General features: G+C 41.6%; 1 protein-coding gene and 2 long non-coding RNA genes across 4 annotated transcripts; 2 read left to right on the forward strand and 1 right to left on the reverse strand.

Annotated features, from left to right (window-relative positions):
- Positions 1-15,780: 15,780 nt before the first annotated feature.
- LOC141573293 (uncharacterized) lies at positions 15,781-76,655 on the reverse strand. The gene is made up of 6 exons (XM_074373102.1): positions 76,447-76,655; positions 47,886-48,185; positions 46,262-47,627; positions 43,409-43,567; positions 18,546-18,689; positions 15,781-15,912 (listed from the first exon to the last, which is right to left on the reverse strand). The coding sequence occupies exons 1-3, from the start codon at positions 76,653-76,655 to the stop codon at positions 46,892-46,894; spliced, it is 1,245 nt and encodes a 414-aa protein (XP_074229203.1). The 3' UTR covers positions 15,781-15,912; positions 18,546-18,689; positions 43,409-43,567; positions 46,262-46,891.
- Positions 76,656-96,699: 20,044 nt separating this feature from the next.
- On the forward strand, positions 96,700-112,366 carry LOC141578880 (uncharacterized). Its single transcript, XR_012509731.1, has 4 exons — positions 96,700-96,843; positions 97,699-97,895; positions 103,865-103,957; positions 109,390-112,366. It is a non-coding gene; the product is annotated as an uncharacterized LOC141578880 (long non-coding RNA).
- A 9-nt stretch (positions 112,367-112,375) lies between these two features.
- Positions 112,376-142,066, forward strand: LOC141578878 (uncharacterized). 2 transcript variants are annotated; one of them, XR_012509728.1, is made up of 9 exons: positions 112,376-112,511; positions 115,882-116,181; positions 119,551-119,850; positions 123,224-123,523; positions 126,893-127,192; positions 130,562-130,861; positions 134,232-134,531; positions 137,911-138,210; positions 141,591-142,066. It is a non-coding gene; the product is annotated as an uncharacterized LOC141578878 (long non-coding RNA). The 2 variants fall into 2 exon arrangements; XR_012509730.1 differs by lacking the exon at positions 112,376-112,511 and adding an exon at positions 112,522-112,808.
- The last annotated feature ends 2,113 nt before the right edge of the window (positions 142,067-144,179 follow it).

Consider the following 144,179-nt stretch of genomic DNA (forward strand, 5'->3'; position numbering starts at 1 on the left):
TGCCATGATACTAAAGCCCAGTGATTGTCTCATATATTTTATGTCCTGAATGCCAAATATCATTCAATTTCAGAAATATATTTGGCAGTCATAAAGAGGAGAAATGATTACTTTTACCATTTACAGTAACCTTAAAACTCTTTCCTTTTTTTCTTATTAAAAGTTCCAGTGTAAACTTCTTACAACAGTGGTATAACATTAAATAAAACAATTAATTAATTGATTAATTAAACAACTTCAGTTTTACTTTTCAAGATAACATACTTTACACTTTTTTTTTTTTTTTTTGCTATGGTTAAATTCCACCTTTTCTGAAGAAGGAACAATACCTCAACTCCTTTAGCAATATATCACTTGTTTCCACAGACTTTTCAATTTTCTCACTGGCACTGTTTCTCACAGCACAACCAGACATTTCTGGTAAGGTCGCCATCCCAGGAAACGTACATCCTTAGCAAGCTAAGAGGGACTCAAATACCCATTTGAATCCCTTTTGCTTTTTTAAATAGTTAAAAACTTAGTTAATGTTTAATCATTCATCTGTTTTAATACAAATCAAGTATTATTTTTTAGCATTTTGTTATATTATTTAAAGTCATCTGTGGTTGCATTTTGCTATTATCTAAATATTTAAATGTAGTATTTGTTAAATATATTTCCTATCTGTAAAGTGTATATCCAACTGAATAGTTTCCCTAAAAAAAAGCAATGTTTTTGTATAATCAATCTTTACCACACTGATTCAGTCTTTACATCCAGAAACTTAAATGTTCCACCTGTTTCCCCAAATCAACTATTGAATATTTTTTCTTAAACATACTTCATAAGTCTAGTTTCTTATAAATAATTTCTTATAATATCCTATGAACACTGGTTTTCCCTATATAAACTGCTGTAACTGTTGAGTATTCCTTCTAATAAATAACCATTGGAGTAGAATATGATTTTCCTCAGACTTTGGCTCAAAATATAATAATCAACTCAATGTGTTTACTTATTTTATTTCAAGTCAAGTTAGACATATTGAAGCAGTCTTTCCAAAGCAAATTTTCTAGCCTTAGAAATTTGGTTAAATGATACTATTTACAAATCATTTTTTAAAAAGTTTAGAACATTGATCAGAATATTTTATTACATGAGAAATATTTAAAGAAATCAACCTATGCATTTGATTAGTCATTAAGTAGAAAACAAGTGTAGCTATGCTAGATTAATAGCACTGAACTGCAAAATAAATAAAGCTCTAAAAATAAGCTAATTTGGCATGAGTTGATAATAACCCACTTCACTGATGAACATGAGTTTAAGACATATTTTAACTCTTTGCCCTCATAAAAAAGACCAAATTGAACCAAATTAAAAATAAAGAATTCACCAAGGCAACTTTCCCTTTGGGAGTGATTTTAGGTAACTTTATTTTTCGCTCGGGTTTTTCTTATATCTACCTTTTACATCAGTAGTCTTAATGAGGAAATTCAGGGACAATGAGTTGTTCTGGGTCAGTTGTGGTCATTTAAAGTTTAGCTCATTCACCCAGAATGACACCACTGAGTTCCTGTCATCATTACTGAAGTTACAGAAAATGAGTATTAAAAGTACATGATTGACTTATTAGAATGTTGTGACATAAGACAAGCACATAATTTTTTAAACTGAAATTTACTTTATGTTTCCTGATTTCTATATTCACTGATCAAATGGAATGAGTAATTTTACTTTTCTTTGCATGAAAATTTAATGAGGTGATATCACACAGTTTGGGTAAAATTATGTCATTTAACTTTGCACCTCATTTTAAGAGTTCCAGTCATCAACATATTGTCAGAAGGAATTTTTGTGAGTTGAGACAAAACGCTTGCAAAAAGACATCCTAACTTTGTGAAGGACAGCTAGAAAGATTAAACAGAGTTAGCTCTCAGGTGACAACCAGGCTGAGGAAGTTTGGTTATTGACAAAGAATTAGCGAAGAAAATTCCTTTCTCTCTTTTGGTAACAGATGCAAGAATAATTAGAAACTGACCCAGACATGTTCATAGTAAACCTATTAAAAATATAACGGCAGCAGCCAGCAAAAAACTGTCACATTTATTCTTTCAATACATACAACATTCTTACAGTGGCCACGCATTTGCCAGCAATTTTCATTCCCTTTTCTGCTCAACCCCTGATTTAGGCCAGAAGAAATTATGAAGAGCTGGGGACAGGAGGTGGGAAATATACTTAATATATTTGAAACATATACAAATATGCTCAGATAGCTACAGCTCTCTTTTCTCTCTCCCTTTGACTCTCAGTCTAAGGAAACAGTCCCTCCTGGTAACAGGGAGACAGTATCAGCGAATCTAAACTTTGAGTGACTATTGTTCATTAGAGCTTCTCTAATCATTTTCAGCTAGTAAATTTATTTTTGTGCTAAAGATAAATCTTGAAATTTCTGTGTACTTATTTCCTGTTGCTGCTGTAATAAATTAGTATAACGTTAGTAGTTTGAAATATTTATTATTTTATATTTCTGGAGATGAGGCATCTGAAATCCATCCTGCCGGGATCAAGTCAAGGTTTTAGGATGGCTCTCAGTGGAGACTTGTTTTAGTGCCTTTCTGGCATCTTGTGGGTACCCACATCCCTTGGCCAGTGGACTCTCCCTGCATCTTCAGAGAACATCACTCCAATCTCCGCCTGCCACCACATCACTTTCTGTGTCCCTGTCTCCTTCTGGGGCCCCCATATATGGATTCATGTGATTAAATCAAGCCCATCTGGATAATCTAGGATACTCCCCTCCTATCAAGAACCTTGTCTTAACTGTATCTACAAAGTTTCTTTTTCATAAAAGATAACATTCATAGGTTCTTGGGATTAGGACATGCACATATTTCGGGGTGCCATTATTCAACCAACCATACGCTGGATTCCCAGAAACTGCTCAGGAAAGTGATGCCTTCAGTTTATGTGGTATCTACTTCTGATGCTCCTGATCACAGATACTATGGCCTTAACTCCTGTTCATGAGCATCTGGAGGGAAAGGCACTGTCTTGATCTAAAATACAACACAAATGAGATTCATGTCAATCACCACACTTTTAAAAATAGTTTCGCCAGTGATTTCTTTTAAATTTTTAAGAGGCAACTTGTAAATTGTAAAAATTTCTCCAAGGGTGATTTTTTTCCTATTCATTTTTCTGTGTCATTATTAATGAAGACATATTGGCACTTTTACTTTCTCTGAGGCATTTCAAGTGTTTATATTTGTTTCTTACAAATATAAGCGTTTCAACCATTCACAGAAATCGCACTAATTTAGAGAAATTAAGCTGTCACTTCTTATAGAGCTGTTTTAATTCACTTTATTACTTGATATAAAAATTCTACTGAAAAAAAGCAAGAGAAATAATAAAATATATGCTTATAACTTCTTCAGTTCTTGCTCTTATAATGGTATGATATAAAATCAAGTCAAATTTTAAGTGTGAGAGAAGTTTTTGAATATATTCATGACTTACATCCCTCTTAAATTTCTCCCTATGACAAGACTAGAGCTAGTTGATTAATAATCAGTAGGAAATGTGTGGAGTCACAAAATACTACTCATCACAGACCAGTTTACACCTGCATGGACAAGTGACAGTGACATAAGCACACCTCCTGAGTGTTTTTATTTTTGTCTTGGAACAGCTATTAAGACACCTATACATTTCCTGTACAAAAGCTATTGAGAAACAATAGAAGCTGTGAGGTAACTTCAATTTCCCTTCATCTTTCTAAGCTGGGACTCTGTGTCGCTTTATTACTGCCTGCCGCCTAGCTACAAACGATAATTTTCTCCAGCTCAGAGAAATTGTCTATAATTTGATTAATTATTGCTTCTCCTTCATGTGTTCTTTTTACTCTTTCTAGAGCTGCTATCATTCACGTGTTAGACCAGCTCGATCTATTCTTCCAGATGCTCAGCTTTCTTCATCATGTCATTGCCTAATTTATCCACTAAATTCTTCAACAAATAACTCTTGAGCTCCTACTGTAGATAGTTATTCTTCCAAGTAGGTGCATATTTTGATGAACAAATTCCTTTCCCTCACGTAGTTTATCTTTTAGTGGGAGATGACAGAAAAGAAAAATCAGATATATTTCAAGAGAAACATAAAGCAAATGAAAGTGGACAGGAAGCTCTGGTAGTTGCTTTTCCCCCAAAGTTTGCCAAGGACAACTTCATGGGCAAATTACCACCAGTCTAGCAGAAATTTAGAGTAAGAGTCATGTATACAGCATAGAGGTCAAAGCAGATCCCTGTTTCTTTATTTTTAACTCCACTTTAAAATAGTTCTTCCATTGAAACATTCTAGATTGCTGTAACTTGAGTCACTATTTCCCTTTGAATTTTTAAAATTAACTGTTTAATTCAAAAGTAGTTTGTAGCTGCAGTCTTGCTGTGCACACAAAATGTCTTTGTTCTCCTTTTGAACCTCTTTCCATATTTTAACTATAGTTATCTAAGTTGTCCTCTCTTTTCTCCAGAGACTCTAACCCCTTCAAATTGCATCCATTTTATTCTAACCCATTTTTATCCCTTCCATCCTTAAATTCAAAACTGAGTAGATTCTTTGTGGTAAAGGAGATGGAGAATACCTAAGTAGACTGATTCTGACCCACCTTCACTAGCGAAAGTGTACTGATAACGTACCCACTCTCTTCTGCCTATTGTCCCAGTGTTCCTTATACTAACTTACAAATGCTTACCTAGCTGACAAAGTCAGAAAAGTCTGCAGAATTGCTTTGTTGAGAGAGGCTGAGACCTAACTCATTTTAGTCACACAAGGTTTCCACCGACAATTTTGGTCAAAGAAGGCGGTTGCTTTAAATATGAGGAGAGAAGTGAGAAACCCATTTCAGATCATTATTTGCCTAGAATAGCCAATGGATAGTTATATTTTATACAAACTATTATTTTATAATCAACATGAAAATGTTGCAGAAACCTGAATTCTGTTGAGAGACAAAGTGACACTCAGAGGGTTGGAGTACTCGGGTTTATTTCACCTGTGGGCCCAGAGGAGTTAACACTCCAAGCTCTGGACCCCATTTGTAGGTTTACACAGGATTTTATAGGGTTTTAGGTTTTGATTAAGTTTGCACCATGTGCAAATTAGGTGTTAGAAATGGACCAATCTGGAACGAGCTTTTGAGAACCAATGGAATTTTAGGGGTAAGTTTCATTTTCCTAGAAGCAAGCAGATTTACAGAAGCACAAAAGTGGGAAGGCAATGGCCTTGCCTTGGAGGTCTTGCTGGTCCCTTTGTGGGTTTTTACCCTTCAAAACTATTAGGAAACAGAAAATATTTTCAGGAGACTGGAGAGTAAGTGGGATATAAATGATTATGATGAATAGGTTAAAGGTATCATTTTCAGTGGTAAAAAGGGAGATAATATATGGAAAAGCAGAGGGGAATTGCAAAGATACACATAAAGAAAGAAAAGAAAGATAATGGAAATAAAATATCTCAGTGGAAAAGCTAGGAGAAAAGAAAGAAAACAACTTTATCCTCTCCCCCTGTGTTTGTTTCTCAAGATGATTTCCTATAACTGCCTTAAAAGCATCTCCATTATTGGGCTGCATTTTGTCAGTTAGGCCAATACTTATTGGACAATTGGCTTTACTCTCTTTCTTGGACAGAGTTCCCCAAACTTTGTTCAATTACCAATGAAATACATGCTACTCATTTTAAAGAGAAGTGTCAGGCTATGAGGGGATGCAGCATCCAGAAGTGCAGAATAATGTCAGCAATCCCAGACCAAAATGGCATCACTGGCATTGTGGTAAATCCTTCAGTAATACAGAGATGCCGGCATTAATTGCAGCTGTTTATTTTTTAAGTGTAGAGAACTCATAAAATAAAATAAAAAATCAGTGAATGTAAATATTTAATATATTTCAAATACAAGTTGTTAGAATAGACATTTTTTCAATGTATCTAGGAAATTATAAATTTTATAAAATAAAACAATGTATAATGCCATTGTAAGTGAATGGTAGAAAATTATTGAAGCAATGCATTAAATAATGAAGTAACCATAAAACATAGAACAAAACAAAGAAACTTGAAAATTAAATATTATTTGATTTTTTTAACAAGCTAGCTTCAAAGACAGTATGCATCAAAGACAGTGTCCCTTTTGGCTACTTAGTATATCCTTGCTTAAAAGTTTTCAGCTGAAAGAGCTGAAATAGCTCTTTGAAACTCAATACTATTCCTGGAAATTGAAAGGAGATAGTTGTAAATTAACTCAAAATTGTTTTCTCTGACTCTGTAATCTTGAAATACTCTTATCACTTGTTTGAGGACTTGGAGGAGGTTCTTGGTGTATTTTGGGGTGGGGGGCTGAACTATTCTATTATAAGTAAGTTGTAATTTTTGTCTCAAATAGAGCTTTGTGTTTACTTTTGTCATCTTTGGATTCATCATGTATAAATGAAGATTCCGATGCAGAGTTACTTGCATCAATTTCAACACTGTCATGTTCCATTTCTTAGAAAAAGCCTTTGAAGTAAGTAAAACCATTCTTAAAATAGAAGCTTTGCAATATTGCTGGATGCTCAGTCTGAGACTCTTATGGGCACAGACAAGTGTATAACAATAGATCACTCATTTCATCAGTTTATCTTTTTGGCATAAACTGGACAACTGAGTCACTATCCAGATCTAAAGACACAATGCATCCTATTTCATAGGTTCTTCAAACCTTAAAATTAAGTTATCAGAGCAAGTCTCTGTATTTTGGCCATTCAAATGAGCATGATAGACTTTAATCCCAGGAGACAGAAAGTCAATATTAAAAATAATAAAACAGCCATTTCTCTGGCTTACTGTGTGCTTAGACTGTGGCACAGAAAATCATAAATGCATAAAATATAATGATAGACTGTGATAAGGGCTATAAAATTTAAAAAATAAGGACAGGTTAAAGCAGAGAGAGTAGTGGAGAAGAGCTGTTTTAGGAATGTTTATTAAACTCAACAAGAAAGACATCTTTGAGGAGATGGTATTTGAGTAAAATCCTAAATGAAATGAACATTGAGCACCATAATTTCTGGTTAAAATGTGTCATAGATAGAAAACCAACAAATACAGGGATTTGAAGCAGATGCTTAAGGTATTCAAGAAACTTCTTGTGGATCAAAGTGGCAGAAACTCAGTACTCAGAGGCACTGTAGTAGAAGGTAATGGTGGAGGGAAAGGCAGAGACAAAATACAGCCAGCATGATACACATTTAAAGTACTTTAGATTTTATTTAAATGTTACAGGAACCCACTGAGGGAGAGTGGCAGGGGAGTAACATGATTTTAAAACAAATACATTCTCTTGTGTACAAAAGAGATGATAAGGAAGAAAAAACATTTCAATTCTGCTTTATCTGTAGCTCTCACCATTCAAATGATGGCAATTCTGCCTTTTAACTGCTCAGCTAAAAACTATAGAATCATTAATTATACTCTTTTAAACTCAAACCAGTATAAGGGAATATCCTATCAAGTCCATCTTAAAAGTCCATCCATAATCTAGCCACTTCTTACATGTCTCCTCTCCCATCCTGCTTCGAATCGCTATCCTCTCCTGTCCAGATCACTGCATTAGCTCTTAACTGAGCTCTTCGCATCTATCTGTCCTTCTCTACAGTTGTTCTCCAACATGGCAGCCAAAGCATCCCTTTAAAGTATATGCAAAATAAGTCACCCACTTGCCAGCAGCCCTGCTGTGCTTCCTATTCACCCTAGGGTAAAAGTCAACGGCCTTAAAATGGCATTCCCGGTCAGCACGTGCCCGCAGCTCCAGTTTCCTGCCCATCCGCACTGCTTCTCCTTGTCTTCCCCTGACCTGCCACACCAGCCTCATGAGTAGGATCTGAATACACAGGGACTTGGCATTGGGTTCTGCCTCTGCTGTGAACGCTCGAGATAGCGGCGTGTCCCTTCGCCTCACTCTAACCACTGCCCAGACACTCTCTTTCTCAATGAGAGATTCACTCACCATCCTACATACAGTTGAATGGGGAGTCAAAGCAGGGACGGAACGTGGGAGGCTAACGAGATTTCCAGATGAGAAATTTTGGTAGTTTTAACAAGAGAGTCACTTTTATATAAATAAGTGAATAAATGTAAATAGTAAATAGTAAATAGAAAAAGTAAATAAATGAATAAAAATGTTCATACACATGATATATATTTATGGGGAACTTAAAAGATTTACTGATATACCAAAAGCAGGCTGAAAGACAAATGAAAGAAATGATGGATCAAATAAAGAACACTGGCAGAAAAGCAAGTTTAATCCTGGGATTAAAAGTCAACCACAGGGGAGGGTATAGTTCAAGTGGTAGAGTGAATGCTTAACATACACAAGGTCCTGGGTTCAATCCTGAGTACCTCCTTTAAAAATAAATAAATAAACCTAATTACCTCCCTTACCAAAAAAAAAAAAAAAAAAAAAAAAAAAAAAGCAAAAATCAACCATTTCTTCATAATATATGAAGTTTGAGATGCCACATCAGGTTTGTATGGAAATGGACACCAGTTTACCTGGTTGGATGCAGAACTAAACTGGTTTGGTATTTTCCGGTCAACAAAACATGAAACAAGGGAGATACAGAATTTGAAACTGAATATACATGTATGCTGAGGGTGATGAGCAGAGAAGAGGAATTTCAACCAGGTAACTAGAGGTACCTGTTGGTGGTAGGAAAACATGACAGAATTTCAATATTAGGATATGTGATTGAGTGAGCTTGAAGTACATGAAGTGATGATCAGAGAGTGGAAACATTTAAATCAAGGTGTTGCAGGGCATGTAATTACAGGTCATGATGAATTAAAAGCCATGACCACGGGAAATGGACCAAGACCAGGAGGAGGAGGGGAAAATATCATAAAATAATTGTCAAAGGATTTAAGCAACCAAGATGGGTGAATTTGCAAGATAGGTACTGATATCATGAAGAATGCTGACAACAGTGTTAGAGAAAGGGACACAAGCCTGGGGATGGACAGGAACTAAGAGGAGAGGAGATGCTTGAAAGGAGCCTTGGGAGAAAGAAACAGAGTTCGAGGGAGAATGGTCCACGGCTTAGCCATTGATGAACATGGACAGGCTTTTGAGGGGGAAGAAGAGAAATGGTGTAGATATGGCAACAAATGAATAGAGCCACCCAAGAGGACTACAGGTCCTCAGGTTTCAGTCAGAAAAAGAAATGAAAAAATGCAAAGAGAATGTGGCATTGGAAAATTTGCTGCTGACAAAATGAGATCCTGAGGGAACAGTGTATTGGATACTGAAATGTTGGAGGCTGTGCAGAGCAGACTGGCACTAAGGTTCATTTGATATGGTGTCCCCTGGAAGATGTAGAGGTTACACGGTACTAATTCAAACCTTACGTACATAGCTCTGTACTAACTTCTGTCGTGGTGTCTTATTATTTATTATTTGCAGAGAAATGAGTAGGTCCAGGAGTAATGGAAGAAAGGATTATACATGTATTTTCAAAATGAACCACTAGGGGGCCAGGTGGCAGGGTGACCTCTATACCAGTTCCCGGGGAATACAAAATTATATTCATGGTGGCAGAAGCTATTCATGATGGTAAAATGTCAATGGTGTCCCAGATACTTTCAATTGTAATAGAGTTTCAAACCATAATCAGAAATATTAATATTGTGCTTAAACTTAACAAATTTTTTCTCAGTTAAATTGCAGAATGATTTATTTGAAAGGGAAAGTTGGACTTACACATACAGCTACTGATTTCAAGGAAAGAAAAATATAGCCACTAAGCTTTTGAGATAATTAACCCCAAGAGATTGAGGTTTCCTGTTGGTTAAGAACTAGTGAGCCACCAAGTGGAAACCTTCCATTATTAGCAAACTCCTCATCCAAAAGTGTGATTTTTTTCCCCAAAATTAATGTAAAAATGTAACTTTATTATATGTTGAAATCTGTCTACCTATACAATTCTGTGGTCCAACACTCTATTTCAAAGTCACGATGCATGCTTAATTAGGTTGATTTGTGACAGAAACTGAAAATGCTAACTCTCTCCAGGGCTGACATGGTGAGACATCACACAGACTAATGAAATGCTGAAACTGACTTGAGAAAAAAAAACATATTTTAATACATTGAATTGACACATAAGTTGGGCAAGCTATAATTGCGACTCTGTGAGTAGGAAACAGGAAAAAAAAACCCAAAACAAAACAATAAGCTAAGAGAATAAAATAGAACATCATTATTCCAGGAAATATCTTTGAATTTGAGGGTAGAAAATAAAAGGTTCAGAAAGCAAAAATCTGTATATAGAACAAAAATTCTGCTTTTTTTTTTTTAAAGCATAGTGCTTATTTTTCCAATATCGAGTTTCTGGCATATTTTACAAAAGTAACTCTCAGTAAATATTTGTTTAAATGATTGAGTTTCAGGCTGGAAGAAAAAGACAAACTGATGTAAGATAAAGACACTGAGTAGTTTCATTAACATTGATTTCCTGATTTATGTTTCCTCATTTCATTCCAAATATTCAGAATGTGATCATCTTTATATGTAGAAAATATTAGAGGCATTACATTCAGTAAATATTAAAATAGGCAGGTGTGTGTCTCTGTGCTGTGTGTGTGTGTGTGTGTGTGTGTATGTGTTTGTGTGTGATGGCAGTACCAGCAGTGTCTCCAAGCCCTCATGTGGTCTAGTGGTCCAGGCCCTTCCCTCTCTGGTGTGCAGCCGAGAGCTCAGAATCTGCCTGCCAGGTCATGATGCCCCTCTGGCCACTGCCCAGCGCTCCTTAGAGGGCTGACCCGGATCCTCAGCACTGACTCTGGAGGAGCTTCCGGGCTGTCTATTGAGCTCCCTGAGCACCTGACCAGCCCGCACACCCCTGACTTAATGCCGATTCTCACAACTGCCCCCCTCTGATCTATCTTCGAGGCCACCAGCCTGAACCCCTGATCACCATTCACCACAGAAACCTCCCAATCATGTTCCATCCTCCTCCTTAAACATCGCAGTTATTTGATGGTACCTTCCCTGTCTCCTCCTGTGCTGTCCTTAACAGCTAACCCTCCTGGGCGTTCTTCTCATTCTAATTCAGTTATTGACAACTTGCCCATCACACCTTCCTCTGATACAATCCCAGTCTCACTTAGTTATTTCAATATCTGCAGAGTTGACCCAGATAGAACCCTAGCTTCTCAGAGGAGGAGGCTGTCTCAGCTCAAAATCTCAGTCTTCATTCTACCTCCAACCTACTTCCACTGCAGGGTTGTCCATGCTCCAAAACCATCGCACATGATGTTCCTGCCATCATCTTAATGTCAAAGATCTCATGCTCCATCAACGGCCTCATTCTCCTTTTTAGCTCACTCCTTCTCGTGCTCTGAAAACAACTCTTCAACCCCATAATCCATTGCCCCTACCAACTCTCAAATGTCTTTTAGTCTCTCCCTGTACCCTTACCTATTGAATTAGATTATGTGGCTCATTTCTATATTCACTTCTTGCATATGCCTGAAAATCCCCTGCCCTCTTCTCTCCATTACTGTAGCCCGATCAAGACCCAATTTTAGTTGAATTAAACACCCAAGCTGTTTCATGTGAACATGTGAATAACTTCCTGTATCTGAGGATACTGCACAGTACTGTAGACTGAACTCACTCTTAATCCATGATCACTAGCTTCAAGGAGTCCATTATTGCTGCATATCAGTAATGCTCCATTTTCCTCCTACTCATGTGGATGACTTCACACCTTTTCATTTCACATGACTTCTTATTTTGTTGAGAAATAGAACAATCAGAAGACACTTTCCAAATGATTCAACCCCACATATTCAAAATACCTAAATCAGTACAAATATCCTGCTTTGTCTCCATTGTAATTGATGTAGTGTCCACTGTCCTGCCTAAGCCTGCTCCTCTGTTTGTGTGCCGCACCCCAGCCCATCTCTCCTACTGTTTAAAGATGGCCAATTTTGAATGTCCTTCAGCTGCCACTCCATTGCTCTATATTCCTAATACCTTTTATAGGAAAAGTCCATTTCTTTCCCTCCATTCACCTGTGAAATGGGTCTACCCAATATTTTCCACACCATTCTGTCTGACTGCTCTTTTCAAGGGAGTCCTTATTTCCAATTTCCAATTGCAAAGATCAGTTCTCATTTCCTCTAACTATATTTAGCCACATTGTTTGAGATAATATAGCACTGTCTTAATATTCTTAAAGTATTTCCTATTTCCTGTGATGATTTTTATAGCCCTGACTCACTGACTGCCACTTCTTAGTTTTATTTTCCTGTCCTTTAATTTCCTCAAATAGAAGAGTGCCCAGGGTCTCATCTGCAGACCTCCCACTTCCCTGTCCAAGCTCCCTTCAAGGTAACCCATCCAGTTTCCTGCTTTAAATGCCATGTCTTTGTTACTGTAATTCAAACACATATATGAAGCTGAGACCTTTCCTCTAGAATGGAAACTTATGCATCTGAATGCCTCTCTCAGGGTTCCCACTTAGCTATTGCAGCCAACATGCCCAAACTGATTTCTTGATTTCCACCCTTCCCAACCATGCTGCTTTTTACACACATTTTTCTCATTTTAGATAAATATATTTCAACATTTCAATGGAGCAAAAAAGAAAGCTTAGCATTATCCTCTACTTCTGTTTATCTCTTGATTCACATCCAGTCCTTCAGCAAAATATTGACTCTTCCCTTTAGAAATATATTCCAAATCTGGCCCTTAATTATCACCATCATGTGACTTCCTGGGGGCAGTGTCAGTCACCACCACCTCTAGGATGTACATCATAGCACCTTCCTCACTGGTGTCCTTGTGTCTTCCCTTGGGGTCATACAACAATATACAGTCTAGGAAAAGGACGGAATGGTTCCTCAAAGCAGCACCTGCCAACTAGAATGGAAGTCTCTTGAGGGCTGGGCATTCCATCTGTTACACTTGGCTTTTCTCTACTGCTGTAGAAGAGGGTTTCACTGTTATGAGAGACTCTTCAAGTATTCTTATGTTATATCTTTCATTTTCTGCAATTACTGTAGCTCATAAACTCCATTTTATTTTCAAATTATTAGCACTCCCAACTAACACATCCTTCAGTAGTTTCAGAGAATCATCGACTTTCTATTCCACCTGCCTGATGACTCCAAGACATCAATTATCCCTTTTCCTTTCCCACCAGGTTGCACTTGTGCCCCCCATGCTCCCAGTTTGTAGGCACAGGTGAAAATGAGCTCCTGTCTAACCCTGTGTTGCCTGTGGTCAGGAGATGCCAGTTGAATTCTTATGCCTAATGTCTTAGTGTCTTTCTCAAGCAAGCACTTTTATTTCCTCTCTCATCTAATCATAGGAATTTAGATCCAGTCCATCTGTGCGAGTACAGAAACTGATACCATCATCACCTTTCTATTCTCCTCTCTTCATGTTACTTCTTCCCCAGCTCCACACTCCCCCCAACCCCGGATTCAGAATAGAAGAGAAAATGCTTGGGTTGAGGTGTGTGGATATAGCAGGGGAGAAGATAAAGGAGGATCTTCCTCATTGGTGCTGTTTGAGTTCAGTGCAGCATCTCAAGAATTTGGTAGAAATACACATTTGCAGTCCTCACGGGTCATATTGAATTAGAAACTCTAGGGGCAAGAGACAACTATTTTTGTTTTAAACAGCTCTTCAGGAGAGTCTAACATAGCTAAACTCTGGTGCAGATAGTGTGAGAATCACTTTTAGAAAAATACGCATTTTAAGATAACAATGCACAGATAATTTTTTTGCTAAACGCATTTAAATCAAAGGGCTTTTATTTTTATTTTCAGTGATTCTCTTAATTTCCTTTGAGAAAAGAGAAATAGTCTTTCAGACTACTTTTTGTCACTGTTTTAACTTCATGCTTTATTAGTTTATATTGATGACATAGCCGTCACTTCATTCTGAGTCAAAGTTAGGGAATTTTCAACTATCCGTGGTGAGTTGTGGGAGGGATGAGAATCTGGGTGCTGGAATACTGTTTTTGTGCTTCAGATTTCACCACATTCTTACTGATTTCTGAGCTTAGATTTTCTCTCTTCATTTGAATTGGACTGTGCTATTTCTGACTCATTAACGCAGTTTAGTTTTTACTCTCCTGTCACTTCCCTAATATTTCCTAATATCTCCTGTCAAGCTCTATTAACCAGAAGTCTAATTTAGCCAAAGGATGAGACAATGTTTTTAATTATGTAGTTTTAAATGAGCACAATGTATGTTGTGCTTAATGTAAATTCTTAAAGAACATGGGCAATTTCAACAATTAGAACACATATGTACTGGTTCATATTAATTTCATGAGTTGTTCATTAATTTCAAAGTTGTTACAACTTGTTACTTACTTGATGTATTTATCCTAGAGAAACCTAACTTGTATCCTTATAACATTCATCCTATCAAAAACATGCTTTATAAAGCATTCAAGATCAAATTCCATAATTTTAAGTTTATTAATGATAGAAAAATAAACTGAGGCATGACAGTAATACCTCTAGCTATCTCATTTTCCCTTTGATGATAAAATTTAAAACAAAGCCTTCTAGACAACCAGAATCATGCTAATAAGGGCCAATAAAATTATCATATTTGACAAAGAATGAATTTTATATTTAAAGGTACATTTACCTCATTTATATAATGCTATCCATATTTTTAAAAGTACATTACTTTTGTAAGTAGATTCACAAATATACTAGCGCTATAAGGCTTAGAACCAGAAATTATAATTAAAGGGTCAATATCTTTAAAAGGATGGATTTATTGGTAAGTGAATATAAGATTGCATGCACTCACTAATTTCTAAGGTATTGAAATGATGAGGTTTCTCTTCATTCTCTTTTGAAAATGTCAAATTTTAAAAACTGATTTTATTTTTTTGGTAAACTTGTGTTTAGATTCCTTTGAAATTGCTCAAAGTACTGTCTACTGTACATCTGTGATGTACATGAATGCTTCTTTTCAGTGTGTTTTAAGGCTTTCCTGTATCAGAGCTTTTAATTTTCTTTTTTTATGAATATTCTAAAATTTTGAGGCTGTTTACAGCCCTTCATTAATGCCCGACAGAACTTACTTTAAGCAGCTGGATAAAAGTCAAGCAAGTGTGAACAGTACAAATTGTACTTCTTAATGTTGTGAGGAAGTGTCTACAAAGCTATTTAAAATGGTCTAAAATTATAGGCCCAGATAACTAGGTCACTTCTGTCATTTAAAAGTTGGTAATTTTTAGCAAGTTTTTATTTAAATAAGGCACTGCTTCCTAAAACTTTGCTTAAAGATCCTAAATGAAAACTATCAGCTGAGATCTGTGAATTTCAGAAAGAGATAATTACTCTACACTTTCAAAATATAATATTAATGTTGTATGTGTGCAGTAGAAGTAATACAGTGGATACTTACATCACCTCTTCTTTCTAAACCTTCAGATATTATTCAGTTATCCTACAAAATTCCATTATAAAGCAAAATATATGTTTTATAACTGTATGTTCAAATTCTGTCTGAGAATTTCTCAAGGATTTATTTAAAACCAATACCACAATGTTTAAATATCCCATAAAAACACATTCACATTTTTCTACTTTAACTGGAAATAACATATTGTAAGCCATTAAATAAAATTTAAGCTTGAAACAGAACATTGTTTTATTTCAGCCCACATGGCTTTAAAATTCATATATTTTTGTTTAAAAGTAGGAAATTAAGTAATCCTACCTACAATGATCATTTTTTGTCATATTTCATACTTGTGGCATCAGTCTTGCAAAGAAATGACTCATGTGGTGTTTGAAGTTGCCTACAAAGCAACTTGCTGTCAATATTGGTGAACACATGCATATGACATCCTAGAAAAGATTAAAAGGTAATTTTTTACAAAAATGTTCAGGTATTTCAAATATAATGAATGGATTCTTACATGGGGAGGGGAGAAAACTATTTACATGAGCAGGTAGTAGAATTTCTCAGTGTAACAATGTGGAAGGTTCTATTTTCCCAAATATCCCAACATCATTTCCCATGTCGCAACCTGTTCCTACCACGGTATTTCAACACTCCCCTAACTGAGAGTTGAGGACTGCACTTCCCTCCTTGAGTGGAAGCAAGCTGTGACTCTGGGGAAAATATCTTCTGTGACTTTCAAGGCTAAGTTTAAAAGACCTCTGATTGTCTTGGGAGGTTTGCTATTGGAACACAGCCACCATGCTGTGAGAAAGGCCAAGCCGCATGGAGAAGTTATACTTAGGGTTCTGGCTGGTAGTTGGGTCTGGTTGACTGCCAGTATCAACCACCAGACATGTAAGGAAGTCATTAAAATATGAATATGAATTCTTATTATAAGTTCAAGTATCAATCTTATTAAAAGGAAAGATATTCATTTGTAGGAATTATTAAATGATTTCCTAGTCTTTCTTCTTTAACTATTAAATTTAAAAGTTAAAATGTAACAGTAAATATAATGAAATAATAAAGAAAAATTATGTTAAATAACTAAAAATGAAAATTTAGATGATTACATTTTTACATTTACATTTACATTGTTCACATGGGAGAATTCTGGCAGAAGAACAAAAAAATGAAATTGAAGAGTGTTTTTGAATTTATGGTTTCTATTTAAAATACGAAAAAATGAAAATAAGTTAAGTAGCTTTTCTGATTTTCCTGAATTAAGAAATTATAATATGTTAATTAGAATTTTAATTACTTGTACTTTTCAGACAGATTAGTAATGGTAAAAAATAATTTCAAATAGCTCCCTTGTATGATAGAGTCACACTTACCTTTGGAATAGGAGTGCAGTCAGTATGATTCTGACATGGTATCGGTGAACACCCATTGACATCAGTTTCACAATTTTGTTTGAGAAAGCCTTCTGGGCATTCCCCAGTATAAGCTCTCATTTTGACTAATTCCCCCTTCCCAACAAGACTGAGAAAAACAATGTTCCATTGACTCCTTACAGAATGGGCCTTAAAAGATGACACACACAAAGAAAATAAATGTGATCATAGGCATGTAGCCAACTTAGTACAGAAAAAGGCTCTAGAGTTCATGAAATCTTTTCTAACACATTTTCCTGGTGTAATTTACATATCATAGAACTCACCCATTGCAAATCTAGAATCCAATAATTTTTGCAAATGTATGGAGCTATTGGACCCTCAGCACCAGTGTTAGCACATCTCCATTAACAAAGAGCTCTTATATGGTCCCTTCTTGTCCCTGGCTCCACCCCCATGTGACCATTCATCTTTCTGTCTCTAGAGATCACTGTTTCTGGGCATTTCATACAAATAGAATGATAACAATGTACTATCTTTTGTGATTGGCTTCTTTTCCTTAGAATAAATTTTTTGAGGATTTTTCATATTGTATCACTACCTTGTTACCCTTTACTGCCAAAGAATCAATTCAAAACTATACAATATTTTATTTATTCATTCACAAGTTGGTAAACATTTGGGTTGATTTCACTTTTCAACTTTTTTACTGAGATATAATTGACATATAACATTATGTTAGTTTCAGGCTCATAACATAATGATTCAGTATATGTATATATTGCAAGATCATCACCACCATAAATCTAGTTAACATTCATCATAACACATGGTTACAACTTTTTCAAATTCTTCTTTTGTCATTTCATGTCTTCCCTTGTTTACTTCTTGGTCAGTCCAACCAAAACTATGTCAGTTTTGTTTTTATCAAAAGCCAGTGTTTGGTTTTTTTTTTTATCAATTTCTTTTGTCAGTTTCAATGATTTTGCCATTAATCCTTTCTTTTGTGTCTTTTGGGTTCAGTTTGCTCTTCTTTTTCTAGTCATTCAAGGTAGACACTTAGGCTATTGCTTTAAGACAATTTTCTTTCTTAATGTGGAAATTTAAAACCATAAACTTCCCTGGAAGCATTGTTTAACTAAATTTCATAAATTTTGATATGATGTGAATATGTGTATTCCACTGTGATTCTTCTTTGACTCAGGTTATCTTAGAAATTTGTTTAATCTCCAAATATTTGGAGATTTCTTAAAATTTTTCTGTCATGAATTTCTAATTTAATTCTATTAGGGTTGGAGAGAATGTATCATATGACTCTAATTCTTTCAGACTTGTTGAGACTAGCTTTGTGGCCAAGTTCACTTGTTGACAGATTGTCTACCAACAGCAGAGTTGAACGTATGCGCTCTTGGCACTGATTGCAATGTGAGAGCGGATACCTTCTTAAATTTGTACCCCAGGAAAGTCACGTGCCTTCCACTAACACCCACCCTAAGATTGTGTGACTAGAACAAGTAAAGTAGTGACCTTAAGGCCTAAGTCTGGTAGCCCCACTGCAGCTTTCATAAGAGCAGGATCAATCTGTGTTTCATCGCAAGGTTGAGAGGCATTTGTCAGCTATGGGTCAGCATGATGCTTTGGGCACCCCCTAGTGGCAATGAAAGGTACCTGCAGGACTGGCCTGACAAGCCTTGCCTTACCTGTTAAGTCCTGGGCTTCGAAATGGAACATACTCCTTTACTCCTTGTTGGCCTGATTAGACAATTCACACATGCTGGGGAGAGCTGAATAGGGACATGTTCGACTTCCTGCTAAAAATGGCATACCTGGCCTCCAGAAATTACCTACAGAAAGTAAAAACATATATATATGTATATTTCAAGTTCATAAGCCTTGTCAACCAATCACTTTATAACCTAAGGCCAACACGTATACAAGTTCATTGGAAAAAAAGCTTTAGACAAAACTCCAACTATTGTTACTTAGCAAGAATATATAAGCCAAAGAAAAGAAAAGAAAAGAAAAACTTAGAATATATGCTATTAATGGATTTGAAGCTTGAATTGTGTGCCAGATTCTAAAATATAAAGGCAATATAAAATGTTGAATGATCACAGTATTGACATTGTTATATTAAAATGGCTCAGCATCTAACTTCAGTGTATTAGTACCTGGATAATTATTCTGATCACACAAAGAACAATGAATATGTATTTCTCAATGTTGTGATATACTAACATATTATCATATTAAATAATTATAGGAAATAAAATTTAATTATATTTAAGACATAAAGGTTAGTTAGCATCATGGGAAGAATTATTTGAATAATATGACTTCATATGTATGTAATGCTTGCAGTTTCCATGGCACTTACATTCATAATATCTGATAAAATCCTTAAGATAAACCTGAGATGTATAAAACATCACTATTATCTAGTTTTATGTTTGAATTTTTTTTAAATGAAAAACTCATTTTGCTAGCGGTTAAGCAACTTGCAACATGCCAGACAGTTGGTTGATTAATGCCAGGTTAATAATAAAAAAGTGTGCATTCCACTTAATCCTATTATAATTCACCACAACATACACCCTCTAGATTTGTTCTTTAAAAAAGAGATTAAGACTCAAAAATCACTTGATTGCTAGCATTAGTCTTTTAGACAGTTAGATAAGGAGAGGCACCAGGTACATGAGGTGGAGGAGAGAGAGGATGGTCTCTCCTCTCTAGGTATTTTAGATAATACATTGTAGCAACTCTAAAGAATGAGCCACACTCCTCCCAACCCATGGATTTTTGTTCTTGTTGTTTATTTATTTGCTTGCTTATTTAGTGACTTGGATGTGTTAGGTGATTAGATAAGTGGGTGCACCAGGCAGATAAGGTGGAGGAGAGGGAGGAAGGTCCAGAAAATGGTGACGTGCCTGCCTTCAGCATAAAGGGGATTTGCTTCCTCTAAATGAGTGTTGGCAGGAAACCGCTTAGAACCTGACAGCCACAACTGCATGGTAGTGACAAGGACATAACCTGATGTGACCCAATGCTGACCGTAATATAATTAGCATTGTGGTTTAGACACCACCCGCACCCCAGGCCTTTCTGTGTGCATCATGGGTAGGGACATGTGCAAAAGGGGGTGAACAGGGGGAGGAGCCAAGGTGGCAGAGTAGAGAGACCCCCAGCTTGCCATCTCCCACAAATACACCAAGAATTACATCTACAAGCTCACTGAATCACACAGAACAACTAATGAACTCTGGCAGAGTGTCTCTCATTTCAAAATACAAGAGGGTTCTCAGAAAATCTGGTAAGAAATAAAAGAAAAAACTCAGTGCAGGACCAGTCTTGCAGGGACTGACTGGCACAGGAAGAAAGTTGCCTTCACCCTGGGATGCCCTCTCTATAGCCAGGTGGTCAGTGGGGACAGAAGCGGGGCTTCTGAGGTTCAGAGGAGAAAGTGGCAACTGCGTGGCAGACAGAACTATGGGGAACAGATGCAGAGGGTCCCTGTGACCCCCCAGCCCTAGATGCAAGCCAGCAGGGACAAGCCAGGACTGGCTTCAGGAGATTGGCGAGCAGCCCAGGCAGAGGGCTGGGCCCCAGGGCACAGAGGCAGCCTCGGGGGACTGGAGGGTGGTGTGACTTCTGGCTGGGGGTGTTTGTGGAACAGAACAACCTGGGACCCTCATAAAAAAGCACCACCTCTGGTGTGAGTGAGGGGAGGGGCACAATGAAGCCATGCCACAGCTGCTTTCTCTGCTTCGCTCCATTGTTACTGCATCCTCATAAGGGAGGTCGGGCTTGGTCATAGCCATCACTGCTGTGGGGAGGCAGGGCTGAAGCTGAATCCATACCCAGCGGCCCTGCAACCAGTGGCACACGCAGGACGGAGATTTGTTTACAGTCCCAGGCAGAGAGGGCAGGTTTGCTCTCTCTGGACCTTCTGTGGACCCACGCCGCTGGGATGAGCATGCAGTGAGCGGAGCCCTGACCCATGGCATGGGCTGGCACAGGCATTCACAACAGGCTGGTGGGCCCTACTGTGTGGGGGGGTGGGGCTGGAGTCGGCACTGAAACCCTGGCATGCCACAGACCCAGGCATGCGACTGCATTCTAGCTACAGTGGTTCCTAGCTCCTCATACTGGCGGATCTGGACTCGTGGTTACTGGGGCTCCGAACCTGGGGGACAGCAGAGCTGGTGGTTGACATTCCTGCAGCTAAGGTGGAGACAAAGTAAGTGTCAATAAAGAGCATTTTGTCAGCCCCCATACCAAGTGACATATAACTGCCAAGTGGGCATCTCCTGCCTACTCCCTTCCCAGCTGCAGTGCTCCCACCCAGCCCACCACACAGCACAGCTCACAAATGGGTATAGAAGCCAATATTCTAGGGAGCAGACTTGGGTCTGACAAGGCTGTGACAACTACAGAACAAAAAAGGAGGTCCAGCTCAACAACAACAATCAAGGCAGGCACTGAACACCACACCCCTAACCACAGCTCCAATCAAAAGGAGAACAGCCAACACTCACGGAAGAAAGGCATGGCAACCGTCCACATGAAGCACAGCCATGGCAAACAAACTATTAGATGCACGAAGTCTACACAGGAGCACTCCCACTTTAAATAAAAATAAACAAACAAAAATAAAATAGCCCTTCAATACCACAGTAGATAATGGATGTTCCTAAATCCATAGAGCCGGGAAAATATAAGTAAAATGAAGAAGCAGAGGAACCACTCCCAATTAAAAGAACAAGAGAAATCCCATGAAAAAACAATGAATGAAATAGACCTCAATAGTCTGCTAGATCATGACCTCAAAAAGGGAATGATCAATGCACTGAAGGAACTAAGAGACTATCAATAGAGACAGAGAATACTTTAAAAATGAAATTGAAACTATAAAGAGGAGCCAATTAAAAACAGAAAACCCAATGTCTGAGATAAGAGCCAGGATAAAAGCTGTCAAAAGCAGACTAGACAAGGCAGAGGAATGAATATGTGACTTAGAAGACAGGACAGCAGAAGTCAATCAATCAGAACAGCAGACAGAAAAGCAAATAAGAACCAGTGAAAGCAACATAAGGGACCTATGCGATAATATGAAGCATGCTGACCTATGCATAACAGGGGTCCCAGAAGAAGAAGAAAGAGAAAAGTAGATTGAAAACGTATTTTAAGAAATCATGACTGAAAACTTTCCAAATGTATAGAAGGAAACAGATATCCAAGTACAGGAGGCACAGAGATTCCCAAATAAGAAGAACCCAAACGGACATACACCAAGACATATTATAATTAAGTAGAAAGAAAGGATTCTAGAGGCAGTAAGAGAAAAACAAAGAGTGAGTTACAAGGCAACCTCCATAAGGCTTTTAGCTGATTGCTCTACACAAACACTGCTGGCTAGAAAGGAGTGGCAAGATATATTCAAAGTCCTGAATGAGAAAAAGCTGCAACTTAGGATGTTCTATCTGGCAAGACTATCCTTTAGAGTAGAAGAGAGATAAAGAATTTCACAGACAAGGAAAAACTAAAATAATTCAGCAATCCTAAATCCATATATTAAAAGAAATATTGAAAGATCTGCTTTAAATAGAAAAGAAACAGGAAGCTACAGAAATGAGAAAACCATAATTGGAAATGGGATAACTACAATGAGTTGCAAGAGAATAAACATGAAGATGAAAAAATAAAGAATATAACAAATCATAGAAAGGTGGGAGAGGAGAGCAAGAAAATATAGATTTCTCTCTCCCTTTTTCTCCTTTATTTTTCTTCTTTGTTTTTAGGATGTGCTCGGCCTACATGACTATCAGTCTAAAGCAAACAGATATAGTAAGGGTAACCACAAATCAAAAGCATACAACAGAGTCACAAATGCCAAAAAGAAACCAAGCTAATACAAAAGAAAGTTATCAAACCACAAAAAGGAAAATAAAAAGGAAAAGAAAGAAATAAAGAAGAAATACCAAGTAACTGGAAAACAAAGTTCAAAATGGCAGTAAACACACATCTATCATCACCGTAAATGTCATTGGACTAAATGCTCCAATATAAAGACACAGAGTGGCAGCTTGAATAATCCAACAAGAGCCTACAATGTGCTGCCTACAAGAGACACACTTTAGAGTGAAGCACACACATAGATTGAAAGTGAGAGGAGGGAAAGATCTTTCATGCAAATAGAGAGTAGCAATACTCATATCAGACAAAATAGACTTTAAAACAAAAGCCATAAAGGGAGATAAAGAAGGGTACTGTATAATGATGAAAGGAGCAATACAAGATGAGGATATTATGCTCATTAACTTATATGCACCCAATAAAGTAGCACCTAGATACATAAAACAAATACTAACAGACATAGAGGGAGAAATTAATGGGAATATAATCACAGTAGGAGACTTTAACACCCCTGTAAGACCAAAACAAGCAATTCTCCAATGAAGACGTACAAATGGCAAATAGGCACATGACAAAATGCTTAATATTGCTAATTATCAGAAAAATGTAAATCAAAACTATGAGATATCATCTCAGACCCAGTCAGAATGGTCATCATCCAAAAGTCCACCAATAAATGCTGGGGAGGCATGGAGAAAAGTGAACCCTCCTACACTGCTAGTGGGAATGTAGTTTGATGCAGCCATTATGGAAAACAGTACGAAAATTCCTCAAAAGACTAAAAATAGACTTACCATATGACCCAGCAATCTTACTCCTGGGCATATATCCAGAGGGAAACTTAATTCAAAAAGATACATGCGCCCCAATGTTCATAGCAGCACTATTTACAATAGCCAAGACATGGAAACAACTTAAATGTCCATCAACAGATGGCTGGATAAAGAAGCTGTGATATATTTATACAATGGAATACTACTCAGCCATAAAAATAATAAAAGACAGTCATTTGCAGCAACATAGATGGACATGGAGATCGTCATTCTAAGTGAAGTAAGCCAGAAAGAGAAAGAAAAATACCATACGATATCACTCATATGTGGAATCTAAAAAAGAAAAAATAAAGACAAACAAATTTATTTATAAAACAAACTCACAGACATAGAAAACAAACTTATGGTTACCAGGAGAGGAGGGGTGGGGAGGGATAATTTGGGAGTTTGAGATTTGCAGATACTAACTACTATATGTAAAATAGATTAAAAAAACAAGTTTCTACTGTATAGTACAAGTAACTATATTCAATATCTTGTAGTAGCTTACAGTGGAAAAAGAATATGAAAATATATGTATGTTCCTATATGTCTAAAGTATTGTGCTGTACACCAGAAATTGACACAACATTGTATACTTCAATAAAAATATATTTTTTAAAAAGGGGTGCAAATATGACTAAGCACTCCAGGGGCAAAGCCATTAATCAATCAAGAGACCATATGTAAGCGAGGGTATAAGACAGAAGAGTCAAACAGAGGCCATTGCTGTCTGCCCTTTGATCAGCCTGCCTCCCATTCTTGGAGGTGCACTTTCCCTATGCTAATAAAACCTTTAAAATCTTTAACTACACAACACTTTTTTTTCCCTACTGTCTGAATTCTCTTTCAGGTGAGACAAGAACTGAGGTCTTCTCCTTTTGGGGTAACAAGTCCAATACTCCCACTCCAGGATACAACGTCATGTGTTAAAAAAAGAAAACCAAACACATAAATAAATAAATAAATAAATAAATAATTGCTTTGGCATCTTGTACAAACAAACAAACAAATTTCTCAATGTATAAATATACCTCTGTGCATATCTATTGTGGCAGTTTCCAAAGTAATCAAGAGGAAAAATTAGTGAACAATGAAATGTTCATTTTACAAGTATTTATTTTGAAGTAATTCACATACAGTTGCAAAGATAGTACTGAGAAGTCCTGGGCACGGATACATCTCATAGAACCATAATACACTGTCAAACTAGGAAACCATCATCAGCACAATGTGTGGCTAAAGCTCTGTGTCATTCTATCACATGTGTACATTCAGGTAACACTACCTCTGACACGGTAGAGAACTATCCCATCACCACAAAGATTTCCTTTGTGTTACCCCTTTACAGTCTCACTCATCCCTAATTCTCTTACAACTTTGTAGCCACTGGCAACCATTAATTTGTTCTCCATCTCTACAGTTTTGTCATTTCAATAATGTTATACAAGTAATGTGTGGCTTTTTGAAATTGACTTTTTTTTTTTTCCACTTATAATGCCCTGGAGAGACTCTGAGTTCTTATGGACTTAGCTTTGCAATAAGAAGTTTAAAAGAAACTTTTGTACAGACTTGGTGCAAAGTCGCAGGAACGATCCACTGAACAGCAAGGAAGGAGTCAGCAATTGGTCAGATCCCCAGCTGACACCTCACTAATGACAGCCAGAATTTTTGGAACAATGTGGTGGAGACAGTAAAGCGCATCTGTTATTCCAAAGGTGACATGAACTTCTAAGCCATCTTTATAAGCGGGGCATGTTCTTGCCAATGAGATCCTAGGAGAAATTCTGTGTGTTCAGTCCAAGGCAAAGCCTTTGTGTGTGGATGCACATCTTTCCATCTCTCCCCATCTTCAGTTCACTGGCCACTTGGAAGCCACACGTTCTAGTCGGCGCCCCTCCCATATTCCAGCAGTCTAGCCCCCTGAGTCACTACTTGGGAAAGATCTACCCTACGGAGGCACCAAGCTTCCCATGACTTTTGTGTAAGGAAAACTTTGAGTTAAAATGTAACGTGTCAGGTGAATGTAAGTCTAGCCTACAATGGCAACTACTGAAAACTCTGCCAAAGTTGAGGTTCTGCCATAATGAGAAGTTAAAAGGTGTGGTATTGGCTTCCTGAGTGGTGGGCACCAAGGAAATGTGAAAGGGTGAAAAGCTGCCGATTCACATTATGAAGTATCACCTGATGTAACTGGAGAGAAACTGAAATGCAAGCTTTCTCAACACCTGTAGCAGAAGAGGATGGAAAGCACAAATGTAGTAGAATGTTTCAGCTGCTATTTACTGCTTTTGGCAAGATAGTAAATAAAACAGACTATGGTCTATCTGCAAACAAATAAAAGAATGGAAAAATTGGAAATACCAGGGAGCAATATTAAGAAGAAAAACAAAGTGTGACCATTTGCTGGCATGGACTGGTATGGCCCAGAATATGTAGGCTCTCTTTCTACATCTTCAATATGTTAAAATGCTTAAATGATTCACCATGTGAAAATAAACCCCTTTATATCAAAATATAGGGCATTAAAAATCTATTCAGCATAAAAAGAATTAGAGGGCAAACACAAAAGTAGTGATGCATCTTTTCATCTTTTAGACATCAAAATATGCATACAGCCATGTGTATATAAGACACATGGTCCAAATAATTTAAACTATTAAGCAGAAATTCTATTCAATCACCTAAGTAAATTTTACTTTAATGGCGATCTTAATGGGGCATCTACAAAGGAAACTAGCTCTGCTCTCCTAAGAAGGTACATATGTCCACTAAAAAGTGACAGTAAAGAGAAGATCATTTTAGACTGCAATATTTTATTATGATTTTAGTAAGTTCTTTAGGTCAGTGCTCTAATGAAGTGTCAAAATTGTCTAAAGCAATTTGGTGTAAAATAATGCATAGCGGTTAGTTGAATATTTTATCCATAAAAATTCATTTCAGTCTACTTTCATGTGAGAATAAAGCTATTATACTCTAAGGGTAGAGCACACAGAGACGTCATCACATAGGAGAGCAATTTGCCTTTTACTCCTGTGGGAAGAGAAAGTAAGAAAAGGTTGCTAGGAGCTCTGCTCAAGGAATAGAAAAGTGTAATAAGCAAAAAAAAAATGAGAAAATTAAAGAAAGACAGCCATCTTGTCGACTCATGTTTGAAGAATTTGTCAAGATGAAGAATTACTTCAAAATAAGAAAGGGTATTTGATGCAAATATTTAGTATTCATCTGTGTTAAAAGTCATCATGTGAAATATTGATATTTAGGTATTTAAGATAAATTAAATGCTAAGCTACTCATTTTATGCCTACCTTAGCAAATACCATTTAAGTACCCTTATTCTTATGTTATTAATTCAGTTTCATCTATGCATGGCATGACATTTTAGCAGTTAAACATATCAGCTTTGTTAACTTCCTAACATGTGACTCTCACTAAGAAAGTAAAGCGGGGCTTTATTAAGGGGTGGATGGTTCACTGTAAGGGGGGAGCGGGCAGGGGCAGGTGAGCAGCTGCCCTGCATTTCTTTGGCAAGTTGGTTACACAGGCTGTAGAAATGAATGGGTGGGGTGTTCATTGGGGATGTAAGGGTTTGGGGTCCTATTCCCTGATTTTCACCCCGACTCCACCTTCCCGAAAGGAGGGGGGATTTTTGTCCTTATTTAGTCTGGATCAGAAGTGTCACGGCATTGGTGCATGGTGGGTACTTCTAATCTTCAAGGCTAATTTTATTGAATTGAGTGTACAATGAGCAAAAGGTTACACTCAGACACTGGAGATTCCTGTTTCCCACCTTTCTTTGTTGGCCTCCAGGCCACTTGTCATCCCAAAATGTGTGGCTGCTTATCAGCCCAGAGGTTCCTGCTTTTCTTTCTCTGCCCAGAGACCCCTGTTGTTTATACGATGTGTGGTTTCCTGCTTTTGGCCCCAGTGCCCCTCCTTTTTGCCCAATTCCTGCCATTTGGCCTGTGCCCCTTTTCTCTGCTCAGATCTAGCTCTCTGCCTGCTCTAATGATTATACCCATTATTATAGACTGAATGTTTGTGTCTCAAATTCATATGTTGAAACCCTACCCTAATGCGATGACAGTAGGAGGCAGGGCCCGTGGAAGGTAATTAGGATTAGAGGAGCTCATGGGAATGGAGCCCTCATGAGTGGGATTCATGCCTTAGAAAGTCCTGAGAGCCCTCCTCTCTGCTGTCTGCCTTGTGAGGGCATCATGAGAAGCTGGCATTCTGCAACCTGCAAGCCTTCACCCACACCTGACCGTGTGCCCACCATGATCTTAGACTCCCTGTCTGCAGAACCGTGAGGAGTAAGCTCCTGTTGTTTACCAGCCACCTGGGCTATGCTAGTTCTGTTACAGCAGCCTGAATTGAGATGTCCATTACAGGGGGGTAAATGAGGCACAGGGAGGATAGTTCAAGAAATACACCCATTCCCATATCATTCCCCAGAAGCTCTGAGGACTGTCTGCAAGAAGGACAAAACATAAGACTGCATTCAAGATGTACCTAAAGATGTGTGAGTCATGAAAAGAAAAAAAAATGTTACCTCAGAACAAATGGATACGATCCCTAAAGTAAACCCACTCACAGTTCTCAATTCAGAGCAGCAGGAAGCGGAAATCAAGATGGTCTCTGGAGCACTCAGTTAGGGTACAAGGTGGGTGCAGGGGAATCCAAATCAGACTTTGGGAGCGTATTGAAAAGAAGGATGTCGATCACATATTCCAGGGTGCGACTTTAGCTTAGGATGCCTGAGACTAAGTACACCCATCAGGTAAGTTTTCATTGAATAAATGCAAGTTTTTCTGGTAGAAAAACTACATTTCCAATTAGAAAACTACTTTTTAGCAACAACAAATTGGTGTCAACAAAAAGACAAGGACAGAAGATCTGCCACTAATATTAGAAGTTTCTACCTCAAGGTCACAATCAGTGTATCTCCAATTAGGTAGGAAGGTAAAGCCTCTATAAATCTAATTTTGTTTTCATGTTTAATCAAAGCCTTACAGATTTGAATAGGAATCTGCTCAGTCTCTGGCTGAAAGCACGTCAACACCCAAATACCAGACAAGCTTGGTCACTTCTTAGTGAAAGAGAGAAAACAAAGAAATGAGATCACACATGTGAAAAGAGCCAGTATTTCAAAGGAAGAGTTGAAAAGTAGAGCAAACATCCTTCTCTGGGGCAGAGACACTGGTAGCAGGAGAATAAATAGAAATCTACAATTCAGGGACTGATAGAGCAAAACAAGATGTTTTTTTGAAAAGAAATATTAGAGTCAATCTTTCAGTAATTCTTATCAAATAGTGAAAGAATAGATCTACTTGACATTCAGAATATTAAAATGGTCATTTATATACATATATTTGATTATATGTATTAAAAGGAGAATGAAGTATAACATAATAATTAATAATTCAGTACCAGGAAAAACTGAAAATGGAAAAAGCATGCCCAAAATTAATACAGAAGAATACAGGAAGGCTGACTATACCAATAACATAAAACATAATCTGTAAAGAAAATTGGAGAACTACTCGGACGCTGAGCCTAAATTTTCTGAATCATTAAAGTTTGTCAAAAGTGTAAAATTGGATTCATTATGTTCCACAACAGCCTTGTTCAAAGAAATAAAGTATCAAATAAAATTTGAAATTTTCTAGTAGTTACATTAAAAAAAATTAACTAAGCAAATGAAGTTAATTTTAATAATACACTTAACCTACCTCCAATCATTCCCAAACACAATTATTTAAATAATCATCAATATATGATATTATTAATGCCATATTTTATATTTTTTTATACTGGGCCTTTGAAAACTGACGTGGAAAAGTGTGTTCTTTGCACTTATAGCCATAAGTGGCTAGTGGTTCTGTCCTGGACAGCACATTTCTAGACAGAAGAAAAATCTAAATCTTCCAATTTCATCTCACAAAGCTATTTGGAACTTGAAGGCAAACACCTTACTGAGCATAACATTTAATTTCAGTCCCATGCCTATGGATGGAGGAAGCTTAAGTGAAATATGAGCAATTAAATCTCACTGACATTGAAAAGTAGTACTAAAACACAACCAAGTTAGGTCTATCCTGAGGTTGAAAGTTTTAGAAAATGTATGAATACAATGTCACACTAATAGAAATAAAAGTCTATAAATCTGAGGGACAATGAAATGAAATTGTTCGGACACTATCCCCGTATCTCATATCTTACAAAAATTATCAGTACAATCAGATTGGATATTTACATGTGATGGGTAAAACAATAAAAATTTTAGGAAGTAAGATTTCTTAGATATTACACAAATCATTAAAATCTCGTGAAGAATAAGAACATCTACTTATTCAAAGACGCCACTGAGAGACTGAAAACTAAGAGAGAGAATGGGACAAAATATTTTTAACACTGATAATTAGTGAATAGAGTACTTTAGGAACTCCTACAGATGAATAAAATATGTAAATTATATGTATGCATATTTACATATTGTGCTATACATATTATAAAAACTCTTTAAAGCGTTTTATATATATATACATAAAACAACTCAATAAACAATGAACAAAAAAGTTAGATTCTTCACAAAAAAGATATCAAATGCCCAATAAATTTTCAAAGCATTCACTATTATTAATAAATATAGAAATAAAAATTAAACCAAAATAGAATTCTACTATGTAGTTGCCAGAGTGGCTGTAATAAAAATGGGTGATGTGCGGAGTGATGCTTGTTCGTACAGAAAAGAGAAGTTTCATACATGCTCACAGGAGCGTAAGTTAGCACAACCCTTTTGCAAACAATGTGTTATTAATTACTAATATTTAACAAATACATAAACCATGACCACAAACTCCACTGATATGTATATAAGTAATTGACATACATATATGCACATATAAATATGTATATATGCATATATACGTATATATACATTTACAAAGGAGAAACAAGATACAGGTGCAAGAAAGCTTATAGTAGAATTATTCATGAAAGTCACAAACTAGAAATTGTCTAGATGATGTCCATCATCATTACATTAGATACATAGTTTTGATATGTTTATACAACTGAAAAGCACACAGTGACGCATTTAGCTAAAGCTAAACTCTCACAAGCATAACATGAATAAAGAAGGCTAGGCAGAGTAGAAAGCATACTGGAAAATTCCACTCATATGAAGATCAAATGAAGAAAAGGAAAGCTAAATTATAAAAATTCTGGAGAGTCTTCATCTTTGGGAGTAGAGGATCGGGGAAAATTCCCGGAAGGGGTATGGAAAGAGCTTCTGGGATGCTGGCGATTTTTTCTTTCTTGATCTATGTCCCAGTTATGTGGAGTTTTATGTTATGAGAAATCTGTATTCATAACACTAAATGCAATTTAAAAATACGTGAAATTAAAGCACTCCCAAAATTAAAATTAAAAAAAAAACTGGTTTAAAAAATAACTTCTATTATATGTGATAGGAAGATGCTCCTCCTTGTTTCTAAATATTCGCTTGTATCATTGGTAATCTAATGCGAGCCAACCTCAGGCTCACCGGAGAACTTGTTAAAACAGATTGCTGGACCTCATCTCCGAAGTTTGGGTGTCAGTGGGTCTGCATTCTTCGCCTCAAATTGAGAGTTTTCATTTCCAGTTAGTTCCCAGGTGATGCTGATGCTACAGATGCTGGACCACACATTATAAAGCACCAACCTCTGCTATTCTCTTTGAAAGAGACTTCCCTCCTTGTAGTCACTTAACTCATCCAGCCCCAGCTAAACCATGTAATAGGTTTTCCTGCCCCCAACCACAACCCCTACCGTTAGAGGGCGCGCTTCTGCGCGTCCACCGTACTTAGAAACGCAGGCGTGCTTTTTATCTCTTTGTCTCGGTTTTTAAAATTTCTCCACTTTATACTGGCATTCTTTAGGGCTTATTTTAATCCTTAGAATTATTTTGATTTTGCTTGTTGAATAAATAAACAAATCCCACTGAGTTCTCAATTTCCTGTGTGGTTTGAATTTTTTCTTTTGCGTTCCTGTATTTCTTGTCTTCAGTTCTCCCTTTGTCAACTTTCAGACCAGATTCCTCAGGGCTCCCTTCCTCCTGTATCCTTAAAGAGTAATGAATTGATGAAACTTGTGTCCAGACAGCCTCCTGCCCTACTAACTCAGACGGAGACTGCAGAGGTTTTTTGGGGGTGTTTGTTTCCCCTCCTATATATGAAATCCTATTCACCTCTTTCCTGGCTGGGGGCACCATTCCTTTTGTAAATTGCCAGGAAATTGACAATCAATTGCTCTCCTCTCATTATGCCCCCCAGCGGCTGACTTAATTTTTATTTTCCTTTTCCCCTTTTCTCATCTAAGCTTGCTCTGAAGACTTTTCTCACAGTCTGTGAATTATCTCATTTTTTTTTCTTTATTACAGCTTTACTTTCCACAAAAACACTTTCCTAGAAAATAAATACTTTTCCTGTTTTCTTCACCTTCTGCTTTCAGAACCAACACTTCCCTTACCACATCCTTTTCCATCTTCTTTCTGGGTCACCAAAACCTGCTTTTAATATACAATATGAAATAAATACATCCATCCTCTTGTGTTCAAAAAATATGTTTTCTATGTTTAATGAAAAGTCTCTGTTTTATATTTCATCAAATCCATCTTTTTATGAATCAGTACACAATTACATTCTTTAGAGGAGAAGCATTAGAGAATATAGCTTAATTTTATAAATGCTTTGGAATTTTGTTTCTACTACAGAAATATTCAATTACCCTGGTATTCAGGTGATGTGTTATATATTAATTTAGATGTGTACAGGTAACAGGTAACATCTGTGAATACTGCAGAAATATTATGCCTTCAACTACCCTCAGACCTAGAAGCTATTATCAATAAGGGGCAAGGACACTTCCTCTGCCTTTCCAACTTTCAATGCATAGAAACTATCCCTCTACATTTTCTGCTCTAGTATATTTCAGGTCAGGAAAGTAAACCATAAAGTCATAGGTTGTGTTTCTTCATTGGTGTCTCTATATCTAAGAGTTTTATTCTAAACATTTATAATCAATGGGAATTGAATGACTAACATATCTAAATATGCATCTCAGTTACAAAGCTCATTTTTGACCAATTGTCTTGAGCAGCTGCAAAGCCTTTGGTTGTATAAATATATATTTGATTACAAAGTTAATATTGAATACTGTGGTTACACATTCCTTCATAAGGGCAGGAGATTGCCAAGATGGTGGAGTAGAAGGATGTGAAGTTCACCCTCTCCCACAAATACAGTAAAACTACATCTACCTGTGGAACAAATCTCCCAGAATACCTACTGAACTTCGGCAGAATATCTCTTACAACCAGAAATACAAGGAAATCCAGATAAACAACCAGATAAACAAGTTTCTACTGTATAGCACATGGAACTAGATTCAGTATCTTGTAGTAGCCTATAATAAAAAAGAATATGGAAAGGAATACATGTATGTTCATGTATGACTGAAAAATTATGCTGTACACCAGAAATTGGCACAGCATTGTAAACTGACTCTACTTCAATTAAAAAGGGTAGGAAAACATTATTTTGTATATGAATAATAAATAATGACTGGAAAAGTGACATTTCAAAAACCTTGAATTTCAAACTAATTTTGCCCAATGTATGTTCTCTGTAATCACTGAGGACAAGTTATATGGTTAATTTTAAATATACTTGTGATGGGCAAGTACCTAAGTAAAACAAGTAAATTTTTGAAACATGGTTTCTGGTTCAAAACTGTGTCCTCTATAGATAGATATTTGTTTTCTTTGTCTTTTGGGAGCACATGAAAACAATGGCAGTGATTTGCTTGTATGTTAAGGAATGCCAAAAATCAGAACCATGAGAACAAACAGACTGAGTAGGTAATTTAAGTCTTTTTGTTTTTCCACAGTTGTCACAGAAAATATTTCTGCTTTATAACTAGTAGCTTTGCTACCAGTCTGTGTTTTAGAGGCAAAAACAATGACTAATGGGTTTAAATCAAATCTGGTTTGCTTTCTCTTCTCTCTTTCCTTCTTCCATTAGAAATTTGAACAATGAAGTGAGGTCAGGAGCCTCTTTGATAAAATGCTGGCTTTTCACTTTTCATAAAATGCTGGGTGTGATGGGCAAGTTCATGGCTAAGGACTATGCTTTTAATTCTCTTTCAGTCTTCACCAAAGTCTGTTCATGGATATGGGTGGTCATCTCAACAGGCATTGAAGAACTTGAGGCTTTATGACAATACACTTTTCTTTCTGGGATACTGATGGCAGAGATATAAGTAAGATATTTTTATGCCTGAATTCACTCATCAAACTCACGTCATACAAACTAGAGATTATAATACAGAGATTTCTTAATAAATTAAGCAGAAATTCTATTTCATTTTATTATTAGTATTTATTATTCATTTAGCTTTTCCCTCCTTATAGTAAAACAAAATTTTATTTCCTTGTCTAATTCCTAGGTAAAACACAGCAGTGACTTTGTATTTAGTGGTTATTCTATATGGAAGTTAATCAGTACTTAAATTACATTCTTATCTTTAATTGTCAAAATAACATGAGAAAAATGTGACTGTCTTACTCTGGGTCACAGATAATGTGATTCAGTGCCTGTTAGACAGAGCAGATCAATTCTCCCATGCCACACTCAGGAAGGCACAGTTACCTGAGGGGACTGGCCTGCTGTCACCCACACTTTTCACCTTTTTTCCCCTAAATGATAGCCATCCTGACATGTGTGAGGTGATATCTAGCTGTGGTTTTGATTTGCATTTTCCCAATGATTAGTGATGCTGAACATTTTTTTCATTTACTCTCCATGGAGAATCTAGGTTTTCTTACCATTTAACTGGTAAGGGAGTGACTTTAATGGAAGGCAATTGTAGTTTTTCCATTTCCCTCCCTCTCTGTACACCAAACATTATATTTTTCTTTTGGAAACACTGCTAAACGTATGGTTAGATATCCTTACCTACCCCTCAAAGTCTAGGGTATTCACTACTTTCAAATTATATAGAATTCCATTAAACTGAGAATAAAAATACACCAATCACAAATTTAGTGAGCATTACTACAAAGAAATAGAAAGAAAGTTTACTAAACTTTTTGTGGTGAATAATTTACAATATATACATATATCAAATCTTTATGTTGTGCACATGAAGCTAATATAATTTTATAGTCAATTACATCTCAAAAATGTAGTAAACAGACAAGCAAAGCAGTTTAATGGTAGAAGTTTACTATAGGCCTCTCAGAAGAAAGGGTAAAGATAGATAAGATTTCCCTAATACAGATGTATACATTGGCCTAGTGGCAAGATAAATGATTGCTGAGGGACATGTCTAAATTCAGCTATCTCCATAAAAGCAATGCATTGAATGAGTCCTATTTTTCTTTACTAGCAATTCCAATTCCCAGAAGATAGAGAGACTTAATAATCTGAAATTATTTTTGAACACAAAGGGACAAAATGATTGACAATATGGTAACCCCAGGATTAAGAAACTTGACATACTGTTCAGATTATTAAACTAAAACCAACAGGATGAAATATAAGAAAAAAATGAATGAAGTCTCCTGGACTTCAGGTTAAATATCTACATAAGTCAACACATGGAGCACATGTAGATTAATAATAGTTTGTGTGAGAAACCCGAATATCATGTAAAAGAGCAAAGTGATTAAAATGCTGACAGGAGCACTAAAGTAGAGTTAGCAGCAGCAGCTGCTGGAATTGGTAAAAACTCTGAGTCTACGTCTTATTACTTACTAAGTTCATACCTTATTGTTTCACAGGAGTCAAAATTTTATTTTGTATTTATAGCTTCCCGCAGATTCTACTTAGAAACAAAATTTTCCATGGGAAAATATCCTGCTTAATGAGCTACTTATAGGAAGTTCTTTCTGGTTGAATAGATGTGAGCCAAGGCAATAGCAAAGGTAATCACAGTGGTCAGCTGAGACAAGGTTCCCACCCACCCACCCCTCCCCACTCCCCGGGAAAAGGAGGACAATGCAAAGGAGAAAGAAAGGAGAGTGAGGCCGGAGAAAGGAGTTAGGAGCCAGGGACAAATTCTCCAGAGGAGAGACAAGTGGAAAGTCCAAGGAAGTGAAGAAATTATACCCAGGTTATCAAATTTATCATAATGCTTGTAATGATATTAACCCCTATAGGTAAGGGTGGTTTATAATGACCTCTTTCATATATCAATAGTAAGATTATAAATTTGCTTGCCAGGGCTTAAAGGAAATTTCTTAGTGCACATATGTCAAGAATCTTAAAAATATTGATACATGTGATCCAATAGTTTCATGTCTAAAAATTTATTCTAAATTCAACTATGGAAATAATCAGTGATATAGACAAAGTTTTGTATTTATATTATAGCATTATTTATATATTATTATTTATACATATAATATTTATACATTATTATTTATAGTCAGCTGATTTTCCACAATAGTGGAAAAGTCAATTAAATGCACAAAGGACAGTCTTTTCAAAAAAATTTGGTTGGGACAATTACATATCAACATGTGAAAAATCATATATGTATATACATTTTAAATGAACATACAACTAGAGTGGTTAAATAAACATACTGACTTAATAGAACACTTAAATAGCTATTAAATTTTAATATTACATCAATCACTCCTATAGTGTTTATTATGCGTCAGCCACAGCTAGAAACTTGTACATAGAAACTTATACTCATTTAAATCTCACATCAACAGATGTTGTATGAAGTAGTAACTGTCGTTAGGCGCACTTCAGAAACAGTGAGGTTAGGTTGGTACCCAAGGTCGCAGGTGGACCTGGACTGTATGCAAATCCATGCCCCTTCCTCAGTGTCTTCCCTCTTTAACTGTTAGGAGATGAACTGGTGAACTGGCTACCCGACGGACAACAAATTCTCCTTTGCCTTAAACTTCACACATGCCTCCAGGTCTTCAATAACATGAAGACAGCTCTAGAAAATACAGAAAACCCTGCTGCATTCTTGAGAACCCAGGATCACCAAAGAATTTCTCTTAAATATAATGGGAGTCGGATCAAATTGCTCTAAAGATATCCAAACCTGTCAAATGCATCGGAGACACCTGAATGCATTGCTAATAAATTCCCCTCTGGAGGCAGCAAGATGGAATTATGGGCTATAAATAAAGGATGTTCTGCACAGACTTCTGGCAATGGTTAATTGGAAGAGAAATTCCCTGGGGCCAGCGCAAGGTGCGTGAGCAGAGCGCATTGCTTGAAATTCCAGTTTAACAGCCACTGGTACTTAACACATCGGAGCACAGACTGCCTGGCCGGATGGACTTTGGGATTCTAAAGCTGGATTTACAAAGTTAAAAGCAAAAAACCAGTGAGGCAGGGTTACATGGATTTTTTTCTTGCTGCCTGGGGGATGAAGCTGTGCATAGTCAGAGAGAAAGCTAAATACTGAAATCTGACCTCCACCATAGTGGATCCAGTATCCAAAAAAAAAAAAAAAAAAAAAAAAAAGTATCAGGTAATAAAATGTACTTTCTAGCATGCTCACTTCTCTGGCCACAGACTCACTCCTCCACCTGTTAATCTACTTTGGTATAAACAACCTCCCAGTTCACAACCTAGAAAGACAATGTGGGCACTTGAATAGACAATAAGGGAAGCTGAATCCAAGAGAGTAATTGCATCTTTGTGAGAAATACTGGGGGAGTAAAGACTTCTTTCTTACATAGAATGAGTTTCCAGAAAATAAGTAAAACCAATTAGCAGTTGATGAAAATTTCCTGGAAAATACATAAAGAAAATAACACTTGATAAGCATAGAAAAGACATTTTTTAATGATTGTGAGACAATGTTAGCTAATACTGTATGGTAGCATTTGTGTTTGCCATGCCAGGCAGGGCTCTACCAGACTTACATGGACAGCTGCACTGACCCTCCAGTGCATCAGGCAGCAGCGTCACCCCCGTTATCAATTAGGAAAATGAAGCAAGGAAGTTGAGTCTTTTGTTTAACTCGGCACGGCTCTGAATGGCAAACCGCGTGTGTCAGACCCAGGGATCCATCGGCACGTCCTGCTCGTGCTGCTTTTCCTTTGGACCTTCTCAACTTACTGCCTCGACTTTCACTGTTCAGAGTCAAACTTCACGAATTTTCTAACTCCACTGCCTCAGATCTGGACTTCCTTTCCACCATCCCAACGATGGACAACATCACTAACAGTCGTCATACTGCAGCATCCAGTGAAGTCTTTTTGTTTGTTTGTTTTTGTTAATGGACCTGCCAGCAGAGCAGCAATTAAAGTGTGGATTGCGCTCTACTTTTTTTTTTTTTAATTGTGAACACTTAAAACATGAGCTGTCCTGTCTGAACAAAATTTCAAGTATACACTATAATATTATTAAATACAAGCACTATGTTTTACAACAGATCCCTAGAACTTCTTCCCCTTGCATAATTGAAATTTTATAGTCTTAAAAAAAACCCACCCATTTCCATCTCCCTCCAGCCTTTGGACACCACCATTTTACACTCTGCTTCTCCGAATTTGACTACATTAGGTATGCCATATGTGTGGAATCATACATTACTTGTCATTCCATAACTGGCTCATTTTACTCAGTGTAATGTCCTCCAGATTCATCCTGGTTGCTGTACATGGCAGGGTTTCCTTCTTTTCAAAGGCTGAGCAATATTCCGATGAAAGTATGTACCACATTTTCTGTATCCATTCATCTGTGAATGGGCGTTTAGGTTGCTTTCATATCTTGGACACTGCAAATAATTATGCAATGAACATGGGAATGAAAATATCCTTTTGGGGCTCCTGGCTCCAATTACTTAGGCTATATACTGAGAAGTGGGATTGCTGGGTCATATAGTAATTCTGTTTTTTATATTTTGAGGATCATAGTATTTTCCATAACAGCCAGGCCATTCTACATTCTCATCAACAGTGTACAAGGTTTCCAGTTTCTCCACAGCCTCTCCAACACTTTTCTTCTGTTCTTTTGATAACAGCCACCCTAACGAGTATGAAGGGCTGTCTCATTGTCTTCATCTGCATTTCCCTGATGGTTAGTGATGCTGAGCACATTTTCTTACACCTGCTGGCCATGTGTATGTCCTCTTTGGAAAAATGTCTATCCAAGATTTTGCTCATTTTTAACTGGGTTATTTGTTTTTTGCTATTGAGTTGTAGGAGTTTCTTATATATTTTGGATATAAACACCTTATCGAATGTAAGTTTGGCAAGTAGATCCTCCCATTCTCTTAGGTTGTCTTTTCATTTTATTCTTTGTGCAGAAGCTTTTAGTTTGATACAGTTTCACTTGTGTATTTGGGGGTTTGTTTCCTGTGCTTTTGGTGTCATATGTCGGGAACATTTGCCAAGGCCAGTGTCAGAAAGTTTCTCCTCTATGTTTTGTTCCAGGAGGTTTATAGTTTCAGGTCTTGCGTTTAAGTCTTTAATCTATTTTAAGATGATTTTTACTTACAGTGTAAGATAAGGGCCCAGTTTCATTCTCTGAATGTGGATATTCAGTTTTCCCATCACCCTTTGTTGAAGGGACTATGCTCCCCGCCTTGTGTGTTCTTTCTCCCTTGTTGAAGATCAGTTGATTACATAGATGTAGGTTTATTGTCAGTCTGTTTGTTCCATTGATTCATATGGCTATCTTTAAACCAGTAATATAGTTTTGATTACTGTAGTTTTGTAATATATTTAGAAATCAGGAAATACGATGTCTCCAACTTTGTTCTTTCTTAATATTTCTTCAGCTGTTAAGGAGTTTTTCTACTTCTGTAAGCATTTTTGACTGTCTTCATGTAAAAAATATGAATTTGATGGGAATAGCACTGAATCTGCAGATTGCTTTGGGTATTATGAACATTTTAACACACTAAGTCTTCCAATATATGAATATATATTTCTATTTACTTCTGCCTTCTTTTGTTTCTTTCTTCAACATGTTGCAGTTTTCATGGTACAAATCTTTCATCTCCTTGGGTCTAATCCCAAGTATTTTATTGTCTTTGATGTTAGTGTGAACAGGATTGTTTCTTTAATTTCCTTCTCAGATAGTTCACTGTGTGTATAGCAATCAATTTTTGCATATTGATTTCAAATCTTACAATTTTATTGAATTTGTTTATTAGTTCTAACACTTTTTTATGGGGCCTTATGGTTTTCTACATACAAGATCATTTTGTCTGCAAACAGGTATATATTGACTCCTTTTTGAATTTGGAATTCTATTTCTTTTTTTCTTTTTTTTCTATTGCTTTGGCTAGAATTTCCAGCACCTTGTTGCACAGAAGTGGTGAGAGGGAGCATCTGTAACTTGCTTTTGATCATGAGACAGTCTTTAATTTTTCTTCTTTGAGTCTGACGTTAGCTTCGGGCTTGTCTTCTATTTCCTTTACCACACTGAGGCACATGCCTTGTATCCCTAGTTTGTTAAGCGTTCTTATCATAAAGGAGAGTTGAATTTTGGCAAATGCTTTTTTCTGCATCTGTTGAGAAAATCATGGGGTTTTTCTCTCTTATTCTGTTAATGTGGTGTATCACATTACTGACTGTATTTGTTGAACCATGCCTACATTCAAGGGGGATAAACCCCATTTGATTATGGTGTATAAGCCTGTTGACCTCGATGGACTAGTATTTTGTTGATAAATTTTGCATGTATGTTCATCAGGGATATTGACATTCTTCTCTTGTAACACATTTGCCTGGCTTTGGTATGTGGGTAACCCTGACCTGGTAAAATAGTTTGGAACTATTCTTTCTCCTTCAATTCACTGCAGGAGTTTGAGAAGGAGTGGCAGTAATTTTTTTTTTTAAATGCTTGCTAGAATTAACCAGTGAAGACATGTGGTCCTGGGACTTTCTGTTTTTGGAGGCTTTTGATTACTGATTAAATCTCTGTACTGGTAATTAGTCTGTTTAAATTTTATATTTCTTCAGTATTCAGTCTTCGTAGGTTGTATATTTCTAGGAATTAATCCATTACTTTAAGGCTATGTAAGTTGTTGGCATATAGTTGTTTATACTATTCTCTTTTGATCCCTTTTTATTTCTGTGATATCAGTTGTAGTCTGTTTTTATTTATTTGAGTCTTCTCTATTTTTTCTTAGTCTAACTTACATCTGTCAATTTTTATTTTTCAGAAAACCAACACTTATTTTGATTTTTTGAAATATCTTTCTATGCTTTGTTTATTTTTGCTTTAAGTTTTATTATTTCCTTTCTTAATTTTTGGCTTAGGTTATTCTTCTAATTCAATAAGGTGTAAACTTAGGTGGTTTATTTGAGGTCTTTCTTCATCTCTGATGTAGGTGTTTATCAATATAATGTTCCCTCTGAGTAATACCTCTGATGGATCCCATAAGTTTTGGTATGTTGCATTTTCATTTTCATTTATGCTGACATTTTCTGATTTCCCTTTTGAACTTTTCTTGGCTCCATTGTTTGGTAAGGAGCATGATGCTTAATGTCCACATATTTGTGAATTTCCCAGTTTTCCTTCTGTTGTAGATTTCTAGTTTCATTTCTCTGTGGTCAGAAAATATATTTACAATAGCAAGATTTCAATCTTTTAAAATGTTTGTGACCTAACATGTGATCTTTCCTGGAGAAAATTGTGTTTGTTTTTGAGAAGAATGTGTATTCTATTGTTTTGGGGTGGGATGCACTATATATGTCTGATAGGTCCATTTGATATACATAGCATTATTTGAGTGCACTGTTTCATTATTAATTTTCTTTATGGATGTTCTGTTCATTATTGAGAGCGAGTTATTGATGTCTTTTACTATTATTATATTGGTGTTAATTTCTCCCTTCAGCTCTATTGATGTTTGCCTTGTGTTTCTAGGTATTCTAATGTCAATTGTCCAGGACTGAATCTTCTTTCATTTTACAATGTCCTTCTCTGTCTCTTCTGATAGATTCTGACATACATTCTATTTTGCCTGATGTAAGTAATGGCACTCCTGCTCTCTTTTGTTATTTGTTATATTATTTTCCATTCAGCCACTTTATTAATTTGATTAAGGAGTTCAGTTTATATGCTTTTTTATGTATATTTTCTTTGTGATTACCATGAGGCTTACATAAGGATCTTATAATTATAACAATCTATATACCCTTTATCTTTTAACTTTTATACTAAAATTAAAAGGAGTCTACACACCAATGTTACAATCGTTGTACTTGTCTGTATATTTACCTTTATCAGTGAATTTTCTGATTTCATACTATGCTTTCTTTTTGCTGTTTATCAACTTTAAGCACTCCCTTTAGTATTTCTTTAAAGCAGTTCTAGTGGTAATGAACTCCCTCCACTTTGTTCATCTAAAAAAGTATTTTCTTCTCTTTTATTTTTGGTGTACAGCTTTGCCAGGTATAGCATTCTTGTTTCATAATTTTTTTCCCCAGTACTTTGGATATACTATTTCAATCTCTCTGGCCTGCAAGCTTTCTGCTAAGAAATGGATTGATCACCTTAAGAGGACTTCCTCCTACATGGTGGGTGATTTTTCTCTGAGTGATTTTGACTTTTGACAATTTGGTTATCATGTCTCAGCATAGACACCTTCTGTTTCATTTATGGGCTACTTTGGACTTCATGAGTCTGGGATCTACCGCCTTCCAAAGATCTGGGAAGTTTAGGGGCACTGCTTTTTTAAGCTTTCTGCAACTTTCTCACTTTTCCCCTTATGGGACTCCCATACTCTGTGTGTTGTTCATTTGAGGTGTCTCATCTTCAGCTTCCTTTACTCTTTCATTCTTTTTTTTTTTTCTTTTTGCTTCTCTAAATAATTTCAAATGACTTGTGTTGAAGTTCACCAATTCCTTCTTTGCTTGATCAAATCTGATTCTGAAGCTCTCTATTGAATTTTTAGTTGTATTCTCCAGCTCCAAAATGTATTTACTTCCATTCTTTCTCTCACTCTCTTTTTTTTTCCTTCTTTTTTCTTTTTTAATGCCTTCTTTCTCTTTCTTGATATTCACATTTTTAATGTATCATTTCCCTGATTTTGTTTAGTTGTGTATATGTGTTATTTTGTAACTCATAAAAGCATCTTTAAGATGTAGCTTCTTGAAGATGATTAGTTTGAACTCTTTTTTTTGGAAATTCATAAATCTCCATTTCTTTAGTCTTGGTCGCTAGAGATTTGTTTTCTGGTTGGGTCATATTTCTTTATTCTCCATGTTTCTTGCAGTTTTCCATTTGTGTCTGCGTACTTGTAGAAACAGACGCCTCCCCCAGCATTTACAGACTGGCTTTCACAGGGAAAGGGCCTCACCAGGCAGCCAGCTAGAGTCTCAGGCTTTTTCATGGATGTGCACATCCCCCTTCTCTCTCTCCGTCCTGGGCTGTGCGCCTTCTTCCATTTGTGCACAGCTGCCACCACTTTCCCTGCGGCCAGTGTGCTGAAAGGCCGAGGGTGTTGGGTGCAGGCTCCACTCTCTTTCTCCTGAGGGAGAAACCATGAGTCAAGCTGCGCCCTCTTGGTGCCGAACTGTGCCTGCTTGGGGGAGGGACTCCTGGGGGTGAAGTGAAGTTATGTCCTTGCCTGTTTCACCTGGCTGTCACTAGCTCTGTGCTCATCACCATGCTACAACTTACTGACTCGGATGTGGAGGTTTCATAAAGCTATTTTCACCCGTGTGCTGTTTCTAAATCAGCGTTGCTATTAGGGGACGAGTTGGGACTTCCCACTCTGCCAGCTCTCTGAAGTCACTCCCCATAGCCTAGTTTTTGAACGCTCCTTCATCTTGACTTCCTAACGTCACTGTCTTACCTCTTCTATTGCTCCCATCAGTGCCTGCAGATCGGTGTCTCTGCCTCTTACTTCGTGTGCACTTTCATTGCTGGCATTCCTCCAGACCGCGTGCTAAACGCACTTTTCTTCTATTCAAGTATTCTCCTTGGGTGATACTGCTGTATCCTAGGAAGTCACCTAAGATGCATATAATAATTGGGACAAAATTAAGAATATATGATTGTAATGGTGGTTACAGTGTTTCTCTTCTGAGTATATTTTGTTGTCATGTATTTTGAAAATATTGTATTTATCTTATCTATTTGTTCATTAAATATGAAAGTAATGTATTATTGGTGGAAGTATCTTTATATGTTGAAAGACATCTTGATCCAATTTTGTTCCTGATCACTTGCTAATTGAGAAATAAATGTTATTAGGTAATGTAGAGTTAAGATTATATCCAAATGGCCATTGATATTATAAAGGAAATGAGGTATGAAGTCAGAGTTAGCTTTGAAAAGTTGAACTAGTAATTTTAGTAATAATGCCTAACTTTAAAAAATTCCAATTAAATGCATGAAGAAACAAGTACAAAATTAAATTAACTTCATCATTTTATAAACTTGTCTGAATTTTCCAAGTTCAAATATAAATCTCTCACAAGATTTACACTTAACAGTATCAAGCCAATGTCTCTGGTAAATTTTTATTGTATTTTTAAAAATATGGACTATAATAAAGAAAAATCCCTCACCAGATTCCTTCTGGAAAACAAGAAAACATCCAACAATAACAGCAAGCTTCAAATCCACTTAATTAAAATCTTCAGCTTTATGAAACCAAGCAGATAGGCTAAACATTACTCAGGTTTATAAAGGGAACATTAAAGGAATATTGTGATATTTTCAGAGTAGATATTAAGCTTTTCATAAAACAGTATTGAAAGAGTAATTTCATAAATAGTTTTTTCCCCAAAGTTAGTTATTGGTATGGTAAACAGGACATTATTATGTGCCAGGGGCTCTTCTAGGTACTGGAGCTAGAATAATTAACAAAGCAGATCAAAATGGTCCCTTCCATGGGTTTTCATTCTGCTAGAAGAACATAACAAGTACATACACATTTTTCATTATTATTATTATTATTATTATTATTATTATTATTAATTATTATTATTATTATTATTACAATATATAGCAAGTTAATTGGTGACAGTGAAGGGAAAAAAGCAAAAAGGAGGATGGAGAGTGCTTGAGTGGGGACATAGGGTTTATTACTAAATAATGTGGTCAGGAAGTGTCTAGTTGGACAGTTCAGCAAGGTGGCAGTAAGACTGCAAAAGAGTAAGAGAGGGAATAGTGAGATGGGAGATGAGGTCAGAGATGGAAAGAGGCCAGACCATGCAGGTCCTCATCAGGCATTTTAAGGGCTCGTATTATGGTGATCTAGGCAGCCATTAAGTGGAAGGTTTTAGCAGAGTGACATGATCTGATTCACATTTAAACAGAATCACTCTTGCTGCTATTGGAGGAAAAGGCAAAGTGGAGTGATTAATTTGGAGACCATGTCCAGTAAACCAGCTAAAGATGCTAAAGATGATGAAATGACACCGAGATGGTAGTGATGGAAGTAGTGAGCAGCAGATTTCAATTCTATTTTGTTGGTAGGGGCAACAGGATTTTCTGAGGGATTCAGTTCAGATGCAAGAGAAGAGAGAAGTCAAGGATAAATGCAAGTTCTTTTGCCTTGACCAAGGAGAAGAATAGACAGAATAAGGGGAGGGGAGAGGGTGGTAAGGAATATAGGTGTTTGATTTGGGGCATGTTGAATTGAAATGCTGATGGGAATTCCAGGAAACATATCAAGTTGGACATGAGATATGAAAGTTTAGAGAAAATATGTCTGGAGATTAATATTTGGGCATTTTCTTCATGTGCACTCTTTTTAGAGCTATGAAAATGTGACTTAGAGAATGTTTGAGGTTGGAAAAATCCCAGAAATAATTAAATCATGTCCAAACTCTTTATATGAGAGATAAAATTAATAATATCCAGTTAGGATCAGAGACTATGAAACATCTAAAACTTTGGATCAGCCTACAAGCCCTTAGGGATGTATTTATTACATTTCCCAAAGGCAAGAAAATAGAAATATTTCAGGAGTTGTTAATGAGATGATGACTTTATACTGATATTTTCTAATAAAAACTAGTACCAGAGGGAACTTTGTAATGACTTTTAAAATTTGAAAATAGATTTACTCTCTGCTTCAAATAGATCTGGATTTGTCTCTTCAACATGTTTCATTTACTTTTATATATATATATATAATGACTGTAATAATCAGTTTATTACACAGATTAATCATTCTTGAATGTACAAGCTCCAGAGGAGCAAATGGGTCTTTAACTATAAACAAGTATTTCCATCAAATGAATTTTCACTCTTACATACAGATAGAGCTAAGCTGTTAAAAACATAAGAAAAATAAGAGCTATTAGCTATGCATTAACTGAGAAACCACATACAAACCAAAGAATATGGAAGCGAGAAAGGGGCTGAAGGATAAAGGGTGGGGAGATGTAAAAGAGTTGGATCAAAGCCCATCACACTTCACATACTCATAGCTCCAATCCATTTAAATGTTGACCAGTTAAACTTAGACCTTAAAACACAGGATGTGGGTAGAGTTTAATCTGGTTGGTCATAACTTTCACCTAAGATGTAGGTCCTTAGAATGAAATGAATACAGAAACAGCTTTGTGTTCTTCTCCTTGCTTTTCAAAACTGTTTTGAGTTTAATAGGATTCCACTTAAAAAAACCACCTCCTACAGGTCAGTGGAGCTTTTCTTCCCCTTTCAAGCACACACCATACCCACCACCACTCACCTTGCTGTTATCCAAATTGAAGTCAATAAGGAAAGCTTTTAATCTTGCACCGAGGTTATGCCTGGAGAACTGGCTTGTCACACACACATTTCTCTGCTTGGAGGCAATGTTGGTACAAAAGTGCAGGAGTTATAGTTTGTTGTTCCAAGTATGTGCAACACGCAGCACTGCTGTTATCAGGTAAACATGTGCACGGGGGAAGATGAGGTGTGGGCACATAGAAAGCAGTCAGATGGAAATCAAAAGGACTTTCAGAGTTTCCCTATTTTTATTTGTAGAGGTTATCCAATAATTTCTTTAATTACATCACATACTTCTGAGTCCATTCCTGAGCTATTCTGCTTTATTTTTCTCTCTGTTTTGTAGATCCTCTGAGCAGTCTCAGGCACTAAAGGATCATCTAATCCATATGCCACACAGCAGAGAACAGATGACGCGAGTACTTTTGAAATAGTGCTGGAGACCACTGTGACTGTAGAATATCAGGAAAAATGTTGCCATGATGGTTGGTATTTGGATGGTAAATTCTTGTTGTAAATGCACCCTTAGGTAGTTTGAAGGGGTAACGTGTTGGGAAATGAGTTGTCAAGAATAATACTCCACCCTGATCAGGACGGTCGTTTGGCCCCATTATTGTAGCTTGCCAATGGACCGTATCACCTCCAGCGGGACCTGCTGAACACTGTGCTGGGGGCTCCCACGCAGGTCATTCAATTCAACTTGGATTCTCTTCAGAGCCATCGTGGGAGGCGGGCGGCGGCAGCGGCGGCCCCGAGGCGAGGACGGAGGCAGGGGAGGGACAGGAGCGGGCGAGGGGGCACGAGGCCGCCTCGGTGATCGCGGATCGGCGGGAGAAGATGGGGCGTTCCGGAGAGCGGATCCGGTGGGACTGACTGAGGCCGGGGCCCACGTGGCGCCTAAGCCTGCCGCAGCGGTCGCCGCGTCACCCGGCGGCGGCCCCCGAGTGCGGTGCCGCCCGGGACGCCGCCGCCGCCGCCTGAGCCGCCTGAGCCGCCTGAGCCGCCGCCGGAGCCGCCTGAGCCGCCGCCGCCTGAGCCGCCGCCTGAGCCGCCGCCGCCTGAGCCGCCTGAGCCGCCGCCGCCGCCGCCGGAGCCGCCTGAGCCGCCGCCGCCTGAGCCGCCTGAGCCGCCTGAGCCGCCGCCGCCGGAGCCGCCTGAGCCGCCGCCGGAGCCGCCTGAGCCGCCGCCGCCTGAGCCGCCTGAGCCGCCTGAGCCGCCGCCGGAGCCGCCGGAGCCGCCTGAGCCGCCTAAGCCTCCTGAGCCGCCTAAGCCGCCTAAGCCGCCTGAGCCGCCGCAGCCGCCGGAGCCACCTGAGCCGCCTAAGCCGCCTGAGCCGCCGCCGCCGCCTGAGCCGCCTGAGCCGCCTAAGCCGCCTGAGCCGCCGCCGCCGCCTGAGCCGCCTGAGCCGCCTGAGCCACCTGAGCCGCCTAAGCCGCCTGAGCCGCCGCCGCCGCCTGAGCCGCCTGAGCCGCCGCCGCCGCCTGAGCCGCCGGAGCCGCCTGAGCCGCCGCCGCCGCCGGAGCCGCCTGAGCCGCCGCCGCCGGAGCCGCCTGAGCCGCCGCCTGAGCCGCCGCCTGAGCCGCCGCCGCCTGAGCCGCCTGAGCCGCCGCCGCCGCCGCCGGAGCCGCCTGAGCCGCCGCCGCCTGAGCCGCCTGAGCCGCCTGAGCCGCCTGAGCCGCCGCCGCCGGAGCCGCCTGAGCCGCCGCCGGAGCCGCCTGAGCCGCCGCCGCCTGAGCCGCCTGAGCCGCCGCCGGAGCCGCCGGAGCCGCCTGAGCCGCCTAAGCCTCCTGAGCCGCCTAAGCCGCCTGAGCCGCCGCAGCCGCCGGAGCCACCTGAGCCGCCTAAGCCGCCTGAGCCGCCTGAGCCGCCTGAGCCGCCTAAGCCGCCTGAGCCGCCGCCGCCGCCTGAGCCGCCTGAGCCGCCTGAGCCACCTGAGCCGCCTAAGCCGCCTGAGCCGCCGCCGCCGCCTGAGCCGCCTGAGCCGCCGCCGCCGCCTGAGCCGCCTGAGCCGCCGCCGCCGCCTGAGCCGCCTGAGCCGCCTGAGCCGCCGCCGCCGCCGGAGCCGCCTGAGCCGCCGCCGCCGGAGCCGCCTGAGCCGCCGCCTGAGCCGCCGCCTGAGCCGCCTGAGCCGCCGCCTGAGCCGCCGCCGCCGCCGCCCCTGCCTCGGGGCCTCCGCGCCGCCCGCCCGGCCGCCGGGGGTCGCCCCGCCGGTGAGCAAGCGCCCCAGGCCCGGGGCTCCGCGGCGCCTCTCGGTCGGACAGCCAGAGGGACTGCCTGCTGCAGGTGGGCGCTGTTTCTTTCACTTTGAATCCTTGTTTTGGCCCAGGGGGAAAATAACGATTTGAAATGCCATGTTTTGTTTTCACTCAACAATGAGACCTGAAATCTGAGTCACGCCTCCTCTTCAAATCATTTCAGTCCTTTAGCCAGCGATATCACAGACCTCCGCCTCCCACTGTTTTACTCACACATCCTCTTGAAAATCAGGCTTTCAAGGTAAACCCAGCTGATCTCATCACAAACCTGCCCTTTTGAGCGAACAGAACGTCACTGAAAATAAAACAGGGCCAAATGGCTGGGGAGTAACGTAGAGGATTAAGTGGTAAGGGTGCTTGGGAGCCAAGCTTTGCTAAACATCGTGGACTTTGTTAAGGACATGAACCATTTATGCACAGATGGTGGGAAACAGAATATGTTACAGATGGAAAGGCCAATATTTAAAAACAAAACACAATAAAACAAAAAAATTATGAGTGCTTTATAAAATTTGCGTATATTTTGCATAAAGAAGCAAGCTGTCTTTAAAATGCATCACTTTTGAGAGGCTACATGATGGAGCCCTGAATCTCTCCCTGTCTTCCTCCCTCCTCTAAACGTACTACAAAAACCATTGACACGTGCTACTCCTGACAGCATCTGAAATATGCCCTTAATGTGAAAATTGTATCAATATTTTAAGGCTTTATTTATACTGTTCCTCCTCTGTGAAGACCTACTGATCTTATTCCAATCAAAATGCCGTTGTTTTCTGTAATTTTATAATTCAATTATCTCTACCCTCTGCAGCATGTTTAATATTTATTATGCATTTGGCCTTGGGGGCTAAAAGGCTAATATTCTGCAAGGTTTATACTTTGCATTGTTGCTGGGTCAGTTTGTGTAATGAACAAGTGAAAAAATTAACGTTGTATCTGAACCTAACATCCCTAAATTTTATGTTTAAGTTATGTTAAATTTATGTTTAAATATGCTTAAATAACTGAGATTTTCTCACTGATTTAAGGGAAAAATTCAAAGACAAATTCTTATATGAATGTATTTCATTAACTGGTTAGCTTTTAGAGTAATTTAAAAAAAAGATCAAATTTTTTAATGTTGCCTGTACTATACAATGTTACATTTATGCAACAGTCAATGAAAATATCAGTGTAACCTTATTTATTTATGAGAGTAAAGGTTTAATGAGACCAAAAGGTATTTTTGTAAGTCAAAGATTGTAATGCTTCATATTTTAGTTCTATTTTCAGGAAAGTTACTGCTTTCCTGGTTGAGTTTTGCTTTATATGATATGTATTATTTAAAAGGAGACATCCCTTATTGTAGGCTAAAAATCAGGAAAACTTTAAGTAAACCATTATGTAAACATGTTTATGGTGACTGATAGAATGGCTGAAAAGTATAACGGGAAGGATGGATTAAATTCATGACAACTGGAAAATTGAATAAATGGTACATGAGATCACTATCTAGTATTTCTTACACTTGCATATGAATCTACAATTATCTATAAGTAAAAAGATTAATTAAAATACTTGACACTGACTACAGCATTTTATTTAAAAATGCATATGGGTAAGAATACAAGAAGAATCTAGCAGCAAAGAAAATTATTGACATAATTGGTCACATTGGCAAAGTCATGAAACAAAATCACAGGATCAACTAGTCAATGCAGGAAAAATATATTTAATAAAATTCCACAAACTCTGAGTATAAAATGCCAGAACATTAGGAATGAAAGGGAGATTTCTAAATCTGATAGTGGTTATTTACTAACAAGCAACAACACACATCATTTTTAAAGAACACATTATAAACATTTTCTTTAAAAATCCATAGCAAGAGAAGGAAGATGCAATGACAGCATCTATTCAATGTTGTGCTGAGGGGCTCCACCATAACAGCGTGATGAGGGAAAAAGAAAAGAAAAAAACAAATGAAGTTATGATTGTCTATTCAGTCCTTGCCAGCATTTTTCATCTCAGGAGATACACAGAAATTGCTCAAAGATTCAGATCAATATCTTGCCACAATTGTAACCTATTTGTGACACAGCAGGGTTCCACTGCAAATAGTGGGGAGCCCTGTAACATACAGTAAATCCACATAGAAAAGGACAGTCTTTTGGAAGAAAGCCTTCATCAAGTTTGCTGAATAAAATGTCAACATAAAAACAGATACATTTCAATGCATTTTTAACAATATGTAAAGAAATTTGCAGAACATCTGTAGTGATAATTATAAAATCATCTTCAACAGCAAACCCAGGATTTACATAAATGTAGAAGTAGAGATGGATATAATAGTATCTTATAAAAATCATTTTTCCCCACAATCTGCAAATGTAATCAATTTCTACTAAAAACTGATAAATTTGGTACTCAAGGGCAGAGACAAGAATAGCCAAGACAATGTTATATCAAATAAGAAGGGAGATAGAGTTTATCAGATATTGAGAGTTATATACATTATAAATCTATAGTAATTAAGAGAGTAAGGTATTTTGTGGTTAGATGGTTAAAGACATATGGACCAATGGAACAGAAAGAGAGCCCAGAAATAAACCCACAGACTTACAGTCAATTAATTTTTGACAAAGGAGGTAAGAATATACAATGGAGTAAAGACAGTCTCTTCAGCTAGTGGTGTTGGGAAAACAGGACAGCAGCGTGTATATCAATGACGTTAGAACACTCCCTCACACCATACACAAAAATAAACTTAAAATGGCTTAAAGACTTAAACATAAGGAAAGACACTATACACCTCCTAGAAGAAAACATAGGTAAACCATTCTCTGACATAAATCTTAGCAATGTTCTTCTAGGGCATTCTACCCAGGCAATAGAAATAAAAGCCAAGATAAACAAATGAGACCTAACTAAACTTATAAGCTTTTGCACAGCAAAGGAAACCATAAGCAAAACAAAAAGACAACCTATGGAATGGGAGAAAATATTTGCAAACGATGCAACTGACAAAGGCTTAATTTCCAGAATATATATACAGTGTATATGACTCAATAACAAAACATCAAGATACAGAAACAACTTAAATGTCCATTAACAGATGATTGGATAAAGAAGATGCATTGTATATATACATGGAGTACTACCCTGCCAGAAAAAATAATAAAATAATGCCATTTCCAGCAACATGAATGGACCCAGAGATTATTATATTAAATGAAGTAAGTCAGACAGACAAAGGCAACTATCATGATATTGCTTATATGTGAAATCTAAGAAAATAATACAAGTGAATTTATTTACAAACCAGAAATAGTGTCACAGACATAGAAAATAAACTTATGGTTACCAAAGGGGAAAGGCATGGGGAGGATAAATTTGGAGTTTGGGATTAAAATATACACACTACCATATATAAAATAGATAAACAGCAAGGTCATACTGTATAGCAGAGGAAACTATATTCAGTATCGATAATGGAAAGTAATCTAAAAAATAATATATGTATGTGTAACTGAATCGCTTTGCTGTACACCTGAAACTAACACAACATTGTAAATCAACTATATTTTAATAACAAAAGAAAGAAAGAGGTACAAACTATTCTGTATAAAATGAGCTATAAGTTAAAATTCTCTTGTTTGTCAAGAGATGTGCTCTGAGACCCAATGAAATGAACTTTGAACTTTGCAAAGACATCCAGGAATATAAGTTCCTGACTCCTGCTCAGTTACAGCCAGGAACAGCCTGGCAAGACCAACACAGACATCATAGAGGAAGCTGTTAAATTTTCTTTCTTGGAGAACTCACCATAATTTCCTCAGAAATGTCTCACTGAGATTTTTTTCTGTTATGTGACACAAGTCACCCTCAAATACTTCTCTTTTGTAATTGAAAACCTACCTTCTTTTCATTAGAAACCCAATAAGAATTGTTAATTATTTTATTTTATTTTTGCTTGCTTTTTGGCAATCAGATGGCAATCTTTCTCATAGGACTGACAGCTCTGCTGACACAGGGACCCTAAATCTCTTGTTCCCCATGTATCCCTGTTACCAGAGCCTGGGACACACATGGCAGGAACTGAACTTAGTGAATATTAATTGAATGAATGGCTGGATGACCGGGAGTGTCTATATACATAGTGATACTTTGATTTTTCTTAATGATTATAATTAAAGTATAATTGAAGCAGGTATTCATCTTTTTATTTTCTTAAAATGAAAACATTGTGTTGTCTTCTTAAATGTATAATTTGCCCACTTTTTAGAATTCCCTGTTCATGGTGAAATAGGGGAGAACAAAGCTGAATCCATATTAAACCTGTGCCTTTAGCTCTAGCACTGTGCTCTGTGTCCAGAGCTGACTCATCCTGGTTCTGCCCCTTTTGTAAAAGAATGTTGCCCAGAGCCTGAAATAGACAGGGCAGCCCATTGCCAAGGCTGCGCTATTTAAGAGTATAACATTTTCCTGTTCATATAAAGATTAAAAAGTTGCAGAATAGAAAATAACATGTTGTTGGAAGTTTACAGGGACAGCATGACCTGACCCACATGGAAGGCTGCAGAACAAAGGATTCTGACACCAAGAAGTTTGCAACAACCAACCACACCCCCTCCCCTTTTTAGTAAAAAAGGAGCCTGAATTCTGCCTTGGGGAAGATGGTTCTCCAGGACATTTTTAGTCTGCATCTTCTCGGTCTGCCCACTTTCCAAATAGTTATTATTCCTTGCCCCAACACCTAGTCTCCCAACTTACTGGCCTGTTGTGTGGTGAGCAGAACAATTTTGGACTTTGTAACAATTGGACCTGCTATCTCAGTTGTTCCTCAGAGTGTGTTATGAAACACCGGGGTCCTACTCTGTATCTAAGTATGCATACCTTACTAATGACGGTCAGGTTCCTCAGTCCCAACTCAGGCCTGTTTATTTAGATTACCAGGTTTGAATTCTGTGGGCTTTCAGAATTCTCAATTCTGAAAAAATTCTAGAGTTTAAGAAATTCACTTTTTTTTTTCAATTTGCCTATAATAAAGTTATTTATGACTTCATGATGATATGAATTACTGTTTGGAATTATTTCTAAAAATTCCTACAAGAATACTTATGTTCCTCTCTATTAAGAATATTACATATAAGTCTAAGTTTAATGATGAAATCTGAAGTTAATCCTCAAATCAGTTCCTAAAACTTTTTCCTCTTATTCATAGGATCAGAAGATATTTTTAGTAATTAATCTAAGGTACAGGGAATAAGTAACAATACCAATAGTAATCATAGACTTTAAAAATACTCAGCAAAGGATGGTTCTATGGTTAAAGTTCCTGTGTCTGGATCTGAGATTTAATGAATGTAACTTTATTTGACAGCCAGTAATTGTATACATATCACTGAAAATTGCTATGCGAGCCCGTTTCTTTAGACGCACATTCCCATTGTACAGCAGAGGCACTGTTCTTCAATACATTCTTCATATAGTCTTTGTATTAATTTCAGATCCTACTTTTGAAGTTTATCCTGAATAACTCTTTCTACAGCAAATGTTGGCTTTATGCATTTGAAATGCAGTATCTACTTTTGATTTTATTCTATCCTTTTAATGGAGGTACTGGAGATTGAACCCAGGACCTCACACATCCCAGACACGTGCTCTGTACTGAGTCATACCTCCACCACTCCTTTTGATTTTGATGGGTCTCAGAAGCAAGTTATTTAGTTTAAAGATGATTTAATTGATATATTTTATTCTTCCTCCTCCACAAGAAGAGAGATTATATAAGAAGAACATACACAGCTGGGATTTATTTGCCACAACCACTCTCAAGAAGAGAACAGGACGCTGTTGGCTTGGTGGAATGGGCAGTTTGGGGAGGGGCTGGAGTTTAACCCCTGTCAGATGCAAAAATCTACCTGACTTTGAGCAACTTACTAAGTATTTCTTTTTTTTTTTTTTCTTTTGGTCTATAAAAAGGAAAATACTCTCACTTAGTAGCATCATAGTAAGATTTGAAGGAGATAATTTAAGAAACATATAATATCTGACTGCTTCCAGTATTAACACTTTACATGCAATAAAGAAAATCCTTCCATGCTATAAGGAACATACCCTCTACACTTCTCTGCCTACTGGGGAAAATATTCAGGTAGGCAGTCGATCTTAGGTCTCTTATGTTAGGAGTTTCTTCTTTAGCCAAGATCAATATTGTAGCATAATTATTATTATTTGCAATTCTAAAATGTTCAGCTGTAGAGCCTATTTAATCGTGTTTCCCAATCTCCTTACTTCATAGCAAAGTAACAAAGTATAAGATATTAAAATGTATAAACTATTTGATTACATGTATGCTGAGATGCCAGAAGCAGGCCCAATATATGTATCCTGTGTGATATATATATATATCTCCTCCTTTTTCTTAATAATGTATTCCACTATCTCTCCCTTCCCTGTTTTCCCTGGCTTGTGGCCTGTCTACTCCTGAAGTTTTATCTTGCTCTTACTATTAACATACAAATAGGTTGTGCATGTCACTTACCTCTCTATTAAGCTGGCCAAGGACCTCAAGCATAGATTCTGCTTTAGCAATTGAAAGTGAATCTAGTACCTGCCAGCTGAGTAATTTAAAAGTGGGGTAGATTTTTATTGTCACTGTTTTGATAATTATTTGTATTCAAGCTTATTTGGCTTCTCCTAATCTAAGAACCCAAGGGTCTGTTTCCCCCTGTCCACGGTGTTGAATGTTCCTCATAACCCTTTGGACTAGATGAAAATAATCACTTTTACTAATCCTATATATTAACCACATGAAAAATATCTAAGGCTTCTTTCCACTAGCCCATAGTTTAAGTAAATGTATTATGGATGCACAATAATAGTCATCTATCAAAACTGAAGTTCCTCATAAGTGCATAAAGAGGAGAGAGAAAATATCATAAATGTAATTGAATCATTCATTTTTATCATACTATAAAATTCAACTTGTCTGTTAATTTTATTTTTTAACTTGCTAAGATTTTAATCCTTTTTATATTTAATGGTTTCCTTCTGGTTAGGGGTTCAAGATTCACTTAAAGTTAGTTTTAATAAAAAAAAAGTTTATCTGACAGCAAAATCTTGCTTTCAACAGATTAAAATTACAAAATTATGAGTTGATAATATGAGTGGTATGTTAAGATACAATTTTAAGAAAAGCAATAAACTGAAGAACTATCATTTTCAAATCTTTGCCTTCAGATAGAAATATCATGTCACTCTTTCATATTTGTCCATCTCTGGAATCTTTCAATTCATCTCCGTATTCTACCCATATTCTGTGAAATGTATTTTTAAAAGATAATTTTTAACAAGTTAACCTATCTTTTGATTGTTTAAAGGCCCAAACTATTTGTTAGTATAATTTTATGATATAATTAGACAAAAATTTTCACATTAAAATCTCCCAATTAACTTCCAATATCAATAAGATTTATGATTCCTATACTCATAATTTTGTGGAAATAAAAGTTTGATTTCAAAGCTATAGAATTTAAACATTCTCACATAGTGTCTACAACATAGTTTTAACCCCCAAAGGTTTTGAGTCAGTCATTAAGCTATTTTTCTTGTAGAGCCAAGAAGTTAACTGATCCAGGTAATCACCTGATTTATCACTCAAATATCAAATTTATAGTTCCCCTTTTATTAAAAATGTGTTAATACAAGACACAGTGTATCGATACTGAGAGATAAACACATAGCAGCATTTTAGAAAAACAATAAAAATTGAATAAACTTTTAGTCAAGATAGGAATTTTTCTTTAGCAAAATAACCTTAAAGAGTCATGTCTAATTAATACTTTTCATCAAGTAACATTTCACCAGATAGCATGTTTAAAGGACATTAATTTCAAAGAGAAAATTGTCAGAATCAAAAGAATTTCCAAAGTCTGAAAGTTTTGAACAATATATATATTTTTAAATGCTTTGATTTAAAGAGGTACTATCCCCTGTTTTCGTGACTTTGATTCATTGCTGTGTAGACAGAGTTAAACCCAAGATAATACTGAGAGGTGTGTTAGCTGTTAACTTTGAGGTGATTAATGGCAACACAAGATATCAAGTATCTAAGAGTTGAAGAACTATTAACTTGGGAGAAAGCCAAAAAAGCCAGAGGAAACTATAAGTCACACCAACAAAAGGCAATGAAAAAGCAAGGCGCTGCTTTTGATTGAATTTTGATTTATACCTTGAATCCATGCTAAATTGTCAAAAGACATTTGAACATAGTGTTCACGTGGTCTAAATCAAAACTTGCTCATGAAATAGAATAAAAAACTGATCTATCATTATGGCAAAAATCAAAACATAACATATGAAACATAGTAAACAAGTTGTATATATATTTGAATACAGCAAAATTTAAGAACTTTTAGTTCTTGCAAGATTTAAAGGTTTGAGAAATTTAAACTTTAGGAGAAAAGGCCAGACAGAATAAAGACATGCTGAGAGTGATGGATGCAGCTCTCATATGATCTAGTCATTGAGACCCCCCCAATGATCCTGAAATTGTCTAAGGCATTATGTAACCCCTCTTGATCCTCACAGAACACTCGCTAGATATGTGTTTGCTTCATTCTTGAAATACGTTATAAATTGTATAGATTTTGTAAACTGAAATTCAGAAATATTAAATTTTTTGTGGTTACTCAAAAGTAAGTATTTCATCACAATTCAAATCAGTAATAGGGTTATTAATCAGTCTAATTTCAATATCATTGTGTCTCAGGGAATAGGGAGACCTGAAGAGAGGGACAGAGGTGGGGGGACAGCAGGAGGGGCAGCACTCAGAGCACACACGGCATTTATTGATTAAGCTCATCATCTTACATGGATGCGGTTTATGGTGGCCCCAAACAAGCATAGTAGTAATATCAAAGATCACTGATCACAAATCACCATAAAAATATAATAATGATGGAAAAGTTTTAAATATGGTGAAAGTTACCAAAATGGAACACAGAGACACAAAGTGAGAAAATGCTTTTGGAAAAATGGTACCTATGGACTTGCTCAATGCAGGGATGCCACAAAAATTCAATTTGTAAAAAGAAAGACAGAAAAGAATGTCTGTGCATTGCAATAAACAAAGCACAATAAAACAAGATATGACTTCATGAAACATGAGAAAGTTATAGAACATTTTACTAAGGAAACAGCAGGTGAGTTGAATTTGGAAAACTGAGTCAGTAGTCCAGCTTCCTGATGACAGGGAAGGGAAGAAGAGAAGGGCCCTTCGGGAAGGGGAGACAGCACACCAAGGCCCATATTAAAGCAAACAGCACATCCAGTGTGCCCGGGGTTTGGAGCCTGTGAGCGGGCAAGGCAGATCGAAGCTCACAGAGACACAGCGAGTCAGACTGTGATGACGGGCTCCTCAGCAGAGGCGCTACCAGCATACTGGGCAGTTCTCTGCTGTTCATGACAGTTTTGGAGGAGGATGCTTGGCATCACTGGTCCTCATCGATTAAATCCCAGTAGCAAGTCCTAGTCCTTGCAACAGGTCAAACCCACCTCCTCTCCAGTACTGCACATACTTTTCCAGAAGCATCTGATGAGAGTTGTAGTCTCACACACACACACACACACACACCCTGTGACACTGAGGGCCATTATAGGCTGCTAAGGAACTTGGACAACATTCAATGGAAAATGAGGATCGATGACTAACATGACCACATAAGACATCATACGCTGACATCATACTACATGATTGTACCGTGCTTTATAATAATTGAAAGCAGAATTCACTTATGTGATAAGTCGTTTACATTGTAAGGGAAAAACTGAAATCATCCTTAATGTGAGAAAAGTTGTATTAAGTTTCATTGAGAATCTAGTTACGGAATGTGCTGGTTTCAGGCTATGACAGCCAATGTGCTGTGAAACTGCATCAGGGCACATCTTTGTTTTATTAACTCAAAGCAAATGTGACAGGCTATTTTATCCACCTACACACGTATCTACATACATGCACACATACTCACACAGACACACACACTGCTTTATAAAGCCCCCTCCCAGATACAGTTTTGAAAAGTAGAATTTTAATTCTTGAACTAATTGTAAATGTTCTTAACAATGTGGTAATTCCAGATGCAATGTTTTTAGTCACTGCATTATGAAAATGGGTAACAACTTAAGCCCTGATGAAAATGATGGTGAAAGCCAACTCAGCCTATGTTTCACAGCCAAATTATTTCCTGCAGTAAAGCTGAGTCCACAGCATATGATTCCCTTCAGTGTTAGTATGGAACCCACCTCAATGTCCATCACATTTTGTGAAGCTGTGTACAATTTTTAAGCTGTGTTATCAGTGATGGAACTATGATTACATCATGTAAGCAGGGTGGAAGTCTGCACTTCTCTTCTTTTCTTAAATATCCTAGGGGTGAGGATTCCCCCCCCCCCCAGGATATCTGGAGAAAAGCAGGTTTGTCTCAGTGCTGTTCCTGCCACTCTATCATTTCTATTCCTCATTAGCATTTGATTGGAAATCATACAATGTATTACCTGGAAGCAATAGAGCTTGACTTGCAAGTTAGAAACAATAGTTCTGATTAAATGTTAGGTTTGCGAATTTGATTCTCACCTTAGGAAACTAACACCCACATCCGTCTGCACCAGGTAGTTTGTTCCTAGTGCATTTGCTTCCCATCATAAGCTATGCCTAATAAAAATAACCTCGTCCAAGAGATTCTCAGGACCAACTGCCTGCCTTTGCCCTTTGAGACTTCCATTGCTTCCTTTCACTAAAGGTGATGCTCCAGCGATGTTCTCAATGACGTATTGTCTTCCTGCTGTCTGTTCTGGCTCCCTTCCTGTAAGGAATTGGAAAACCGTCTCCAGCTGCCTACAGCTTAGGTAGCCAATTATATGACTTTAGCCTTATTGGGTGCATATGGGATCTGTGAAGGATTTTTTAATTAAAGTCTTTGAGTTATTCACTCATAAAGGATAATAATTTCTTAGGGGATCTTTCTGAAGTTTTTATCATCATAAAAATGCATTGAGTTGTAAACAACTTTCTCAAACTCTAAACTTTTGTGTTGTGATATGTACAATTTAATGCAAGACAGGAAGGAAACTGAGAATAAAGTCAGTGTACGTTGTTGTCCAGAATTATTAACAATTGAAAACAGAAAGCTACTTGTAGCTTATTTGAATTTCACTCTTCAGATTTGATTGTAAGGTGAAAATAAAACTTAATTAAATCATTTAAGCAGGAAGCATTTTCAGAATCTTGTTTGAAAGCAAGGGCAAGAAAAACAAGCCCTCTGAAAAAGCAGTTTTGCACATCGCTCTGCTTCCTCTGCTGAGAAGACATCATTTCCTCCTCTGGCCCACTGCTCTCCCACCTCCTGCTCCTCCACTCTCCTCTTCTCTGCTTTAAAGTCACTCTCTTTCTATCTCAGGCCCCTCAACTTTGTACCTTCCTTGCTTTTCCTACAACCTCTCTGGGACCTTTCCCTCATTTTAGATGCTAATTAGCACTTGCTAATTGAAATCTTAAAAGCTGAGTATCATAAGCACTTTAGCACATCACAAAATTCTGTGATCATAGGCAGATTTCAAAATAGTTTATTGAGGAAATTAGAAGATGCTAAGGACTCTGCCATCTTTTGAGAAAAGTGCAAAAAACAGAATATGTGTCTACATTTTACATTTATTTTATTTTCACAGTTCATGTCTAATTCTGCCATTCTTACACTGTCTGAAAACAAACCCGGCTTTTGTTCTTTCTGGCTGGTGTGATTCCTGCCATCAGAATCCTGGCTTAGCTTCTTCAAAGGCAGCCCAGATACCACAGATTTTACAGTTTTCATTCCAATTCCTCTATGTCTGTGTTCCATAGGTTTTTTTGTTTTGTTTTGTTTTAACAGAAAATCATATATGAATATGTATAACAATCTTAGGTCTAGTGGAAAAAGAAAAGATCATTCTTAAGAAGTCAGATTTCATATGCCATGATTTCTTTTCAGTTAAATTGCATTTATAAAATGTGATACATCAGCTGCTCTGAGAGTGAGATGTTGAAACAGAGCTGAGTGTGTGGGAGAGAGGAGGGGAGGAAGTACACTGTCTCTCTGGAGAGAGTTAGAACTGGAGCATCACCCAGTGAGCAGAGCCTCCACTGACCCAGGGATGTCTGGAGCTAAAAGCACCCTATCGGAGTGGTCCAGCTTTGAGGGGAAATGGCTGCACCTTGGTGATCCTTCATCAGACAGTGATGGATGTGCAGCGCCCCTGGAAGGGTGTGGCCTTGGGCAGCAACCCCTTCAGCTGGGGTAGTCCCTGCGGTCTCTGCCCCTGCCCGGGGCAGTGGGGGCGCCTGCTGCAGTCAGTCCCTAGGACCGCGGACGCTGCATCTCCACACCCGACTCCCAAGAAATGTCTCACGTCTGGACTTCTGCTGATGATTTTTGCTGTAAAACATGACATTCTCTCAGCTCATCGTTGTTATGGAAATTGTTGATACATTTGAAAGTCACACTCTTTGGCATTTTTTGTTTTATTCAAAATATACTTTAACTTCTTTTAAAATTTTATCCATAGGTCAGATTCTATTGTCTAAAGCTGATTTTTGTTGACACATTTCTTTGAAATTTTTGCTTTTTTTCCCCTTTGGAAGAACTTGTTTAATAACTACTAGTAAAATTGCTGCTATTATTTATTCTTTACTTTTCTTGGGTGTTTTCTACATTAATTTGAAAAAAAAAAAAGAACCATTGAGTTAAGTGGTAGAGTCAACTCTAAGCATGAGGAATAAGAGGGCCTTTAATTCTGGTGTGAAGTAGAGAAAGATAATAAAAGCTCTTGTTTACGGTGTTTACCAGCAGCACGACTTAAATGTTTGCAGATAAATAGGGAATACCTCTATTTTTTTTTATATACACACCACACGCAAATTTGGACTACGTTTTCATAGCACTTTAACTTTAAAAATTTATGTACTTATTACCTCAACTAAGATGCATTAATTGGCACCCCAGTAATAACTCAGATGCCCCCTCTGCAGGACCCAATCACTCCTCTTCCACTGTAAATGCTCAATAAACAAATATTTGAATGATAATATATCACAGTCTTTAGAGTTATAGGGATATAGAGGGGGTTTTCCTCCACATTTTTAACTTCAGAAATTCTACTTTTATTATTAACTTTAAGAGTTTGTTCATGTACAATAAATAGAAGTTAGCATATAACATCATTTGGGTGTCAAAGCTGCTGTGAGTTTCTCAGTTGCTGCCTCCACAGTGAGAATGTTTTCCTGACTAGCACAGACTGCTGCTTAAATTTAGGTACTGATCTCTATCTTTTCTTTTTTTTTAATTTAAATGCATATTTTAACATTTGTACCTTCACAAAGATGAATATCCCAAATTAATTTTATGTTAGTTAAAAATTCACTCAAAGGTATATTTTCAATGAACAATTAATTTATAATAATACATTTAAAATTTAAATTAATTTTACATCTTTTGAAATAAGAACATAAAAGATGATTTTTTACTAAATTTAATTATTCTAAATGAAATCAGATGTCCTAATATCGAGTCAGATTTAGCTGCTTGAAGTAATTAAGCTTGTTGGTGTATATCAGGCATGCTTATAGAAGCCACTAAGGTAAGATTAATTACATTACAGCTTGTAATGCATTACCTCACTCAAGGTAATAATATGTAATTACTTGAATTCACTGAGCATTTCCAATCTGTATCTTAGTTTAAAAAACATTGCATAATTGAAATTGGCATGTCTACAGTCAAAATGACATTTGGAAGCCTGGCAGAATGCTAGTGACATTGGAGGACAAAGGCCCTGAGGAAGCTCTGAGATGAAGTGTTGTGGGGAGGAGCCTTGTGGACATTACCCAGCCTAAGGGAATTATGGGTTAATAGCATTCAGGTTTAAGATATGCAGATGTGGCCATGCAATAAATCATTAAACTTGCATGTATCATATATTTAGATCCAGATCAGTAATCAGAAGATCAAAATCTGTTGGATCCAAAAATAAGCAACCACCCATTGAAACACCAACAAACTCTAACAAACAATCAAAAAGGAGAACTTCTTTTAAAGAAGAATTTGAAGGACATCAAATTACAAGCAAGATTCACAAGGTCTTCAAAAACAAAATAAGCTGTGATGCCCAGGGAAACCTTTATAGATACACAAAGTGGAATTGATCATATGTTCATTTATATTTATTTCCAATCACATTTTGCAATAATATAAACTAAAAATGGAAAGAACAAATTTTCAAAGACTTGTGTTTGGTGTGTGGGGACAAGTTCCACACTCAAAGTTCATTTTAACAGATAGCATGCATTTAAATATTCAAGCAAGTTATGCCTACCAACTGTACCATTGATAGAGCAACTGACCAGGAGTTTTATACAGACTTTGGCATCATATCCTCAAATCTCAGAAGATCAATCTTCTCGCTTTGTGACTATAGAAGCTTAGGCAGAGCTGGCCTTGAAACTTAAGTGTCTCTGACTACAAAACTGTGGAAGATAATAGTGTGATTTATCAATAGTTCTGGTTCTCCTGAGCACATGAGGCTAGTCAGAGAACCTGTTTACCTCCTTGAAGTTAGATGTGGCTTGTGATTGGTTTTAGCCAAGAAATGTGTGCAGATGGGACATATGTTACTTAAGGGTGAAAGCAATTAATTGATGGTAGAAAGCTCCAGGGCTCTGTTTCAAAGTGACAACAGTCTTGGGTTGAACTCTCCTTGGCTTGATGGTTGCCATGGACTGTCAGCTAAGCTTACCATTGTGCCTGTCTGATGAGAAGGAAGTTCTCCTTGTTCTAAGTCATTGCTGCTGTTTGTTTGGTTACTCTGGCATAACATAGTCTGATGAATAAAAACAAGTTCAAGCTTGTTCCAATATGTTCCAATGTCAGTGAATCAAGCTGAAATTATTCCAGAAAATCCGCATTTCCACCTACAAACCCAACTTAAACATATTTGCATATTTCTTACTCAAACAAGGCTTGTACCAATTTAGGAAAAATCTTCAAGTATCAGTCAAAACTCTTGCATGAATAGTCATGCTATCTCAAGCTCAAGCAAGTCCAAAGTTGGCTCATCACTTCACTCTACCCTCAAACTTGTTGTCCACCTAATCATCTCAGTGGGGAACCAGGGAGCAATCCTGCTTCTTAAGGCTCCTGCATCCATCTCCCCATGTAACTACCTACATGGTGATATCATGCTGATTCTTTATTATTATTATTATTATTATTATTATTATTATTATTATTATTATTATTATTATTATTATTATTATATGTTTTGTTTTATTTTGCTGGGGTTTTTTTGGGGGGTAACTAGGTTTATTTGTTTATTTACTGGAGATCCTGGGGACTGGATCCTGGACCTCACGCACTCTAAGCCGGGCTCCACGGCTGAGCTGCACCCCCGCCCACCATGCTGACTGTTAACACTTGCCTGCAGTGCTGTTTCCTTCCCATTGGCAGTGCTAGTTTAGCGCTGTATCTTCAAATTGTAATAACCAGATTTATTGCAGCCTTTCAAACTTTAAATTATCCTCTACCTTTGTTAATTAAGATATCATTCTGAAATCCAAATCTGATCATGCAGAAAGTACATAATCAATACTTGTTAGAGCACCCATGGACTTCCCTACTATGGCGTCTCACGTCTTCTACTGTAATTTCTCCATGTGGTTGGCCTTCTTTATCCACCAACCTGTGACTTGCTCTAGGGCAGAGACTTCAGATTCATCTTTTCAGTTTCAGTTCTCTTTTCTCCCACCCTCACCCACACCACACCCTCCTATGTCAACCCTCACCTCCCCCAACCTCTCCACTCCTGTCTGCTGCTTAACCTCAAGGAACATATAAGAGAATCCTGAATCCTGGCTGGCAAATGAAGGCAACAGGGTAAAAATCCATACAAATGGCATAATGGATGCTGATCTGAATGAGGCACCCTCGAAGACGGCTCCAGATCTCTTTGACTCATCTTCCAATTCCCATTTATCACTTCAAAGTGGAAGAGCAGTCATGTATTTTTGTTAATAGAACTACTCAGAAATGAGGTTTCTGTTAAGTGCAGAATTTGCATAGACTTATCAAGGATGTATGTGTACTACATTAAATATTTGGAATTTAGTGAATATCCAGCAAAAAACATTTTTATATTTGTCCACAAAGCACATATGCATTTTATCTTATAATTCTTGAAAATGGTTTGGGTTGATAAAGAATATTATTTTTATTATTCATTAGAAATATTGTAGTTTGCCAGGCACTGAGGAGGAAATGCAACATTTCAAGTTAAAAACCATTGCCAGAGCTATTTTAAATCTAAATAGCATCAAAAAATATGCACTTACTCCTCTTCTTTAAATAGGTAAATTCAAACTACAGTAATAGAGAGATTTGCCAAGTCATATCTCTGTAATGAGAAAAATGTACTTGCAAAATAATTTAACCAAGAAGATTTAGAAATAAACATATAATTTTAATAGGGTTGATATTTGAGAAGATTTGTTCCTAAAAAATGCTTTCATATTTTTTTCGTTTAAAAAAATCAGAGGGGAAAAAAAAACCCTTCTGCTATAATAGAATTATATACACAGTTGCCAAGAGTTGAGAAGATGATGCCAGCTAAGTGAACTTTCCCAAAATTAATTGATCAAGACACACCTATTGGTTTGAAAAACCATCTGTAAACATATATGAAAGAGTGACAGGGAGATGCTCAGTGCAGAGGTCACAAAAACTGGGGGAGGGGGGTGCTCAATTAATACTTTCACTTTCCAGGAAAGATGAAGCAGTTGATAGTCTTAGTGATGTTTTAAATGCCTGTGATATTAATGCAAACTAATTGCTCTCACTACCTTTACAGTATTTGCAGAGGCTAGCAGGTTGAATTTAGAGACCTCAATAATTTAAATGTCAAACAAAATGACTAAAGATCCAATTACAGAAGTTTTCAGCATCACTATTAGGAAAAGTGCAAATTATTAAGATAAACATGTACATAAAATTGGAGATAATCAAATCTATTAACTCTTCAAATTTAATGAAAAAGAAGAAAATGAAATATTCTTGTACAGTCTTTTCAAAGCTGATAAGTCAACAAGTGCCTGAAATGTGGTAGCTGCTTAATAACTGTTTGTTAAGTGAGTAAGTGACGTAAAGCCCTCATCACATCTTACTCTTCAAAAGATCTTGAAATTCTGGACACATGGAGCTTGATTTTAAAATAAAGAAAACTACCAGATATTCAAAGAAACTCAAATAGTGGGAAATATTCTTATAGTTATGAGATTTCAATAGTATAATCTAGTTCTCCTTCCTGGGGAGTGGTCACTGTATTATAGTTAATTCTCCCTTAAATTCTTCCTCAGTGATGGTCCAAGAAGAAGAAAAAAAGAATGGAGGAAGGAAGGAAGGAAGGAAGGAAGGAAGGAAGGAAGGAAGGAAGAAAGAAAGAAAGAAAGAAAGAAAGAAAGAAAGAAAGAAAGAGAGAAAGAGACAGAGAAGGAAGGCAGGGAAGAAGGAAGGAAAGGAGGAAGGAAGGAGGGAAGGGGAGGGGAGGAAAGAGAAGGAAGGAGTGGGGAGGAAAGAAGAAGGAAGATTCAGACAGTGAGTGGCCAATAGGGAAGAAAGTATACAGGGATTATTTTGTCTTCTAAACTTTATTCTCATCAAATGTTACCTCCCTAGAAGATAATCACATTTTCCAAAATTTACATCTAACTTAACAAATCCACAAAGTAAAGAAATAGACAAAGTCTTCTATGTACAAAATATTCATGTATACTTGTCATAATACAAATATTCACATTTTTTTTAAGATGCAGAATGTAAATGTGACTTATGTCATCATACTTACAAAGACAATAATGCCTCCAAGTCTTCCTGCCTGATGACTTGTCTCTCTGTTTGATGAGGTCTAGCTGGTACAGAAAGCAAGCAAAACTCTCCACGATTGTGACCCTGGTGTCTCATCTCCCCAGACCTGGAAATGTGTGCACTGTCACTGGGCCATTTGGAAATACTTAACAGTGTTAACCAACAGAGGAAGGAGATTCAATAACTATTAGTGGGATTTACTCAGACTGATGCTGACCCTGAACAAAAAGCTGGTTTCTGCATACCCAGCTCTTCCCTGGGCTGCTTCCCTGATCAAGTACACAAACATTTGTTTTGATGATACTTAGTGATATTTTTGCCTGCGTAGATCAACAGGTTACTACCAGCAACACAAGAGTTGTCAAATTAACTTGTGATTGGTGTGCACACACACAGACTTCCACAGCCTTAAACTATATCATTAAATCAAAAAGCTATTGCGTTAACACAGGACATTCCTTCTTAAGACTTGGATTTATGTGGATTTCTGAGCAAATGTTTATCTCCACTTCTAGGTAAGAAAGTTTACCAGAAGGTCTATAATACTACCTTCAAATATGAAGATCAAATTTTGTTTCTCTTTCAAGCATTAAGAAAGGAGTTCTCAAAAATGCGTATTTTCATTTTCTCATCTTCCAATTTTAGTTTCTCAAATAGTAGTAAAGTGTTATGATTTTCTACAGAAAGTGTATTAACATGATTCACACAATTGATTAAATCTTATAGGTCTCTATAGTCCTACTTCCTTCCCCATTGGCCAAAGATGGTTCCTGCATTGACCCCTATTTTATTTACTTCTTCACAGCAAGCTGGGACCATTCACTCAAAAACCTGCAAGTGCCAAACTTAAATTTTTACACATCCATTTGCTTTGCATAATGCCCTGATCAGCATTGTTTTTAGCAAACTAGAACCTCCCTGCATTCCATACACAGCAAAACATTTGCAAGCCATAGATAAGAACTACCTTAGGACTACTAAAGACCCCCAGTGGCTGCCCTTCAGAGTTCTCTGCCCTGGAGAACCCCCAGCTGTGCAGCTGAAGGATGCCACCTAGGCCTGAGAGGCCCCTCCTCATGGTCCCTCTTCTCCAGGGGTTTCTTTACCCTCATTGCCCTCTGGGGTGACTCTGATCCCCTGCTCCTGAAGTCTCCTGATGGGAGGTAAAGGGCTTCCTGCTTATAATACTAACCTAACCCAAAGAAAGCTCCCCATGCACCCCTGCTCCCTAATGATCCTGGCATTTTTCTTGATCACCCCTGAAATCCTCGAACTCATTACCCCTTCTCAAGTTTCAAGGGTTTTGAAAAAACTGAATGTGATTTTTACAATATCTTGCACTACAATAAGCTACTGCTGCACCCTTATTAGAATGGCAGAAAGAAAAAAAAAAAAGTAAAATGACAGCACTAGTGTTCCTGGAAATGCCATGTAACAAGGACTCATACATCACTGGTGGGAAGTAGGAATACTGTACAGCTGCTGAGGTGAACAGTTTGGCACTTTCTTATAAGGTTAAACACTCACTACCATATGACCTAATGATGCTATTCTTGAGAATTTACCACAGGGAATGAAATCTTATTACCTCATAGAATGAAACATAAATCTTATATATGAATGCTCATAGCAACTTTATCTATAGTCATAAAAAAGTGGGAATAACTCAAATGTTTTTAAGTAAGTGGGTACATAAACAGACTTTGGTACGTCTGCGTATTTGGATACCACTCAGCAATAAGAAGAATGGACTATGACTCCATGCAGTCGTTGGCTAGATCACAAAGATATACTGGGTGAAAGGACCCAGTCTCTAAAGCTCATGTAATGCACGATTCCTTTATATGATGCTCTTGGAAAGAAAAACCATAATGATAAAGAATTGATCAGTGGTTGTCAGAGTTTGGGATGGGGGAAGTCTGATTAAAAAGGAATAGCATGGTGGGGGAGGGTATAGCTCAAAGTGGTAGGGCACGTGCTTAGCATGCACGGGGTCCTGGGTTCAGTTCCCAGTACCTCCTCTAAAAAGTAAATAAATAAATAAACCTAAGTACCCCCCCCCCAAAAAAAACCCTAACTTAAAAAAAAAGGAATAGCATGAAGGAGGTTTTGGGGGTCATGGAACCCTTTAGTATCTTAATTGTAAGGGTGATTATACAAATCTACCCCTTTGTTAAAATTCTTAAAAATGCAAACACACAACAAATTTTACTGTATACTACCTTGAAAATAAAAATTAAAATTATTTGAATGAGAGTAGAAAGCAGTATTATTAAAATTATATTTATAATATTTTTCTCCTTGAGTTGTGTATTTGCCTATTACCTTTGAGAAACACCGTCTGCATAAGTCAGCGTTGAAACAGCCCGATAGTATCGTCCCTGTACATCGATTTCACACCATGATTCTCAAGTTTTGCAATGGCTTTTATGTTTCTATTTTAATGGAATCTCTCACTGAATCTAAAACTCTTAATTATCTCACAAGAGGTATTTTAAATTGTGAGTTATATGGTTTGCACGTGTAACTTCGTATATTTTTAAATTATCATTATTATGTGTTGTCAGTAGGTCAGATTTTTAACATACGCACACCCTCCAATGTCATAGTTACAGTTAATTTTGCTGCCAGTTTCTATTTTATGATTCAATAGTTAAGCTTTTTTCTTGATTTGCAAATATGCAAAATGATATTTTTTTCATAATGGAGTTAATTTCTTTCATCTGGGTGACTGCAGGAGAATTTTAACCAAACTATCTCCTTCTCCCTCAGCCCTGCTGCCTTCCACTCACACCACATCAGCCAGAATGATCCTTCCAAGCTTGTCAGACCACATTACTCCTCTGCTCAAAAGGCTTTGGGGGCTCCCTATTTCACAGTCAAAATTAAAGTCCTTCAGCTGCATGCTGAGGACCTGACTCCTGTATTTTTATGACGTCATCCCATAGGACTCCCACCCCAGACACACCCCGATGTTAGGGATGTTGCACTAGCTCTTTCTTTTGTCTGGAACCTTCTTCCCCAACATCTGCCATCACTAAATGCCTTACACCTTCAAAGTTTTGCTCAAATATCACTTTCTCCATATCTCTCTTGACCACCTTGTATAAAATTGGTACATCCAGTCACTCAGCATTTGCTCATCTTCTCCTGCTGCTTTGCTGTTTTCTGTTTTTATTCACTTATCATTTATTAACACAAAATAATGTATTTTATTTATGTTTAGTTATTATTTCTCTACATATCCACTAGAATGTAACCCCTATGAGAGCAGAAATATGGATCTGTTTCATTCACTTATGTTTCCAAGTGCCTGGTATAATGCCCAACCCACAGGTGCCCAACACATATTTGCTCAGTGAAGGAGGACAATGGATGCATTCATTTGTGCATAAAATATTTTCTATTGCACATAAAATATAATAGGTTATGATTAAATATTGGGTAAAATGCTTATAAAAAGAGTTTACTTTCTTGAAACGTGTCAAAATATTATAACAATTTTGTGATTAAACATACAAAATACAAAGAATAATGTAAGTTAAAAATGCAAAAAATAATATAAAGAACCACTGAATCTGAAACATTTGGGGTATACGTCAAATTACCTCATAAGTGTATAATGTATGCTTTTAAAAGTTTTGATTCCTAGTAACCATGTGATTTGTTTTCTTCATCTTTATCCTAAAGTCCATTTTTTTTCAGATTTCAATTAAGTTTTCAATTTTTTCTAGCCTATTGGATTCCCATAAATGGATGTAAATTGTTATGTAGCATAACTCTACACAATAATACAGATTTCCTTCAGTGCATAAATCATTCAAAAGTGCACATGTGCATGCATTTTAACTGAAAGTTTAGACTTACAGCCAAGAGCCTGGAGGCATGGGAGATATGCAGCCAAGAAGAGTTTTTGAGACAGTTTGTTGGGTCTAAATGAAAAGGTAAAAAGGGTGGATTTTAAAAATATTTCTCCTTGACTTTCACTTTCTTTTTACTGGTGTTGACTTTTTTTCCTTGACATTTATTTAATGTTAAGTTTATGGCCCAAAACATAGCAAATTATTTTGTCTGTCTTAAAGGATGTCTGAGTTGTAATCAATGGTCAAAAATTTCCCAAACCCTGTCAAGTATGTCTGTAAAAATTGAAAATAAGACTAGAATTTAGAGTACCACTAAATCCCAAATTTGAATTTCTACCAACAGCAAAGCTAATGGAACCAGGATAAAAACACTTTATCTTTATATCATCTAAAAAATGATGGGGGGGGGGTCACATCATGCATTTTCTAACTTTAGACACCTAAATTGGCAGCCCAAAGTCTATATTTACATGTTGCCTCTAAATAGATCAGAGCCCTATCTCTGCTCAACACCTTCCTCGCCCCAGTCTTGTTCCAGGTATTGGGAAACGGCCAGCTCCCTAAAAGGCTTTTTGTGAGGATACAGGAGCACAGTCTCCAAACTTCGTCTTCCACACCCTCTGTAGGTTCACAGTGTGAAAGTAAGATCATTTGGTGAAAGGATCAAAACTGACCACAGCAGTGCAGAGTCTCCACGGAAGTCTAACAAGAACCATTGGCGATTCTGGGGACTTAGCTTTTGGTCCAGGTGAGGGACTGAGCACTGCATCCAGCCACCACCCACATGGGGAGAGAGAGCGCAGCAGGAGCAGTCACAGAGCTGATAATTACAAAGTTCTGAACTGGAGTAGCTTTCACTTCTTTAAGTGATGTTGAAAAAAACAAAAACAACAACAATAATTTGTGACTAAGTGATGCAAAAACAGAGAAAATAACTATTGTCTTGAATGCTGAGACATATAACTGAGAAAATAATATTTCTGTATGAATAAGTAAAATTCCTTACCATCCAAGAACATCTGCCATCTATAAAATGGAAAGAAAAACACCAATAGGAAAAAACAAGATATAAAGCAGAATGAAATGGAAAAGGAGAAGAATGACATAAGCTAGAATTCATGGACAAATAAAAACAATGAAATTTGTAACACAGTTAGAAAGAACATAATTAATACGGCAAAAAAAATCAAATTAAAAAAAAGATGAACCAGAGAAATTGTTTCTAATATCAAAAGAAAAGCATACAATTTGAGAAAGAAAAAATGTAATAGGACAGAAAATTAGCAAAAAAAAAAAAATTCAAAAATGACTTTTACTGTCCTAGACAAAGTGGAAAATATGATAGACAAAACAAATCAAAATAATTGTTCCAGTTCATTATTATCTTGTCATGTAAAATTATTTATTTATCATATGTTTCCAAATAACATTAATAAGAGTAAGAATTGGGAATAAGAATGGGAATTGAAGTAATAGAGACAATAAATATGAGTTAAATATTTTATGGAATAATTTTATATGTATTGTTTTTATAGCAGATTCGGTAAAAATGATGTCTCATTACCAACAATTAGAAATACACATACTTGTGGTTGCCGGGGGGAGGGAGGTGGGAAGGGATAAACTGGGAGTTTGAGATCTGCAGACACTGACTGGTATATACAAAACAGATGAACACGCTTACACTGTATAGCACAGGGAGATATATTCAATATCTTGTAGTAGCTCAAGGTGAAAAGGAATACGAAAATGAATATATGTGTGTTCATGTGTGACATTGTGCTGTATGTCAGAAATTGACACAACATTGTAAACTCACTGTACCTCAATAAAAAAAATGATATGGTAGATATGAAAAAAAGAAATACATATACTTTAAAGAATGTATTCAAAAAAAATTAGTGGTAGGATTAAGTATGGGATGAATTATTTTCCAAAATGTGACATGAAGTACAGGTAACAAAAAGCAAAGAATGCAAACTGAACTTAAATAGGAGAAAAGGAACTTGGCCCTGTGATCCTTCACCATCATGAGTGTATCTGATGCCTCAAGCATCAGATTATATCAGTTTATACCTACAGTATGTGTACATCAAATATACACATTTATTTAGCTTTTCTACTCATCTTCAACAGGAGATGGTCCAATGGTCCAGACCAGGGTCAGCAAACTTTCCTGTGAAGGGCCAGGTGGTGGACATTCGAGGCTGTGGGACAGTCTCGGTCACACACCCGGCTGTGTGCTGTAACACTGCCGCACGTCAGCGAGGGGCTGGGACTGGGTCCCAGGTTTATTGAAATTGCGATAAAGCAGTGCAGGAGCTCAGGAATTGATTGTAAAATCCATGGCCTCACCCTGCTGGGACGGATCCGTGCAGAGGAGGAGGGTCTGGCTGCCATTCCTTTCTTAGCTTCAGATAATGAAGAGGAAGAAGATGAAAAAGGCAGCAGTGGGAGGTGAGAGCTGTTGCTGTTGGTGGTGCTCATGCCAGAGCTCTTCCTTTCAAAAGCCAGTGTCTAATTAGTGTGCATCTCATAATGATAACAGATTTGTGCCCACAGGACTATTCAGTAAATATTAGTTGAGTGTTCAAAAATTATAATTTAATTTAATTTAATTTAGGAAAATAGTTAATGTAGGAACATACGGTATTTAGAGAAATACCATTTAAAAGGGAAAATAATTTTCTATCTGAAATGTCACATTAATATTTTGATACACATCCTTGTACTTTCCTTTTTTATTTGTCCCTGATTGTGTTTTCCTATGGAGGTGATATGGTATGTATTTTACAGCCTTTTGTGCTAAGTGTTTTATTATTAGTTTTTAAATAAAAAGTTATTTATTGTAATAAAGTACACATAAAATTTACCATATAACCATTTTTACAAGTGTAGTTCAGTGGCATTAAGTATGTTTGCATCACTGTGCAATTTTGGGCAACATCCATCTTCAGAATGTCCGTATCATCCGTCTTCTGTTGTATAAATTTATTGAGTGCCAGATTTCATCTTACGATTATGTTCTCATCTGCTTATTCAGGTCCTCAGTTTGTATGAGGCCTGTGGTGACAGCTGTTCCTGTATTTAATCGCACACCATGTGTCTAGTGAATGCTGACTGTAGGCTGAACTCTGTTCTCTGTCCTGCAGTTGCCGTCATGACCATGCAGGATAAAACTAGACAACCACACACACATCAGATTGGCCTCTTGGCTGTGGGAAGTGCACGGGGGAGACACGCCTGGTGCTCTGAGAGGCTGCAGAAGTGTGCTGAGCTGTCAGGAGAAGGAAGGCTCTCCTCCTCAGGGCAGAGTGGGCAGGAGAGGGTGTTGACAGGGGAGTGGCCCATACCACGGGTGAAGACAGGGGTCTGCCAGGTCTGTACACATTTGCTTCTTATTCCCAGACCCTGTGGTTGGGCCCTTGCAGATGTGCACCAGAGGCAGGTCCCAGTGCCAGAGGAGCTCTGCTGGTCTCTGCCCTGAGCACTGAATGCTTTCTAGGGTGTGATGTCAGAAACCTGTCTCTTTGACACAAAGGAACCTAACCCTGCACTGCTATGAAGCACATACTCTTAGTTGTGAATGGGTGGCCACTGCGGTCATTCCAGCTCATTCCAGGGATCTTGGGTTTGGATCCTGTCTTGTTTTATTCTGGAAGCTTTGCAAAGAAGTTGAAAGGAAAATAATATTTATAACACTGCCTTATCTAGAATATACGTTATATCACATGTTATCATTCAAACCGATAGTGTCTACATGCATTAATTTAATTAATGAGACCTCCAGTTCACTTCAATAAATCATAGAGATTTTTAAGAGAAAGGATTACAGATTCAGATTTTCTTATTCAGTAGCAACTAAGATCAACTGGGCAAATAAAATTAATACATATGTGTATGGAAAATAACCAGAAAAGTTTGGGTTTACTCATAGATGGAATTTTTATGCAGTTGAGTAGATTCACAGAAGAAATTCTGGATATTTGAGTGTAATTTTCCTTTCCTTGTCAGGTATCAGTAATCAGCTAATAACCACTGAGTGGCCCAGGCAGCCTCCCACAGGGCAGGCCCCCAGCCAGGGGGGGACCCACACAGACCCCTGCAGGCCCACCTTCCCATGGCTCATCCTTACATGGTACCAGTCATTGCACTTCTCGACACTGGTGGTGTCCCCTGCACAGTTTTGAGCAACACTATTAAAAAATATTTCAAGTCGTTACAAAGTATTTCAAGTTGGTCTCCTGTACCTGATACCAATGAGAGGGTTTTCCTATATTTTTATTCCCTAGCCGTGAGATTTTGATCCCTTAAATATTCATTAGGATACAACACGTCAAAGAAAAAAATCTTACCTCATCTCTGGAGTCTTCAGTTGTCTGTCCTAGCTGTACAAAAACAGAACAAAAGCAGACAAAAAGCCAAAACCTCAAACACACAGCATGCAGCAGTTCTTACCACCTCAGCCAAGAACACCTAACACTGTGCCAGGTAAGAGATGGTCTCATCCGGTTCAAGAACTGGAGCGTTTTGTTGACCAGATGTACAGCCCATCGAGGGCAGGTCAGGAGATAGGACGACTGGGGTGGTAGGAACCTCGGGGTGCGGGCAGGTCTCCCAGGTGGGGTGGAGGTGGGGACTCCCGCCCAGCTGGCCGGCAGAGTGGGCGGGAGGTGTAGAAGAAGGAAATTACATTAGGTCTTGGAGCCTGTGTCTGTCAGAGCACTGCAGAGGTCATTAGGGTTATTTTATTTCTTTTCAAATTAAAAAAAAAATTGTTGGTTACTTTTTCATATTCTTTGATTTTTTTGAAATCTTTAAAATTTATTTATTTTTGTTTTTTGTGGGGGAGGTAATTAGGTTTGTGTATTTTTAATGGAGGTACTGGGGCTTGAACCCAGGACCTCTGCATGCTAGGCACGCGTGCTACCTCTGAGTAATACCCTTCCCCCAATTTTATTATTTCTTTTGAGGAAAAGTATGACCAAACAGACGACTGGGTTTAGGGACATGGCCACAAAGCCAGCTCCAGTGGTGACTCTTGGGGCCACTTAGCCAGTGTTGTCTCCGGCTACATCTGTAGTAGCTGTATGTTGAGGTGATGGGCGGGAATTGCTCTGACTCAGTAAAAGCTGTCATGTTCAACTTGGTGTACAGGAGGAAAGAACTGTGGTCTTACAAGAAGAGCACCACCGAATGAAAAAGCTAAAATTAAGTTGTAGTTTTGAAAGGTTGCAAGCTGGTATCTAGAAATTTTGACCCTCTGGAACACTAACTCCTGTGTATATCTCAGGATATTAAATTTTGATTTTTTTTCTTGGATTAAAACAAAACTTTAAGAGTTTCTGATAGTAACCAGCAAACTGTGTGTTCTTGAGGTTGCTTTACTTTTTATTAAAAAAAATATTTTTTTCATTCTAAATGACCTCTATCTCCAAGGTCCCCACCCAGTGCCCCCGCCCTTGCCTCACCCCGCTGCTCCGGCCCACACGGGCCCAGCCACTGCCAGGCCTCCTGAGGTTTCTGTGATGCTTTTGCTTTCTACATGTGGTTCTCTAAAATTGACTTTCCTAAAGTACTTCTTGGCATGAACCACAGACATTCTCAATTTTAGTTTCTGAGAAGCCTCTGTTCTTGGAAAATAGGGCACTTCAGATACGGTTGCATTATTGCTGTTTTGTAAACTAAAGCGTATACTTTTGAAAAGATTTGACAAGCACAGGGGTGAAAATTGTAGAGGATAATTGTATCTATCTTGCCTTCAATACAGTAAACATTTTTGCTTCCCGTGAATAAAATAATGTAGTCATAGTACAGGATGAGCGAGATGTGATTTGAAGAACAGATAAAACAAATGATGCATCGGAACTGAGTTGAATTCAGTGTGGCTCCTAACTGAGGAGCCAGAGAACAGATTCCTCCCAGGGTTCGTGCCTGGAAACAGTTTCTTCTCAGATGAGCGTCTCTGCTGCTTCGTGTTCTGGGCGGCTTGGCCCGTTGTCAGATCCCTTAGTTACCTGCGTCGTTGAGAAGCTGAAAAGGAAAGTTAGAGCTCATTTTAAGTCTCACTGTTCTAGTGCAACAAAAATTACCTTATGCAATTCAGCAGCCATGAATTACATTTGATTCTGAGGCCCCTGTGCTGCATTTGGAGGGGCGTGGGGGCCAGAAGCTCTGGGAGCCTCTGTCAGGATGGTGTGGGCTGTCGAGGGGGTCCTGAGGGCACGTGGCCTTTGTGGGGGTTTGCGTGTGAAGGTGGGTTGGCGCTTCGGGGCTGCGATGAACATCCTTTCTCCCATGGTGGTGGTGACTGATAGTTTCTGACGCATGGGAATCATAAGGTTTTCTTAGATGGGGGCTTTAATAATTTTACACTAAATCACACCCATCTCCAATGGGAAATTTAAGCATATAATTTCTTAGAAAAGACAGAATCAACAGGAGTGAGCAGGGCATGACCTGAAATAAAATGTAGTTCACCAAATGTTTGTTCATATCCTTACATGATGTGTATTTTATTTTTTGCCTTTTATTATGAGATGTTCAGGTGTACCCAGGTAGGAAGAATAGGGACCCGAGTCCTCTGGTTCCTCTACCAGCTTCAAAAGTTCCCGGTAGATGGTGTCACTTCTGTCTTTATTTTCTACACCCCCGACCCCTATTTATTTTAAAATAAATCTTATTGGATCCTTTCATGCTTAAAATACTTTACTTTGTATCTCTAAGAGAAAAGAACTTTTTTGGTTAATATAACCATGTAAATTAGCAGTAATTCTTTGTAACATTTAATAAGATTACTTATAATTTTCAAATGTATAAAATTATCTTTTTTTCTCTTTTGCTTTTTAAAAAATCCCATTTTAGATAAAAGTTCCTTCATTCTCTGAGAAATTATCTGCTTTGAAAGTAGTACAGGTGGCTGGTGGTTCGAAAAGTTTATTTGCAGATATGACTCCTTTAATGTTAAATGGTTTTTGAATTGTGCTTAGCACTGAATACATAGTTCTGTTGTGAAAAGTGAATGCTCTGCTCACATTTGTCCCTGGCAGTGACCGTGGAAGGGAAGGTGTATGCCTGTGGGGAAGCCACCAGCGGCCGGCTGGGGCTGGGCCTCTCCAGCGGGATTGTGCCCACCCCTCGGCAGATCACAGCCCTGAGCAGTTACGTGGTCAAGAAGGTGGCCATTCACTCAGGTACGGGGCCAGGGTTGGCACTTGTGTGCAGACAAGCCTGTTGCTCATGCTCTGTAATTAACTCGAGGTCTTAAATAATTTTCCCTAAAGTACCAATGGATTCTTCGTTTTACTTAACTATTAGGAATAAAAATGGAATAATGTACAGCTCCAGGTGGTGTAGAGTTGAATTGTTGTTGCTCCACAAGGCTTTTGGGGACCAGTGGTTGTTGGAATCCCAGGCATGTGGGGCATACCCCTCCAAGGAGGGGGTTTCAGTCTTGGAGCTGTGGTGGGGTTTATAGCATCTTTGAAATCATCGCCTTCAGTGCCTAAGTATGTGTTATTTTTCTGGGGAAAGAGCCTGTAACTTTCACGAGATTCCCAGTGTCTGTGTATCCCAGTGATTAGAAAGAACCTTTTACAAAAGTCATACCCCTTCAGTTCAGGAAACTTAACTATTATTTCCAACCATGATATGAGGCCTCTGAGGAATGAACTGAATTAGATACAACAGACTCAGTTCATCTCTGTACTGAATAGGGTTAGATTTCACCCCTTATAACAGAAAAATCCAAACAGTAGCAACTTGAGCAAGACAGAGTTTAGCTTTAGTCCGCTGTAAAAGCCTGAAGGTGGGGTCCAGAGCCAGTGCGGCAGCTTGAGTGCCCCCGGGGAGTGCTGGCCTGCTGTCCACCCTCGCTGAGAGACGTCCCTGCAGCTGCAGGTGAGCACACGAGACAGATGCTTCCTCAGGCCCATTTGACCTGTCCGAGAGCTTTTCTGGAGGCCTTACTCACTTCCGTTGCATCTCTGCCACTGTGCTCTCTGGGCAGGGGAGCCAGGGAAGCGTGAGCTTTAGCAGAACACATGGCCCTCGATCATGTGGGCTCTAGCGGTGGTGGGATGAGTGTTGGAGGCTGGGAGCCTAGGAGCTGGCAGTCACTGCTCAGAGGAAACCCTCCTCAGTCCTGAGTGGGGTGGATAGCCTGGGAGGACAGTCCATGCTGGGGGAGGAGCGTGAGCGGGTTGTTTGGGGAGAGTGAGCGTAGTGCCTTAACTGCAGTCGATGGTACTTTTGCTTAAATAATCCCACTGCATTTCTCCAAAGCCTGATTGCCTCTGCATTTGACAATTTGCCTGATCACAAAGGTACTTATTTTTACATTTTTCATCTGAATTTTGATCTTTTCTGTATTTGACATAGCAGCAACCCCATTAAATAAATAGCATTATTTTGCCACTTCTTGGCAAGTAAAATTCTTTCTGGGGTTTCCACTTTGTAGTTTAATAATCATTCACTTATTTTATGTACTTGATGCCCTGAAATGCTGACCCTCTTTACTCATTTATTCAGCACAGATTCATTGAGTCCATACTGGCTGCCAGGCACAGTGGGTAGGTACGCCGTTAACCTCTGGGCAGCCAGCTCGGGCAGCCCCTGTGTGTGTGAATGCTGCAGGTGGGTGGCACGCTGCGGCTTTAACCGTCGATGGGAAAGTGTTTTCTTGGGGTGAAGGTGATGATGGCAAACTCGGACACTTCAGCAGACTTTAAGAATATTTTCTTCATTACGTGTTAATAAGAAACTGTTACTGATCATAAGAGTGAAGGCCCTTTGAAAGTTGTTTTGTGGAAAATTGAATAGGAGAGGTTATTTATGAAGATAGAACTGAAAAATATATTTTTAAAAAATCTCCATGAATGTGACTTGGCCTCACATATTCTGTTCTAAGTTTTGATAGTTCAGCTGATCTATAGCTGTTGTTTTGACTAAACGTGGGTTCATGCAGATGTCCATTTTTTTCTTCTTTCCAAAAGGCTGAATTGATTATAGGGAATATTACTTGATCTTGCTCTAGGAACTGTGACAAGCCCCGGCTGACAGAGGCCCTGAAAACCAAGCGGATCTGGGACATTGCCTGCGGGAGCTCACACAGCGCAGCCCTGACATCCAGCGGTGAACTGTACACCTGGGGCCTCGGAGAGTACAGCCGCCTGGGACACGGGGACAGTACAACACAGCTGAAGCCACGGATGGTGATTATACACATTTCTGTTGCTTTCAGAAAGCTTCCCATCTGCTGATTTCCAGAGGAGATAAGCTCTGAGTCTCAGACAGGTCATGACACCCTGTGCAGTATGGCTCTCAGTCTGTGGGGAGAAACCCCCCTGCTGTCTCTGTGCCTGTGCTTGATCTGTTTTTGCATTTGTAACTGAGTAGGTGAACGTCCTTGGTCACAGAGTGATCCAGGTGGCGTGTGGAAGCAGAGATGCCCAGGCCTTGGCTCTGACCGGTGAAGGTGGGTCCTGTCCTGACCCCGCTTTGCCCTGTTCTCCCTGGGCGCCTGTCTCTCTGTCCAGATTTCCTCTTCTTACGAGGACATCAGCCATACTGGATTAGGGCCCACCCTAATGACCTTATCTTAACTCATAACATCACAATGACCCTATTTTCAAATAAGGGCAGTTCCAAATAAAGTCACATTCTGTGGTGCTTGAGGTTAGACTTTAACATGAATTTTGAGTGGACTCAGTTGACCCTTCACCTGTCCCCTCCCCCAGTGATGTTTCCTGAACATAACACTTTGATGCTTCTTACTTGTGTTCTTCCCATGTCTTGGAATGCCCCCTTTTCCTTTCCTTTGCTTGTATTGTCTTTATTAAAAACCACCTACTAATCAGAATTAATGTCTATTTACCTTTTATTGTAAATATTTACGTGGCTGTTTCTTACACATTCTTGTAATATTTTTGAAGACATGGAGAGGACTCATTGTTGGAATCATGCCCCAGATCTTTCTTCCCTCCCCCAAACCACCTGTAGTGCTTTATAACTAGTGGTTACTTGAATTGAATATGTTAATGAGTGTGTCTGAGCAAACAAGTTGTAGGTATGAGACATTTTACGAATGATTTGTAACTTAAGGAAGGATTGGAGTCTGGAGTCCTAGAAGTGATTGTAGTAAGCCTGGTGTGCATTAGTTTATATTAAACAAATACTTACTGAGCCTACTAGATACAAAACCCTTTACTATGTATTAGGAATAGATAAACCTATGAAAATTACAGAATCTGCCTCTGTTCTCATGGAACTTACTGTCTATGAACAGGTAAGAGGTAAAAGAACAGAGAAGATGGGCATGAAGGGGTTCCTAGGCAGAACTTAGAGAATGATGAGTCATGCAAGGTAGGGGGTGAAGGAGCATTAGAGAAGCGTGGTGTTAAGCCTGGACGAGTGGGAGAGTGTTGCTGGTGGAGATGGCAGGTCAGGAAAGGCATCCTTTGAGGTGTGTGTGTGGGGGGTAAGTTAGTTTGCTTCTGGATAAATAAGTAGAACCTCGAAGTAGAAAATGCCAAAATGAATAGCGAATCAATAGATGTTGGTCTCACTCTACCACAAGAGGAGAGAGAGCTTGAGCAGCCCCTTCAAGGGGGGCTGACAGTGGTCAACAACAGGGCTTTTCTGGGCAGGTGCTGTTCTGAAAGTGTTTGAAGGAAGAGTGAAAGGGCTGGAGAACTGGGAGGTGATAATATGACGATCATTTCTCTCTTACTAATGAGGAAGCTAGGGCACAGAAAGTTAAGAGAGGTGCCCAGGGACGCAGCTGATAAGTGGTGGAGCTGGAATTCAAGCCTGGACATTGTGGTTCAAGGGTCTGTGCTTTTAGCACTACTCTGTACTGTCTCTAATAATTTTTCCTTAAATGCACTCAATTGTTTAACACTCCTAAGGAAACTATAATAATATTATACAGTTATAAGAACATCAGCCTCACTTGTCTTGAAGGTAGGAGTAAAAATAAATACAGCGGAACCAAAGCAGTTCTGTTAAATTATTACAACTTGCAGAATGCCTACCCGAGAATGATGGAACTTTTTATGATCACTTAGTAACCAGTGGATATTCTACTAGATGTCAGGTAGTTTAAGAAAATGGTGAGATGAGCAACATGCATTTATTAAGCATTTGTCATGCCGAGCATTTCCTCTCGGTATTAGGTGCATACTAGAGGACAAAGCCCTTGGTTTCATGGAGCTTGGATTCTAGTGGCTGGAGATACACAGTAAACATCAAAGCAAACAGATGATGTGGGAGGCGGGTGCAGTCTTCTCTAGAAAGGCCAGGGATGGCCTCTCCAAGGGAGTGCTTTACTTCAGTTTCATTTGACTTGTTTCAAATGAACATGTGTGTCTGTGGAATAGCCTAGTTGATAGTGCCAACCACAGCCGTGCATAAGATCTTGCAAATCTATTCTAATATCCAAAACAACTTAACATTTCTTCCCAGTTGGGGGAGAGGAATGATGGGTGTCCATGTGAAACCAGGAAGCTCTGTGTAAAAGACTGGCCAGGGGGCCAGGGAGAGGGGGGAGCTTAGCACTCTGCTCTTGTCATTTGTTTAGGGGGAGGGCTTCCTTGCTTTTAAAACGGTGAGTAGATTTTACTACCAGAACTGTCTTTAGCATTAAGAAAAGCACGTAGTATCATGCAGGAGAGTTGTTGCTAGTGTCCCTTCATACCATCCGTGTTTATTGATAGTTAATATGGATGAACGTTTCATAACTGAAAGTTTGAGAAAGTTTTCCTGAGTACCAGGCTTCTCCGTTCACTCATTTTGCATAAAATTGATTTTACTGCACTTAATTTAACTACCTCCTGAGTATTATATGTATCTGAAAACACAGGCATATTAACTTTTTTTCTAAGACACGTTGAACTAAATGCATTACTATTAAGTACTCACTGCAGCAGGTAGAGCTCAGGAAACAAACCTGGCAAGTGGCATTTTTCAAAAATTCAAAATGAAAATAGCCTTCAGGTCCATGGGGGCCTTTAAAAAATATTAATTGACATTATTTTCCTATTTAATAAAGTAGTTAATAGGAAAGTTGGTACTGTTTTCCAGCTATTAAAGTATGTGTATCCTGACATTTGCGAATTCATAGCGTGAAGGCAACTTTCACATCCTTTATCATTGAATATATGTGGTGTTTTAGAGTTTGTGAAATGTGCTCACGTTAGTTTGCTCACATGAACCTCTCATAGGTGTTGGAATGATTTATCATCCCTCCTTTACTGGAAGGGCATCTTAGCCTTGAGAAAGGCCAGGGTCATCACACTGTGAGTTAGTTGAGCTGAGGCTAGACTTTGCAGAGTGTCCCTGTTGCCTGCCATGAGCCCTGGGCTTGGGGATGCCACCCCCAGGAAGCCCTGGCTGGTGCTCTCCCTTCTTGCTGATGGAGCACCACGTCCAGGACTGGCGGAAGGAGCTCTCCTGTGGTGGCCTCTTTGGCAAATCTGCTGCCTGCAGTTCTTGATAAAAGTCACAGCTCCTCTGGTTGCTGTTAGTCCTGTGACTGTCCCTCATTGTTAGCACTCATCGTCCTCATCAGTTACAGTGATGCCTTGGCAAGGGAGGCGAGGGTGCTTGCCATTTGACTATAGAAACCTAGGTTTGTGTTTAATAATCTCTCTACTCCTGGCCAGAGAAAATTGGTTCTTTTGTATCCCCCTCCTTCCTGTTAATCTGTGTTTGGGTCTCAGGAGGTGAGTTTGTTGAGCCGGGCAGTGATGGTTTTTGTGTGCCATCGTGTGCCCACTCACCAAAGATTTGTCAGTGAATGAAGCAGCATCCTTAAGGGCTTTGTATTATAGTTGGAGTAAAAGAGATAATAACACAAACACAGGTACTATATAAATAAACATATAAACATACAATATTTTATATGATGTAGATAGGTAATATATAGGTATATAAGTGTGTGTGTGTATATATATAATTTCAGTGCCTCACGCTAACTTTGCTGCCTCTGAAGCCTCAAGACCTGAATCCAGCCTGTTGCTTCTTTTTAATAAATATACAGTCACACTCATTGGCTTATGTATTGTCTGTGGCAGCTTTTATGCTGTAAGGACAGAGTTGATTAATTACAACAGTGTATCCTCGATAAAGCCTAAAATATTTACACTCTGGCTTTAAGAAAAAGTTAGCTGCCCTCTTGCTCAAGATCTTGCCAGCCATTGTACTTGAAGGTAGCGGTTCAGCCTCAGAGTTAGAAAATAAAGCTCGATTTCAGAAGCCACCAGGGATGACAGATGGTTGGAACTTTGGTGCAGAGAGGATAGTTTCCATCCACTAGGTGTGGGTTACCGTGGTAACTCAGAGGTGGAGGTGACTAAGGAAGTTTTTCTTCGAGGTGGGGAGCCTGTTCTGCTTTCAGAAGAGCATTTGTTGTTGGTGTTTTATAGTAGTGTGAATTGTTCATGGTGATTTTTCAAATGTGATCTAATAAAAGTGTATACAGATTAGATAATGAGAGTTGCTCCTATTTCCTTAGAGTCCCACTCTTCAGAAATACTCCTTAAGAGCTGTTAAGACATGGATTTTTCCCTCTGTCTAAATATTTCCTTCTATCCAAGAGTTTTAAAAAAATGTTTTCTGATTATTTTCTTTCACGTTGTGACCTGTTAGTTGACTTGGTTCCTCAAAATGCAGAGAATTAGGGGTTGTACAGTTGAGTGTTTATTACATACAATACTAACATAAAATATTTTGGAAAGAATTTTAGTGTAAGTCTTCCCATCAGTTATGAGTTACCATTGTAGATTTTTAAAATTATGATTTCATGGCAAATATTAAAGCACTTTTGTGCTATATCATCATTATTTTAAATCTTACAAGTTTTCATCAAAATTCTTCTAGTGGAGGCACCCTGTAATCTGATCACCTGGTAAATCTTTGAAAAATATTGATGTCTGGTCCCTATTTTAGGCCTAAATGAATCCAGATCTTTAGAGGTTGGGATGTCATCTGTAAGAAAGAGCCCTCCAAGTGAGCTATTGAGCAGGTGGCACCTTGTATGATACAACTTTCTTTCCATAATGAAAATTTATAGGCAGATAGGAAGGTTTAACATGCTTCTAGTATATAGTTCATGGTTTATCCTGGAAAAAAATTTATATACTGAGTTCCTTTGAATCCAGATGTTGAACAAAGGAAGGAAATGCATATAAAAAAGGGATTATGTCACTTGATTTAAAGAGTCACGTTAATTTACTCCCTCTCACCCTCTACTTTTGTACTTAATCACCAAGAAAAAGTCCTTTCAAAATAAAAAACACATTTCTTAACTTTCGGATGGTAGCTTTGTTTGTATTACCTTACTAGTGGCAAGTGACATACATCTGATCATTGTTTTCAGTGAAGTATTTGCTAACTTCCCTAGGCAGGTGTTACTTTCTGTTTTCATTGTGCTACGCTAACTGGTGTAACAGACATGTGACATTTCATTGATTTAAATTAGAAATTTATTTCTTGTTTATGTAATAGCCCAGTGACTGGCAATAACTGTTTTGCTCCATACAGTCACTCAGGGACCAAACTGGATATTTTTCCTATCTCACATATGATGTCCAAAGGTGGCCCTGGGTTTTGGCATTCAGTCATTGGATTGGGGGAGAGCGTGGAGGTTTGTGGGTCAGGCCTGGTAGTACACACGTCGCTTCTGTTGCCATTCCGCTGGCCAGAGCTGAGTCACAGGGCCGTGCTAGCTGCAGGGGAAGCTGGGAAATGACTAGTTGCTTCAGTCAGGGAAGAAAAATGCCTTTGGTTGTCGGTTAGCAGTCTTGTCCATGTGGCATGTGTGGCCACTGTAAACACCAGCAGGGCCTTGGTTTATTCTGTGTAACATTTTCTTTCGTTGTTCCTTTTCTCATCCCCCTTTTTTGAGTGATTGTCCCTTGTTGTTCATTTATGTGCGACAGTCAGGGTTCTTGGATGCAGACAACAAACCCATCCTTGGCTAATTTAGGCAGAAAATGAATCAGTTAGCCCGCAGAATTGATTGGAAAGCTGGAGGCTGTGCTAGAGAAATAAGTAGGAGGCAACGTGGCAGGCAGCAGCAGAGGACACAGCCGGGTCAAGCCGTAGGCCCGGTCTCACCGCTCCTGGCTCTTTGCAGTCAGTTGCTGTGTGAGCTTCATCTTCCCTTCCCTGCGGGGAGCACGCTCACACTGCCCGTGCGCCTTGCAGGAGCTGCGCCTCCAGTTCTCAGGCTGAGCAGGAACGTTTGACCATTCAAACTTGGGTTGCTAGCAGGGAGTGAGGATGAGAGAAGTTTTGTTACTGTTTGGCTTTTACAGTAGGAGACACGGCTTTTTCTGTCTTCTGTGACTGCCACAACCATGATGGGTGTCCAGATACTGAGTGACCAAAAGGTGACAAATGCCTACTTCAGGACCTTTTCATCAGAAGAAAATGTGCCATGTTGGGTGTAAGATAGGAGACTGTCCCAGTCTTGATTTTGCCACTGACCTTTTGGGACAAAAGATAAAACTTCTCTGGGTCGCAGGTGTCCCCTCTATAAATTGAGATGGGGAACTTGATGTCTGATAATGCTTGTTCATCTGCACACTCATTGAATAAAATATTTATTGAATGCCTTTATGTGCTGGCATGAAAGAGAAGAGTGAGAGAGGCATGCTGGCTGTCTCGCCCTTCAGAGCAGAGAAGTCCTTCTCGCACAGTTGTGGGGGGCCCAGCAGCTCCTGAGGAGCCCCTCATCTGGATGGGAGGGTTGTGGGCAGGGGGTTCACGGGCCTCTCTGCTTCACTCACCCACTTATTTTTTGTCTATTTTAAGCCTTTGCATTGTTGTATTCATGAGAATATTTAAACAAGTATGACCAGTCCTTCCCTCAAGGGTTCTAGTTGTGAGGATGTGCTGATTGCTTCAGCACAGCGCATGTTTGCTGTGTTAACAGCAGAATAGTAGGAAAGAAATGGAGCAGGGGAGCAGCTCACTGCAAGATTCTGGGAAGGTTTCTTAGAGAAGATGACATTAGATTGAATCCAAGATTTCTAGGAGCAGAAAAGAGGAGAAGAGGGACCGCATTCTAGACGGGGGAGCACTTCTGCCTGGGGACTGTCAGTGCAGCTCAGAGGGAGGCCATGTATGGGGCCACGGGATGGAGAGACCTGGTGGGCAGTGAGATGAGGTGACATGTAAACCTGGAAGCTCTGGATCTCTTAAAGCGATGCTGACCTTGAACCTGTGATAAGGAAGCAGACCGGCAACAGTGGGGAGAGGGCACAGAGACTGGGTAAGCCTCGGGTGCTGCAGAATCGCCCCTTCATCACTTTCACTTTCTTCTGAGTTAGAGCCTGACAGAGTAAACAAATTAACAGTGGGATTTGTGAGACATTCCTGAGGCCAGTCTCAGAATGTAGCTTGTGTGTATAGGGAGGTGGGGGTGAGAGAGAGTTTCTGGCTTGAGTGGATGGATGGGGGATGCAGTTCATAGAACCGGGCGCACACGGCGGTCCTCTCTGTGCTCCCGCCTGGGCTCCCGCCAGGGCAGGCAGAGCGCCGGGCTTTCTGACCCGCTCAGGTTAGCCTGGGGGTGTGTGAATGTAACAACAGCACGTGCTCAGGACGGCCGCTGCTAGTCTATCTGAGCTCGTGCTTGACAGGAGACCTGGCTGCACTCTCTGTTGTGAGAGACGGGAGGTGAGGTGGAAGACACAGCTCCCCTCCACTCCCAATTTCTCTTTCCTTGTTTTATTTTCTTCAGAACACTGATCATTTTCTGACATTACCGAATTCACTTATTTATTTTGAGGGATCGTGTCCTCTCCCAACCAGCAATAAAATACAAACTCCAGGAGGCCAGAGACTTTGCCCTTCATCTTCTCTTGTGTCTTTAATGCTAAGAACTTTTTCTAGAACAGCACTGTCCAGTAGATTATAAAACAAGCCACTTATGTAATTTAAGCTTTTAGGAGTCACAGTTTGAAAAATAGAAAAAAAGAAACATTAATTTTGGTATCTTATTTTACCCAATATATCTAAAATACATTATTTTAAAATTAAAAATTTATTGATATAGTCTATATTCTGTTTTTTGTACTAAGTCCTTGAAATCTTGCATGTGCTTTGCATTTGCAGCTTATCTCAGTCCCAGATAGTTGCATTTCAAGCACTGAGGGGCCACCTGTGACTAGTGGCTGCCATACTGGACAGCTAAGGTGTAGAGCGTAGTGGGGGCGTGGTAAATGTTTGTTGAATGAATGAATTAGAGGATAGATTGGGTGTTAAGGGGGAGTGTAGAATCCAGGAAGGTCCCATGTGCCAGGTACCAATTTAAACATTAAGTCTTTGATTTTCATAATAGTCTTGAGGTTTGAGTACTGGCTTAACCCATTCTGCAGATGGGAAGGGAGGCACAGATTTATTTACCCAGTCACTCAGTCGCTGGGTAGTAAGTGGTGAGATTGAATCCAGACACCCCAGAGTGTTTATCACTGTGACTGAAAACACAGCCAGAGCCATGTCACTCCTGGCATACCTTCCCTGGTGTCCTCATAGCTTTTTTTTTTTTTTTTTTTTTAACAAAATCCAGATTTCTTACCCTGGTGGAAGGACTCTGGTCCAGCCTACCTGTGTATCCTTACCTGCTCCTCTGTCTGTACTCCATTCTCCAGCCAAACCTGAAGTGACATTTGAACTGCAGTTGGGAGGGGAAGTGGGAGTTGCTCAGGCAAAGCAGCAGAGCCAGGACTTCAGAGGTGGAGGGTATCCCTGGTATGCCGGGAGCCTGGGGGGCGGGTATCAGAGGGAGGCTGCAGGGACAGGGCTGCTGGACTGTGGCTCACTTCCTAGTCTAGTCTTTTCTCACAGGTCAGTTTCATGAGCTCGTCACAAAATTCATGGTGACTAGAGAACTGGCTTTTCTTTTTTTTTTAAGGTTCTTTTGTAAAATTTGATGTGAAGTTTACTTATTTTTCCTAGACTCCCTTTTAAATTCCCATCTCTTCTGGCCAGAGCCACCCATTCATCTGCATTCACCTGCATTCAAGTAGGTTGCACGTGGGAGGGGACATCTCTCGCAGAGGGCTGGTTCCCAGCCCGATCTCTTTTCAGACTTGCTGGTTCAGTTTCTCTTCACTCTTGTGAGGACCCATCAGTCCTGTCTCACAGGGGCGCTCCCCAAGTCTCTTGAGCACCCCCTACCCCTACTCCCTCTGTCTCTGAGGACGGTGGACCCTGGAGGGTCTGGTTTGCCTTACTTGCACTGATCAGCCCCAAGCCCATGAACGTGGGGCCATCAGCTGCCAGGTCCCATGGGGCTGCTGGACTCTTTTCTTTCTATGTATAATGTGACAGATGCTGTAATAATGCCACCTGGTTCGTGGGACTTGCATGGATCTGAGGCATACTGGCACAAAGTTTGTCATGGAGAGTGTGATGGATGTTCCTACTATTTTTTACTTTTATCACTTTTTCTTTAATTGTGAAACACTGCTAGCAGAGCGTTCTGGTAAAGGGTCCTAGAAAGCTGCTCTATCCATGCTGTTGTTATTCAGGGTATTCTGCCTGGTTTGGAAAAATGTGCTTGTTTAAGAGGTAAATGATGAAATCTTAGTTACTTATCTATGGGCTTACTTTTTGACTTCTAGTGAATTTGAAAGTTTTTCCATATACTTACTATTGGTTTATGAGAATTTCATCTTTTGCCTGACTTTTTGGAGGGTGGGGGCGGGAGGCAGTGACAGATCTTAGTGTTTTTAATTGTATCACTAGGGAACTATATATATTCAGGATACTGTATAACATTTCATACGGTAACATTTTCTATACTATTTTCATTTGGTGTGGAACTAAGCCACAAATTTTAAACACTCACACAGTATGTATGGAAGAAAGAAAACTAATGGTGAGCTCTGAAATGATGTGTTTATTTGCTACATAAGTATACTTTCAATGAAGTGTTACTTTTCTATATTATTACATTTTATAACCTCTGTCTAACAGTTAACAATTTGCTCAGTGCTTAACTCTTAAAGTGTCTCTGGTCAGATGAATATCTTGCCCTTCGGGCATTTTGTAATGGAAAAATCCCCATAAACATGCAGTGTTTTAATTGGAATCACAAAGCCAAATGTTTGCCTCATTGAATAATTTTAAGTATTCTGCTGCAATTCAATATAGGTACCCAACCAAGCACTTGACTAGATTTAAAAATATCTTGTATGTTTCACAGCTGTCTAGCTAGAACTAAAAAAAAAAAGTGAGGAGAGGAGTATGTGCAGGGTTCTCCTCTTTTCTGCCTGGGGTAGGAGAGGGGAAGTTGTAAAAAGTGGTTGTGTCCCTCAGCTGCTGTTGCTCTGCCGGCTTTGAGAGAAGGCAGAGGCAGAGATGAGAGAAGGCAGAGGCAGAGATGCGAGAAGGCAGAGGCAGAGATGAGAGAAGGCAGAGGCAGAGATGAGGGAAGGTTTGAGGCAGCATTCTTTAAAAGAAACTGAATGTGCCTGAAACTCAGTAGCATCTTCAGACACTTCTTAAAGTGACACGGTTGTGGCCGAGCTGAAGGTGATGGCAGCCTGTGGTAGGTGAGCTTTCTGCCTGTGTTGTACTCCTGGCTGCCTCTTTCTGTTTCCTGGTTCTTCTTCCCCCAGGGGAAGGCAGCCACGCAGGCAGCGTCCAGCTCTTCAGTAGCTTCATAATACTTTAGCTTCTAGCTGTGTTGCAGTACATCATGTCTCTTCTGTTTGTACTTTCAGGTTTCTGGAAGGCAGGTTTAGTGTGCGTGGGCGCTGGCAAAATGATGGTCAGGAGAGCTGAAGAAAACTCCTGGAGCGGGGTGGGGGAGGGAGCATCTTTGTGTAATTCAGGTTTTATATGTATGTACGTATACACACACTGTGTGTGTGTGTATAAAACATTGGAAGTTTTTTTTTTTTTACTATGTTTTTGTGTAGATTTTTTAAAAAAGGACATAAGTTAGAATCTAACCACCATTTATTAAAATGTGTCTTTTCAGCTCTAAACAGAGACTTTTGAGCACAACCTTTCCTTTCCTCTGGCAGTGACCTGTGTAACGTTTCAAACCCATGGCATTTTACGAGGGAAGGACTACTTTGCATTTATGTGACTGGACGAGATGATGATGAATCTTACTTCATGTATAAGGAAACTGACTTGTTTGTCACCATGCTGCGTTTATGCTGGGGTTACGGCAAGGGACAGGAAGTCTTAAACCCTAGGTCAGTGTGTTTCTGCGTAGCAAGTTGAACTTTCCAAATCACGTATTTCTCATTTTACCTGTTTTGTAAATGAATATGCTAAATTGGCATGGTACAGAGGCATCTGAGATACAGAAAGACCACGGGGCTTCACAAAGGTGAGTGTGAGCAGCTTGAGACCCACAGCTCTCCCAGCCAGAGGGGTCCAGGGCTCCCCCTTCACTGCCCACGGATGACTCTGACCTGAGAGGTGAACACAGACCCCATCTTCTGACTGAAAATAGGGAAGTGCCGTTCACTGAGCGCACAAGTTAGTTAGGCTGCATTGACCTGTTCCATGTCCGTCAGCTACTGCTGGTCCTGTCTCAGGCGACCGTCTTGTAAACCGTAAGTGAGGCTGCATCATCCGACCAGCACTAGTACGAGGGACAGCTGTCTGAGAGCCTTGAGCTCTGTGGTCATTTCTTTCATTGAGAGACACGCTGGAATCTCAGGGTCTGGCTTACCATCTAGTCTGAATGGTAATGGTTTCCTAGCTTGTTTGAAAGAATTATTTCTTGATTATAACCAGTGTAGTTTGTCAGTTTGAATGACTTACGTAATTTTTGTAAAACTTCTGGTATCTTTATCAGTGAAAGTTAAACTTACTGCAGGCCAAGTGACTGCAGTGAATGTGTGACTCCTTCAGCTAAGTAAGTGATTAGCATCTATGCAATCAGGTTCTTGAAAATACTTTTATTCTTACAGTAGTAGTAGATTTTTTCCCTTTTTAGGAGCTTCATCTCAGTTTAGCCTGATTAGTTACCTGTTGAATGGATCATGTTATTCTAATATATGGCCAGAAAGAAATTTATGTAAATTAGGTCCTATGTTTGTATGTAACACTGTGTCTGTACTGAGTCTCTGACATTGCCTGTCTGCTAATTTCATTATTTCTATCATTTCTGGGTCTGCTAATGAGTTTTTGTTGTTTTTTCTCTTGAATACAGACCGCATTTTCCTGCTTCTCTATGTGCCTAGTGATTTTTGATTGGATATGTGTGTTAAGAATGCTAAGCTGTTGAGATTCTGGGCTTTGTTATCCTCATTTTAAAAATGCTGAATTTTGACCTGGTAGGCCATTAGTTAACTTGTAGATCATCTGGATCCTTTGAGGTTTGTTTCAGTCTCTGCTAGGACCTGTAGACGGCAGCCTTTGCTGTAGGGCCAGTTGAGCTTTCCTCCTAAAGCGTGGGTTTCCTGGGGTGTCTGGAACATGTGTGGTGTTCAACAGGGTCTCTCCCGCTAGGTGATTTGGTCACTCCGTCTGCCATCCTGTGCTGTTTCTAGTAGTTGTTCAGCTTTCAGCTCCCTGCTGGTTGCTCTCTGCGTGGCTTCCTGGACATTCGCCTGACGATTGTGCGGCTTAGTATTTGGCCAGAGTCAAAGTGATCCCTGGGTACAGATTAGTGGAGCCCCTTCTCTACATACATAGGTCTCTTATTTCTACTGCCTGCCCCACAAATTCCAGCCAGCTCTGTAGCCTTGAACTCTCATCTCCATCTCCTCAGCTCATCAAGACCACTGAGTTCTTTGGAAATTGTCCCTCCCTACACTATACTCTGGAAATTGTCTCCAGATAGAAAGCCAGGGTGACTGTGAGGCTCACCAAGTTTATTTCCCTTTTCTCGGTGATCACAGTTATGAACGGCCTGTTTTCCACTGTCGGAAAATAGTTATTTTGTATGTTTTGACCACTGTTATAGTGGTTTGCAGTGAGTGAGGTAGTTTAGTGCTAGGTACTCTAAAATGGTCAGAAGTGGAAGTCTGATATTACAGGCTTTAAAGATAAATGTTTCACCCCATTCCATTGTTATTCCTAACAATTTAATACACAGATTTAATCAAAGTATAGAACTGATAAACCTGAGCATTTATTTAGATCTTATGAGCAATTTCATCTTGTTTGTAGCTGCTTTGGTTTGTAGATTAATGTGTGTGTTTGTGTTCTGTGGTGATATATATTGGCCCCTAACTAGAAGGTTGTAAGAAATCGGTTCATTTGTCCTTAAAATTAGATAATTTACAGAAGCATAACATAGTTTCACCTTAATATATGTTTATTTAACACCTGCTGTGGAGGCAGGAACTGTGCTCTGTGCATGAGTAAGAGAAACTGACTTTCAGCAAGAGATGTACGTATCCTGTGCTAGGATCATGCTGTTCCTTATTTCTGACTCATAAGCCCCTCCTCTTAAAAATTCTTCTTTCATCCTTATCCTCTGATCAGGTTTCTCCCTCTCTTTCTGAACCATTTCTTCACATTCTAAATATTCCTAATGGACTCATTCATTTTTTCATTGAACAAATATTTATTGAATGCAGGCCATGCCCCAGGCACTGTTCTTGGTGTTAATGATACCCTGCTGAACCGAACTTCCTCGTGGATGTCCATTCAGTCACTCCCTTTGTGTACCTTTCTCTCCAGCCATCATTAAAAGTGCAACTGGCTATTCAGCATTTTTCTTCTCTTTTGTTACAGGTGTGTCTTGTTGCTTGGGACCTTGCAGATTTCTTCCCACCTAAGCTTGGATGCCCTTCCCTTGCTTCTTAGGAGATTCTGTTTCAGAAACTTGGCCTCATAAAAGTTTCCACCTTTGAATGCTGTAGTTTTAATTAACTGGAATTATTTTCATTTATTTTCATTCTTTAATATTGTTCTGTCTCTTTAAAATCTAATGTGGATTAATACTGTCATAAGGGTGGTCCCCTATCAACATACTAATAACTAAAAGAAATTCAGGTTAGCTACAGGTGGAGCTCCATGTGGGTCTTAGATCAGAGATTAAAAATGGTGGTTATTTTCACTCAGGGTCTCCTCCCAGGCTTTTCTCTTTGGTGTTTGCTCTCCTTTTAACCCCTGCTGTTTTGAGTCTTGCTGTCTCCCAGTCTCAGATCTGTTCAAGGAACGTTTCTCTCTAGAATCAGTGCTAATCTCTACTAGTGTTATGGTCTCTACTTATTATAGTTTCTTGCTAGAACATAGTAACTTGGCTGGAATGAGAAAGCTACTTCATTTTTTAGTAAACTGTTTAATTACCAACAACATTTTAATGAACTTTTTTTAAAGTTTCAAAAATATTCTCATAGTAAAAAAGATCCACATAGTTCGGAATAATGTAAAAAAGTGAAGGTACGACCCTACCCGCATACTTTCTACAAATTGCCTTTTGTAATATTTGGAAGCAATTTAGAATATTATTTTGAAATTGAACTCCAAATAATGATTTTGAAGATAATTTTGAATTAAATATAAGTTTATCATTAAAATACCTGATACTGCAACATGTGACACATTCTTGGGCTAAAATATTGTAGCTGATTTTCAGTTTAATTGATTACAGATTATGTAATATGGTAGACATAGAGCAAACCGTATGGCATTGCTGTTCTGTAGGCCAATGGAGGTCTGATACTAGCAATTTCATTTAGTTCAACCTAACACTTTCTTATCATCAGCTCTGTTACAGGATCAACTGAATCCTTTTTCTCATTAACATTTGGATAAAAAGGGAAGATGGAAACTTTAGAAAGAATAAAAACCATGATGATTTGCTTAATTATAAAATCAGGTTGGCAAGAGAGTCCCACATTATTTGACTTTTTGGAGTCTTACTCTAGGAGAGGAATGGATGAGTGAGCGCCTTAAATGCTTTCTGGCATTGTGGGAGGAAACAGAACTTGAGTCTCTTTGTGGATTTCACACACAGCAGTTCAGCTGAGAAAGGAGGCAGTGAGCCTGTGGCAGACGTGCCCAGACACAGACCATAAGTCGTGAGGCCTCAGCGCTAGAAGCGTAATCTTCTTTCACATCACCAGACAGATGGTAACGTTACTAAGTAGTTCTAATAGATGGTGGAGTAAATAGCCTTAAAAAAATCTCACAAGTGAGAATCATAGTTATTGCTAGTTAATCCATATTTAGATTACTTACAGCAAATTTTAAAAGGAACGTCAGATTCTTTATCACCTACCATACCACCCTTACACATCGAGGTGTGTATTAGTCTTTAAAAACAAAAAACCCAAACAAACCAAAACCCACAAACCCCAAAATCTTACCTAGGAAGGTAAATGTATGGGGGGAGGTGGCTATAGTGTATTGTGTAGTCAGAATATAGCTTATTTATGGGTTATCTGTTAGTTGCGTTAGTTGGAAAATAGCTTTCTTTTATTAAGGTGAGCCATTAAATTTTTTTAAAAATGCTGTTCAAAGCAGCATTGGCATGATCTGGAGGTTGTGGAGATTCTCAAGCCCTACCCTAGATCTATGGAATCAGAATCTGCAGGGTTTTTTGGTTTAGTTTTAAGAATCTGCAGTTTTCACAAGATACAAAGGCAATTTGTAAGCATGTTAAAGTTTGAGACACACTGTTACAGATCGTGCGTGGCACTGTTACCCCCACAAAACAATGCTGTAGTTAGTGCAACCTCAGTGAGTGGTTGTTGATTTTAATGCATGTAATTGGCTGGATCTGGATTCAGAAAATGAAACTAGTATTTTAGGAGTATAGTTATATAATAGTAATAATCAAGAAGCAGCTATCCATTTCTTCGTAATTCTTTCCTAGCTGTCTGGATATCACAAAATACCCATCTGTCCCTCTGAATGTATCCTTGAGTCTGATTCTTTTCACGCTGGATGATTAGTTGCTGTCTTGTGACTGTGTGTGTGTGTATACATACACAAGTCAACAATAGTACACAAATTAAAGGAATAATTAGATTTTGATGAGTCAAGGATATGTAGTCTATATTGTAATGTATGAAATAACTAAAAATAATAAAGTAGTTTGCATGCAAGTAGGGGTATAAAAAGATTAATCCAGCAGAAGGTAAGAAAGGAGCATAAAACAGTTGGAATCAGTAGAAGGGTTACTAGTGTTCATACATGAATTAAACCCATAGATAACTGTTTATAAGAGGTAAACCTAAAGTATAAGGAAATGGAACATTTGAAAGTGAAAGGATGGACAAAACACATACGTGCAAAGATGAAGGGTAGGCTTGGTGTGGTTATTAGTATATATTAGTATAGTAGAGCACTATTGGAGACAGAGGGACAATTTATAATGATGAAAGATTTTATTCATCAGGAAGGTATGTATTACAGCTTTAAACTTATGTAATCCAGTAACATAACTGTTTTAAATGGGAGATTTTTAATACACCTCTCTTGCTGATAGCAAGGATGAGTGCAGAAATAGAAGATACATATAAAAGAATATATATACTTAATAAAATTAATAAGCTTTTGATTTATTAATGAGACTGATCACAATCACATAATTGAATTAACTGAATGTATTTTAAATTCTGATTAATGAATTGTTTAGACAAGTTACCCCATTTGCCATGAAGATGTGGTCCTTTTACGTGTTCAGCAGACGTTTATCAGTCATACACTCTGGGTCAGTTAAGGGCCTCATGCTGTGAAGGAGGGGACAGAGGCCGAGGTCTAAAAGCAGAGCTAACGCAGGTGATGTGCACGTGTAAGCAGGGGTGAAGACTTGAGATTTGCACTTTAGAAAGGCCACTGTAGCCATCTCACTGAAGAAATACAGAATTGCAGGTGGGCAAGGTAAAGACAGAGCGAGCTGTTAGGGATCTGCTCCAGTTGTCTGCGTGCGGCATGGGGTGATGGAGGCGAGAAGGAGAGGTGGTATCCGAGTGTTCTGCAGGAGGTGGGATCAGCAAGGCGGGGCTGTTACTTGCGTGAGGTGGTCTGTGGGCGAAAAGAACTCCCCTGTGACTCCCAGAGCCTTGATTCTGATTGCCTTGGTGGGAGACAGTGGCGTTCGCTGTGGGAGAATATAGAAGTGGAACTTCTATTTTGGGGGGAGTTGAGCTTTGTTGTCTTCAGTTTGCAGAATCCGTGCAACATTCAGTTAGAGGTTGTATGCTGCACAAGAAGGGCGCTCGTCTCTTCATCGTGACTGAACTGTCAGTGCGGTGACTGCAGCAGATGTTAAGCTGGCTATCACTGCCAGAGCTGTTCTCAGTACTTTACACGTATTAAAGCACTTAACCTTCACCACAGCTGTTTGAGGTACATATTATTATCATTATCAGGACATTCGGTGTGCAAGGCCACCCAGCTGGTGGAGTGTGGAGCTGAAATTCCAAACTGCAGCAGCCTGGCTAACAGTCTGTGCTCTTCACTTTTCCACCAGTGCTGGTGTGTGTTTGAAACAAGTCGGCTTGAGAAAAAGTACCATGGTGCTGACCAGTGTGGTGAGAGTTCGCTGGTTTACTTAAAAAAAAAAAAGCAAACAAACAGGTATTCTGGGCCAGTGTTGGTTGACCAGGGTTTTATGCTTTGCCTTCTGGCTTTAGTTTGTGATTGAAAGTTTTGTTGACTGTAAGAAGAAAAGCCTTTCTCTCTTAAGGAAAAAGTAACTTTTGTTAGTTAGCTAGCAAGTAATTTTATGGACCAAAATGTTAATTTTCCATGTCTACCGTGAAATATCATGACCATGGTCTCAGCCTACTTGCAAAATCGTTATTGATTGTTCATTTTGTGGCAGGCTTGCCTGCTCTAGGTTCTCTTGGGACTGTGTAAGAAGCGTCCAGAAGAATACAGCAGCCTGTGAATTTGTTTCCATGTATTGTGTGCTCAGCCTTTAATTACCTGTGTCAGTGGCGAGCACCATTAGGACGATTTTCTCACCTGCTTTGGAGGATGCCAGGGAGATTGATTGCCGTACACCTGGCAGGTGCAAAGCAGAGCCTCAGCAGTGTTCCTTTGAATTCATTTCTAAATAGCTGCCCCACTGGACAGGCCTGATGCGGGCATTCAGAGATTACTTTCGCAATTTACGGTTCTCGACTGATGAAAATCTCGTATGTGAAAATGAGTATTAAAGGTTGTTTCCATTGCTTTACAAAAAGATGTGTTTTAAGATTTTCTCTTAAACCAGATTTATATATACTCATTTTAATCACTACTGGATTCTATACCATTTAACGTACAACAGTTGTGTTGAGTATTATATCCTTGTTGGTAGTATTAAAGGTTTTTAATATAATTGAACATCCTAAAGTTCTTAATTTAAGGAGCTATCAAATAGGTCAGAAGGTACAAACATTAGGATATGAACGCAACCTTTAAGCCTCATTTACTATCTTCTTGTAGGAGGAGAGACTTCAGCATGCAAACCTCCATCTGTTAGGCTTGCACCGTCATTTTCATTCCATGCTGCTGGCCTTCAGATGGCTGCACAGATGCCCCATTCACATCAGTACAGGGACCGTCGCCAGCCAGACATAAGTGACCAACAGGTTTCTGCCTTACCTTATTCTGATCGGATTCAGCAACCTCTAACTAACCAGGTAAGTTTACGATGTATCAGAAATGATTTGTTGGGATGGTCATTTATTCCTTAAAATGGTGTAATAGAAAACAGTCAAATTCCTTAATGGTTTTCAGTTTTACATGTCACATGGGACTTCAGATTAACAAAATATGATGTTAAGAAGTTTGCATTAAAATTTTTGTTGGTTTTTTTCTCCTTCCCCTGTGTTTTTCACTTTAATTAAAAAACACATAAACATAAACACATTCTCTCATTTTGCAATAAGGGGGGAAGTTATTTCTAAAGAATATTAGTTACAGAAACTGAAAGCTTATTTTTAGGGAAAGATGGTTAAGTAGAAAAATATAAGTTACAGGAAAACAAGTCAGATTCCATTATAGCAAACTTATGGAGCTGACTTTATGCTGTTATAAACTACTTTATACACATACCTACAATTAAATGTGAAACTCCTTAAAATTAACTAAAATTAGTTATGCTGCTCATTCTAATATTCAGACTAGAGATTCAGTAATTTTTCATAAGAATAGTATAAAGTGAATAAATGCTGAACCCTCTTGACATACATACATATAAGCATGTGTGTATGTATTTTTAATATCTTCCTGAATTAACTGCATCTACTATGTTGATTTTTGGTTTGGGAAGAATTTTTTTACTTGCTATAGTTGTGGTAGTTTCTTTCCCCCTGAGGAGTATGTGATGAGCACTGAAAGTGGCTGTTTTTCCATGTACTTAGGAATTTGGTTTGCCACTGTTTATTTAGGTCTTTTAATATGATCAAAAACTTGGAAAATTTCAGAGTATTTCTTTTACTGGATTATTTGAGGGAAATTAATTTTTCCTAACTTAATATGTGGTTTTAATAAGCTATTGGCTACAATTAAGTAACACCATTATTTGAGGACACCCTTGTATGTATTAAAATAAAATATTGTCAATAGTTGACCTGATTCTACATTTATAAAATGTATTACAGCATGTAAATAACATTCACAATAAAATAGTAAGATAAATTATGGCAGGACTTAAGAATTCTTTTATGCAGTAAATTGAGGAATTGTATGTTTGAGAATTAGAGTAGTTGGTCAAAACTGGAAAGTGTGTGTGTACCAGAAGAAAATTCTCTGGACTTCCACACAGTAGTAATAGCATAATGATCCATTTGCATTGTACTTGTAAGAAGCAAAGTATGTTTGGATGCATTTTCCCACTTGTTCAGAAGCAGCCTATCAGGCAGGCCACCTGTTTTTAATCTGTTTTGCAGCTGAAGGGACTGAGCTCCCATTTGTGATCTCTCCAAGTTTGTAGGCAGTAGACTCTGGGGTCCAGCCCAGGCTTCTTTCTTTTTAGATACAGTGTCTTTCCGCTCTAACACCTGGCATGTGCAGAGGACTAGGAAAAAACTCAGTCCTTTAAAGTTATTTTTATGGTTGTATTATTGTAGTAGATAATCTAGTTAGCTAGCAAAGCACCTATTTTTAGATACAACTAAATCTTATTTGTGGATTATTTTCAAATAAGAGATAAGTTAATTTAGTATCCATTTTAAGCTATAAAATATTTTTAGATACATATTGTGTGAAAAAAAGTCTTTAAGTAATAATATTCAGCCAGATATTTTTGCCAAACTCCAGAAGTTTCTGAACCTAAGGCAGTCAGATTAAAAGCTTTCTTATAACTGAAGTGTAAAACACTGAAACTGTGTGCTGATGTGGCCTGGTCTACCAGACGTGGGTTCCAGATCCTGACTCATGATCTGGTTGTGTGACTTGAGTCAGGCCACATGGACCCTTCTCTCTGTTCCTTGAATGTAAGATTGGACTAGACTCGACATCCCCCCCCCCAAGTGCCTTCTAGCTCTAAACTTTGGTAATTTCATTATTTGATTTCCATTGTTACTTGTTAATCATCCTATCAGTGTCTTTTCAATAAGATTTATTGTACAAGAAAATTGAAATGAGCTTACTTTAACATTTCATTTCTGGTAATTAATCTTTCTAATATGAGTGTGTTTCACATAAATTTAAACACAGTTTTGTTCAAAAGATAAATGTAGTAAAAGTGTAGAAAACTGTGGTTACTGTTTGGAATGCTGAGCCTGTTTGGGCTATTACAGTTTTCACGGCACCTTTCATGGTTCTTAAACTGTGTGTTCTGCATGTGTGTTATGTATGCTGTTCAGCTTTATTAATAGGTCTCAAGATAGCAAGAATGGCAGGATATAGTGTTTCTTACTCTTTACTATGTATGAAAATATGAGGTAAATGTAAATAAAATGGATGGAATAGGTATTATTAAACTAGAAAACAATTTTTTAATGAAGTCCTGTCACTTACACTATGGAATCTTTTCAGGAAAAAAAGGTTGTTTTAGCTCTTGTAACTGATCTAAGCAGGAGGTGAGAACTACTGCTTTTTTTTTTTTTTTTTTTGGTCTTTGTGATCTGTGTCTTCACACAGAAAGGTCAGGAGATTTAGAGCCTTGGGGGTGTGGCTGTTTTTGGCTCCCAGAGCCAGATAGCTGAGGCAGCAGGAGAATTATCTCAGCAGCAATCCCTTTTGCAGCAGGGACGTTGAGCAGCAGTGTGGAGGGGAGCTCGCTACCTGCAGCAGCTTGGTGAGCTCCTGGGTCCTCTGAACCACTGGTTTTTTTCACCCAGCTGGAGAAGGGAAGAAGGGAGCTTGTTACATTACATTTTCCTGACTTTGTTACTGTGGAAGTTGGAAGTGGACAAAACATCAGATGCTTAGGGCTGGTCTGAGTTTGAGTATAAATTTGTAACAGTGTATTTGGAAAAATTATTTTCTAATTCTGGATTTGTGATTATGGCATGACAGTAGTGAAAAACAGAAAATTTGGTTACCTAACATGAAATCACAATGAAAGTTAGTGAAGAAAGTGTTGTTTAGTTTGTAGGAATTAATTTGTTCTTCCCACGTGTTTTGAGCATCTACTCTGTACAAGGCACTATTGGAAGCACTGAAGTACAGTCTGATCCAAAGGCCAATTTTTTTATGGATGGAATGCATCTGGTTTATATATACACATGTTCCTGAAATAGTAACTTCTGTTGCCAAAAGTCTGTAAGCAAAGTAAGATATTTAGAATTAGCTAGTCAACTCAGCCTTGTAGCCAGTTTGGCCAGTTGTGAAAATGTTAGCAGTGTCATGACATGCCAAGTGCATAATGCACACTTACACACTGTGTGCATAAAAGTGTGGTAGTCAGAATTACTTTTATAGCCAATTTCAGGTCTGTGCAGTACATTAAAAAATCTTTTTTTGATTGTGTGATTTTGGTGTTTTAAGTGAGCATAGTTACTCCTGGAAATAATGTAGTCATTGGTTCTTTTTTCCAGTGTTTGAAATACCAGTGGAGTTGTAAGTGGGCAGGTTGAAAACTTAAACATACTTATACTTTTGGACATAACTAATTTTAATAAATGCATATGTTTATTTTATTGGTATATATTATGCATGGCTCAATTATTTTGCCCAACAAATAGCCTAAAAATGATTCCGCCAAGAAGCTAGAATAGACTCCTAAAATTAACAGGGAGCCCCTGGCCCAGTGCTGTGATTCAGAGTGTGGGGTTGGGCGTGAGACTGCCTTAGTTCTCTTCTCATCTGTATTATTTTACTGGCTCTAGGACCTTGGTCAAGTAACATTACCTCAGGAACACAGGTTTCTCATTTGTAAAATGGTGACAGGAACATTACTTATTTTTGTGAGATTGTTGAGAAGATTACATGAAAGATGTAAAAATATGCATGCCCAAAATACAGTGTATAGCAAACACTTGCTGCTACAGTTATTATTTTATTGTTAACTACTTAAGTAATTCATTCATTTCTAATGGTAGTTATACCTTCTGTCAACTCTTACTACAGTGGTAATGAAGTATTTCACTGGTTCAGATTTTGTGAAACCTCACAGTGAGGCTGCACTCCAGTAGTCCAAGAAGGGTCTTGCCAAGAACATTACCTGCTTGAAAACAATGCCAGTGCTTAAAAAATAAGAAAGGAAATAGATTAGGAGAAACCTGTTTCATTACCTTAAATGCTTACAGCTTCATTCACATGAAAATAATTGACATGCTTATACTGATATTGGCTATTCCTTCAGTCTCCAAGGACTGATATGAGAGCCAAATACTCTGTGAACCTAGTTGTACCTGTTTATATTTAAAAAAATAAAACAATATGTAATTTAAAAATTAATTCAGATTATCTTATTAAGTCTTACTATATTTTCAGACAAATAGTTATAATCGCTGTTTTTCCCCTTAAACCTTATTTGGAACTTTGAGAAGGAGAGATCATGAGAAAAGATAATTATTAACTGAATACAGTAATTCAGTGAATTTGCTATCTGGGTAACAACTTTTAGAATTTGAGTGTAGATGCAAAGGAAACTAATGTTAAGATCAGTTTGCTCACTGCTGCGATCACTCCATCTTCTCATGCTGCCGGGATGATGATTCTTTTCTTTTGTGTCCATTGTTACCTCTACCCTTCTCTCTTCTTTTTTGTTAGTAGTGTGAGTTAACTTGGTTAATTTTCCCAAGATTCCAGACATTTCTGTGAGGCCTTAGTGTGATGTGTTTGCTTTCTCTCTGCCCCTCAAATTGACCAGAGTGTCCTTTGAAAGGGGCTGCATCAGGGGATCCTGGCTCAGTAGATTTTGCTGGTATAAATGTCTGTAAGAGAGCTAGACAGGAATCCAAGGATGGCTAGTGGTAGGGACTGTAGGTACCTTGATGCAATTAATTGGTTGTGAGGATCAGGATCTCTTGGTTGCAAGAAGCCCCACTGGGATCCCCTCTACTGAGGCTTGCCACGTGGCAGAGTCAGGTGGGAACAACAACCCAGCATCATTAGCATGCTAGTTGCAGCGTCCCTGGGTGTGCTTGTGTATGGAGGACATTCGTGTTCCTGCTCCAGCCCCCGTCTAGCAGGAAGCTCACAGTTGTACCCTGACTGCTTACTGGTTGATGAAAGACGTGGTTTAGCGTTGCGCTGGGAGTATGGCTGAAATGGGTTTTTTGAAAGAAAGTTTCATTAGCTTTAAGGTGTCCTCTGGAACTTATTTGTGGTCAGCTCTTAGTGTAATCAGAAGTAGAGATACTGGTATTATGGATTCATTTGTTTATTCAACAGATATTTATTAAAGAACCTACTGTGTTCCAGGCACTGTTGTAGGCAAAGGTAATACAACATTGAACAAAATCCCTGTGCCACATGGAGTTTTCTTTGTAGTGGAAGGAGAACAAACCAAAACCAGTAAATGAGCAAATGTATACTAGCATGTCAGGTGGTGATAACTCAGCAGGGCGGGGGCCAAGGGAACGTGGAGGGTGAGCTCAGATGCGTCAGGCGGAGAGCATGCTTTGCTCAATTATGTTACAGAAGTGAGTGCAGATTTCAGCCTTGCTTACATTATAGGCAGATGCTTGTTGGAGGGCAGGCTCTGGGGGTTTTGGGAGCTGCACTTCTGCAGCACCAAACTCCATCTCTGCCCTGTGACCAGCTTGCTTCATGGTGCCAGCTGGGTCCTAAAATCTTGTCTTAGGAGGCTGGAAGATGAGTTAGTCTTTGTCTGCTCTGAGTCAGGTCAGGCTTAGGGATAATTCAGAAGTTTTTCCTTGGCTAATTGTATGGTGGAGAAGCCCTCTTGGGCAGCATATCATGCATGTCTCCTGAACCAGGGGTATGTCTATAATGCTGCTGTTTAATTTGGGGAACAGAACTGAAGCCTTGGGCAGCTGGGCATATTATCTTCTTGTTTCATTATTTTTCCAGTGGTTGTCTTCATTGGATTCCAGTTAAAAGAGATAACTGAAACTTCTAATGTAGATGTCTTTTTTTTTTCATAATACATATACACAGGTTACAAAAGAGGAAGTTCATGTCAGTACAATATAGTTAAAGTGCTAGTCTTTTCTGTCTAGTTAAGGTGATGCCTGATATTGTCATGTTACAGAGGCGGATGCCCCAAACCTTCCGTGATCCAGCTACTGCTCCCCTGAGAAAACTTTCTATTGACTTGATCAAAACATATAAGCATATTAATGAGGTAAGACTATTGATTTGTTATAACACCATCTACCCTGCAATAGAGTAGGGGAAAGAAGTTATTTTGTGATGTATTTAAACATACTAAATTTTTTTACTCCCAATGATTTGTCATATTGATGACTATTATGAAGACTGGTAAGTTAATGATTTATGGATAGTACAATTACATAAAAGAAAAAAGGCATATTAACAGGGACTACAGAAAATTAAGATAATTATGGATAACTTTTCTTCTTTTTCAAAATGTTTAATATAGGCTGAGTTATCACTTCTATAATAACTCCTCTTCAAAACAAGAAAGGGGAAGGGAGGGAATAATGACACTGGAAAAGACTGAATATGTTAGAATTTTGCTTGAATTTTTGTTTATCTGTTTCCCTATTGCCGTGGATGTCAGGAAGCTCTGAGATGTATTCAGTACCCAGGTAACAGGCATCTGGCCTAGTTTATCTATATAATTTTCTTTTTAAATTGATATGTGTTCTTTTATCTGTATCTTTTCATTGTAAGATATCCAAAAGCCTTTTTGGTGGAAGTAAGTATGATAAAAAAAATACACTTTGAATAACTCATCTTCCAACTTGACTCTTTGCATCCAAAAATTATTTTTCTGGTGTTGTCTTAGACCTCTGGCATGATTGTTACTTGCTTCTAACTGCAACTCTAGCTCTGTAATTAATTATTAAATGAGCTTTTCTGGAGAAGAGTGCTTGTGCTTTCTTTCCTTTTCCTGGGGGCACTACATCCTTTCACACTGAAGGCTTATCTTCTACCAGTGTTAGAGCCACTTATCTAAAAAGACGTTCTTATATGTGTATAAATTTTATAATAGTTAGATGCCATTTAATCCCAGTATTTATGTTACTGTGGCATTGTGGCAAGATAAAATTGGAATGAACTCAATGAGGAACATTTCTAAATTGGATTTTGTACATAATTAATGTGTTATAAAAGATGTGCCAAGCCAGCTTTTGGTTATCTGAAAATATCTGATAAAATAGTTAACACTTTATTAATGTCAGTTTGTTAATATCTGATAAATAGTTAAACTGTTAATAGTAACTCTGTTGAAGCTTGTTTTCAACTGTTTTGCCACCTTGTAAACTAGAATTTTTGTGATGTTGCTCCTTGCAGTGTAATTTATAACTTCCTCAGTTAGTTACCAATCACTTGGACTATTGCCTAGTCCAACTATTATTTTTAACTAGTCTTAGAAGCTATAAGAAAAACAGATATAAGGAAAATAACTCATTTTGTGATCAACCACAAGGTTCATGGCCTTTAGTGGGTGCGGGATAGGTAGGGAGCATATCTGTTTTTCATTAATGTGTTGTTATAGGCTTAAAAACTGGGCATGTCTCAGAGGCCCCTTTTATATTAGTAAAACATCAGTTCATATACATTTAAACTTTCATTTTTAAACTCTTTTGCCTTAGGATCAAATATAAAATTGGGATGGACTAGAAGGGGGCATGAAGGAACTTGAATATAAGGAGGACAAAAATGTCATTTATATTGTTTGGCATTTGTTGATTGCATCAACATGAGCAATTTTCCAAAATACCTCATATGATACACTCTTGAGATCTATGCCATTTCACTGTATATAAATTATATCTTGGTTTAAAAAAATAAATGTAGATCAGGTCCTGTTACTCTTCTTGAATGGGAGGCATTGCTCCAGTCACTTAACATCTATTTACAAAATGTATAAACTGTATAATTCTAAAGGGAATTTTACTGCAGAAATTTTCTCTGGTTATATATTAGTGTTATTCTGTAATTCAAATAGCAACTATAGAAAATTCTTTATTTCATTTGTGTGTGTGTGTGTTAAAGAATAGAAATTCATCTGTTTCCTACTGATAGCAGATTTGTCTTGATATATGGTGTGCACACCCCCCCCCAGTGATTTTAGTGACACACTTAACAATAACTATGATTATATGGTAAAAAACGGAGAAGAGTGGATGGATCGTTATGAAATTGACTCCTTGATAGGCAAAGGTTCCTTTGGATAGGTAATTTAATGGAAAATGCTGAATTTTATAGTTAGAACGTATTAGTGAATCATGTTGTTACATCTTTTTCTCAATAGTACACTTTTAATGTTTGTAAATAGATCTCAGCAACGGACAGGTTAAGTATTTGGATTGTCGTTGTTCTGTGAAGGTACTAATACCGCATCAGCTCTAGAAACTCCATTAGCATTTTTTTGTGGTTTTTTTTGTTTTTTGGTTTTTTTGAACTTATTGAACTTAACCAGGTAGCTACTTTACTAAGTGGTTGATTTTAATCACTGATAGGTAGTATTGCCTCTTCACACGGGCTTTGGTGTCTGTGGGTGGTTCTTCATTATGTATGTTAGAGATAATTGCGTTCCTGTCTGATATTCCTCTTCAAAGAGAAAAACACTTACCATCTTCAGCCAGCACAGCAGGTGCCCTCTCACTTTTTCAGAGGCTTGGATGCCAGGGGCTGTGCCTTGACTTTGTCTCTTGGCTCCTCTTCTAACTCTGCCAGGCCTCTGAGTGGGCAGACAGTCTCCAGGATGTCCTTCTCAGGCCCCACAGCACCAGCATGGCTAAGGCTGTGACTGGTGGAGTTCTGATGGGCAGAACCACTCACTTGGGCAGCACAGCTGCTTAGGAAAGTGAGGAAGGAACTCCAGGGGACCTGGTTTTTTCACTTCCTTCCTGGCCTCTTCTCTCTACCCATGAATCTCCTCTCCTCACTTGCCCATCCTGCCCAATACAGAGGACAAAACCCTAACTGCATCAGTGTCTTACATCAGTGTCTTGTGTCAGCTGAGCCCAGACTTAGCTGTCAGTCCTTCCTCCTTGCACTTCATGAAGCTTTTCTTGGGCTGTGGCTTCCCAAGCTGTTCCCACTCCTAAATCCCCCATCTCATTGGGTTGCCGCAGAGCTGTTTTATTTGAGATATGGTTTCCTGTTCATCCCATTCTCCATTGCCTTGCAACTTTTCTGCAGTGAAGCAGTTATTAATTTGCAATCCAAATACTTTTGACTTTTTGACAATTTTGGGGGTTGTTTTTGTTTTTTTCTTAAACTGTGGAACCTACATGTTCTTACTTATCTGTTCCTGCCTTGTGAGAAACAAAATATGCCTCTATCACCCTGTGAGGAAAGGTTTTCCTGTATGAATCTGATTGTGTTTAGGACAGAAAGAATACTGTAAGACACTAGCAGCCACAGGCTGAGACCAGGACACATCTAAGCGGTGAAACCTGAAGGAGATACAAACAAGGTTGTTAGCAGAGCTCTGCAGTTCTGGGGTGTCTCTGCCAGGCCCTGATGTCATGTGTACAGTATGCCTGCTCCTTTCCATGATGTCAAGGAATTTTTGTAATTATACATAATTCAGGGCCTTTTCCCTTGATTCTAACCTCTTTCTTCTGAGGCAGGGGTTTCTCAGTGTTATGGGAGCCCTTCTGTATCAAAATATTACTTCTTGTCAGAAGTAACTTCTACTTCTCTGTCAGAGCCTCTTAAGGAAACGTGTTTCTGAGGCCTACCACTTACATAAGTAAGGCTGTGAATGCGCTGGGTGGAGTGATTTCTGTCTCCACCCTCAAAATCACACCGACACTCTGGCAGTTGCCTCCAGCAGGGCGTCGTCTGACTTCTGTGATGCCCACTGTGCAAGTCATGGCCATGCGGCTTGCTTTTTAAACTTAGTTTTCCCTGACACTTACTCTTCAAGCTCACAGTGATCCTCCCCCTCCCCTTTGCCTTTTCTCATACTCTGATTTCTAAGAGAACCCTACATCATATACTTGTGAAAATACAGGCCTGTTTGACATCAGGATTCATTTTCCCAGATGAGACTGATGGACATCTTTCTCCTAGGCTGAAGTGTGTTCAGGGTCAGGGCCTCTCACTCGCCAAATAAATTCTTCCTTATTGACTTTGTCAGGCTTTCTCTAAATTCTCTGCCAGGTCCTTGTCAAATAAGCAGCTCCTTCATTTCTTAGGCCAGTGGTTATCAGTCCTGATTGCACATTGAAAATTTCCAGGGAGCTTTGGGGATGGGGGCTTTGGGGGGAAGGACTGATGCCTAAGCTCCAGACTAATGAACTAAGAATCTCTGACTGAATTCTGGACATCGGCATTCTTGAAAACTGCCTGTTGAATGTATAATTCAAGGTCAACAATCATTGTTTTACCACTGAGCCAGTTAACTATTTGCAAAGTCAGTAAATAGTTGGGGCCCTGTTAGTGGCCTTTGTCCTGGAGACCATTAGGATCTGGGCACTAAACTGCCACTCTTGATGTAGTCAGTATGGTCAGTGAAAGAGAAGAATATCAAAACCACTTGGTCATGGTCAGATGCTTACGTGGGTCACCTCTGATTTAAAAGGCAGTAGGCAGTAGTTTATTTTAGAATTGGGTGAAACCAGAGATACTGCTTTTTTTTATATTTCAAATTTGATTTCAGCTAAACCATTTATGATCTGCCATTGACAATAACCTTGACTGATGTGGATCTTGGACCATGCATCCATTCTCTTCCTCTAATCCAATGATGCTCAATCAAAACATTGGAATCACTTGGAATTCTACATGCATCTCCAGACATTCTGAATATGCTAGAAAATGTGTCTAAAGCTATTATCTATTCAGACTATATATAATGTTACAAAAGTAAGAATATTTAATCAGGTATAGTGGTTATTTCTAATTTGTATAGATACAGTGTTCTTTTATCTTTGTATTTGTTTCCTAGTTTTTAATGTAAATTTCTTTGTCAACAGTGTGAAACTTGTTTAAATGAGTAAAATTTAAAATGAGAGGTGTGCAGTCACTTGTTCATGAACACTTCAGTTTCCTTAGCATTAATTCTCATTTTAAAACTCAAAATCCTCTAATTATGGTATTTTAACTTATATCCTGCTTATTTAAAAAATTTTTTTTAGTCTGAAGTAATTCTCTTATATGCCTATGAAAATCTAATTTAAATTTAGAAAGTTACCTACATTTTTCAAATGAATTACAACCTTTTAAATATCTCACATGTATACTTAGAACTTAAACCAGGTTTTTCTCGCATTAAAAGAATAGTCAGACGTATTGTTTTATAATGTTATTTAGTAAGAAAGGTGGAAAACCAAAGCACTTGTCAACATTCATAATTTATTTTTGAAAGAGGAAAATAGTTATTCTAATTTTGTTAAGAAACTTACCTACTTTGTGGATGTTTAGAAATACTATAAGGATACAAAAGAAATCCAATTGAAAAGATTGATTCAAAGTGACAATAAAGTAGTAAATGGATGCTGTTAAATGGAAATGAATAGAATCTCATATTTAGGAAGGTCAGAAAAATGGTAATTAGATAAATGCATAATTAAGGTGAATTGTAAATTGTTGTTAATGAAATAGATATTATTTATCTTTTTTCGCTTTTAGGTTGTAAAGGCATATGATGGTGTGGAGCAAGAATGGGCTGCCATTAAAATAATAAAGAACAAGAAGGCTTTTCTGAATCAAGCCCAGATAGAAGTGCGACTTCTTGAGCTCATGAGCAAACATGACACTGAAATGAAGTACTACATAGGGAAACAGACAGACAGACAAAGCAATGCGCCCTGACCCAGACCAAAAATTTGAGTTAATGGTTATTTTTATATGATAATATGTTGATTTTATCTTAAAGTGATTGAATAAAAATCAGTTATTTCTGTTGGAGGGCATACAGATCTATATATATTACTTGATCTGGTGGTGGTATTTTAAATTTTAGGAATGGCGTTCCAGGTGGTACATAGTCTAAAAACAAATAAGAATAGTCTCTCTCTCTCTCTCTCTTTTTTTTTTTTGTAACTTATGAGTGACATTTGTTTGCTTTATTGATGCATTAAACTCCAGAGACTTCTTTGTTTAACTTTAATCGTTTCTAATACAGCTTAGAAATTAGAAGTGAGGTACTATGTTGTTAATGATTATAGAACCATTTTTGAAATGTCTTCCTCAAGAAATAACAGCCACCATGTCTTGAACATCTACCATATTGCTTGTGCTTTTCCTCCATTGTCTGCAATAGTCATATCAGTCCTGTCAGGAAGGTGGCAGAATCCTCACACTGCAGATGGTCTCAAAGAGTAACATACCCAAGGTCCCAGGGCTCAGAAAAAAAAAAATGGGACAGAAGAGTTACGAAAATAGTGACTTTTAGGGCCAATTGATACATTGGTAAGCTATCTTCTAGTTATATATTCTTTAATATTATTTTTAATCAAATCTAAGATGCCAGTGATCTCCAGACATCATTGTTTTATTTGATGACACTGAAATGAAAAGCCACCAAGAAGAAACAAATTGCTGCCAAGTATAAAAAAAAAAAGACGCTATAAATTTTAAGATAGATCATTTAATTATATAATTTTAAAAATAAGCATATATTAGCGACTCATGTTCAGAAATGCGGGCTGGTTTACCTGGTAACCATGAGGTTAAGTTTTTATTAACAAACACCTATTTAATAAATTAGGAGAGGGCATTGTGGCTGCCAAAATGATAGAAACAAACACTGATGTTTAAAGAAAAATGGTCCAGAGACTCAGATTAGATTTCATATATGAAACACCTTCATTCATATTGTTGCAATAAAATGAGCTTATCCTATTCATTTTTATTCTTTACTATCATTATAGATTGTCTGAGACACTCCATACTAATGACATTTGCATTTGAACACTTTTCTCATCTAATTCACTGAAAGTTTGGTCTTCATTGTTAGTTACAACTTAGTATAAACTGGGCACATTTCCATTCAATGGGTTAGAAGGCCAGGAAGGACATTGTGAAGATGCTTGAATTATAAAGGAGGCATCTGAACATACCTCACCTCTTCTTTCTCTTCACTCTTATGATTTATTTTGAGTTTTTGATTAAGTGGCAGACAAAATACTGATAGCATCACTATGCCATTTTAATTCTGCCTTTTTGAAAGAAAATATGAAATGTTAGCTACTTGGTTATGTTACAATAATGGCTGTCATTTTTGTTTTTAATAAAATAAGTTTAATGACCAACTCGCAGAGGCAACCCAAAGGTGCTGTGCGGCCTTCCTCTCTGCCGCCAACCTCTTCCACTGACCTCACCACGCCCGCTCCCAGGAACAGGCAGATTTAAAGGCTTCAGACCTGCGAACAAGTAGGAGCGGAGGACGCCCCCAGGCAAGGCAGCTAGGGACATGGAGGAAATCCATTGGATAGCTACAGGCACCCTATTCCACGGTCCCCGAACACAAACCACAACACCAGACCGTAACCCGCATCTAGTGTGCCTGTCTGTCTCACTGCCAGGCTTAATGCCAATCAAATGGAGGATGGGAGAGGCTAGACTATGTGTGTGTATGTCAATATATCTACTGGAGGATGAGGCGAAAATTATGTTTCACTATTTGCCTGCCTCTCTATCTATTTATCTATCTATCTATCTATCTATCTGGGGAGGCATAGCAGTAAGATAGTGTGTCATTTATAATTCTGTCTGTTGGAGTAGAATTTTAGTGTGACTATATAACTATCTAGCTCTTTGAGGAAGAGGAGAAGGCTTGTGTGTGTGTGCTTGTGTGTGTGCGCGCGTGCTCGTGGGGATCTGTCTATTTATGTATCTGTATCTAAAGGGTGAGGAGGCTACTGTATCTATCAGTCTATGTATGTATCTGATGGAGGAAGATTAGGCTAGTATGTCTGTCTGGCTGTCTATTATCAGATATGTATGTATGTACCCATACATAATGGAAAAGAATGAGGAGGCTTGATTATCTATCTCTCTGTCTGTCAGAGCAGGAGAAGAGTAGTGTGTCTGTCTGTCTGTGTGTCTGTGAGTGTGTCTCTATCTATATCAAATGGAGAAGTAGAAATAATCCCATGTGTCTGGCTATCTCTCAGTATCTCTAACAGGAGAAGGTAGCGGCTACTGGGTGTATCGGTCAATCTCACTTTCCATCTATCAAATGGAGGAGGAGAAAAAATGTATTAAGTTTGTCTATCTATTATCTAATGGAGGAGGAGATTAGTGTGTCTCTCTCCCTACTTAATTGAGGAGTAGGAAGAGGCTAGTGTGTGTATGTGTGTGTGTGTGTGTGTGTCTGTCTATATATGTATCTGTCTACCTATATAATGAATGAGGAGGAGGAGGTTAGGATATACGGCTGTTTCTCAATGGATGAAGAGGCTAGTGTGTCTGTCTGTCTCTTGATATGTCTCTCTGTCTGTCTAAAGGAGGAAGCCTCCCAGTACTCGACCCACCTGGAGGGATGCCAATTGCCACCCTGAAGCAGCAGAGGGCGCCCGCATTGCAGGCCGAGGGGGACACTGGATGGAAATTCGCAGGCTTGCCTGGGCAGCCCGGGCATCCCGCTTCAGCCCTCTCTGTAGCTGCCCCCGCCCCGCTCCCTGACAACCCCGCACTCGCTTCCCCGCAGCTGAAAAACACAGAGATGAGCACCTCGTGTACCTAGGGTAGTAGAGGCCTAGCCCAGGACCAGCCAAGAGGGAGATCTGAACAAATACACGGGCTCGGTGGGTCGGCCCCGACTTCTCAATGCAGACCCTGATCACAGCGCGCCGGCCTCGGGTGGGCTGGCTGAGCTGGAAACTTGCATACTCTGAACCTGGCGCAGGACAGGCCGCCCCCAGGCCAGGCGCTTGTGGGGATGGGAGCAAACTGATCGGCTAACCCGAGGCAGTCCGCTCCCCGCGACGTCCGTGTCCCTTGGGCTCACCTGGACAGACTCCCAGGACCTGGCTGACAAGGAGAATTAATTGCCGCACACCTGCGGTAGCAGAGGCCGCCCCGAGGCCAGGAGAGGGGGGATGGTAGGAAAATGACCGACTCGCCGAGGCATCCCTCTTGCGTTCTGGGCCGCCTCCGTGTCTGCCGCTGACCACTTCCCCTGTCCTTCCCTCGCCGGCTCCCAGGAGCAGGCTGACTTCAAGGGCTTGCGTCCGGCGAACTTGGGTTAGCGGAGGCCGCCCAGAGGCAAGGCAGCTAGGGACATGGGAGAAAATCCTCTGGTTCACCAGGGGCACCCTATTCCCCGGGCCCCGCCGCCGAACCACGTAGCCAGACGGCACCCCCCCTCTAGAGTGTCTGTCTGTTTGACTGCTTGCCTGACTGACTATCTATTGGAGGATGGTTGAAGCTAGACTATGTGTGTGTCTGTCTGTCTCTCCAACGGAGGAGGAGGCGACTAGTATGACTCTCTATTTGCCTGCCTCTCTATCGATCTGGCTAGCTCTCTATCTATGTGGGGAGGCATAGCAGTAAGATAGTGTGTCATTTATAATTCTGTCTGTTGGAGTAGAATTTTAGTGTGACTATATAACTATCTAGCTCTTTGAGGAAGAGGAGAAGGCTTGTGTGTGTTTGTGTGTGTGTGCGTGCTCGTGAGGATCTGTCTATCTATGTATCTGTATCTAAAGGGGGAGGAGGCTACTGTATCTGTCTATCAGTCTATGTATGTATCTGATGGAGGAAGAGTAGGCTAGTATGTCTGTCTGGCTGTCTATTATCAGATATGTATGTATGTACCTATACCTAATGGAAAAGAATGAGGAGGCTTGATTATCTATCCCTCGGTCTGTCAGAGGAGGAGAAGACTAGTGTTTGTCTCTCTGTGTATCTTAGAGATTTCTCTATGTATATCTAATGGAGAAGATGGAGGATTTCATGTGTCTGGCTATCTGTCTGTCTCTCTAACAGGAGAAGGTAGAGGCTAGTGTGTGAATGCGTCAGTCTCACATTCCATCTATCTAAAGGAGGAGTAGAAATAGTCTATACCGTTTGTCTGTTTATTATCTAATGGAGAAGGCGATTAGTGTGTCTCTCTACCTACTTAATTGAGGACTGGTAGGAGGGAAGGTTGTGTGTGGGTTTGGGTTTGTGTGTGTGTGTGTGTCTGTCTGTCTGTCTGTGTATGTATGTATCTGTCTACCTATATAATGGATTAGGAGGAGGAGGTTAAGACATATGGGTGTTTCTAAATGGAGGAAGAGGCTAGTGTGTCTGTCTGTCTATATATTTGTCTCTCTCTCTAATGGAGGAAGCCTCCCTTTATTAGACCCAGCTGGAGGGATGCCAATTCCCACCCTGAAGCAGCAGAGGGCGCCCTTATTGCACGCCGAGAGGGACACTGGATGGAAATCCAAAGGCTTCCCTGGACAGCCCGTGCATCCCTCTTCTTCCCTCTGTGTAGGCGCCACCGCCACTCCAACCCCCCACCCCGCCCCCTGACCACCCCGCACTTGCCTCCCGGGAGCCGGAAAACACCGAGATGTGTACATCGTGTACCTAGGGTAGCAGAGACCAACCCTAGGACCGGTCAACGGGGAGATCTGTGCAAATACACGGGCTCGGTGGAGCAGCCCCGCCTCCTCAATGCAGCCCCTAAGAACACCGCGCCTGCCTAAGGGCACAGGCTGAGCTGGAAACATGCATATTGGGAACCTGGGGAAGGAGAGGCCGCCCCCAGGCCAGGCGCTTGTGGAGATGGGAGCAAACTGATCGGCTCACCCGAGGCATTCCTCTAGAAGCGACATCCCTGTCCCCTGAGCACACCTCGACAGCTTCCTAGGACCTGGCTGACAAGGACAACTAAATCCCGCACTCCTGGGGTAGCAGAGGCTGCCCCGTTGCCAGGAGAGGGGGAAATGGGAGGAAAATGACCGATTCGCCGAGGCATCCCCCTTAGATGCTCTGCCGCTTCCGGAGCTGCCGCTGACCTCTTCCACTTTCCTTACAACGCCTGCTGCCACGAGCAGGCTAACTTGAAAGCTTCAGTCCGTCGAATTTGGGGGAGCGGGGGCCGCCCGCAGGCAAGGCAGCTAGGGACATGGGATGAAATCCTATGGCTCGCCAGGGGCACAACTGTCCCCGGTCGCCGCCGCTGAAGCCCAACCCCAAACTGCACACCGCCTCACGTGTGTCAGTCTGTCTGACTGCCTGGCTGATTGTCTATCTATTGGAGGATGCGAGAGGCTAGACTATGTGTGTGTCTGTCTATATATCTACTGGAGGAGGAGGCGAAAATTATGTCTCTCCATTTGCCTGCCTCTCTAACTATCTATCTCTCTATCTATCTGTGTATCTATCAATCTGTGTAAAAATCGACCTATGTAGTGCAGGCACAGCAGTAGGCAAGTGTGTCTTTTTATTTGTGTGTCTGTTGGAGCAGGAATTTAGTGTTTCTATCTCCCTATCTACCTACTTGAGGAAGAGGAGGATGCTAGCCTGTGTGTATGTGTGTGTGTGCGTGTGCGTGCGGGTCTCTTTATCAAAGTATGTGTAACAGAAAGGGGAAGAGGCTACTGTGTCTGTCTAACAGTCTATGTGTGCATGTAATGGAGGAGGAGTAAGCTAGTAAGTCTCTCTGTCTATATATGAGATATCTATCTATGCACCTGTATGTATTCGAGAAGAAGGAGGAGGCTAGAGTGTCTATCTCTCTGTCTGTCAGAGCAGGAGAAGAGTAGTGTGTCTGTCTGTCTGTGTGTCTGTGAGTGTGTCTCTATCTATATCAAATGGAGAAGTAGAAATAATCCCATGTGTCTGGCTATCTCTCAGTATCTCTAACAGGAGAAGGTAGCGGCTACTGGGTGTATCGGTCAATCTCACTTTCCATCTGTCAAATGGAGGAGGAGAAAAAATGTATTAAGTTTGTCTATCTATTATCTAATGGAGGAGGAGATTAGTGTGTCTCTCTCCCTACTTAATTGAGGAGTAGGAAGAGGCTAGTGTGTGTATGTGTGTGTGTGTGTCTGTCTATATATGTATCTGTCTACCTATATAATGAATGAGGAGGAGGAGGTTAGGATATACGGCTGTTTCTCAATGGATGAAGAGGCTAGTGTGTCTGTCTGTCTCTTGATATGTCTCTCTGTCTGTCTAAAGGAGGAAGCCTCCCAGTACTCGACCCACCTGGAGGGATGCCAATTGCCACCCTGAAGCAGCAGAGGGCGCCCGCATTGCAGGCCGAGGGGGACACTGGATGGAAATTCGCAGGCTTGCCTGGGCAGCCCGTGCATCCCGCTTCAGCCCTCTCTGTAGCTGCCCCCGCCCCGCTCCCTGACAACCCCGCACTCGCTTCCCCGCAGCTGAAAAACACAGAGATGAGCACCTCGTGTACCTAGGGTAGTAGAGGCCTAGCCCAGGACCAGCCAAGAGGGAGATCTGAACAAATACACGGGCTCGGTGGGTCAGCCCCGACTTCTCAATGCAGACCCTGATCACAGCGCGCCGGCCTCGGGTGGGCTGGCTGAGCTGGAAACTTGCATACTCTGAACCTGGCGCAGGAGAGGCCGCCCCCAGGCCAGGCGCTTGTGGGGATGGGAGCAAACTGATCGGCTAACCCGAGGCAGTCCGCTCCCCGCGACGTCCGTGTCCCTTGGGCTCACCTGGACAGACTCCCAGGTCCTGGCTGACAAGGAGAATTAATTGCCGCACACCTGCGGTAGCAGAGGCCGCCCCGAGGCCAGGAGAGGGGGGATGGTAGGAAAATGACCGACTCGCCGAGGCATCCCTCTTGCGTTCTGGGCCGACTCCGTGTCTGCCGCTGACCACTTCCCCTGTCCTTCCCTCGCCGGCTCCCAGGAGCAGGCTGACTTCAAGGGCTTGCGTCCGGCGAACTTGGGTTAGCGGAGGCCGCCCAGAGGCAAGGCAGCTAGGGACATGGGAGAAAATCCTCTGGTTCACCAGGGGCACCCTATTCCCCGGGCCCCGCCGCCGAACCACGAAGCCAGACGGCACCCCGCCTCTAGTGTGTCTGTCTGTTTGACTGCTTGCCTGACTGACTATCTATTGGAGGATGGTTGAAGCTAGACTATGTGTGTGTCTGTCTGTCTCTCCAACGGAGGAGGAGGCGACTAGTATGACTCTCTATTTGCCTGCCTCTCTATCGATCTGGCTAGCTATCTATCTATGTGGGGAGGCATAGCAGTAAGATAGTGTGTCATTTATAATTCTGTCTGTTGGAGTAGAATTTTAGTGTGACTATATAACTATCTAGCTCTTTGAGGAAGAGGAGAAGGCTTGTGTGTGTGTGTGTGTGTGTGCGTGCTCGTGAGGATCTGTCTATCTATGTATCTGTATCTAAAGGGGGAGGAGGCTACTGTATCTGTCTATCAGTCTATGTATGTATCTGATGGAGGAAGAGTAGGCTAGTATGTCTGTCTGGCTGTCTATTATCAGATATGTATGTATGTACCTATACCTAATGGAAAAGAATGAGGAGGCTTGATTATCTATCCCTCGGTCTGTCAGAGGAGGAGAAGACTAGTGTTTGTCTCTCTGTGTATCTTAGAGATTTCTCTATGTATATCTAATGGAGAAGATGGAGGATTTCATGTGTCTGGCTATCTGTCTGTCTCTCTAACAGGAGAAGGTAGAGGCTAGTGTGTGAATGCGTCAGTCTCACATTCCATCTATCTAAAGGAGGAGTAGAAATAGTCTATACCGTTTGTCTGTTTATTATCTAATGGAGAAGGCGATTAGTGTGTCTCTCTACCTACTTAATTGAGGGCTGGTAGGAGGGAAGGTTGTGTGTGGGTTTGGGTTTGTGTGTGTGTGTGTGTCTGTCTGTCTGTCTGTGTATGTATGTATCTGTCTACCTATATAATGGATTAGGAGGAGGAGGTTAAGACATATGGGTGTTTCTAAATGGAGGAAGAGGCTAGTGTGTCTGTCTGTCTATTTTTTGTCTCTCTCTCTAATGGAGGAAGCCTCCCTTTATTAGGCCCAGCTGGAGGGATGCCAATTCCCACCCTGAAGCAGCAGAGGGCGCCCTTATTGCACGCCGAGAGGGACACTGGATGGAAATCCAAAGGCTTCCCTGGACAGCCCGTGCATCCCTCTTCTTCCCTCTGTGTAGGCGCCACCGCCACTCCAACCCCCCACCCCGCCCCCTGACCACCCCGCACTTGCCTCCCGGGAGCCGGAAAACACCGAGATGTGTACATCGTGTACCTAGGGTAGCAGAGACCAACCCTAGGACCGGTCAACGGGGAGATCTGTGCAAATACACGGGCTCGGTGGAGCAGCCCCGCCTCCTCAATGCAGCCCCTAAGAACACCGCGCCTGCCTAAGGGCACAGGCTGAGCTGGAAACATGCATATTGGGAACCTGGGGAAGGAGAGGCCGCCCCCAGGCCAGGCGCTTGTGGAGATGGGAGCAAACTGATCGGCTCACCCGAGGCATTCCTCTAGAAGCGACATCCCTGTCCCCTGAGCACACCTCGACAGCTTCCTAGGACCTGGCTGACAAGGACAACTAAATCCCGCACTCCTGGGGTAGCAGAGGCTGCCCCGTTGCCAGGAGAGGGGGAAATGGGAGGAAAATGACCGATTCGCCGAGGCATCCCCCTTAGATGCTCTGCCGCTTCCGGAGCTGCCGCTGACCTCTTCCACTTTCCTTACAACGCCTGCTGCCACGAGCAGGCTAACTTGAAAGCTTCAGTCCGTCGAATTTGGGGGAGCGGGGGCCGCCCGCAGGCAAGGCAGCTAGGGACATGGGATGAAATCCTATGGCTCGCCAGGGGCACAACTGTCCCCGGTCGCCGCCGCTGAAGCCCAACCCCAAACTGCACACCGCCTCACGTGTGTCAGTCTGTCTGACTGCCTGGCTGATTGTCTATCTATTGGAGGATGCGAGAGGCTAGACTATGTGTGTGTCTGTCTATATATCTACTGGAGGAGGAGGCGAAAATTATGTCTCTCCATTTGCCTGCCTCTCTAACTATCTATCTCTCTATCTATCTGTGTATCTATCAATCTGTGTAAAAATCGACCTATGTAGTGCAGGCACAGCAGTAGGCAAGTGTGTCTTTTTATTTGTGTGTCTGTTGGAGCAGGAATTTAGTGTTTCTATCTCCCTATCTACCTACTTGAGGAAGAGGAGGATGCTAGCCTGTGTGTATGTGTGTGTGTGCGTGTGCGTGCGGGTCTCTTTATCAAAGTATGTGTAACAGAAAGGGGAAGAGGCTACTGTGTCTGTCTAACAGTCTATGTGTGCATGTAATGGAGGAGGAGTAAGCTAGTAAGTCTCTCTGTCTATATATGAGATATCTATCTATGCACCTGTATGTATTCGAGAAGAAGGAGGAGGCTAGAGTGTCTATCTCTCTGTCTGTCAGAGCAGGAGAAGAGTAGTGTGTCTGTCTGTCTGTGTGTCTGTGAGTGTGTCTCTATCTATATCAAATGGAGAAGTAGAAATAATCCCATGTGTCTGGCTATCTCTCAGTATCTCTAACAGGAGAAGGTAGCGGCTACTGGGTGTATCGGTCAATCTCACTTTCCATCTGTCAAATGGAGGAGGAGAAAAAATGTATTAAGTTTGTCTATCTATTATCTAATGGAGGAGGAGATTAGTGTGTCTCTCTCCCTACTTAATTGAGGAGTAGGAAGAGGCTAGTGTGTGTATGTGTGTGTGTGTGTCTGTCTATATATGTATCTGTCTACCTATATAATGAATGAGGAGGAGGAGGTTAGGATATACGGCTGTTTCTCAATGGATGAAGAGGCTAGTGTGTCTGTCTGTCTCTTGATATGTCTCTCTGTCTGTCTAAAGGAGGAAGCCTCCCAGTACTCGACCCACCTGGAGGGATGCCAATTGCCACCCTGAAGCAGCAGAGGGCGCCCGCATTGCAGGCCGAGGGGGACACTGGATGGAAATTCGCAGGCTTGCCTGGGCAGCCCGTGCATCCCGCTTCAGCCCTCTCTGTAGCTGCCCCCGCCCCGCTCCCTGACAACCCCGCACTCGCTTCCCCGCAGCTGAAAAACACAGAGATGAGCACCTCGTGTACCTAGGGTAGTAGAGGCCTAGCCCAGGACCAGCCAAGAGGGAGATCTGAACAAATACACGGGCTCGGTGGGTCAGCCCCGACTTCTCAATGCAGACCCTGATCACAGCGCGCCGGCCTCGGGTGGGCTGGCTGAGCTGGAAACTTGCATACTCTGAACCTGGCGCAGGAGAGGCCGCCCCCAGGCCAGGCGCTTGTGGGGATGGGAGCAAACTGATCGGCTAACCCGAGGCAGTCCGCTCCCCGCGACGTCCGTGTCCCTTGGGCTCACCTGGACAGACTCCCAGGTCCTGGCTGACAAGGAGAATTAATTGCCGCACACCTGCGGTAGCAGAGGCCGCCCCGAGGCCAGGAGAGGGGGGATGGTAGGAAAATGACCGACTCGCCGAGGCATCCCTCTTGCGTTCTGGGCCGACTCCGTGTCTGCCGCTGACCACTTCCCCTGTCCTTCCCTCGCCGGCTCCCAGGAGCAGGCTGACTTCAAGGGCTTGCGTCCGGCGAACTTGGGTTAGCGGAGGCCGCCCAGAGGCAAGGCAGCTAGGGACATGGGAGAAAATCCTCTGGTTCACCAGGGGCACCCTATTCCCCGGGCCCCGCCGCCGAACCACGAAGCCAGACGGCACCCCGCCTCTAGTGTGTCTGTCTGTTTGACTGCTTGCCTGACTGACTATCTATTGGAGGATGGTTGAAGCTAGACTATGTGTGTGTCTGTCTGTCTCTCCAACGGAGGAGGAGGCGACTAGTATGACTCTCTATTTGCCTGCCTCTCTATCGATCTGGCTAGCTATCTATCTATGTGGGGAGGCATAGCAGTAAGATAGTGTGTCATTTATAATTCTGTCTGTTGGAGTAGAATTTTAGTGTGACTATATAACTATCTAGCTCTTTGAGGAAGAGGAGAAGGCTTGTGTGTGTGTGTGTGTGTGTGCGTGCTCGTGAGGATCTGTCTATCTATGTATCTGTATCTAAAGGGGGAGGAGGCTACTGTATCTGTCTATCAGTCTATGTATGTATCTGATGGAGGAAGAGTAGGCTAGTATGTCTGTCTGGCTGTCTATTATCAGATATGTATGTATGTACCTATACCTAATGGAAAAGAATGAGGAGGCTTGATTATCTATCCCTCGGTCTGTCAGAGGAGGAGAAGACTAGTGTTTGTCTCTCTGTGTATCTTAGAGATTTCTCTATGTATATCTAATGGAGAAGATGGAGGATTTCATGTGTCTGGCTATCTGTCTGTCTCTCTAACAGGAGAAGGTAGAGGCTAGTGTGTGAATGCGTCAGTCTCACATTCCATCTATCTAAAGGAGGAGTAGAAATAGTCTATACCGTTTGTCTGTTTATTATCTAATGGAGAAGGCGATTAGTGTGTCTCTCTACCTACTTAATTGAGGGCTGGTAGGAGGGAAGGTTGTGTGTGGGTTTGGGTTTGTGTGTGTGTGTGTGTGTGTGTGTCTGTCTGTCTGTGTATGTATGTATCTGTCTACCTATATAATGGATTAGGAGGAGAAGGTTAAGACATATGGGTGTTTCTAAATGGAGGAAGAGGCTAGTGTGTCTGTCTGTCTATTTTTTGTCTCTCTCTCTAATGGAGGAAGCCTCCCTTTATTAGGCCCAGCTGGAGGGATGCCAATTCCCACCCTGAAGCAGCAGAGGGCGCCCTTATTGCACGCCGAGAGGGACACTGGATGGAAATCCAAAGGCTTCCCTGGACAGCCCGTGCATCCCTCTTCTTCCCTCTGTGTAGGCGCCACCGCCACTCCAACCCCCCACCCCGCCCCCTGACCACCCCGCACTTGCCTCCCGGGAGCCGGAAAACACCGAGATGTGTACATCGTGTACCTAGGGTAGCAGAGACCAACCCTAGGACCGGTCAACGGGGAGATCTGTGCAAATACACGGGCTCGGTGGAGCAGCCCCGCCTCCTCAATGCAGCCCCTAAGAACACCGCGCCTGCCTAAGGGCACAGGCTGAGCTGGAAACATGCATATTGGGAACCTGGGGAAGGAGAGGCCGCCCCCAGGCCAGGCGCTTGTGGAGATGGGAGCAAACTGATCGGCTCACCCGAGGCATTCCTCTAGAAGCGACATCCCTGTCCCCTGAGCACACCTCGACAGCTTCCTAGGACCTGGCTGACAAGGACAACTAAATCCCGCACTCCTGGGGTAGCAGAGGCTGCCCCGTTGCCAGGAGAGGGGGAAATGGGAGGAAAATGACCGATTCGCCGAGGCATCCCCCTTAGATGCTCTGCCGCTTCCGGAGCTGCCGCTGACCTCTTCCACTTTCCTTACAACGCCTGCTGCCACGAGCAGGCTAACTTGAAAGCTTCAGTCCGTCGAATTTGGGGGAGCGGGGGCCGCCCGCAGGCAAGGCAGCTAGGGACATGGGATGAAATCCTATGGCTCGCCAGGGGCACAACTGTCCCCGGTCGCCGCCGCTGAAGCCCAACCCCAAACTGCACACCGCCTCACGTGTGTCAGTCTGTCTGACTGCCTGGCTGATTGTCTATCTATTGGAGGATGCGAGAGGCTAGACTATGTGTGTGTCTGTCTATATATCTACTGGAGGAGGAGGCGAAAATTATGTCTCTCCATTTGCCTGCCTCTCTAACTATCTATCTCTCTATCTATCTGTGTATCTATCAATCTGTGTAAAAATCGACCTATGTAGTGCAGGCACAGCAGTAGGCAAGTGTGTCTTTTTATTTGTGTGTCTGTTGGAGCAGGAATTTAGTGTTTCTATCTCCCAATCTACCTACTTGAGGAAGAGGAGGATGCTAGCCTGTGTGTATGTGTGTGTGTGTGTGTGCGTGCGGGTCTCTTTATCAAAGTATGTGTAACAAAAAGGGGAAGAGGCTACTGTGTCTGTCTAACAGTCTATGTGTGCATGTAATGGAGGAGGAGTAAGCTAGTAAGTCTCTCTGTCTATATATGAGATATCTATCTATGCACCTGTATGTATTCGAGAAGAAGGAGGAGGCTAGAGTGTCTATCTCTCTGTCTGTCAGACCAGGAGAAGAGTAGTGTGTCTGTCTGTCTGTGTGTCTGTGAGTGTGTCTCTATCTATATCAAATGGAGAAGTAGAAATAATCCCATGTGTCTGGCTATCTCTCAGTATCTCTAACAGGAGAAGGTAGCGGCTACTGGGTGTATCGGTCAATCTCACTTTCCATCTGTCAAATGGAGGAGGAGAAAAAATGTATTAAGTTTGTCTATCTATTATCTAATGGAGGAGGAGATTAGTGTGTCTCTCTCCCTACTTAATTGAGGAGTAGGAAGAGGCTAGTGTGTGTATGTGTGTGTGTGTGTCTGTCTATATATGTATCTGTCTACCTATATAATGAATGAGGAGGAGGAGGTTAGGATATACGGCTGTTTCTCAATGGATGAAGAGGCTAGTGTGTCTGTCTGTCTCTTGATATGTCTCTCTGTCTGTCTAAAGGAGGAAGCCTCCCAGTACTCGACCCACCTGGAGGGATGCCAATTGCCACCCTGAAGCAGCAGAGGGCGCCCGCATTGCAGGCCGAGGGGGACACTGGATGGAAATTCGCAGGCTTGCCTGGGCAGCCCGTGCATCCCGCTTCAGCCCTCTCTGTAGCTGCCCCCGCCCCGCTCCCTGACAACCCCGCACTCGCTTCCCCGCAGCTGAAAAACACAGAGATGAGCACCTCGTGTACCTAGGGTAGTAGAGGCCTAGCCCAGGACCAGCCAAGAGGGAGATCTGAACAAATACACGGGCTCGGTGGGTCAGCCCCGACTTCTCAATGCAGACCCTGATCACAGCGCGCCGGCCTCGGGTGGGCTGGCTGAGCTGGAAACTTGCATACTCTGAACCTGGCGCAGGACAGGCCGCCCCCAGGCCAGGCGCTTGTGGGGATGGGAGCAAACTGATCGGCTAACCCGAGGCAGTCCGCTCCCCGCGACGTCCGTGTCCCTTGGGCTCACCTGGACAGACTCCCAGGTCCTGGCTGACAAGGAGAATTAATTGCCGCACACCTGCGGTAGCAGAGGCCGCCCCGAGGCCAGGAGAGGGGGGATGGTAGGAAAATGACCGACTCGCCGAGGCATCCCTCTTGCGTTCTGGGCCGCCTCCGTGTCTGCCGCTGACCACTTCCCCTGTCCTTCCCTCGCCGGCTCCCAGGAGCAGGCTGACTTCAAGGGCTTGCGTCCGGCGAACTTGGGTTAGCGGAGGCCGCCCAGAGGCAAGGCAGCTAGGGACATGGGAGAAAATCCTCTGGTTCACCAGGGGCACCCTATTCCCCGGGCCCCGCCGCCGAACCACGTAGCCAGACGGCACCCCGCCTCTAGTGTGTCTGTCTGTTTGACTGCTTGCCTGACTGACTATCTATTGGAGGATGGTTGAAGCTAGACTATGTGTGTGTCTGTCTGTCTCTCCAACGGAGGAGGAGGCGACTAGTATGACTCTCTATTTGCCTGCCTCTCTATCGATCTGGCTAGCTATCTATCTATGTGGGGAGGCATAGCAGTAAGATAGTGTGTCATTTATAATTCTGTCTGTTGGAGTAGAATTTTAGTGTGACTATATAACTATCTAGCTCTTTGAGGAAGAGGAGAAGGCTTGTGTGTGTGTGTGTGTGTGTGCGTGCTCGTGAGGATCTGTCTATCTATGTATCTGTATCTAAAGGGGGAGGAGGCTACTGTATCTGTCTATCAGTCTATGTATGTATCTGATGGAGGAAGAGTAGGCTAGTATGTCTGTCTGGCTGTCTATTATCAGATATGTATGTATGTACCTATACCTAATGGAAAAGAATGAGGAGGCTTGATTATCTATCCCTCGGTCTGTCAGAGGAGGAGAAGACTAGTGTTTGTCTCTCTGTGTATCTTAGAGATTTCTCTATGTATATCTAATGGAGAAGATGGAGGATTTCATGTGTCTGGCTATCTGTCTGTCTCTCTAACAGGAGAAGGTAGAGGCTAGTGTGTGAATGCGTCAGTCTCACATTCCATCTATCTAAAGGAGGAGTAGAAATAGTCTATACCGTTTGTCTGTTTATTATCTAATGGAGAAGGCGATTAGTGTGTCTCTCTACCTACTTAATTGAGGGCTGGTAGGAGGGAAGGTTGTGTGTGGGTTTGTGTGTGTGTGTGTGTGTGTGTGTGTCTGTCTGTCTGTGTATGTATGTATCTGTCTACCTATATAATGGATTAGGAGGAGGAGGTTAAGACATATGGGTGTTTCTAAATGGAGGAAGAGGCTAGTGTGTCTGTCTGTCTATTTTTTGTCTCTCTCTCTAATGGAGGAAGCCTCCCTTTATTAGGCCCAGCTGGAGGGATGCCAATTCCCACCCTGAAGCAGCAGAGGGCGCCCTTATTGCACGCCGAGAGGGACACTGGATGGAAATCCAAAGGCTTCCCTGGACAGCCCGTGCATCCCTCTTCTTCCCTCTGTGTAGGCGCCACCGCCACTCCAACCCCCCACCCCGCCCCCTGACCACCCCGCACTTGCCTCCCGGGAGCCGGAAAACACCGAGATGTGTACATCGTGTACCTAGGGTAGCAGAGACCAACCCTAGGACCGGTCAACGGGGAGATCTGTGCAAATACACGGGCTCGGTGGAGCAGCCCCGCCTCCTCAATGCAGCCCCTAAGAACACCGCGCCTGCCTAAGGGCACAGGCTGAGCTGGAAACATGCATATTGGGAACCTGGGGAAGGAGAGGCCGCCCCCAGGCCAGGCGCTTGTGGAGATGGGAGCAAACTGATCGGCTCACCCGAGGCATTCCTCTAGAAGCGACATCCCTGTCCCCTGAGCACACCTCGACAGCTTCCTAGGACCTGGCTGACAAGGACAACTAAATCCCGCACTCCTGGGGTAGCAGAGGCTGCCCCGTTGCCAGGAGAGGGGGAAATGGGAGGAAAATGACCGATTCGCCGAGGCATCCCCCTTAGATGCTCTGCCGCTTCCGGAGCTGCCGCTGACCTCTTCCACTTTCCTTACAACGCCTGCTGCCACGAGCAGGCTAACTTGAAAGCTTCAGTCCGTCGAATTTGGGGGAGCGGGGGCCGCCCCCAGGCAAGGCAGCTAGGGACATGGGATGAAATCCTATGGCTCGCCAGGGGCACAACTGTCCCCGGTCGCCGCCGCTGAAGCCCAACCCCAAACTGCACACCGCCTCAAGTGTGTCAGTCTGTCTGACTGCCTGGCTGATTGTCTATCTATTGGAGGATGCGAGAGGCTAGACTATGTGTGTGTCTGTCTATATATCTACTGGAGGAGGAGGCGAAAATTATGTCTCTCCATTTGCCTGCCTCTCTAACTATCTATCTCTCTATCTATCTGTGTATCTATCAATCTGTGTAAAAATCGACCTATGTAGTGCAGGCACAGCAGTAGGCAAGTGTGTCTTTTTATTTGTGTGTCTGTTGGAGCAGGAATTTAGTGTTTCTATCTCCCAATCTACCTACTTGAGGAAGAGGAGGATGCTAGCCTGTGTGTATGTGTGTGTGTGTGTGTGCGTGCGGGTCTCTTTATCAAAGTATGTGTAACAAAAAGGGGAAGAGGCTACTGTGTCTGTCTAACAGTCTATGTGTGCATGTAATGGAGGAGGAGTAAGCTAGTAAGTCTCTCTGTCTATATATGAGATATCTATCTATGCACCTGTATGTATTCGAGAAGAAGGAGGAGGCTAGAGTGTCTATCTCTCTGTCTGTCAGAGCAGGAGAAGAGTAGTGTGTCTGTCTGTCTGTGTGTCTGTGAGTGTGTCTCTATCTATATCAAATGGAGAAGTAGAAATAATCCCATGTGTCTGGCTATCTCTCAGTATCTCTAACAGGAGAAGGTAGCGGCTACTGGGTGTATCGGTCAATCTCACTTTCCATCTGTCAAATGGAGGAGGAGAAAAAATGTATTAAGTTTGTCTATCTATTATCTAATGGAGGAGGAGATTAGTGTGTCTCTCTCCCTACTTAATTGAGGAGTAGGAAGAGGCTAGTGTGTGTATGTGTGTGTGTGTGTCTGTCTATATATGTATCTGTCTACCTATATAATGAATGAGGAGGAGGAGGTTAGGATATACGGCTGTTTCTCAATGGATGAAGAGGCTAGTGTGTCTGTCTGTCTCTTGATATGTCTCTCTGTCTGTCTAAAGGAGGAAGCCTCCCAGTACTCGACCCACCTGGAGGGATGCCAATTGCCACCCTGAAGCAGCAGAGGGCGCCCGCATTGCAGGCCGAGGGGGACACTGGATGGAAATTCGCAGGCTTGCCTGGGCAGCCCGTGCATCCCGCTTCAGCCCTCTCTGTAGCTGCCCCCGCCCCGCTCCCTGACAACCCCGCACTCGCTTCCCCGCAGCTGAAAAACACAGAGATGAGCACCTCGTGTACCTAGGGTAGTAGAGGCCTAGCCCAGGACCAGCCAAGAGGGAGATCTGAACAAATACACGGGCTCGGTGGGTCAGCCCCGACTTCTCAATGCAGACCCTGATCACAGCGCGCCGGCCTCGGGTGGGCTGGCTGAGCTGGAAACTTGCATACTCTGAACCTGGCGCAGGACAGGCCGCCCCCAGGCCAGGCGCTTGTGGGGATGGGAGCAAACTGATCGGCTAACCCGAGGCAGTCCGCTCCCCGCGACGTCCGTGTCCCTTGGGCTCACCTGGACAGACTCCCAGGTCCTGGCTGACAAGGAGAATTAATTGCCGCACACCTGCGGTAGCAGAGGCCGTCCCGAGGCCAGGAGAGGGGGGATGGTAGGAAAATGACCGACTCGCCGAGGCATCCCTCTTGCGTTCTGGGCCGCCTCCGTGTCTGCCGCTGACCACTTCCCCTGTCCTTCCCTCGCCGGCTCCCAGGAGCAGGCTGACTTCAAGGGCTTGCGTCCGGCGAACTTGGGTTAGCGGAGGCCGCCCAGAGGCAAGGCAGCTAGGGACATGGGAGAAAATCCTCTGGTTCACCAGGGGCACCCTATTCCCCGGGCCCCGCCGCCGAACCACGAAGCCAGACGGCACCCCGCCTCTAGTGTGTCTGTCTGTTTGACTGCTTGCCTGACTGACTATCTATTGGAGGATGGTTGAAGCTAGACTATGTGTGTGTCTGTCTGTCTCTCCAACGGAGGAGGAGGCGACTAGTATGACTCTCTATTTGCCTGCCTCTCTATCGATCTGGCTAGCTATCTATCTATGTGGGGAGGCATAGCAGTAAGATAGTGTGTCATTTATAATTCTGTCTGTTGGAGTAGAATTTTAGTGTGACTATATAACTATCTAGCTCTTTGAGGAAGAGGAGAAGGCTTGTGTGTGTGTGTGTGTGTGTGTGTGCGTGCTCGTGAGGATCTGTCTATCTATGTATCTGTATCTAAAGGGGGAGGAGGCTACTGTATCTGTCTATCAGTCTATGTATGTATCTGATGGAGGAAGAGTAGGCTAGTATGTCTGTCTGGCTGTCTATTATCAGATATGTATGTATGTACCTATACCTAATGGAAAAGAATGAGGAGGCTTGATTATCTATCCCTCGGTCTGTCAGAGGAGGAGAAGACTAGTGTTTGTCTCTCTGTGTATCTTAGAGATTTCTCTATGTATATCTAATGGAGAAGATGGAGGATTTCATGTGTCTGGCTATCTGTCTGTCTCTCTAACAGGAGAAGGTAGAGGCTAGTGTGTGAATGCGTCAGTCTCACATTCCATCTATCTAAAGGAGGAGTAGAAATAGTCTATACCGTTTGTCTGTTTATTATCTAATGGAGAAGGCGATTAGTGTGTCTCTCTACCTACTTAATTGAGGGCTGGTAGGAGGGAAGGTTGTGTGTGGGTTTGGGTTTGTGTGTGTGTGTGTGTGTGTCTGTCTGTCTGTGTATGTATGTATCTGTCTACCTATATAATGGATTAGGAGGAGAAGGTTAAGACATATGGGTGTTTCTAAATGGAGGAAGAGGCTAGTGTGTCTGTCTGTCTATTTTTTGTCTCTCTCTCTAATGGAGGAAGCCTCCCTTTATTAGGCCCAGCTGGAGGGATGCCAATTCCCACCCTGAAGCAGCAGAGGGCGCCCTTATTGCACGCCGAGAGGGACACTGGATGGAAATCCAAAGGCTTCCCTGGACAGCCCGTGCATCCCTCTTCTTCCCTCTGTGTAGGCGCCACCGCCACTCCAACCCCCCACCCCGCCCCCTGACCACCCCGCACTTGCCTCCCGGGAGCCGGAAAACACCGAGATGTGTACATCGTGTACCTAGGGTAGCAGAGACCAACCCTAGGACCGGTCAACGGGGAGATCTGTGCAAATACACGGGCTCGGTGGAGCAGCCCCGCCTCCTCAATGCAGCCCCTAAGAACACCGCGCCTGCCTAAGGGCACAGGCTGAGCTGGAAACATGCATATTGGGAACCTGGGGAAGGAGAGGCCGCCCCCAGGCCAGGCGCTTGTGGAGATGGGAGCAAACTGATCGGCTCACCCGAGGCATTCCTCTAGAAGCGACATCCCTGTCCCCTGAGCACACCTCGACAGCTTCCTAGGACCTGGCTGACAAGGACAACTAAATCCCGCACTCCTGGGGTAGCAGAGGCTGCCCCGTTGCCAGGAGAGGGGGAAATGGGAGGAAAATGACCGATTCGCCGAGGCATCCCCCTTAGATGCTCTGCCGCTTCCGGAGCTGCCGCTGACCTCTTCCACTTTCCTTACAACGCCTGCTGCCACGAGCAGGCTAACTTGAAAGCTTCAGTCCGTCGAATTTGGGGGAGCGGGGGCCGCCCCCAGGCAAGGCAGCTAGGGACATGGGATGAAATCCTATGGCTCGCCAGGGGCACAACTGTCCCCGGTCGCCGCCGCTGAAGCCCAACCCCAAACTGCACACCGCCTCACGTGTGTCAGTCTGTCTGACTGCCTGGCTGATTGTCTATCTATTGGAGGATGCGAGAGGCTAGACTATGTGTGTGTCTGTCTATATATCTACTGGAGGAGGAGGCGAAAATTATGTCTCTCCATTTGCCTGCCTCTCTAACTATCTATCTCTCTATCTATCTGTGTATCTATCAATCTGTGTAAAAATCGACCTATGTAGTGCAGGCACAGCAGTAGGCAAGTGTGTCTTTTTATTTGTGTGTCTGTTGGAGCAGGAATTTAGTGTTTCTATCTCCCTATCTACCTACTTGAGGAAGAGGAGGATGCTAGCCTGTGTGTATGTGTGTGTGTGCGTGTGCGTGCGGGTCTCTTTATCAAAGTATGTGTAACAGAAAGGGGAAGAGGCTACTGTGTCTGTCTAACAGTCTATGTGTGCATGTAATGGAGGAGGAGTAAGCTAGTAAGTCTCTCTGTCTATATATGAGATATCTATCTATGCACCTGTATGTATTCGAGAAGAAGGAGGAGGCTAGAGTGTCTATCTCTCTGTCTGTCAGAGCAGGAGAAGAGTAGTGTGTCTGTCTGTCTGTGTGTCTGTGAGTGTGTCTCTATCTATATCAAATGGAGAAGTAGAAATAATCCCATGTGTCTGGCTATCTCTCAGTATCTCTAACAGGAGAAGGTAGCGGCTACTGGGTGTATCGGTCAATCTCACTTTCCATCTGTCAAATGGAGGAGGAGAAAAAATGTATTAAGTTTGTCTATCTATTATCTAATGGAGGAGGAGATTAGTGTGTCTCTCTCCCTACTTAATTGAGGAGTAGGAAGAGGCTAGTGTGTGTATGTGTGTGTGTGTGTCTGTCTATATATGTATCTGTCTACCTATATAATGAATGAGGAGGAGGAGGTTAGGATATACGGCTGTTTCTCAATGGATGAAGAGGCTAGTGTGTCTGTCTCTTGATATGTCTCTCTGTCTGTCTAAAGGAGGAAGCCTCCCAGTACTCGACCCACCTGGAGGGATGCCAATTGCCACCCTGAAGCAGCAGAGGGCGCCCGCATTGCAGGCCGAGGGGGACACTGGATGGAAATTCGCAGGCTTGCCTGGGCAGCCCGTGCATCCCGCTTCAGCCCTCTCTGTAGCTGCCCCCGCCCCGCTCCCTGACAACCCCGCACTCGCTTCCCCGCAGCTGAAAAACACAGAGATGAGCACCTCGTGTACCTAGGGTAGTAGAGGCCTAGCCCAGGACCAGCCAAGAGGGAGATCTGAACAAATACACGGGCTCGGTGGGTCAGCCCCGACTTCTCAATGCAGACCCTGATCACAGCGCGCCGGCCTCGGGTGGGCTGGCTGAGCTGGAAACTTGCATACTCTGAACCTGGCGCAGGAGAGGCCGCCCCCAGGCCAGGCGCTTGTGGGGATGGGAGCAAACTGATCGGCTAACCCGAGGCAGTCCGCTCCCCGCGACGTCCGTGTCCCTTGGGCTCACCTGGACAGACTCCCAGGACCTGGCTGACAAGGAGAATTAATTGCCGCACACCTGCGGTAGCAGAGGCCGCCCCGAGGCCAGGAGAGGGGGGATGGTAGGAAAATGACCGACTCGCCGAGGCATCCCTCTTGCGTTCTGGGCCGCCTCCGTGTCTGCCGCTGACCACTTCCCCTGTCCTTCCCTCGCCGGCTCCCAGGAGCAGGCTGACTTCAAGGGCTTGCGTCCGGCGAACTTGGGTTAGCGGAGGCCGCCCAGAGGCAAGGCAGCTAGGGACATGGGAGAAAATCCTCTGGTTCCCCAGGGGCACCCTATTCCCCGGGCCCCGCCGCCGAACCACGAAGCCAGACGGCACCCCGCCTCTAGTGTGTCTGTCTGTTTGACTGCTTGCCTGACTGACTATCTATTGGAGGATGGTTGAAGCTAGACTATGTGTGTGCCTGTCTGTCTCTCCAACGGAGGAGGAGGCGACTAGTATGACTCTCTATTTGCCTGCCTCTCTATCGATCTGTCTAGCTATCTATCTATGTGGGGAGGCATAGCAGTAAGATAGTGTGTCATTTATAATTCTGTCTGTTGGAGTAGAATTTTAGTGTGACTATATAACTATCTAGCTCTTTGAGGAAGAGGAGAAGGCTTGTGTGTGTGTGTGTGTGTGTGTGCGTGCTCGTGAGGATCTGTCTATCTATGTATCTGTATCTAAAGGGGGAGGAGGCTACTGTATCTGTCTATCAGTCTATGTATGTATCTGATGGAGGAAGAGTAGGCTAGTATGTCTGTCTGGCTGTCTATTATCAGATATGTATGTATGTACCTATACCTAATGGAAAAGAATGAGGAGGCTTGATTATCTATCCCTCGGTCTGTCAGAGGAGGAGAAGACTAGTGTTTGTCTCTCTGTGTATCTTAGAGATTTCTCTATGTATATCTAATGGAGAAGATGGAGGATTTCATGTGTCTGGCTATCTGTCTGTCTCTCTAACAGGAGAAGGTAGAGGCTAGTGTGTGAATGCGTCAGTCTCACATTCCATCTATCTAAAGGAGGAGTAGAAATAGTCTATACCGTTTGTCTGTTTATTATCTAATGGAGAAGGCGATTAGTGTGTCTCTCTACCTACTTAATTGAGGGCTGGTAGGAGGGAAGGTTGTGTGTGGGTTTGGGTTTGTGTGTGTGTGTGTGTGTGTCTGTCTGTCTGTGTATGTATGTATCTGTCTACCTATATAATGGATTAGGAGGAGAAGGTTAAGACATATGGGTGTTTCTAAATGGAGGAAGAGGCTAGTGTGTCTGTCTGTCTATTTTTTGTCTCTCTCTCTAATGGAGGAAGCCTCCCTTTAATAGGCCCAGCTGGAGGGATGCCAATTCCCACCCTGAAGCAGCAGAGGGCGCCCTTATTGCACGCCGAGAGGGACACTGGATGGAAATCCAAAGGCTTCCCTGGACAGCCCGTGCATCCCTCTTCTTCCCTCTGTGTAGGCGCCACCGCCACTCCAACCCCCCACCCCGCCCCCTGACCACCCCGCACTTGCCTCCCGGGAGCCGGAAAACACCGAGATGTGTACATCGTGTACCTAGGGTAGCAGAGACCAACCCTAGGACCGGTCAACGGGGAGATCTGTGCAAATACACGGGCTCGGTGGAGCAGCCCCGCCTCCTCAATGCAGCCCCTAAGAACACCGCGCCTGCCTAAGGGCACAGGCTGAGCTGGAAACATGCATATTGGGAACCTGGGGAAGGAGAGGCCGCCCCCAGGCCAGGCGCTTGTGGAGATGGGAGCAAACTGATCGGCTCACCCGAGGCATTCCTCTAGAAGCGACATCCCTGTCCCCTGAGCACACCTCGACAGCTTCCTAGGACCTGGCTGACAAGGACAACTAAATCCCGCACTCCTGGGGTAGCAGAGGCTGCCCCGTTGCCAGGAGAGGGGGAAATGGGAGGAAAATGACCGATTCGCCGAGGCATCCCCCTTAGATGCTCTGCCGCTTCCGGAGCTGCCGCTGACCTCTTCCACTTTCCTTACAACGCCTGCTGCCACGAGCAGGCTAACTTGAAAGCTTCAGTCCGTCGAATTTGGGGGAGCGGGGGCCGCCCCCAGGCAAGGCAGCTAGGGACATGGGATGAAATCCTATGGCTCGCCAGGGGCACAACTGTCCCCGGTCGACGCCGCTGAAGCCCAACCCCAAACTGCACACCGCCTCACGTGTGTCAGTCTGTCTGACTGCCTGGCTGATTGTCTATCTATTGGAGGATGCGAGAGGCTAGACTATGTGTGTGTCTGTCTATATATCTACTGGAGGAGGAGGCGAAAATTATGTCTCTCCATTTGCCTGCCTCTCTAACTATCTATCTCTCTATCTATCTGTGTATCTATCAATCTGTGTAAAAATCGACCTATGTAGTGCAGGCACAGCAGTAGGCAAGTGTGTCTTTTTATTTGTGTGTCTGTTGGAGCAGGAATTTAGTGTTTCTATCTCCCAATCTACCTACTTGAGGAAGAGGAGGATGCTAGCCTGTGTGTATGTGTGTGTGTGCGTGTGCGTGCGGGTCTCTTTATCAAAGTATGTGTAACAGAAAGGGAAGAGGCTACTGTGTCTGTCTAACATTCTATGTGTGCATGTAATGGAGGAGGAGTAAGCTAGTAAGTCTCTCTGTCTATATATGAGATATCTATCTATGCACCTGTATGTATTCGAGAAGAAGGAGGAGGCTAGAGTGTCTATCTCTCTGTCTGTCAGAGCAGGAGAAGAGTAGTGTGTCTGTCTGTCTGTGTGTCTGTGAGTGTGTCTCTATCTATATCAAATGGAGAAGTAGAAATAATCCCATGTGTCTGGCTATCTCTCAGTATCTCTAACAGGAGAAGGTAGCGGCTACTGGGTGTATCGGTCAATCTAACTTTCCATCTGTCAAATGGAGGAGGAGAAAAAATGTATTAAGTTTGTCTATCTATTATCTAATGGAGGAGGAGATTAGTGTGTCTCTCTCCCTACTTAATTGAGGAGTAGGAAGAGGCTAGTGTGTGTATGTGTGTGTGTGTGTCTGTCTATATATGTATCTGTCTACCTATATAATGAATGAGGAGGAGGAGGTTAGGATATACGGCTGTTTCTCAATGGATGAAGAGGCTAGTGTGTCTGTCTGTCTCTTGATATGTCTCTCTGTCTGTCTAAAGGAGGAAGCCTCCCAGTACTCGACCCACCTGGAGGGATGCCAATTGCCACCCTGAAGCAGCAGAGGGCGCCCGCATTGCAGGCCGAGGGGGACACTGGATGGAAATTCGCAGGCTTGCCTGGGCAGCCCGTGCATCCCGCTTCAGCCCTCTCTGTAGCTGCCCCCGCCCCGCTCCCTGACAACCCCGCACTCGCTTCCCCGCAGCTGAAAAACACAGAGATGAGCACCTCGTGTACCTAGGGTAGTAGAGGCCTAGCCCAGGACCAGCCAAGAGGGAGATCTGAACAAATACACGGGCTCGGTGGGTCAGCCCCGACTTCTCAATGCAGACCCTGATCACAGCGCGCCGGCCTCGGGTGGGCTGGCTGAGCTGGAAACTTGCATACTCTGAACCTGGCGCAGGACAGGCCGCCCCCAGGCCAGGCGCTTGTGGGGATGGGAGCAAACTGATCGGCTAACCCGAGGCAGTCCGCTCCCCGCGACGTCCGTGTCCCTTGGGCTCACCTGGACAGACTCCCAGGTCCTGGCTGACAAGGAGAATTAATTGCCGCACACCTGCGGTAGCAGAGGCCGCCCCGAGGCCAGGAGAGGGGGGATGGTAGGAAAATGACCGACTCGCCGAGGCATCCCTCTTGCGTTCTGGGCCGCCTCCGTGTCTGCCGCTGACCACTTTCCCTGTCCTTCCCTCGCCGGCTCCCAGGAGCAGGCTGACTTCAAGGGCTTGCGTCCGGCGAACTTGGGTTAGCGGAGGCCGCCCAGAGGCAAGGCAGCTAGGGACATGGGAGAAAATCCTCTGGTTCACCAGGGGCACCCTATTCCCCGGGCCCCGCCGCCGAACCACGTAGCCAGACGGCACCCCGCCTCTAGTGTGTCTGTCTGTTTGACTGCTTGCCTGACTGACTATCTATTGGAGGATGGTTGAAGCTAGACTATGTGTGTGTCTGTCTGTCTCTCCAACGGAGGAGGAGGCGACTAGTATGACTCTCTATTTGCCTGCCTCTCTATCGATCTGGCTAGCTATCTATCTATGTGGGGAGGCATAGCAGTAAGATAGTGTGTCATTTATAATTCTGTCTGTTGGAGTAGAATTTTAGTGTGACTATATAACTATCTAGCTCTTTGAGGAAGAGGAGAAGGCTTGTGTGTGTTTGTGTGTGTGTGTGTGCGTGCTCGTGAGGATCTGTCTATCTATGTATCTGTATCTAAAGGGGGAGGAGGCTACTGTATCTGTCTATCAGTCTATGTATGTATCTGATGGAGGAAGAGTAGGCTAGTATGTCTGTCTGGCTGTCTCTTATCAGATATGTATGTATGTACCTATACCTAATGGAAAAGAATGAGGAGGCTTGATTATCTATCCCTCGGTCTGTCAGAGGAGGAGAAGACTAGTGTTTGTCTCTCTGTGTATCTTAGAGATTTCTCTATGTATATCTAATGGAGAAGATGGAGGATTTCATGTGTCTGGCTATCTGTCTGTCTCTCTAACAGGAGAAGGTAGAGGCTAGTGTGTGAATGCGTCAGTCTCACATTCCATCTATCGAAAGGAGGAGTAGAAATAGTCTATACCGTTTGTCTGTTTATTATCTAATGGAGAAGGCGATTAGTGTGTCTCTCTACCTACTTAATTGAGGACTGGTAGGAGGGAAGGTTGTGTGTGGGTTTGGGTTTGTGTGTGTGTGTGTGTCTGTCTTTCTGTCTGTCTGTGTATGAATGTATCTGTCTACCTATATAATGGATTAGGAGGAGGAGGTTAAGACATATGGGTGTTTCTAAATGGAGGAAGAGGCTAGTGTGTCTGTCTGTCTATTTTTTGTCTCTCTCTCTAATGGAGGAAGCCTCCCTTTATTAGGCCCAGCTGGAGGGATGCCAATTCCCACCCTGAAGCAGCAGAGGGCGCCCTTATTGCACGCCGAGAGGGACACTGGATGGAAATCCAAAGGCTTCCCTGGACAGCCCGTGCATCCCTCTTCTTCCCTCTGTGTAGGCGCCACCGCCACTCCAACCCCCCACCCCGCCCCCTGACCACCCCGCACTTGCCTCCCGGGAGCCGGAAAACACCGAGATGTGTACATCGTGTACCTAGGGTAGCAGAGACCAACCCTAGGACCGGTCAACGGGGATATCTGTGCAAATACACGGGCTCGGTGGAGCAGCCCCGCCTCCTCAATGCAGCCCCTAAGAACACCGCGCCTGCCTAAGGGCACAGGCTGAGCTGGAAACATGCATATTGGGAACCTGGGGAAGGAGAGGCCGCCCCCAGGCCAGGCGCTTGTGGAGATGGGAGCAAACTGATCGGCTCACCCGAGGCATTCCTCTAGAAGCGACATCCCTGTCCCCTGAGCACACCTCGACAGCTTCCTAGGACCTGGCTGACAAGGACAACTAAATCCCGCACTCCTGGGGTAGCAGAGGCTGCCCCGTTGCCAGGAGAGGGGGAAATGGGAGGAAAATGACCGATTCGCCGAGGCATCCCCCTTAGATGCTCTGCCGCTTCCGGAGCTGCCGCTGACCTCTTCCACTTTCCTTACAACGCCTGCTGCCACGAGCAGGCTAACTTGAAAGCTTCAGTCCGTCGAATTTGGGGGAGCGGGGGCCGCCCCCAGGCAAGGCAGCTAGGGACATGGGATGAAATCCTATGGCTCGCCAGGGGCACAACTGTCCCCGGTCGCCGCCTCTGAAGCCCAACCCCAAACTGCACACCGCCTCACGTGTGTCAGTCTGTCTGACTGCCTGGCTGATTGTCTATCTATTGGAGGATGCGAGAGGCTAGACTATGTGTGTGTCTGTCTATATATCTACTGGAGGAGGAGGCGAAAATTATGTCTCTCCATTTGCCTGCCTCTCTATCTATCTATCTCTCTATCTATCTGTGTATCTATCAATCTGTGTAAAAATCGACCTATGTAGTGCAGGCACAGCAGTAGGCAAGTGTGTCTTTTTATTTGTGTGTCTGTTGGAGCAGGAATTTAGTGTTTCTATCTCCCTATCTACCTACTTGAGGAAGAGGAGGATGCTAGCCTGTGTGTATGTGTGTGTGTGTGTGTGTGCGTGCGGGTCTCTTTATCAAAGTATGTGTAACAAAAAGGGGAAGAGGCTACTGTGTCTGTCTAACAGTCTATGTGTGCATGTAATGGAGGAGGAGTAAGCTAGTAAGTCTCTCTGTCTATATATGAGATATCTATCTATGCACCTGTATGTATTCGAGAAGAAGGAGGAGGCTAGAGTGTCTATCTCTCTGTCTGTCAGAGCAGGAGAAGAGTAGTGTGTCTGTCTGTCTGTGTGTCTGTGAGTGTGTCTCTATCTATATCAAATGGAGAAGTAGAAATAATCCCATGTGTCTGGCTATCTCTCAGTATCTCTAACAGGAGAAGGTAGCGGCTACTGGGTGTATCGGTCAATCTCACTTTCCATCTGTCAAATGGAGGAGGAGAAAAAATGTATTAAGTTTGTCTATCTATTATCTAATGGAGGAGGAGATTAGTGTGTCTCTCTCCCTACTTAATTGAGGAGTAGGAAGAGGCTAGTGTGTGTATGTGTGTGTGTGTGTCTGTCTATATATGTATCTGTCTACCTATATAATGAATGAGGAGGAGGAGGTTAGGATATACGGCTGTTTCTCAATGGATGAAGAGGCTAGTGTGTCTGTCTGTCTCTTGATATGTCTCTCTGTCTGTCTAAAGGAGGAAGCCTCCCAGTACTCGACCCACCTGGAGGGATGCCAATTGCCACCCTGAAGCAGCAGAGGGCGCCCGCATTGCAGGCCGAGGGGGACACTGGATGGAAATTCGCAGGCTTGCCTGGGCAGCCCGTGCATCCCGCTTCAGCCCTCTCTGTAGCTGCCCCCGCCCCGCTCCCTGACAACCCCGCACTCGCTTCCCCGCAGCTGAAAAACACAGAGATGAGCACCTCGTGTACCTAGGGTAGTAGAGGCCTAGCCCAGGACCAGCCAAGAGGGAGATCTGAACAAATACACGGGCTCGGTGGGTCAGCCCCGACTTCTCAATGCAGACCCTGATCACAGCGCGCCGGCCTCGGGTGGGCTGGCTGAGCTGGAAACTTGCATACTCTGAACCTGGTGCAGGAGAGGCCGCCCCCAGGCCAGGCGCTTGTGGGGATGGGAGCAAACTGATCGGCTAACCCGAGGCAGTCCGCTCCCCGCGACGTCCGTGTCCCTTGGGCTCACCTGGACAGACTCCCAGGACCTGGCTGACAAGGAGAATTAATTGCCGCACACCTGCGGTAGCGGAGGCCGCCCCGAGGCCAGGAGAGGGGGGATGGTAGGAAAATGACCGACTCGCCGAGGCATCCCTCTTGCGTTCTGGGCCGCCTCCGTGTCTGCCGCTGACCACTTCCCCTGTCCTTCCCTCGCCGGCTCCCAGGAGCAGGCTGACTTCAAGGGCTTGCGTCCGGCGAACTTGGGTTAGCGGAGGCCGCCCAGAGGCAAGGCAGCTAGGGACATGGGAGAAAATCCTCTGGTTCACCAGGGGCACCCTATTCCCCGGGCCCCGCCGCCGAACCACGTAGCCAGACGGCACCCCGCCTCTAGTGTGCCTGTCTGTTTGACTGCTTGCCTGACTGACTATGTATTGGAGGATGGTTGAAGCTAGACTATGTGTGTGTCTGTCTGTCTCTCCAACGGAGGAGGAGGCGACTAGTATGACTCTCTATTTGCCTGCCTCTCTATCGATTTGGCTAGCTATCTATCTATGTGGGGAGGCATAGCAGTAAGATAGTGTGTCATTTATAATTCTGTCTGTTGGAGTAGAATTTTAGTGTGACTATGTAACTATCTAGCTCTTTGAGGAAGAGGAGAAGGCTTGTGTGTGTGTGTGTGTGTGTGAGTGCGTGCTCGTGAGGATCTGTCTATCTATGTATCTGTATCTAAAGGGGGAGGAGGCTACTGTATCTGTCTATCAGTCTATGTATGTATCTGATGGAGGAAGAGTAGGCTAGTATGTCTGGCTGGCTGTCTATTATCAGATATGTATGTATGTACCTATACCTAATGGAAAAGAATGAGGAGGCTTGATTATCTATCCCTCGGTCTGTCAGAGGAGGAGAAGACTAGTGTTTGTCTCTCTGTGTATCTTAGAGATTTCTCTATGTATATCTAATGGAGAAGATGGAGGATTTCATGTGTCTGGCTATCTGTCTGTCTCTCTAACAGGAGAAGGTAGAGGCTAGTGTGTGAATGCGTCAGTCTCACATTCCATCTATCTAAAGGAGGAGTAGAAATAGTCTATACCGTTTGTCTGTTTATTATCTAATGGAGAAGGCGATTAGTGTGTCTCTCTACCTACTTAATTGAGGACTGGTAGGAGGGAAGGTTGTGTGTGGGTTTGGGTTTGTGTGTGTGTGTGTGTGTGTCTGTCTGTCTGTCTGTGTATGTATGTATCTGTCTACCTATATAATGGATTAGGAGGAGAAGGTTAAGACATATGGGTGTTTCTAAATGGAGGAAGAGGCTAGTGTGTCTGTCTGTCTATTTTTTGTCTCTCTCTCTAATGGAGGAAGCCTCCCTTTATTAGGCCCAGCTGGAGGGATCCCAATTCCCACCCTGAAGCAGCAGAGGGCGCCCTTATTGCACGCCGAGAGGGACACTGGATGGAAATCCAAAGGCTTCCCTGGACAGCCCGTGCATCCCTCTTCTTCCCTCTGTGTAGGCGCCACCGCCACTCCAACCCCCCACCCCGCCCCCTGACCACCCCGCACTTGCCTCCCGGGAGCCGGAAAACACCGAGATGTGTACATCGTGTACCTAGGGTAGCAGAGACCAACCCTAGGACCGGTCAACGGGGGAGATCTGTGCAAATACACGGGCTCGGTGGAGCAGCCCCGCCTCCTCAATGCAGCCCCTAAGAACACCGCGCCTGCCTAAGGGCACAGGCTGAGCTGGAAACATGCATATTGGGAACCTGGGGAAGGAGAGGCCGCCCCCAGGCCAGGCGCTTGTGGAGATGGGAGCAAACTGATCGGCTCACCCGAGGCATTCCTCTAGAAGCGACATCCCTGTCCCCTTAGCACACCTCGACAGCTTACTAGGACCTGGCTGACAAGGACAACTAAATCCCGCACTCCTGGGGTAGCAGAGGCTGCCTCGTTGCCAGGAGAGGGGGAAATGGGAGGAAAATGACCGATTCGCCGAGGCATCCCCCTTAGATGCTCTGCCGCTTCCGGAGCTGCCGCTGACCTCTTCCACTTTCCTTACAACGCCTGCTGCCACGAGCAGGCTAACTTGAAAGCTTCAGTCCGTCGAATTTGGGGGAGCGGGGGCCGCCCCCAGGCAAGGCAGCTAGGGACATGGGATGAAATCCTATGGCTCGCCAGGGGCACAACTGTCCCTGGTCGCCGCCGCTGAAGCCCAACCCCAAACTGCACACCGCCTCACGTGTGTCAGTCTGTCTGACTGCCTGGCTGATTGTCTATCTATTGGAGGATGCGAGAGGCTAGACTATGTGTGTGTCTGTCTATATATCTACTGGAGGAGGAGGCGAAAATTATGTCTCTCCATTTGCCTGCCTCTCTAACTATCTATCTCTCTATCTATCTGTGTATCTATCAATCTGTGTAAAAATCGACCTATGTAGTGCAGGCACAGCAGTAGGCAAGTGTGTCTTTTTATTTGTGTGTCTGTTGGAGCAGGAATTTAGTGTTTCTATCTCCCTATCTAACTACTTGAGGAAGAGGAGGATGCTAGCCTGTGTGTATGTGTGTGTGTGTGTGTGTGCGTGCGGGTCTCTTTATCAAAGTATGTGTAACAAAAAGGGGAAGAGGCTACTGTGTCTGTCTAACAGTCTATGTGTGCATGTAATGGAGGAGGAGTAAGCTAGTAAGTCTCTCTGTCTATATATGAGATATCTATCTATGCACCTGTATGTATTCGAGAAGAAGGAGGAGGCTAGAGTGTCTATCTCTCTGTCTGTCAGAGCAGGAGAAGAGTAGTGTGTCTGTCTGTCTGTGTGTCTGTGAGTGTGTCTCTATCTATATCAAATGGAGAAGTAGAAATAATCCCATGTGTCTGGCTATCTCTCAGTATCTCTAACAGGAGAAGGTAGCGGCTACTGGGTGTATCGGTCAATCTCACTTTCCATCTGTCAAATGGAGGAGGAGAAAAAATGTATTAAGTTTGTCTATCTATTATCTAATGGAGGAGGAGATTAGTGTGTCTCTCTCCCTACTTAATTGAGGAGTAGGAAGAGGCTAGTGTGTGTATGTGTGTGTGTGTGTCTGTCTATATATGTATCTGTCTACCTATATAATGAATGAGGAGGAGGAGGTTAGGATATACGGCTGTTTCTCAATGGATGAAGAGGCTAGTGTGTCTGTCTGTCTCTTGATATGTCTCTCTGTCTGTCTAAAGGAGGAAGCCTCCCAGTACTCGACCCACCTGGAGGGATGCCAATTGCCACCCTGAAGCAGCAGAGGGCGCCCGCATTGCAGGCCGAGGGGGACACTGGATGGAAATTCGCAGGCTTGCCTGGGCAGCCCGTGCATCCCGCTTCAGCCCTCTCTGTAGCTGCCCCCGCCCCGCTCCCTGACAACCCCGCACTCGCTTCCCCGCAGCTGAAAAACACAGAGATGAGCACCTCGTGTACCTAGGGTAGTAGAGGCCTAGCCCAGGACCAGCCAAGAGGGAGATCTGAACAAATACACGGGCTCGGTGGGTCAGCCCCGACTTCTCAATGCAGACCCTGATCACAGCGCGCCGGCCTCGGGTGGGCTGGCTGAGCTGGAAACTTGCATACTCTGAACCTGGCGCAGGACAGGCCGCCCCCAGGCCAGGCGCTTGTGGGGATGGGAGCAAACTGATCGGCTAACCCGAGGCAGTCCGCTCCCCGCGACGACCGTGTCCCTTGGGCTCACCTGGACAGACTCCCAGGACCTGGCTGACAAGGAGAATTAATTGCCGCACACCTGCGGTAGCAGAGGCCGCCCCGAGGCCAGGAGAGGGGGGATGGTAGGAAAATGACCGACTCGCCGAGGCATCCCTCTTGCGTTCTGGGCCGCCTCCGTGTCTGCCGCTGACCACTTCCCCTGTCCTTCCCTCGCCGGCTCCCAGGAGCAGGCTGACTTCAAGGGCTTGCGTCCGGCGAACTTGGGTTAGCGGAGGCCGCCCAGAGGCAAGGCAGCTAGGGACATGGGAGAAAATCCTCTGGTTCACCAGGGGCACCCTATTCCCCGGGCCCCGCCGCCGAACCACGTAGCCAGACGGCACCCCGCCTCTAGTGTGCCTGTCTGTTTGACTGCTTGCCTGACTGACTATCTATTGGAGGATGGTTGAAGCTAGACTATGTGTGTGTCTGTCTGTCTCTCCAACGGAGGAGGAGGCGACTAGTATGACTCTCTATTTGCCTGCCTCTCTATCGATCTGGCTAGCTATCTATCTATGTGGGGAGGCATAGCAGTAAGATAGTGTGTCATTTATAATTCTGTCTGTTGGAGTAGAATTTTAGTGTGACTATGTAACTATCTAGCTCTTTGAGGAAGAGGAGAAGGCTTGTGTGTGTGTGTGTGTGTGTGTGAGTGCGTGCTCGTGAGGATCTGTCTATCTATGTATCTGTATCTAAAGGGGGAGGAGGCTACTGTATCTGTCTATCAGTCTATGTATGTATCTGATGGAGGAAGAGTAGGCTAGTATGTCTGTCTGGCTGTCTATTATCAGATATGTATGTATGTACCTATACCTAATGGAAAAGAATGAGGAGGCTTGATTATCTATCCCTCGGTCTGTCAGAGGAGGAGAAGACTAGTGTTTGTCTCTCTGTGTATCTTAGAGATTTCTCTATGTATATCTAATGGAGAAGATGGAGGATTTCATGTGTCTGGCTATCTGTCTGTCTCTCTAACAGGAGAAGGTAGAGGCTAGTGTGTGAATGCGTCAGTCTCACATTCCATCTATCTAAAGGAGGAGTAGAAATAGTCTATACCGTTTGTCTATTTATTATCTAATGGAGAAGGCGACTAGTGTGTCTCTCTACCTACTTAATTGAGGATTGGGAGGAGGCAAGGTTGTGTGTGTGTGTGTGTGTGTGTGTGTGTGTGTGTGTGTGTGTCTATCTATGTATGTATCTGTCTACCTATATAATGGATGAGGAGGAGGAGGTTAGGATATATGGGTGTTTCTCATTGGATGAAGAGGCTAGTGTGTCTGTCTGTCTATATATTTGTCTCTCTCTGTAATGGAGGAAGCCTCCCTTTATTAGACCCAGCTGGAGGGATGCCAATTCCCACCCTGAAGCAGCAGAGGGTTCCCTCATTGCACGCCGAGGGGGACACTGGATGGAAATCCACAGGCTTCCCTGGACAGCCCGTGCATCCCGCTTCAGCCCTCTCTGTAGCTGCCCCCGCCCCGCCCCCGCGCGACCCGTCCCCGCCCCCTGACCACCCCGCACTCGCTTCCCGGGACCTGGAAAACACAGAGATGAGCACCTCGTGGACCTAGGGTAGTAGAGGCCTACCCCAGGACCAGCCAAGAGGGAGATCTGAACATATACACGGGCTCGGTGAGTCAGCCCCGACTTCTCAGTGCAGACCCTGATCACACCGCGCCGGCCTCGGGTGGGCTGGCTGAGCTGGAAACTTGCATACTCTGAACCTGGCGCAGGAGAGGCCGCCCCCAGGCCAGGCGCTTGTGGAGATGGGAGCAAACTGATCGGCTCACCCGAGGCAGTCCGCTCCCCGCGACGTCCGTGTCCCTTGGGCTCACCTGGACAGCCTCCCAGGACCTGGCTGACAAGGAGAATTAATTGCCGCACACCTGGCGTAGCAGAGGCCGCCCCGAGGCCAGGAGAGGTGGGACGGTAGGAAAATGACCGACTCGCCGAGGCATCCCTCTTGCGATCTGGGCTGCCTCCATATCTGCCACTGACCACTTCCCCTGTCCTTCCCTCGCCGGCTCCCAGGAGCAGGCTGACTTCAAAGGCTTTCGTCCGGCGAACTTGGGTTAGCG

The sequence above is a fragment of the Camelus bactrianus genome, chromosome 1 (assembly GCF_048773025.1).
Source record: "Camelus bactrianus isolate YW-2024 breed Bactrian camel chromosome 1, ASM4877302v1, whole genome shotgun sequence".
Taxonomy (NCBI): domain Eukaryota; kingdom Metazoa; phylum Chordata; class Mammalia; order Artiodactyla; family Camelidae; genus Camelus; species Camelus bactrianus.

Coding starts and splice junctions, on each gene's coding strand:
- LOC141573293 (XM_074373102.1), bottom strand. CDS start 76,655: ATGCGTCAGAAACTATCAGTCACCACCACCATGGGAGAAAGGATGTTC. Junction 48,186..76,446: donor CAGGGGCCTCAGAATCAAAT/GTAATTCATGGC, acceptor CAGGCGGCTCAG/GCGGCGGCGGCGGCTCAGGC. Junction 47,628..47,885: donor CTCCGGCGGCGGCGGCGGCG/GCTCAGGCGGCT, acceptor CAGGCGGCTCAG/GCGGCGGCGGCGGCTCAGGC.